Source organism: Jatropha curcas, chromosome 1 (assembly GCF_041381405.1).
Source record: "Jatropha curcas cultivar XTBG-Jc1 chromosome 1, XTBG_Jcur_1.0, whole genome shotgun sequence".
NCBI lineage: Eukaryota > Viridiplantae > Streptophyta > Magnoliopsida > Malpighiales > Euphorbiaceae > Jatropha > Jatropha curcas.
In genome coordinates this window covers 31,621,690-31,739,064 of record NC_143151.1, presented here as the reverse complement: position 1 = coordinate 31,739,064, position 117,375 = coordinate 31,621,690, and the positions used below count along the sequence as shown (strand labels likewise).

General features: G+C 32.7%; 14 protein-coding genes across 35 annotated transcripts in view; 10 read left to right on the top strand and 4 right to left on the bottom strand.

The window, feature by feature from the left end:
• The window catches only part of LOC105634971 (RAD3-like DNA-binding helicase protein), a 14,613-nt gene extending 5,233 nt beyond the window's left edge, over positions 1-9,380 (bottom strand). For 3 of the 6 annotated variants that reach the window (XR_002284444.3, XR_002284445.3, XR_002284446.3), the window contains exons 1-18: positions 9,169-9,379; positions 8,422-8,678; positions 7,918-8,066; positions 7,141-7,222; positions 6,898-7,045; positions 6,561-6,717; positions 6,062-6,345; positions 5,680-5,725; positions 4,532-4,673; positions 4,289-4,443; positions 4,108-4,199; positions 3,924-4,022; positions 3,747-3,815; positions 2,782-2,868; positions 1,341-1,400; positions 1,124-1,245; positions 764-821; positions 586-691 (exon numbers count right to left, since the gene is read on the bottom strand). Coding sequence is in view for 3 of the 6 variants with exons in the window: in XM_020679650.3 (XP_020535309.1) it covers positions 586-691; positions 764-821; positions 1,124-1,245; positions 1,341-1,400; positions 2,782-2,868; positions 3,747-3,815; positions 3,924-4,022; positions 4,108-4,199; positions 4,289-4,443; positions 4,532-4,673; positions 5,680-5,725; positions 6,062-6,345; positions 6,561-6,717; positions 6,898-7,045; positions 7,141-7,222; positions 7,918-8,066; positions 8,422-8,678; positions 9,169-9,270 (2,215 nt within the window). In the remaining 3 variants the exon portion in view is untranslated. Of the gene's footprint in view, positions 1-585; positions 692-763; positions 822-1,123; positions 1,246-1,340; positions 1,401-2,781; positions 2,869-3,746; positions 3,816-3,923; positions 4,023-4,107; positions 4,200-4,288; positions 4,444-4,531; positions 4,674-5,679; positions 5,726-6,061; positions 6,346-6,560; positions 6,718-6,897; positions 7,046-7,140; positions 7,223-7,917; positions 8,078-8,421; positions 8,679-9,168 lie in introns of those variants that run through there. The other 3 variants (XM_020679650.3, XM_012217945.4, XM_089725060.1) reach the window with 3 other exon arrangements.
• A 4,471-nt stretch (positions 9,381-13,851) lies between these two features.
• Positions 13,852-19,308, top strand: LOC105634970 (heat shock 70 kDa protein 14). The gene is made up of 10 exons (XM_012217944.4): positions 13,852-14,009; positions 15,116-16,352; positions 16,715-16,942; positions 17,050-17,145; positions 17,231-17,449; positions 17,604-17,798; positions 17,894-18,040; positions 18,162-18,311; positions 18,396-18,526; positions 18,760-19,308. Exons 2-10 carry the CDS (start codon positions 15,183-15,185, stop codon positions 18,965-18,967), a joined length of 2,544 nt encoding a protein of 847 aa, XP_012073334.1. The 5' UTR covers positions 13,852-14,009; positions 15,116-15,182; the 3' UTR covers positions 18,968-19,308.
• A 1,061-nt stretch (positions 19,309-20,369) lies between these two features.
• Positions 20,370-23,941, top strand: LOC105634969 (Pentatricopeptide repeat (PPR-like) superfamily protein). 3 transcript variants are annotated; one of them, XR_001046900.3, is made up of 3 exons: positions 20,370-20,673; positions 20,850-22,995; positions 23,159-23,941. XR_001046900.3 is itself a non-coding variant. In XM_012217942.4 (3 exons), the coding sequence occupies exons 1-2, from the start codon at positions 20,589-20,591 to the stop codon at positions 22,688-22,690; spliced, it is 1,926 nt and encodes a 641-aa protein (XP_012073332.1). In that variant the 5' UTR covers positions 20,370-20,588; the 3' UTR covers positions 22,691-22,699; positions 23,159-23,941. The 3 variants fall into 3 exon arrangements, 2 of the variants coding, with proteins under 2 accessions (XP_012073332.1, XP_020535315.1); XM_012217942.4 differs by having other exon boundaries at positions 20,850-22,699; XM_020679656.2 differs by lacking the exon at positions 23,159-23,941 and having other exon boundaries at positions 20,850-23,071.
• A 631-nt stretch (positions 23,942-24,572) lies between these two features.
• On the bottom strand, positions 24,573-26,832 carry LOC105634968 (uncharacterized). The gene is made up of 2 exons (XM_012217941.4): positions 26,673-26,832; positions 24,573-26,555 (listed from the first exon to the last, which is right to left on the bottom strand). Exon 2 carries the CDS (start codon positions 25,988-25,990, stop codon positions 24,779-24,781), a length of 1,212 nt encoding a protein of 403 aa, XP_012073331.1. The 5' UTR covers positions 25,991-26,555; positions 26,673-26,832; the 3' UTR covers positions 24,573-24,778.
• Positions 26,833-34,930: 8,098 nt separating this feature from the next.
• On the top strand, positions 34,931-38,065 carry LOC105634966 (FCS-Like Zinc finger 10). Of its 3 annotated transcripts, none has more exons than XM_012217939.4 (3): positions 34,931-35,150; positions 36,341-37,421; positions 37,522-38,065. In XM_012217939.4, the coding sequence occupies exons 2-3, from the start codon at positions 36,442-36,444 to the stop codon at positions 37,673-37,675; spliced, it is 1,134 nt and encodes a 377-aa protein (XP_012073329.1). In that variant the 5' UTR covers positions 34,931-35,150; positions 36,341-36,441; the 3' UTR covers positions 37,676-38,065. The 3 variants fall into 3 exon arrangements, with proteins under 3 accessions (XP_012073329.1, XP_012073330.1, XP_020535293.1); XM_012217940.4 differs by having other exon boundaries at positions 34,977-35,150; positions 36,326-37,421; XM_020679634.3 differs by lacking the exon at positions 34,931-35,150 and having other exon boundaries at positions 35,157-37,421.
• A 2,602-nt stretch (positions 38,066-40,667) lies between these two features.
• On the top strand, positions 40,668-44,883 carry MFP1 (MAR binding filament-like protein 1). The gene is made up of 4 exons (XM_012217938.4): positions 40,668-41,013; positions 42,328-42,371; positions 42,462-42,602; positions 42,932-44,883. The coding sequence occupies exons 1-4, from the start codon at positions 40,752-40,754 to the stop codon at positions 44,687-44,689; spliced, it is 2,205 nt and encodes a 734-aa protein (XP_012073328.1). The 5' UTR covers positions 40,668-40,751; the 3' UTR covers positions 44,690-44,883.
• Positions 44,884-45,609: 726 nt separating this feature from the next.
• LOC105634964 (structural molecules protein) lies at positions 45,610-48,911 on the top strand. The gene is made up of 3 exons (XM_012217937.4): positions 45,610-46,263; positions 46,806-47,032; positions 48,419-48,911. The coding sequence occupies exons 1-3, from the start codon at positions 46,040-46,042 to the stop codon at positions 48,424-48,426; spliced, it is 459 nt and encodes a 152-aa protein (XP_012073327.1). The 5' UTR covers positions 45,610-46,039; the 3' UTR covers positions 48,427-48,911.
• Positions 48,912-49,986: 1,075 nt separating this feature from the next.
• Positions 49,987-54,267, bottom strand: SULTR3;4 (sulfate transporter 3;4). The gene is given in 14 exon segments (XM_012217936.4): positions 49,987-50,402; positions 50,404-50,544; positions 50,639-50,715; positions 50,831-50,916; positions 51,055-51,245; positions 51,361-51,647; positions 51,734-51,860; positions 51,958-52,074; positions 52,153-52,266; positions 52,355-52,420; positions 52,681-52,852; positions 52,955-53,162; positions 53,265-53,313; positions 53,859-54,267. Coding segments are annotated over 14 exon segments (2,022 nt in total). The 5' UTR covers positions 54,195-54,267; the 3' UTR covers positions 49,987-50,351.
• A 7,739-nt stretch (positions 54,268-62,006) lies between these two features.
• Positions 62,007-63,217, top strand: LOC105634962 (uncharacterized). Of its 2 annotated transcripts, none has more exons than XM_037641520.2 (3): positions 62,007-62,277; positions 62,390-62,575; positions 62,820-63,217. In XM_037641520.2, exons 1-3 carry the CDS (start codon positions 62,046-62,048, stop codon positions 62,858-62,860), a joined length of 459 nt encoding a protein of 152 aa, XP_037497448.1. In that variant the 5' UTR covers positions 62,007-62,045; the 3' UTR covers positions 62,861-63,217. The 2 variants fall into 2 exon arrangements, with proteins under 2 accessions (XP_037497448.1, XP_012073324.1); XM_012217934.4 differs by having other exon boundaries at positions 62,013-62,277; positions 62,390-62,581.
• A 952-nt stretch (positions 63,218-64,169) lies between these two features.
• On the top strand, positions 64,170-66,617 carry LOC105634961 (coatomer subunit beta'-1). The gene is made up of 9 exons (XM_012217933.3): positions 64,170-64,301; positions 64,408-64,428; positions 64,576-64,637; positions 64,752-64,843; positions 64,936-65,261; positions 65,676-65,807; positions 65,924-66,072; positions 66,169-66,237; positions 66,311-66,617. The coding sequence occupies exons 1-9, from the start codon at positions 64,299-64,301 to the stop codon at positions 66,366-66,368; spliced, it is 912 nt and encodes a 303-aa protein (XP_012073323.1). The 5' UTR covers positions 64,170-64,298; the 3' UTR covers positions 66,369-66,617.
• Positions 66,618-67,740: 1,123 nt separating this feature from the next.
• On the top strand, positions 67,741-79,173 carry LOC105634960 (coatomer subunit beta'-2). Of its 8 annotated transcripts, none has more exons than XM_012217932.4 (26): positions 67,741-67,886; positions 68,493-68,513; positions 68,627-68,688; positions 68,837-68,891; positions 70,065-70,101; positions 70,229-70,554; positions 70,640-70,771; positions 70,878-71,026; positions 72,303-72,371; positions 72,675-72,825; positions 72,937-73,002; positions 73,163-73,351; positions 73,762-73,902; positions 73,998-74,072; positions 74,184-74,360; positions 74,468-74,559; positions 74,651-74,767; positions 75,295-75,409; positions 75,548-75,619; positions 75,999-76,195; positions 76,271-76,364; positions 76,822-76,928; positions 77,211-77,334; positions 77,455-77,596; positions 78,265-78,328; positions 78,806-79,173. In XM_012217932.4, the coding sequence occupies exons 1-25, from the start codon at positions 67,884-67,886 to the stop codon at positions 78,282-78,284; spliced, it is 2,733 nt and encodes a 910-aa protein (XP_012073322.1). In that variant the 5' UTR covers positions 67,741-67,883; the 3' UTR covers positions 78,285-78,328; positions 78,806-79,173. The 8 variants fall into 8 exon arrangements, 4 of the variants coding, with proteins under 4 accessions (XP_012073322.1, XP_089579356.1, XP_012073321.1 ...); XR_001046899.3 differs by having other exon boundaries at positions 67,742-67,886; positions 77,455-77,646; XR_001046897.4 differs by having other exon boundaries at positions 67,742-67,886; positions 77,455-77,672.
• Positions 79,174-80,461: 1,288 nt separating this feature from the next.
• Positions 80,462-84,207, top strand: LOC105634958 (NUP50 (Nucleoporin 50 kDa) protein). 3 transcript variants are annotated; one of them, XM_012217928.4, is made up of 2 exons: positions 80,462-80,656; positions 82,475-84,207. In XM_012217928.4, the coding sequence occupies exon 2, from the start codon at positions 82,509-82,511 to the stop codon at positions 83,916-83,918; it is 1,410 nt and encodes a 469-aa protein (XP_012073318.1). In that variant the 5' UTR covers positions 80,462-80,656; positions 82,475-82,508; the 3' UTR covers positions 83,919-84,207. The 3 variants fall into 3 exon arrangements, with proteins under 3 accessions (XP_012073318.1, XP_012073316.1, XP_012073317.1); XM_012217926.3 differs by having other exon boundaries at positions 80,463-80,656; positions 82,420-84,207; XM_012217927.4 differs by having other exon boundaries at positions 80,463-80,656; positions 82,400-84,207.
• Positions 84,208-89,203: 4,996 nt separating this feature from the next.
• Positions 89,204-97,241, top strand: PAS1 (FKBP-type peptidyl-prolyl cis-trans isomerase family protein). 2 transcript variants are annotated; one of them, XM_012217924.4, is made up of 21 exons: positions 89,204-89,360; positions 89,656-89,719; positions 89,833-89,917; positions 90,081-90,150; positions 90,326-90,423; positions 90,747-90,869; positions 91,104-91,136; positions 91,893-91,951; positions 92,043-92,127; positions 92,367-92,525; positions 92,996-93,053; positions 94,176-94,324; positions 94,494-94,591; positions 94,726-94,795; positions 94,954-95,013; positions 95,118-95,174; positions 95,660-95,728; positions 95,840-95,917; positions 96,275-96,376; positions 96,461-96,532; positions 96,613-97,241. In XM_012217924.4, the coding sequence occupies exons 2-21, from the start codon at positions 89,658-89,660 to the stop codon at positions 96,880-96,882; spliced, it is 1,857 nt and encodes a 618-aa protein (XP_012073314.1). In that variant the 5' UTR covers positions 89,204-89,360; positions 89,656-89,657; the 3' UTR covers positions 96,883-97,241. The 2 variants fall into 2 exon arrangements, with proteins under 2 accessions (XP_012073314.1, XP_037497494.1); XM_037641566.2 differs by lacking the exons at positions 89,204-89,360; positions 89,656-89,719; positions 89,833-89,917; positions 90,081-90,150; positions 90,326-90,423 and adding an exon at positions 90,550-90,591.
• A 12,216-nt stretch (positions 97,242-109,457) lies between these two features.
• On the bottom strand, positions 109,458-116,103 carry LOC105634954 (alpha-1,6-mannosyl-glycoprotein 2-beta-N-acetylglucosaminyltransferase). Of its 2 annotated transcripts, none has more exons than XM_012217919.4 (16): positions 115,872-116,103; positions 115,079-115,293; positions 114,584-114,720; positions 114,388-114,498; positions 114,175-114,276; positions 113,899-114,010; positions 113,586-113,786; positions 112,789-112,957; positions 112,547-112,628; positions 112,366-112,459; positions 111,798-111,894; positions 111,575-111,668; positions 111,103-111,175; positions 110,285-110,458; positions 110,076-110,198; positions 109,458-109,773 (listed from the first exon to the last, which is right to left on the bottom strand). In XM_012217919.4, the coding sequence occupies exons 1-16, from the start codon at positions 115,882-115,884 to the stop codon at positions 109,609-109,611; spliced, it is 1,962 nt and encodes a 653-aa protein (XP_012073309.1). In that variant the 5' UTR covers positions 115,885-116,103; the 3' UTR covers positions 109,458-109,608. The 2 variants fall into 2 exon arrangements, with proteins under 2 accessions (XP_012073309.1, XP_012073311.1); XM_012217921.4 differs by having other exon boundaries at positions 113,899-114,007.
• Between the last annotated feature and the right edge of the window lie 1,272 nt (positions 116,104-117,375).

Below are 117,375 nucleotides of genomic sequence, written 5' to 3'. Positions count from 1 at the left end.
TTTCATCCTGTTTCGGTCGCCGGCTCCCCTGGCATCAGGTCACCAACTTCCTAAGTAAGCTTTCTTTTCTTTTTTTAAACCATAGGACAGGGAACTTTAATAAGCGGGTTAGTAACCCAAGTTTTCAATCTGACTCGTGGGATGGTTCTAGTGGAGTTCAGAAGCTCATGCCCAGGAAGAAGCAATCGAAAGCGAAAACGTCCTCTTAAGCGCACTATCCTCAAGATTAGGCAGATCAGTGAAAATGGATAAGATAAGTAGCTCGCCTCTATCCGTATCTGTTCCTGGTTCTTAGCTGTCAAAGGAAGCTTTGTAGGCTCGACCAAAGGAAAAGGAAAGGACAGATATTCAGTAACAACTTCTCATGTACCACCAACCAAACTAACTTCTCTTCTAATCCTGCTACTGCTACGACATCGGGTCTAGTTTTCCGGACAGTCAGTCTTCTTACAAGAACCTATCCTGCTAGTCCAGATGGGACTTTTTCTTTTTCTAGAGAGAGAGAATAAATATATACATGCATATTTGTGTATAAAGAGCATAAAGTCAAGATACTCATAACATTGTTAAGCAGTAAGCTATTACCCATGTCTTCACTTTGTATTGACTTAAGCTTTGCAGGACCACGAACTAATGCATCTCGGAAAAAGCGGCTCAATGTAAAAACCACATCCCCAAATTTGGAATGACACTGAAATGGAAGATATAAGTACAAACAAACTTTGTAGAGCAAAATCAGTATTCCAAAATCTGCACCTTGTACCTTGATATGGGGTTGTATCCAAAGTGATATTTGGGATTGAGAATTTGAATTTGCAAACCTGTTCATATTCAGATGATGAAGCAAAAGTCACAAAAATCTATATCTTAATGATACTGATAAAGCTATTAACAGCAACTGCAACTTTAACTGCGACAAGTTTAGTCTTAGGCCAACTATTCACGGAAGTTCTTCATCGCAGTTATAACATGACGAGGAAGATCAACATAGTCTTAGTAACAGTTTCATTAAATACAATGGCAATCCATTTGAAGGCTGTGCACGCTTATACATTTTAGTGAAAGGTCAAATAAAACTAATACTGTAAAATTTAATTTTCCAAAAAAGGGGATAAAAAAGAACCTTTCATCACAGAAAATAATTGCTCCATAATCATCACGGTGACGAATTACACGTCCGACAGCCTGATTCACAGCTCTTGATGTCTGCTGCGTGTACCAATCTTCTCCACTTAGAATCTGTAACTTCAGTTTCCAAATGAGTAGGAATAGAGATAAAGTCCATAGTTTTAGGGATAGAACTTCAAAAGGCAATCGAACATGATGCACATTCCCATTACCTTGCATCCATTCCTTTGCAACTGCAACTGCTCATCCAAGAACTCGCGTTTCAATCTAACCTGCCATACATAGTTTGGAATATGCTAGCTTGAATTACAAGGTTGTAACATGACGAGGAAGATCAACATAGTCAATATCCAAAAGACATATCAACAACCATATTTGACAAATCAAGAATCTAAACCCTCATTTTGTGAATTGAGAATCATGAATCAAGTCGTATTGTTCAATACAAATCCTCAAAATCAATTTTAAAAAATAACAGCTATCCATGTAAAACAAACAAGATACATCAAAATATGATATATGTTGACAAATACGAAGTGATTGTATGGCAAATTATAAAGAAGCTTGCATGTGCAGAAAGAAACATGAATGTAATCCTTGTCATGGGAGAAATCATAATAAAAATATATTTTATATGAATTAAATAATAAAAGATCTGTTGCCTCTAAATTTAAGAATATAATAAAGATTATAAAATACCTTTACATATGTCAGAAGTCTACTGTTAGCTTCAGAGAATACCAAAACAGCATTTAGAAGATGCAGAAGCATGCATGATGACAAGACTCTTATGGTTTTGTTTACTGTTAAGGTATGGGAAAAGTTTTCTTTTTTCTAATCTCAGCTCAGATTAATTAAGAGAAGGTTTTGGAGATCTTTCTTGTCATAAGGTTGATGTTAAATTTTGAGTTTTAGAACTGTTGGGTCTTATAGACTTGATTGATCAAAAGAAATGGGCAAATTGATAAATGCAGCCATGATTCATGTGTATTTGTGACCTGGCCTATAGATATAAATCCCTAAGGGTGGGGAATCAACTCGTCAACAACATCTCAGATCCAGCATAACAAGAATACACCTAGTATAAAAAAATCATTGTTCCAGTATTAGAAAACATGGAAACCAATTCCAAGACGCATGTCCCTATTGCTTTTATTCCAATTTGTGGAGGAACACCCAAGAATAAGAGACTGATCACGACAAACTAGTAAGTCAAATTACTGACTGATTTGGATCAAGATATAAGTAGAGGACCTGGTATAAATACTGTAACATCACAAATTCTAGAAAGTGAAGTCAAGCTTATGATCAAAATTATTACAATCATACGAATAAAATAAATATGGAAGTTCCTAAGGGAAAAAACTTGGGAACATAGAACAAAAGTGAGTAAATAACCACATACAGAAACAGTGTCAATAAAATGTTTCAACATGATGGATACTTAAATATCCAAAAATTAATGCATTGCAGCCTCCGGTAAAATGATGGTTAAGGATTAATAACATCGCTTTTGTGGATTAACAATGCAACATAATTTGATGTCCGACAATTTAACTTAATAGCATTTTCCAAATGTCCATCTTTGAACGTCATTGATCCCAAAGCAAGTTAATAAATCCCAAGGAAAAGCAGGGTAATAGATTATCAAACCTTAGGATCAGTCCTTGAAGGAAAGGGCATACCAATGATCACAACAGCTCTTCCAGCGTGATCAGCAAAATCTAACCCTTCACTCACCTAACAAATTAATAACAATCAACCACTGCAAAAAAGCCTAAATAGAGATGATATTTCATCGAACATATATAAAGTTCAAAGCTGAACAGAAACATTATCAGCAGTCACAATACCATTTATAAAAAAAGCATTGCATAAAGACCAGGCAATGAGAATTTCAGAAAAGCAAAATATTTCAAAAAGATCATACAACAAAACATTGACTTGCACTGTTGGTTCATCAGTTTCTGGCTGATGACTCTACTATCAAGTGATTCAAAATGCGCACAATGATCATGCAAAGAGAATGCTTCTTAGAGCTCTACAGAGCTAGTAGATAAAATGCATCTGAAAGCTAAGTAGATAAAAAGCAGCCAAGAACATGGACTCATATTTATTAATAGAGATGTTCCTGTGATATTTTGAATTCATTTGTGCTAAATTTTTATTTGTCATTGGTAGAATCCCTTCCTGGAAATCATTCATAGCACAAAAACTTATTCCAATTATCGAAACACGGACCCTTAGACAAAGATTGTCAAAGTCCTTACTAGCACAAGCTTTTCAGACCTTTGGTTATTTACAGCACTTCCACTTGCACCTTTGAGGTAGTCATCAAATTGTTAATTACATGTCATGATGTCCGAAGGGCTCTACCAAGCCAAGCAGTGAAAAAAGCATTGAGAAATTGAATCTAATAACATCGGTAGTATGCTAACTGTGCCTTAAAAAAATCATGTCATAGAGTGTCTCAAGGAACATCAGCATATTAAAAGCAATTCTTTCCATTTTCACAAGTCAGCAAAAAGCACAGAAGCCTGCTTGAGCACCTCAAAAAAAAAAAAAAAAAAAAAAAAGACAGAAAGAGAGAACTGGTAAAAAGTCTAAACAAGGCATACCTTGCCACGGCAAACAGCAAAAAATACTGCACCAGAAGTTGAGGTATCCTTCAGCTTAGCCATATAGTCCTGGCCAAATGTGCATGCATACATCCAAAAAACAGGCAAAGTGATTACACATGAAATTAAATAACATAGAATGCAAAAGATGTTAGTTAAATTTGTAGTTAGTGTTACCTCAATTGCCAAAGGAAACAGTGAGGATTGTCTAGGTTCCACAACAGGTTTCTTATGTTTGCAGATTCTTTCCCATATTGTTGTTGAATTTGCATGACTCTGCACCAACACATAAACAAAGACGATAAATACAGAATGAAACACACAGATTTCGCAATACAATTGCTTGTGTTTGATACTTTACCACATTCTTCCAGCACCCAATGCATTGATCCAGAAGGTAGTAAGATGGAAAGAACACGAGCAATCCATCAGGTACAAGGCGAGCAAAATTGACTGAAAATGAATTCGTTAAATGCAACAATTATTCAAATAAATATAATGATGATTTAACTGAGGAGATATCATCATTTTATTCTGCATACCAATAGCATTCCCAAGCTCTTGCTTGTATTCTATAGAATCGCGATTTCTATAAGACGAATTGAATGATCTCCCTGATGGACCAGCTGGCACAACACCAGCCCATATCTGGTTTGAGGATATGACATGAGGATTTTCCAACCGAATGGGAAAGTTTCTGTGGCAGCCAGCCAAAATTTTCTATTTAGCAATTCTTTAAGTACTTCGGAATTATCATAATATATAATCTGCAAACAGAGACTTACAATTTCAACTCTTGTGCAAATGAATCCATGGGAGATAATGTTCCAGATGTCAATATAATAGAGCCAACACCCAGCCGGGAGAACTCTTCCAAGGCAATGCCTGGATTAAAACACCACCAACTCAGTGTTCTAGATGCATTACCTGCAACCAAAGTAATGGATGTATAAAATCATCATGATCACAGGAAAACACAACTTTTAACAACAATGATGAACTCTCTCAATCTGTCTTCATCATACTAAGCAACTGTGTAAGAGATAAAGTTTTGACATATAACACATGGTACGAAAAATTTCTGCATATAATTGTCCAGAAGCAACGTGAATTTTTAGATAATCTCTAAATATCATAGAAGGGTTACCTAAGGCTCCATTTCTAAATAGAGATACATAATGTGTATTTTTATGGTTGATATATTTCTTTAATGGGACATTTTACCGGAGCCTGCCAACCTTATGCTAAATTTGATTCAAAGTTGAAACTACCAATTACATACTCTCTCACCTCTTTGCAATAAGAAGAGGAGACAAAGATTGTATGGGGACCCACCTCTTCACTCTTCTTGCATCCTTACACAACTAATAATGCATTTTCTTGTTACACAGAAGTCTGCTAGTCCATAATGATAATGCAGTATCAAACTACTTCACTCTTTGATAAAGTCCGCACAGTCATATGAGAACTACATGCATCAATAGTCCAGGCCAGTTGACATCTAGACCTATTTGAATTTGTGTCAGTAGATTTTGACAGTAGTGGCCTATTACTTCCACCACATGGTAACATAACTCAGCTACCCATCTCTAGTACACTGCCATTAAACTGCTTTACTTCATGAGTCATGATAGCTATTAGCTAGTGCTTTGCCGACATATGTTTTATCCTAAGCCTAGGAAAACAAGCCAGAAGACACATGACAAGAGCTAAATCAGTAATATTATTTAAAAAGGTGAATTTTTTTTACATGACATCCAAATAAATTATATAGGCACTAAAAATGTGTTAAATTTCTTATTTTAACTTAACATCGGAAAAGAAAACTGATACACTTGTCAAGTTCAGCAAACCCATACTAGAAAATGAGAATGTAAAGAAAAAATTAACAGGTTCTAGCACAAACACGTTAATAGGCCAATCTCTGAATCACCTTTTAAGGCATCAAAAGCATTTGCCTCAACCTCCCGAACATGAACCTAAAATGAATAGAGAGAAGTGTCAAAATTCACAACAATGGAGAAAAGAATAGAGGAAAAACATCTATTTTGAAAAGAGGTACACACAAAACAACAGACAATTTAGCTATTTGTCTACGTCCTGCATGTCACATGGTACATCAAGGGATTTTATTTACCCATCCAATTTTATGTAAATATCGACCTGGCCATGCACTGGTAAAAACTGTTACAGGACTTTAGCAGCAGCCATAATGACAGATGTTCATAAAAGGCTTGGCCATATCCACTACGGTTTGGCCACAGCCACTATACAAATCTCACGATTCTTCAACCAATTTATCATAGCAAGCTTACACGATAGAAGTTTGCATGAGCATTGTTCTTTTCCTTAAAAATTATTTTAAGAATGTCCGCAATGCTTTCCAGCCTACAGGTTGTGTCCTTTGCCCTCTGTTGCTTATCTTCCTCAAGAAGCAGAGCAGCTTCCTCAATTAAGTCAGTGAGCTTAGAAACAGTTTCATGTGTGATATTAAGATCAGCGAGTAGTTCATAAATGTATGGCCCAGGCTTTGTGAATCCCAAATCCTTGGATTCAATAGGCACTTCAGCAATCCGCTTCTCAAGTTTCAAAAGCATTGCTGCAAGAAATGAATAATTCACTCAAAAGAAATGGGACCAATTGATCATATAGTGTAGGAACAAGACAAACACTAGAGTTGCCAGCAGAATAGCTGCAAAAATTGAATAGAAAACTACAGTAGTAATAAGAAGAGAATAAACATCAAGTATCAATTGCTAAAAAATTAGGGAATTGAAACTGCCCATGTCCTGACTAAGGCAATAGAACAAATACCTTTAAGAATAGCAAAATTATCTGGATTCCGTGATTTATCATTCAATTCTTCTCTCCTAGCCACAGAAAGGTTTATACAAGATTTTGCTTCAGAAATGCAAGCTGTCAGAAGCCCTGCAGATAAATCAAAAGATGCTGCATCTGCACATAAGCTTTCCTGCATTGTGTACATTATCTAAGCATCTTAACTTATAACTTAAGGGGAAAATTACCATTAGAAAACAATTTCGTTTCTGAAATATGAGAAGCTGGTTAAAAAATCAACAGCTATGGTTTTTCAAAGTCTTAGGAGCAAATACATTTTTCTTGATGAGAATTCGCAGCTGTTCCCACTTACCAGGTTGTGAGCTTCATCAAATATCAGTATACTGTTGTTCCAATCAATTTTAAGAGATCTTCTATAGCTACGATCAATAAGATAATTGTAAGGTGCAAATAAAATATCGACCACCTTGTGAAGCTCCCTCGATATGTAATATGGGCACCTACAAGTATTAGCACAAAATTATAAAAAAGAAGTCCAGTTGTACAGAATTTTACTACTACAGCACAAAGAAAGCATAGCAATATTAGAACCTACGGTCCAGATCTTCTCCCAATATTTACCAAATCCTCTATGTCCACAGGTTCATCCCCAATCTGGGGATTTTGCCGCACATAATCTATAATGGAAGCACAAATGCATTGAAGAGAAGTTAGATTTTCTTGAAATACTTATCACACAGAACAAATAAATAAACAGTAAAGTTGATTGACTTATTCACTGCACAGTATATAGAATTTGCAGTCCAGAAACCAAAATTCTCCCTATTGTTTAAAAAAATATTAATCACATTGAATTTAGTCATTATACCAGAAAAAGAATCATTAAAACCTTGCACAGAATTTTTTTTATGATAAACAAATGCCACAAGTCCTTATCAAAAATGCATTTAACTTCAAAGTTTTGCAACACTGAGACTGGGAAGATAAGCGTGCATGCTTACCAAAGACTGAGAAAGGGAGAGACTTATAGTATAATGGCTTAAGTAGAAATAGTAAAGAAAACCACATAAATGCGACATGCTTTTATATCATACTTATGGATACAACTCAAAATCCTCAAATACTCCAGACTGTTATGGTCCATAGCATTCACTGTTCACCCTCAAAAATTTTCATCCGGCATAAGGCAATCCAATTTATTTTAATTATGACAGCATAAGTGAGACAAATGCAAAATCTCAACAGAGTTAATAGAAAATAAAAAGCAGTTATTAAGTTATTATATTACAACAACATTATATGTAGTTACATTACCGCAAGAATACATATACGAAGATTGACACAACTTCAATTAATCAACAAAGTAAATTACCCCCAACACGAGCAAAATGAGTGCATTTACGGTTTTCCCGCTTTCTGCAAACATAATGGCAGGCATTATTCTGTGCTTTTCCACGTAGTAAACTGACTTCTTCGTGAATGCACAGCTGCTCCCGAGATCCTAATACTACCATTTTTGGCCTGCATATTGACTAAAATTGAGAAAATTAATGGTCCAAACTCAATGACATACTGATTTGCTGGGCCTGTCATGGTATGAAGGTCAATACATCAAATTCAATTTCTGACGAGATTCTTTCAAAAAAATTAGTTCATTTTTCTTATCTGCACAGCAAGTGCTTTCACCTTCAAAGGAAAAAATAGATCAATAATTCATAACAAGAATATGGCAGATGACGTGCCTTGTGAAATATTAAATTATCACAACCACAGCGATACTGCACATGCAACATAATGAAAAAATCACATCAAAGGTTTCGCGCAATACTGAAAATCTCAACTGCAAAAGAAATGAGAAAGCAAAACAAACTCTGACCTGTAGCTGGACCTCTTCAATTCTTGAATAACTTGCCGGAGCTGGCTGTGAGTGCGCGATGTATACACTATAGTAGGAAGGCCACCACCCTGAGAGGCTGACGGCACCTCATCTGATTTGCTTCCTGCAGTAAGACCATTTCTTTCAATTTTACCAGTTGAGAACGGACCACAACTCTTCCTCCAAGCCAATGTAGCACAAAGAAGGCACAGAGTTTTCCCAGTTCCAGTAGGACTCTCCAAGAGTGCATTACATCGCTGTCACATCATAAACGCACACATAGTCATATAATTCATACAAAAATAGAAGTTTTCAAAGACACTGGGGACATTCCAGATACACTACAAGCTCGAACAATTCACTAAGGGGCATTATGTATAGTATGTGAAAATCAAATTCAGTAGCTGTTAAAACAATTAATATCCAAAATTCTTCCCACACATGTAGTGTGGACACAAAGGCTATATTATATACAGTACGAGTACACGATCCAACAGCTGAAGTATGTGTATCATAAAAACCATCAAAGCTAATTTCACCAATCAAACAATACAAATTTCAAAAATGCAAGCAATAAACTTGTTCTCAGAGACAAGCAAAAAAACATTCGTTTAGATAAAACAACCGACTGAAGCGCACAACGATGAGTATACTGAAACTAATTTCATTAATCAGAAAATCTGAGATTTTTATAGAGCTACTGGGACAAGGAAAGCAATTAAACGACGCTCAATTTTATGAACTCACGCTTTGAAGAGATTGTATGACTTTCTCCATGTAAACTAGTTGACAATCGTATGCCTCGTAAGGGAAGTCGACATCGATTCCCCTAATTCCGTAAGTTGGCATTTTGTTTTGCCTATTCTGTAGGATTCGAAGAGATTGAGGGAAAAGGGAGTTTTCTGGTTCAGTACTCAGTTGAAAAATGGTGGGAGAAAAATAATAACCCTAGACGGTGAGGATTTTCCCGCCACTGGCAGACTGGCTTTGAGCGAAGTAAAACCGATGTCGTTTTGTTTTTCTTTTTTTTTTTTTTTTTTTTTTTGCTTTTTTTGAGAGAGAATTTTCTTAGTTTTATTATATATCATTTTTAAAATAGAAAATAAATTTTATGAAATCACAAATATTAATTTATATAATTTTATTTATGCTATCAAACTTAATGTTTGTACCATATATCTAAATTTGAATAATTAACAATTAATTTGATTAAGGTCTATAACTTCCTTAATTTAATTTGGATGTCTTAAATATGGCGGGCCCATTGATGAAAAATCCAAATTAAATTAATGGGTTAATAAATGAATTTTATTTTAAATCAATTAATTAAAGATAATATCAATATAAAGGAAAGTAACTTGGACAAGAGGTTACAAATTATGGCCATCCTTTGACCATCTTCAAAGTATACAATAACGTCGTTATAGAAAACGACGATGATAGTGCACTAGTATCAATAATGAAAAATTGGAAATATGCATTATTAACAGGTAAAAAGCATATGCAAATAAAAATTCGAAGAACTTCAGAAATCAAACACAACAAACTCAGTTTGGATTGTCTGTGATTTTTTTTTTTTTTTAAATTTACTTATAGTATTTTTTTTTCAATACAAAACACATTAACAAATTTACATTTCAAACATTTTACTTTTCAAAATCCTTTAGCTTCTTAAACTTTACTTAAAAATATATAATTGTTATAAATTTATAATTTTAACTCTGTACTTACACGATTATTTAAAAATATTATTCTGTGATGGAAAATATAAAAATAGAAAATAAAAGGTGTAAAGATGATAATATTAGTATTTATTACCCTATTAACAAGCATTTTATTTTAAAAATAGTTAATTATAAATGTTCAATTGAATAAATAAAATTTTAAGAGCCTACTTGGATGTTTCGATGTAGTATATGTGCCTATTGATATATTTACAGCATACGAATTGCATTAAGCAAATAAAAAAAATAGAAAATAAAAAATAAATCCACTTATTTAGTAATAAAAATAATATTTTAATTAAAAGTTACTCATATATTTAAAAATATTTATTTTATATATTTATAATAATATATATCAGTTTTATTACTGTATAGAAAAATCTTAAAATAAATATTTATCATTTAAATTTTCATATTTCTCGCCAAAAGTTAACTACATTTGATAATTTGTTATCAATTGCCATGTCTCCTCATCCAGAATCTTCCAAGTTGAAATCTTCCAAGTTGAAAAGTATGCCCGTCTGTAATTTGAATGTGCCAAGGCCAAAGACTAATCAAAAGTACCAGTTAGGCCTGCGTTGCAGATTGCTCCTCCCCTCACTTCTAAGTTCTAACAATGTTTAGACAGCATCGACCAATATTATTAATTAAATGAGTATAGGCTATCAGTTTAGCCTAACACATTATATTTTTTAAGTTTATTTTACTTGCAAAATTTAAAATTTTAAATCTTCATGATTGATTGAAAATACTTTATTTAAATATTATCTTAAACCCTTAATCCAAATTTTATGTTATGTTTGGAAAGAAGGAGAAAGTAAAATAAGAGATAAAGTAAAATAAATGTGTAAACTGATACTATTCATTTTATCTATTTATTTTGTTTTATCTGTTTGGATTGTTGTAAAATAAGAGTGTAAATAATTTTATTTTCAGTATCAGGTAAGAATTATAACTTTTCATCTATTATTTATTGTTTTCATTTTAGAGGAAAATCGTATAATATATTATATAAAATATCTTTTACACGCTCTTTAATATTGTCACTCAAACCAAACAAAACAATTGAAATTTTGAAGGCATTTAGACACATGAACATGTTTCATCTATTGAAAATCTTGAGTTTAATTCAATTGATATTTATTTATTGAAATTATTAGGCAATAAATAATTTTTATGTACAATACATCTATTAAAAATATGAATTTATGGTGCAAGTCCACATATTTAATATTGTTTTTATTTTCCTCATTCACCATGTAATTTAAAATTTTATTTTTTTATTTTTTTTATATATGAAAAATCCAATAAGCTGAAATAACATTATGGACTATACAGCAAGGGACAGCCCTCCTTTTTGAATGACATTCACCAAATTTACAATAACTTTTGTGGTGAAGAAACTTGAACTTAGGACTTCTCACTTCCTATATCTTCTACGCGAGGTAGGATGAATAATCAGACTACATCTAATTGACTAAATTATAATTTTAATTTTTTTTAATGAGAATGCTGGTTATATATTAATAGAATCAAAAGACAAAACATCCTAAATAATTAATGGAGCGACAGGATCCTATTTTATAAATCAGACATAGAATTAGCCACTTTTACTAAAGAATAAGCACATTGATTCGCTGATTTTTTGGCGAACAAAAGTGATAGCAAACTAAACTCGTTAATCAAAGTTCTACCATCATTAAGTAAATGATCAAAATAAGAATAATCTGCAAAAGAATATTTAATTACTTGCAGCATTGTCAAGCAATAACCTTCAATCTCCACATACTCAAGTATTCCTTTACCCTTCAACCAACTAAGTGCTTCCCTTATGCCCACTAATTCTGCAAATGAAGCACTCATAACTCCCTCAAAAGCACATCCTCCACCAGTTAACCAAGCCCCATGGAAATCACGTACCAACTAACCCACACCTGCTCTCTTTGATGTTGCATCCTATGATGCATCTACATTAAGTTTGACATTACCCAAACTTGGTGGCTGCCATTTAAACGAATACCGCTGAATATCATGAGCAGGCCTTTTGACCTGTCTATCTGGATCAACCTGCCACTCTTGTAAATAATTCATAGCCCGTCTCAAAATACATTACGTTGGTACCTAGATTTGTGCCCAAACTAGTTGGTTTCTATCCCATCACAGCTCCCAAGCAATAGTAAAAACTAAACATAGCTTTTCCTTTGAAACTTTAGCAAGAACGGAAGTAAACCAGTCACTAACATTAGCAGATACTCGCTTCACATCCTTGAGAAATTTTTTGGATCTGTCTAAGAAAGTGCTAATGAAGTTTCCTACATCCTTCCTGAGTTTCTCAGACATGAAACCAATTGGAAGATTATGTATTTGGATCCAAAACTCAATTTTGGTTAATTCAATCTGCTTAGGCTTCACTCCAACAGGAATTTGCTTGAGAAGCAATAAATTTTGGGAAAAGTTCCATGGTCCTCTTTTCACCACTCTATCCCGATCCACATGGAGCATGAACTGGAATACAAATGCATTATTTCCCAGATCCTTGGCCAGCATACGCATGACTGGCCTCCAAACAGACGCCATAGTGTTCTTAAAAGCAATAAAATTCACCCATTTAATAGTCAGCAATCTACCTACAACACAGAGCGGAGATCCAGTAAGTTCCTCATCTTCCTTCGGCTCCTTGTCCTCCACAACCAACCTGCCTTGTTGTTCCTCCACTGTTAACCCAGCATACATCTCCTCTATTGAACGTGTCATACTACTCGTACCAGCCGCGACTAAGCAGGAGATCTAGATTTAGTTTAAACTTGTTAAAAAGAACAAGAGAGTTTTAAGACTTGTTACATAGCAGACGAGAGATATTACTCGGAGAATTATATCTTTTATTAGATCATAGAAAATTTAGAAAAATAATCATGCGAGTTACACAATATTTAATATTTAATGTTATTATAATACTATGAAATTACATAAAATAGATAATGTTAAAATAAACAAACTAATTAATACATATTTTAATCTGGATATTTTTCACCGTTGATTATAGAAAAAGTTTCCATTATTTGTTGTTGATGTTTTATTATATGATATTTTCAATTTAGGTTTTATTGTCTATGATATTGAGTTTTTATTAATAATATTTAAAAAAAAAAACGTTTTGTTCATTCTAATTATAAATTTTTTAATACTTGATCTTATATCTTGAAGAATAGACACCAATGAAAAAGTTTTAACCCAAATAATTAAAATAAAATAAAATTTTGGATTATTTTAGATGATAAATAAACTCTCATCTGATTTTTTTTTTTTTTTTTGAAAAAACTAATTTTTCTATTGTAATGTCTTTATTGTTCTAATAGAAATATTTTAATCCTTTCAAAAACGAATTATATAATTTCGTTTCCGTCGCCAGATTAAATTTACAAATAACATGATTTAATAATTTCGTTTAAATTGACAAATAACGCTATCTTACCTCAAGCCCAACCCTAATCCCAGCCCTTAAAACAGAAGTCTTTTCTACTAATAAAAAGATCCACATACTTGTAGATCTTTCTAGAAGGTAAAACAAATCACTAACTCTAGACGTCTCTAGGACCACCTCGACCACAATGACTTTTTTTCCATATATGAAAAAAAAAAAAAGTAAAAAGAACACCGAAATACTGCTAAATGCCTAAATCAATAACTTTATAAAATAAAATAAAAACAAAAAATAAATAAAAAGAAATTATTAAAACGCAATACCCTCAGTCGGGTTTCTCGTAATAAAAGGATCCTGCAATTTCCCTATAGCCTTTGTAGAGGTTTCAAAGCGAGAGATTTCTAGAACGGCAAAGCCACCTCTTCCTTCTCTTTGTTTCTAAGGTAAGAAAATCTCTTTTATCTACTTGTTTTAGATGTGTTTAGAAGCTGAATCTAAGTTTTAGTTCTGTTGTACGTATACTTCACTGCAATTCGTAGATCTGTGAGTTCTTCGTTGAGATTTATCTTTATGACACTGATTCTGTGTCTGATCGTTTTGATTCTAGTTATAGAGTTATATATAGGTGCAGTTTCGAAGACCTCTTATAAGTCTAGGCTGTTCTTATTTTATTTTTTGTTTTTTTAGTAATTCTTTAGTTAGATTTGATGATCGTCTATTTTGTTTTTCTTCCTTCTTATGGATTTTTAATTTGTGAGTTCTAAAAATTTGTTGATGGGATTCGTTTTAGTACTGATTGTGCTATTAGATTATAGTAACCTAACAAAAAAAAATATTACTGATTGTGCTATTAGATTATAGTAACCTAACAAAAAAAAATTATTAGGTTAAGTTATATGAGTGTTTGCCTATGCATTTAGGGTTTTGCATTGCCTTGCTCTGTCAGTTCCTTGATAATCGAGTTACATCTACGTTGTAGGGTTTATATTTGTGCACATTGTCTGTGGTTTCCCAACTTTTTTTGCTGTCTATTTTATCTCAACTCCGTGGCTGTGCTATTTTTATCTGTACATGTCTTTAAGGGAGAGGCAGGGACTCTGCTTTGACTAGTTACCTCTTTTGTTCGTTGAGTAGCATTAATGGTTTTTCCGCATATTGATTATGTTTCATGGTGATTACAATTTTTTTAGTTGCTTTGGTTATCTTGCAGTGATGCTGGTTCACATTATATTCAGGTGCATCGACTTGTATTTGTCTGAATTCATGAGTGTTGTATATAGAGATGTATAGATGGTTTGACTTTTGGCCTCATTTTAGAGTACCTGGTCAGCTTGTGTTTGCATTGGATTGAAATAGGTTTTTTTTTTTTTTTTTTTTTTTTTTTTAACCTGCAGAATGCTCATTTATTTGCATTGATATTATATTCAGTTTTGTTTGTAAGATATTTCATGTCAACGGATTATTTTATCTGATGCAGTAAATACCGAGTCATAGCAAACATCTGTCTCCCTTTAGGTTTAATTACTGATTTATAAATTGTTCTATACAGGTTACTGCATAGTTTTGTGAGGGGATTACACCAAGTTATCCAATAAATCAGTAAAATTTTGGCTAAAATGAGTGTAGTTGGATTCGATTTTGGTAATGAGAGCTGCATTGTTGCTGTTGCAAGGCAAAGAGGGATTGATGTTGTGCTTAATGATGAATCAAAGCGTGAAACTCCTGCCATTGTGTGCTTCGGCGACAAACAGCGGTTCATTGGGACTGCAGGGGCTGCCTCAACTATGATGAACCCCAAAAACTCTATATCGCAGATTAAGCGGCTAATTGGCCGTCAATTTTCTGATCCAGAGTTGCAAAAGGATCTCAAGTCTTTACCCTTTGCTGTAAGTGAGGGTCCTGATGGGTTCCCTTTGATTCATGCACGGTACTTGGGTGAAATGAGAACGTTTACACCAACCCAAGTTTTGGGGATGGTTTTGTCAAATTTGAAAGGCATAGCCGAAAAGAATCTAAATGCAGCAGTGGTAGATTGCTGCATTGGAATTCCAGCTTATTTCACTGACCTTCAAAGAAGGGCTGTTCTGGATGCAGCTACAATTGCAGGATTGCATCCTCTACGATTGATTCATGAAACCACAGCTACAGCACTGGCTTATGGTATTTATAAGACTGATTTGCCTGAGAATGACCAATTGAATGTTGCTTTTGTTGATGTTGGACATGCAAGCATGCAAGTGTGCATTGCTGGATTCAGAAAAGGCCAACTGAAGATATTGGCTCATTCTTTTGATAGATCTTTGGGTGGTAGGGACTTTGATGAGGTTCTGTTTAATCACTTTGCTGCAAAGTTCAAGGACGAGTATAAAATTGATGTTCTCCAGAATGCTAGGGCTTCTCTTCGGCTCAGGGCTGCATGTGAGAAGCTGAAGAAGGTTCTTAGTGCTAACCCTGAGGCACCACTTAATATTGAGTGCTTAATGGACGAAAAGGATGTTAGAGGCTTCATTAAGAGGGATGAGTTCGAGCAGATTAGTGTGCCTATTCTGGAACGTGTCAAGAGGCCTTTGGAGAAGGCACTTCAAGATGCTAAACTGACAGTTGATAATGTTCACATGGTTGAGGTGGTTGGTTCTGGCTCTCGTATTCCTGCTATAATCAAGATATTGTCCGAGTTCTTTGGAAAGGAGCCTAGGCGGACAATGAATGCAAGTGAGTGTGTTGCCAGAGGCTGTGCTTTGCAGTGTGCCATCCTAAGCCCCACATTCAAAGTGAGAGAGTTCCAGGTAAAGGCCTCGTTTCTTGTTCTATACAATTTCTGTGTTGGTCAGAGATATATTATGATTACAGTTGATTTAAAATGTTCTGCTTGTTTTGTTTATTCAGACCATAGTACTATTGCTCCTCAAATTGTGTCATTAAAGAGTTTGACTTGGCATGTGGAGGTTGTTTCTTGTATCGCTAGTTTGGATGTCATAATGTACATCAAGCTGACATTTGTTTAAGTGGGATTTTAATGTTCTATTCTGTGTTTTCTAGAGGAGTGTGGTTTCTTCCAGTAGAACCTATGTTAATTTAGGGATAACAAGTTTCTGCTCTCCTATGTGAATGAATTTGTTTGATGATAGATTCATTGTTTTATTTGCAGGTCAATGAGAGCTTCCCATTTACTATTGCATTATCATGGAAAGGTGCTGCTCCAGATTCTCAAAATGGAGCAGCTGATAATCAGCAAAGCACCATTGTGTTCCCCAAGGGAAATCCGATACCTAGTGTTAAGGCTTTAACATTCTACAGGTCAGGGACATTCACTGTTGATGTACAGTATGCTGATGTGAGTGAACTGCAGGTTCCTGCTAAGATCAGTACATATACGGTAGGGATTCAGCTTCCACCAGTCAATGGTTTGCAGCTAATATTTAGTGATTATGTTTAGGATCTTAATCTAAAGTGCAAAATTGATTATATTATGCTCTTTGGCAGATTGGTCCCTTCCAGTCTTCAACAAGCGATAGAGCGAAAGTGAAAGTGAAAGTTCGTCTAAATCTGCATGGAATTGTGGCTGTCGAGTCAGCTACGGTAAGTCCTGTTCAGGATTTGTGTTTCTGGTTGCAGTTGTTTTATTTTTGTTTGAACGCTCAATTTGTAATGATGCTTGTGTCAGCTTTTGGAGGAAGAAGAGGTTGAAGTCCCAGTGACAAAAGAGCCAGCAAAGGAAGAAAAAATGGACACCGATGAAGCTTCGAATGAAGCAACTCCTCCTAGTTCTAATGATGCCGATGTCAATATGCAAGATGCAAAGGGAACTGGTGATGCTTCTGGGGCTGAAAATGGTGTTCCTGAGTCAGGAGACAAACCCACACAAATGGAAACAGAGACCAAGGTAAATGAGCTCCAATACGTAAATTAATAGATTTTGTTTCTTTCTTTTTTTGGGTATTTTATCTATTTTAACTTTGGGAATTGTAACTCTTGACCTTGAAGCCTTAAAACTCATTCCTGTACTTATGTGATGTTTACTTACTCTTGGCTTGTAGGTTGAAGTTCCAAAGAAGAAAGTAAAGAAGACAAATATACCAGTGGCAGAGGTAGTTTATGGTGGACTGCCACCAGCAGATGTGCAGAAAGCAGTAGAGAAGGAGTTTGAAATGGCATTGCAAGATCGGGTTATGGAGGAAACCAAAGACAAGAAAAATGCTGTTGAAGCGTATGTCTATGATATGAGAAACAAGGTAGATTGCTTTATTATTATTATTATTATCATTATTATTATTAATATTCTTGGCTAATGGTATATGTATTACAAATGCTCTTTTTTTTGGTCCAGCTTAGCGACAAATATCAGGAGTTTGTCACTGATCCAGAGAGGGAAGATTTCACAGCCAAACTGCAGGAAACAGAAGATTGGTTGTATGAAGATGGTGAGGACGAAACTAAAGGTGTTTACATAGCCAAACTTGAAGAGCTCAAAAAGGTGAGTATCCATCAACTTTCCATGGTGATGATTATCTGTTGTGTTCCTTATTTTTCCTTAGGTCTCCATTGGTTAACTATCATTGGATGGATTGTATATCTAATAATGTAACAAATTGCAGCAAGGTGATCCCATTGAGGAGCGCTACAAGGAGCACATGGAAAGGGGATCTGTAATTGATCAACTTGGTTATTGTATTAATAGTTACAGAGAGGCAGCTGTGTCGAGTGATCCTAAATTTGATCACATTGACTTAGCTGAAAAGCAGAAGGTAAATTTATTTTATCTTTTCCTATCTGGTCACTTTTGTTTTCTTTTTTAGTGTTCTTCAAACCCATGCTTTGATATGTTTCAGGTATTGAATGAGTGTGTAGAAGCAGAATCCTGGTTAAGAGAGAAAAAGCAACAGCAGGACTCTCTTCCTAAATATGCCAGTCCAGTTCTATTGTCAGCTGATGTGAGAAGGAAGGCAGAAGCACTTGACCGGTATTTTAGTTATCTTTACTTAAAAAGTAGTTTTTTTTATTTATATTACTATTGTCGAGATCAAAATGGAATGTCTTGCCTGTTGCTTAAGATTTATGTGGGGAACTTTTTGTTAGTTATGGACATACTATGGAAAAAAGGTTGCAGTGTTTGTGGAATTGTTTACATTATTTTGTTGGAATGAGTTGCTTGTCTACGTGGACATGATGCTGAAGTGTGAGCTTTTTCTATAGGTTTTGTAGGCCAATAATGACAAAGCCAAAACCTGCTAAACCATCCACTCCTGAGACACCAGCAACACCTCCACCTCAAGGAGGTGAACAGCAACCAGAGGGTGGAGAGGCTGCAAATGCAAACGAGAATACTGGAGCTGGTGAGGTTCCACCAGCTTCTGGAGAACCAATGGAGACTGATAAGTCCGATACAACTGGTGCTGCATAATTTATCAGTTGAAATTTGGTAATTTGCTTCATAATGTGTAAGAATTGAGCCTCAGATGAACTCTTTGATGGGCTGACATGAGGGAGAAGGCATACGGGATGTTTGGCAAACTTTGATTTTATCTGTAAAAGCCTTTTTCTGTTTGTTAAGTCTATCAAATTTTATTATTTATCAGTCGGTCTAGAATCCGGTTTTTTTTGAAGGAAGGATTTGGAGGACTTTTACAATTCTACCCAAATGTTGGTATGGGGTAGAAATACTCTTTCAAATGTCTACTATTTTTTTGATTTGTAGGATATGTCTCGTTTTTACCAATGTCATTTTGGGTCTTGATTTTGCTACTTTTCATTCTTTGGTAAGATGTTCGTGTTTTCCATTTTTGGGTTCACGATTTGGGCACATTTCATTATTTGTTAAGGTGTTTGTGTTTCCCTCTTGCCAAAGGTGTTCGATTTTATTTCTCATTGAAAGATGATTCTTGCCTTTCATGTGATGCTCTGTAACGGATGAAACGTGCATATACGAATAATGTAAGAATAGGAAATTGAAAAATGAAAGGACTAAATTTAGTACCCAAAACTAATTATGGTTGTGGGTGCAACCCTCTTTTTTTATTCTAATTGGAATCAGATTATATTACGAGTTCAGCTCTACACTGCCAAGCGAATTAATCTTTTGAAAGGTAGCTTATATGCTCAGTGCTGTCTGCATTCTTTGGCTTGTTTGGGCGTGTATTTGTATTTTTTTTTTTTTTTTTTTTTTTTTTTTTTTTAAGAAAAAGAGCAGTATAAAATAATAGCAATATTTATCTTATTTGGTGTGGAGATGAATTTATATTGGGAGCATGCAAGTGTTATTTTAGAAATGATAATGTTAGTTCTTGGAAAACTTATACTCGTGGACAAGGACCGCAAACGCGACTGATGTTTGAACTATGATTAAGCACAATTTACAAGAGCCAAATTGATCCCGCTAGAACCTATTCACGTAGTGGGGTTGGGCTTTTTGACATCGCTTTTCTTCTTCTACTTCTGAATCGACAGTGAAACTATATTCTAGTAAAATGGTTAAGTTGCTTTATTTGCTTCTCCAAAGAAAATTGGCAAACTAAAATTCAAGATCATGAAGTCTGATTCGAAAAAGATTCTGTCAAAATCCATTTCCATTGCTTTATTAAACATCAAAAACTGAGTTTACCAAGAAAGAGAAACAAAAGGTAATAATCTCGAAAAGTAAATAAAGTGTATGGTAAAATAATTTATTTGTGTTTTTAGTGAAAAATTCCGACTCAATGCACTTAATTGGATAAAAATTTATAATTTTAATTTTTTTCCATTAGGACCTCAAAAAAACAAAAGTCTAATAGACTACAAATATATAATTAACAAAAGAAAAGGAAAGAAAAGAAAAGCTCAGTTCTTATGGGCCTATAACATGAGCTTACGGCCTTCAATCTTTATGGTCGCATAATTTCAGTTTCCTATCGTTGTCTTCGTTGCTGTTGAGCTCTTGTTTAGGGATCTTTGATCCTCTCTGGGGGTTTTTACTGGTACTGTAATAATATGTTCTCTTGGTTTTGATGAAGTGATTCCAAGTTTCCTATGCACAAAATATTTGGCAAATGGCAAAGATGGTTTTCGGTTTCATTGCTTCGAAACGATCGATATCAACTTTGCCGCATCTCTGTGAGAGAATTAAACAAACAGGTAGTGTTCATACTCTATGCTTCTTCATTTCTAACAAATACAATCTTACTGTTAATTCGTGGATGTTATGTATTTGTTACTTGATAGATTCTTCATAATGGAAATAACAAATTATTATTTATGTGCAAATTTGTACATTATCACATAATTAATAAGTTCTTTGTTTACCTTGGCAGAAAATGAAATAGTTCAAATGTTTCGGTTACCCAGTCGAAATGATGAGATGCAAAACTTACCCATGAATAGAAAATTTTCAAGGAATGACCCATCCATTAGAAAATTGGATGAGAGGTTCATAAGAATTTTGAAAATATTCAAGTGGGGACCTGATGCTGAGAAGGCATTAGAAGTGCTAAAGTTGAAAGTGGATCATAGATTGGTTCGTGAGGTTTTGAAAATAGACGTGGAGGTTCATGTGAAAATTAAGTTTTTCAAGTGGGTTGCGAAAAGGAGAAATTTTGAACATGATTCTACTACTTATTTCGCTTTAATTAATTGTTTGGATGAAGCTGGATTGTATGGTGAAATGTGGAAGATAATCCAAGATATGGTAAGGAGTACATGTATTATTAGTCCTGCTGATTTATCTGAAATTGTTAAAATATTAGGCAAGTCCAAGATGGTGAACAAGGCACTATCTGTATTTTATCAGATAAAAGGCCGAAAATGTAAACCAACAGCAAACACTTATAATTCTATGATCTTGATATTAATGCAAGAAAGTCATTATGAGAAGGTTCATGAGCTTTACAATGAGATGTGTAACGAAGGGAACTGTTTTCCAGACACTCTAACGTATAGTTCACTTATTTCAGCTTTTGGGAAATTGGATCGTGATGATTCTGCAATAAGGTTGTTTGATGAGATGAAAGAGAACGGCCTTCATCCTACTCCAAAGATATACACAACCTTGTTGGGAATTTACTTCAAGTTAGATAAGGTTGAGAAAGCCTTGGATTTGATACGGGAGATGAAAGTTAAGGGCTGCACTCCAACTGTTTTTACTTACACAGAATGGATCAAGGGGCTTGGAAAAGCTGGGAGGGTTGATGATGCTTACAGTGTGTTCTTAGACATGATAAAAGATGGGTGTGCACCTGATATTGTGCTCATGAATACTTTAATTAACATTTTGGGCAAAGCGCACAGATTTGAAGATGCCCTTAGGCTTTTTGGCCAAATGGAGGCTTGGCAGTGCAAACCAAATGTGGTAACATATAACACTGTCATTAAGGCTTTATTTGAATGCAAAGCCCCAGCCTCTGAGGCTGCTTCGTGGTTTGAGAAAATGAAAGCAAATGGTGTTGCTCCTAGCTCATTTACTTACTCAATTCTTATTGACGGTTTTTGCAAAACAAATAGAGTTGAGAAAGCTTTATTGCTTCTGGAAGAGATGGATGAAAAGGGTTTTCCTCCGTCCCCAGCTGCCTATTGCAGCCTGATCAACAGTCTTGGAAAGGCAAAACGGTATGAAGCTGCAAATGAATTATTTCTGGAGTTGAAAGAGAATTGTGGATGTACAAGTGCTCGTGTATATGCTGTAATGATCAAACAGTTTGGCAAGTGTGGCCGTCTTAGTGATGCTATTGATCTTTTTAATGAGATGAAGAAACTTGGCTGTAAACCTGATGTTTATACTTACAATGCACTCATGTCGGGGATGGTAAGAGCCGGCATGATAGATGAAGCTCATTCCTTGCTTAGAACTATGGAAGAAAATGGTTGCTTTCCAGACATAAACTCGCATAACATTATCCTAAATGGCTTGGCTAGGACTGGTGTGCCAAACCGGGCAATTGAGATGTTCACAAAAATGAAACATTCATTGATTAAGCCGGATGCAGTCTCTTACAACACTGTTCTTGGCTGTCTGAGCCGTGCTGGTATGTTTGAGGAAGCTGCAAGGCTGATGAAAGAGATGAATACAAACGGATTTGAATATGATCAGATTACTTATTCATCAATTCTAGAGGCAGTTGGTAAGGTTGATGAAGATCGTGCATCTACTATTTCTTGAAGGGACCTGGTATTGTCAGATTAGTTTTCCCTATTTGGAATTGTTAATTTTACAATACTCTTTTCTGTAGTTGATGTGCGTCAGAATGTATAAACACAAAATAGGTGTTTCTTTCTTTTTTTATTTTTTTGGTTGGGTGTGTACATTTCTATACCATATGATGGGGGCCATGGGGCAGTACACTTGCATGGGCAAAATTAGTCTGTAATATCTTTTATGAATCACTTTCAAGTGTTGCTTGAGGTTGAGGGAGAGCAGTAAGGGAAGGAAGCAATGGGCTGTATGCCTTTTTTACTTATGCTGAGGTGAATCTAATAGTCTGAACTAGCGTATAAAAGTTCAAATTAATGAACTATGAAGAAAAAATGGAATTTTAGGCTATCTGATGACAAGAAACAGCATATCTGATTTGGCCTTTCATTGCTTTTGCCGTAATATAGTTTTAAGTGATTGATTTCGTTGATGCAGATCCACCTATATGACGCAGTGCTCAATGTTGTGATGAAAAACAACAGCGCATTGTAATCCTGATGCAGCATCAAATAATTCCAGCTTATTTTGATGCATAAGGCGCTAGGAGACTCATCATCAACAATCGGGATCATCATTCTTGACAATACATCATCTTGCAATCCTAAGCGCCTGCAGGCCTAGTGTTCTCGACAATACATGATAATTATATGAATGATTCTTGCTCTTTGGCTTCATCTCCAGCCTAGAAGTGATGTATTAGATAGTTGAATTGACAGGCTTTTAACAGTACTAGGTCTTTATTACTCGCCAGAACTTGCTGGACCATTGGAATCAAAGCAATAGAATTTCGACACCTTACGTGACTGACTGAAAGGGAGAGAAGAACCTCTTTTTCTTCGAGCTTCAGATGGCATGGCTCATTCCAAATTCAAAAGTACACCAGGCACTGGAATAGAACGGGAATCTTGCTCGTCTTCGTTTCTCGTTGAACTAAAGGATTACGAACAAATACAGTTGTGTATATCCAAAAGAATTGGGATAATTTGCAGAAGTTAACTTTTCAAGTCTGTTTTTGGACAGCATGGGCACATTCTCATGGTTCGAATTGAGATTAGAGGGTTGAATGTATCGTGAAAACCTACACATTGGGACTTGCATATTGTCAAACAAAATTATATAATGTGAAGAAACAGATAAAACAAATGTGAATTCTGTATTTCCGTTTGCCGATTTGATTTAGCTTTCATTTGTTGGAATGGAAATGAAATTTGAAAGACAGCTTTTTATATGTTTGATCAGCGTTTCTCAGATGATAGTCTTATGCGGGCAATTCAATCTTCATCCACAAAACATAAGATGGGGGACTTGTTTCTATAGCAAATAATAATAGTTGACCCTCAAATGCCACATTAGATAAAGACATCAACTTGCCATATCTTGTATTATAGTAAGAACCAACTTTTGCCCTTCAGGGTTAATTTTTTAAAAAAGAAGAAAAAAAAAAACCCTCCATTTGCCTTGTGTTTTAACTCTAGAATTAGTCATAGTCGAGTGATTAATATTAAACGGCATAATATAAAATGTATTTTTACTATGCAGTGGGGCCAATATGGAAATGGAACATTTGTTCCCAATCTAGCCATATAGAAATGATAGGAATCATTCATGAAGTGATACAATACTAGCAAAGGCAACATATTCAGAAATATATGCAAAGGAAGATTAGGGAAGCAACCTAGCATGGAAAGAGATGGACATGCCGCCTCTCAGCCTCAGGATTGAAAAGTAATAATTACGGTGTATAATTGGTTGTGTCATAACATACCAATCATGGCAAAGAAACTTAAATATCTTCCATAAAAGTTCCAGCTAAGTTGCTGGCAACTGCAATCAATAAGAACACTGGGTATAAAGAAAATAGTGCTGGATAAATCTTTCAAGAAATAAAGTTGCCTAAACCCCCAAGCATTCTGTTATTTCTTCTGGTATACCTAATACAATGCTAGCAATTCAATTACCATAAGTGCACAAGATGGCCCCAACATTATACAACAGCAACAACTAGCACCAGATATGCTAATCTATGTTACAGATGTAAATCACGTCTAGAAAGCATTATCCACTGGCATTATCAGCAGAGACTTCGTTCTCCTCATCTTCACCCTCCCGAATTTTAGCTATCTCAGCATGCGCTCTCTCCATGATCTGCCTTTTCTGCATTTCTAAATCCCTATGGAAATCCATCCTCATCTTCTCGAGTTCCAACATCTGCTGCCTTTTATTAGTCTCAATCTTCTCATATATCTCACTGAATTTCTGAATAGAATCTGCAAGCAATCTAAACGAGGACCCTTCATTGTGTTCCCTTCCAGACTTTCTCTTCTTGGGTGGAAGTCCATCTGAATCATCCTCCCCTTCAGCTGATTCCGAGTTCCCTGGACTATCCCTCATCTCGTCCAACCCATTTGCACGGTTTAGATATACTCTAGGGTTCATGAAAACATACTCTCCTGAGTCCACCCCACATGAAAGTCCACCTTGTTGTGCAGATGTCGACATTAACATATCCATCTTCTTGAAATAAACCCATTTGCTAATACTGCCGCCTGTATCTGCTAGATTAATCTTCTCCTTCTTGTACTTCTTTTTCAATGTATCCAACCGATTTCTGCATTGTGTGTCAGTCCTCTCAATCTTTGATACCTCCGATACCTTCTCTGCAACTTCTTGCCATTCCTCAGAACGAAGACTCTTCCTCCCCCGTTGCAAAAATTTATCACCCCAAGCATCCAGCAAAACAAATGTTTCATACTCAGTCCAATCAGTGAGTGGATTACGCCCAGCAAATGACGGTTTTGGAGCCGAAGGGGCTGTAACAGGAGGTGCTGGCAGACGAGGTGCAAATTCATAGCTCGAAACCAAGCTCTTTAGCTTTCGTTTTTTCGGGTGCCTTTCCAAATCAACATCATCAGTCCTAAAATTCTTTTGATTGTCATCTTCATCTTCTTCTTCTTCTTCATCAACATCAGCGTCCTCTTCATCATCATCATCATCTTCATCATCATCATCATCCACATCTTTTCCCACATACCGGATACCATTATTTTGATTATTCTCTCCATCTTCTTCTCCCAACTCCTCATCTTCTTCTTCTTCTTCATTCTCTTCTTCCTCCTCGTCATCAACATATTGATTACCAATTGCCCTAGAGTACGGAGCATTCCTCACCGGAAGTTTCTGTCTGTTCGAAGAACCATAACCCTGCTGCTGGTGATTCACACCATATGGGTTTGGTGGGTACCTTGCATCATCTTCAGTCTCATCCATTTTTAAGAACAGTTCAGCTTCAAGAACAAAAGAAGCCTCAAATTCACCCTCAAAACTACTCTGCTACTTTAGTTTCTAACTTCAATTGACCAATTTCTCCTTCACATTAAAATCCAATACCAACAACAATTATCTTCACCTCAAAAAGCATCTCACACTCCCACTTTCTACTTCCCTATTCATCATCAAATCAATTGTTTCCAGATCGACGAACCCAATGGGCTTCCATTGCCGTCCTTAGTTCCACAATTCCCTTACGTAATTAAACCCAGTTCCAGAGACAACAGAACCCCCAATCCTTTTTTGTTAAAAGATAATTTCATTTCTCACATCCAAAAGACCAACTACTCCAAAAACATAGAACCAAATAGTAAAATACAATAGAAATAAAAATAACGTAAAAGAATCAAATCGCATGACTCATCATTCACCAAAGAACTTTCTAGTCCAAGATCAGTAGACTCTTCTAATCCATCAAATTCAAATCTAGAAGAAACAAAACCCTCAAAATTTCTTCTTCAAAAGAACCCAATGCTTCTAGCTGAAAGTATCATTCCCCCTCTTCCTACATAATCAAACCAGTAAAAACATAATCCACAATTCAATACCATAAAAGATTAACCAGTAAAACTTTTTTAAGCTAAAATCTCAATCAAATATGAACAAAGCCCATGGTTCTTACCTCGAAGAAAAATCTCTTTGGATACTTCAAAGAAACCAAAGTCTGAAAACTTTCCCTGATACTGAACTCCAATTTAAGCTCATAAGTACAAGAATCGAAGAGAAATTGAAACGATTGTCGAAGAAAATCAAAAATGGAAATCAGAAAAAAATGTTGAATTGGAGATGGAGTAAAAAATTGGGAATTAAAGAGAGTTGCTAACGTACGCCTGGTGCTCTCGATGTGGGTTTTGGTGCAGGCCGGAGGCCCAAACTCCAAGGCCTTGTTTGAGTATGGTTAGGTTTAACTATAATTTGGGCTGTCTTCAAAGAGGTGGTTGGGTTTTTTCTTTTTCTTTTTTTCTTTTTTTTTGATAATTAAATTTAAATTTTATTAGAAAATACTATGAAAAACTTAACAGGAAGATCCATACTAATCCCAGACCAACAGATCTATCCCATACACCCAGTGTCTAGAATCTTAATGCTAAGTGAAGAAACCTGAAAAAGAAACATTAGAATTGAGAAATCGATAACAGAACTAAAAGAGTATCCGTATAAACAATAGGACAAATATGAAAAATAATCACTCGAACAAGAAAATAAAATGTCATATTAGCTTGTCATCGAACCCACTTAGCCTGAAAAATCTTGGTCTTTACTAATAATTGAAATACCCCGAAATTTTATTTTCATAACTTTGGAATTTTTATTAAATCAAAAATCCGAATTTTTGATAGTATGGGTTGTTAAGACTGAGCAAGTTTAACTTGAGCCCAAATTTGAATTGGGCCCAAGCCCAATAAACAGACTGTCCGGAAATTTTGATGAAATAAAATGGAATGCTACTATATAAACTAATTATCCTGAATTAACTTAGTGTTATTATTATTGTTTGTATTATTAGAAAGTAAATTGAAGAAATGTTTTATGACCCAACTAAAATAATTAAATAAATCGAACCGGACCCGGAAATCAATTTGAATTGTCGAAAACCCCACGAATTATCTGAAAACCGAGTGAAAAACTCGAAAACCAAACAAAATCAGACCAAACCGGTTCAAATCGAACCAGAATGGTCTAGAAGCCACTTTCTTTCCTTTTCTCTTTTCTTTTCCTTTCCCTCCTTCTTTTCTTTCCTTCTTCTTCTTCCTCGCGCGACATCCTCCCCTCTCTTGCTCACTACGATCTCCGTCCACCACCCATGGAAGTCGACACTAAGCACTCCATCTTGCTCCTCTCGTCGAGATGAACTCTTCTATGGTCTTAGTTCGCGTGATGAGGCCTGAAATTGAGAGAGATCGCGATTGGAAGGCTGTCCACCGCGCGATGAAGTTTTCCGGCGAAATCTCATCAATTCCGTCGACTCCAAGTGCTGGGGTTGGTCTCAAACAACTCCTCTCCTACATATGAACCTTTTTCCCCCATTAATTTGTGATGTTGCTTGAGTTTTGATAAACCACCATGGACGGCGGCTTGAAGGTGGCTGTGGAGCTAGATCCGGCCAAACAAGGCACTGGCTCAACAAAGTGATAGCAGATTTGGATTCCTTACGAAAATTGGAGGCGGGTGGTGGTGACCTTGCAATTTTCTGGGCGGTTTCACTTTTCCGGCCGCCGTGCAAGGCGGTCGGCGGTGGCGGTCCGGTGACCGGCCGGCGGCACTCCGGTGAGGCCCCGAGAGACAGAATCCTCTTCTCTTCGCGCTGATCATGGAATCGTCGCCCGATTCCCAATGGGTACGTTCTAAGACTCAATTCTCAATTTTTATATATATAGAATTAATTGATTAATGAATTTAATTGAGTTATTAAATAGACTAAATTGAATAACAAGAAATTAACTTATTGGATTAACTTAAAAATATATGAACATTTATAGTCTTTTGTAAATAAATTAGATTGATTAGTGTGCGTATTTGGATAGCGAACATGATTTGTTAACTGGTTTAGGACTTTAGAATAATGTAATTGTAAATTAGTTTAGAACATTGTCAAATAAATTACATGATTATTATTATGATTAGGTGATTTGAGGAGAAAGAATAAATTAGAATTAGTTAATTAGTTAACTAGATAACCATTAGTTTAAAACTAGCCGATTGTGCATAAGAGAAGTAAGGCGAATTTTAGTTGGTTAACGATTAGAATCGAAATTTGATAAATTAAGATTTGGGAGGCCTAGCCATTTTCGATATTGATATAAAAATCGAATTTGAATAGGTAGTAGTTATAATTAGTTATGGTTAAAAATATGTTTTAGCTGTTTAACAAATTAGTTACCGTAAAGCTAATAATTTAATTAATTAATGACTTAATAAATGATCTTATATGGATATTATTAGAATTAGTTTGTAAATTTTTGATGGAGTGTTGATATTGTTGTTTTTGGAAGGAGGATGAGATTTTAAATTGATTGATTGCCCGACGGATGGGCTGTGTGCACTGATTGATAAAGATATGATAATATTGTGATATTTGAGCAGGTAGATAGCCCAATTTTTAGGGGAGGTGCTGCCGAAATTTTGACAGAATTTAGACAAATTTTAATTAATAACATAACAAATAAGCTTATAAATTTCTACAATTTGATACATAATAAATAAAGTGCTTTAACTACCTTGTCATTATCATAGTTTATTATTATTATTATTATTTATTTTATCGTTGCTGTTATTGTTAATATTATTTATTTAATTATTTAATTGCATTTGAGAATGGATGTTTAATTGTACATTGCAGTCCAATATGTAATTGATCGATATGTCTGCATTTAATCGCAATGTTTGATTAATTGTGTTGTGATATTGCTGTGCTTTGCTTGTGTGGAATTGGGATGAAGTGGGTCACCATGGGTTTGTGAGACCGTTACCGTTATATGGATCCTGATTACCGTTACCGTTATATACCGTTACTGTTATATGGATCCATTACCGTTAGCCGGGTAAATGGGAGATCGGCGCCCCCGTGTGCACCTACCGTTACCGTTACCGTTAACCATGGGTTGGCTTCTCGTCGTTGCGCACCGGACAGTCTAGATTTGATTGCAGCCCGCAGGGTGGCCTCCTGTTGTGAGCGCTTGATGATCTAGATTGGATGGAGACCACCGGGTTGCCTCCTGTTGGTATGAAAAAGAAAAGAGAGAATGGAAAAACAATGAGAGGGCTGGTCAAGTGAGGATTAGACCGGTCGGCCAGTATGGGGGATCGGCTCCCTGGTGCACACGTGAGAGGATGGGCCATGTGGGAGGACGGCTCATCGGGGGTTCGGTGACTCCACTGACTAATTTTCACGTGATGTGATTATATGAAGATGTTAATAATTGTGAGTGCTGGTGATATGCCATTTGTGTGACTGGCTGTGTGAGCATATAACTAGTCGGATGACTAGATTGATATATTCATACATTTGTGTGAATGCGTGTGTTGTGCAATAATTATTATTCATTAATAAACTCACATCTCTTGTTTAAATCTTCCAGGAAGTAGCATTTTCTAAATCCCAGCTATAACTCTGCTCCTTTACTGTTAAAAAGAGATTCTTTAATTTTAATGTTGATATATTAAGTAGATAAATGTCTGAAGACTTATCTGTATACATCTGTTAGTGAACTCCGCAGTTGTAGAATTTGTGTGCAATTAGTCGTGTATTAACATAGACGACATAATTATGTGAGCCCATATTAAAAATATGATGTATTGTTAATTGGGCCCGAACTGTGGAAATGTTGTAATTGATAAATTTGGGCCGAAATTTAATAGAATCTTAAGGTTTATTTTTCTATAATTATAGGCTGAATGTTTTAAATATTATATTGAGATAATAGTTATTAGTGATTCAGGCTTACTACGGGCCTCGGGAGCCTTAAGCTTATCTGGGCCCTAGTGCCGGTCCGGCCCATGGAAACGGGTCGTGACAATAATAGCCTACAATCATTAATGATATTACCATATTCATTATTGGGAATGCTTGAATAAAAAAGGTTACACCACACCTCTCTACAATCCATTTCTATATCCACATCACTGAAGCCTTATTGTTTCAACAAACAATGTTTATTTTTTGAAAAATAAGTTGTGGAAAAAATTTCAAGGTCAATATATAATTTTTTTATATATATAAAAGAAGGGTTAAAACTACAAATAAATTAAAATTTATGGATATTTTAAATAAATATATGTATGAAATACTTACCCACATCTGATATATAAGACCATCCATGTATCAAAGTAAAAAATGATAATTTTTTGCTCAAATGGATCATAACTATTCACTAGGAAAATATACGAATAAATTAGTAGCAATTTTTTAAAACATCCTTTTAGATAAGTCTTATCCTATACATATATATATTAGAAATTAAAAAAAAAATTATATAGTGAAGGGTGTAATATTTATCGTAATGGTATGATGCGAATTTTGCAATTATTTTATTATAAAATGTGATGTAATTTTGATTTTTTTTTTTAAAATTTACAAATGTGTTTTGTGTTCTGATGAATATTTAGACAAAGTGGTCTTAATAATAATAATTTTGAATTTTAAACTTCTGATTTTATAAGTAAAAATCACAAATGAAATACACTTCACTTTGACTATTCACATTGGTTAATAAAATATTTTATCTGTTATAGGTTAATTTGAGATGAAAATGATTTATCAATGATCAATTAATTATTATTAAAATTAAAAAATTACATTGGGAAGATGTATTAATAATAATGGTTTTGCAGTATTTTTTTTCTTCGTTCATTGGAGGGTTTTACAGCAGAAATGATAATACAGACTACTCCTGTTGGCTCACCAAACTGGTGAATACAACTGTAGTCGAGAGGACTAGAATTCGAAATTTGCAACTAAGAGGACCCCAACTCAAAATATTCCACTTTTCACACGGTAAGAAGACCAATTAAATTACCAATTGATTAGCTTTCCTATAATTTTTTTCATATCCCGTGTTGCTTAAATATAATACTCATATTTTATCTAAATTTAATTTTTTAATTTAATTATTTAAGGATTGGTAACTTACGTTTGTACCTCTTCTCATAAAAAAAAAAATAATAATAATAATAACTTTTGACCTTTTATAGTCCCATTTTGCACGCTCGATTTACCAGGAAGCATAATTCCTTGTGATCCGCAACACGCCTAACGTTACGTCACTCCAGAAATCCAACAGATCACAATGCAATCAATCAATCGCTCCATCACATGCCAAACACGTGTGGTGGACCCCAAACGAGAGTTTTTTTACCGTGAGATGAACTGAAATCCCGATGGAGAATCTCCACTCCAAACCGTTGGATTACCGTAACAGAAACCTACGCGTGTGATTGCACTTTTGATTTTAAAAAGGGGTTTATAGAATTTTGAAAAAGCTGACTCACACAAAACGACAATACAGAACTGTAAATAACAGGTGAAACGGTGCTGAGGGAATCATTTCAATGCTGATACGTTGTTGTGGGGTTCTTTTGTGGGACCCACAAAATCATGAACCCGATAGCGATGTTGACGCCGTTAGGCGACAGCTCCCTGTTACGAGGTCGTACCGGAAGCGACATCGAGTTTTAAAATTAAGCGATTAAATTTACAATTTTAAAATAGCAACACTATAATTTTAAATTATTTCCTACAAATCTGAAATTTTACAGAAAACGTCCAAGGTTTTTTCCCCTGTAATTAGTCTGATGAACCTTTTCTTTATTTTTTTCTTTAGAAAAAAGTAAAATACCTTTTTTGACCTTTCTAATTACACTGACATTATATTTTCAAAATTATAAGAAATTATAAGACTCATAATAAAATTATTTGTCAACTTATATTTTTGTTTGATAAAAATATATATCTATTCTGATCAAACAGAAAAAAAATCTCTCTTTTGTATTCTGACCATATAACTAGGCAACATTCTAATAATTCATTATTTATTGTATTGAATATAACTAGGCAAAGCCAGATTTCTTTGGAGTAATTTTTAATTAAGAGAAATTATGCAAAAAAAAAAAAAAAGATTTTGATATTATTAATTACATTAAAATCTCGACTTATTTCAAGCATATAAAGTAAAGCAGCAACAAGATGACGATTAAGAAATAAAATAGTCTCTTACTGTAAATTTATTTGTGGTTTAAAGTTTTTGTAATGTGATTAAAAATTAATTATAAATTATAATAAAATAATATTTAATTTAACTAAATAATTATTTATATCACCTAGATAGTTCAATATTAATAATTTTTTCTTTATTAATTTGTTATTTAAATTTAAAAAAGGAATGAGAAATGTGATAAGATAAGTTTTAGAAATTATATAGAACGATAGTAATTATGTTAGTATAGATAAAAGAAAAACTGAAAAACAATTACGGCACAAAGCAAATGAGCAATATATGGTACAAATTACTGAAAAAAAAAGAGTAATTATTACTCTTTTCAAAATAATTATGGTACAATTTATTTAAAATTATTAATTATAATAGATCATATACTTGTTCTTCTAATAAAATAATCATTAATTCAGAAAATAAAAATAATTTATTTTTTTATTTTTTATTTATTTGGCCGAAATGTATTAGAATATTTTTATTATATAATTTGAAATAATCATTTTTGTTTAATAATTTTCATCAAATTAATGATTTATAATTAGAAAACCCAAAAACTCTTTGTTTCTTACCTAAAATTAAAAAAAAACTTAAATTATATATGATTAATATTTTTTTTTCACATTTTTTAAAAGGATACAAATAAGTTTAAAAGTTTAAATAATTTATCAAAACAATTAACAGGAAAGTTCAAATCGTCTTACTTACACTTAAATGTTATAATGACACTTATCATACTAAATTTTATCGAAAAAATAAAATCCAAATTAAAGTTTCAATTTATTATTTATTTTGTGAACTTGTGTAATATTAACTTTTTAACAATGGGCTAATGAACAAATATACTCACAATTTAGGATCCTATGAATTAAAATTTAATATCTATTTCTTCCTGATAATTTTAGATGGTAAGACATAAAAAAACAAATTTAATGACGATTTTGATCATATTGTATTTAATAAATTCCAAAAATCACTAAATTAATTATAATATGAGATTATATATTTCAATTATGATAAATATAAAAAAAAATCCACTCTTAACAATTTAAAATTATAATAAAATACTGAAAAATTAACAGCAAAACAAGTCCTCTTTTGTGACTTGAAAACATCGCCGTTAGGTTAATGCCGTTTGGTGAGTTGAAAACAACAAGTCCTCTTTTGTCTTTTTGTGCTGACTGATTCAAAAAAAAAAAAAAAAAAAAAAAAAAAAAGGTAAATAAATGCATTGAGTTTTTTTTTAAAAGAAAGAAAATCTAAGGTATAACACAAAGGACCATTATTGTGTACACAAATCTAACACGAGTCAAATCAAAGTTGACACAACACAATTTCAACTTGGGAGAAAGCAATATTGTATGGTCAAGGCTTAATATTAAAAAGAAAAGAAGAAAAAGAATAAAGAATCATGATATGATATTAAAAAATTAAGTGGATTAATTACTCATATTAGACTAAGAAATTAAATATGAGGTATTTTTCTTTCTTGTATTTGCATCTAGAAAGAAAATAAAATTATTATTTGATTTTATTTAATTTGAAGAATAAATTTTTTTAAAAAAATAATTTTTTTTTAAATCAAATTAATTCTTGTTTCTCACTTTTTATTTTATTTCCTCCTAACTTTTTATCATCCCATGCAAAAAGTAAACAAAAAAAAATATATGTTTTGAATTATTTTATTGTATAAAAACAAGTAAAAAAATTGATTAGATTACATTTAATCGAATATTTATTCTAATTTATAATTATATGAATAGATATAATATTACATTGATATTAAATGTAATTAAACTTAAAATAAAATATTTAAAAATTTATTTTACATAAAATAGTTAATAATTTATGATTGTCAAATTTAAATTATTAATTTCATTGATACAAATGTTTTTTAGAAGACAAGTGGAAAAAGGGCACCTCTATGTATCCATTAAAAAAAAAAAAAAAAGGAAAAAGTAGTTCGATACATTGTATTTGCAGGCATCCGATTCTCAAGATCTACAGTGAGATTTGCAGTGTACAACTTCTTTGGGTGTAAATGCATACATTTAATAAAAGCTGTACTTTCTTTAACTACAAAACAAAGAATATACGTAGTTTAATACTATACTGTACTATACGAATTTCCTTGCTAATCATATGAGAGAGACAGAGAGAGTGCGCTTGTGCGTATGTATATCAGAAGTCTCAGTGCTTCACTGCTTCTCTGATTTTGATGCAAGAGATAAATTAAAATTAAAATCAAAATTAAAACTAAAAAATAAACTAACAAAATAAGAAATATACAGGAAGAGCTGTGCTTGTGCTTTGTCTATATCAGTACATGTCCCTACTTCTTGCATTTGAGTTTCTCTCTGGCTCTTCTTTGAAGTTTTAAGAGGGGAACCCAGGTGGGTCTTCAAGTTTTTTACTATTTTGCTTCATTTTATAGCTTATATCAGTGATCCATTTGATGCATTAGTGCCTGGATGTTTTGAAGTTTCAATCTTTGGCCTTGGTTTTATGCTATAGTTATCTATTTTTTCATTATCAGAGTATTTTACTCGGTTTTCTTTGTTCTTGAGGTTATTTTTTATGCATGCTGCGGATCTCTGTGTTAAAAACATTGATCTGATGTTAATTTTAAGCACCCTTTCATGGAATTTGAGGGATAAAGTAATCAATTATCTAAGGTCTGTTGAACTTTTTTATCTTTTTGTGCATGCTTGATTTTGATTGATTTCGTGTGGAAATCTAAATCTGTGTGTCTTATAGTATCGCTGATGCATTTGATCTCGTCAGGCGTATGATAACACATTGTTATAGAAAGTTCTCTGATATGGATTCAATGAACAAAATGTAACGAAGCTGTTCTGTTATTTTAGACCTGTCTTTGGTAAAGGGGGAAGCGGAGAGTTGGGGTTCTTTGATCGTCACAAAAATTTTATTTTGATCTTCTGTCATCTGGATTGCTTTCCATTTTGATATTAAAATGGCTCAGATTCACTTATTTTCTATGCATGCTTGTATTAGAACTTATTTGTGTACAAAAATCTATAAATTAGTATTTGTGAAGTCTTCCTTTGAGGCCACGGCTTACAAATTATTGTGCAAAAATCTATAAATTAGTATTTGTTAAGTCTTTCTTTGAGGTCATGGCTGACAAATTATTGATTCTTTGATTAAGAAATCTTTTTTGCCTCCTTTTGTCTCTCTTGAAGTTCCTGCGCCTACAGGATTCCTGGTCCTGAATTTATGAATTGTGTTGTGGGTATTTAATCTCTTTTGTTTTTATTATTATTGATTCCATCTGATTAGTACCTTTATGGGTATGCAAGGTTAAGGAGCCTTTCCATTGTTGATAACTTGTTTTAATGTGGTTCTCAGATGTCATTCAAAGCTCATAAATGTCTCAATTCATTTTGGAGTTTTACTGGGACCAAAGATTTGGCTTCATAGGGCAATTTTCTGATATCTTGTTCATTGATACAATTCCATTAAATGCTTTGTTTCCTGCGTTAATTGGTCACATTTTGGCGCTATTATTACTTAGTTTTATGGTTTCTGCTTTTCTTGATTTCTTAAGATTCAAATATTACAGCAAGAATTTGCCGGTCTTGTGCTTCAAGGATTGGAAGGTTCTTAATGATGCTCACTAGGAGAAACAGATCATGTTAAAAAGGGGCATGCTTTTTCAATTTAATGGCTGATTCTGCTCCAGAGTCCCATTGCCAATCTGATGCATTGGGTCTGAGACATACAAGCAGTTCATTTTTCAATCTTCCTGGTTTCTTTGTGGGATTTGGTTCTAGAGGTTCAACAGAATCTGACTCAGTTAGGAGCCCAACTTCTCCTCTTGATTTCAGTTTTTTCTCAAACCTTAGCAATCCATTTAGCCACAAGTCCCCAAGATCACCACCAAACCAAAATGGCTATCAAAAGAAATGGGATAGCAGTAAAGTAGGCCTCAGCATCATAAATTTACTTGCTGATGAAACCAAACCAACTAGTGAAGTTCTTAATTCACCAAAGAGGAAGAATATAATCTTTGGTTCGCAGGTGAAGACTGGTTATTCTGTGAGATCAAACTCTCTGCCAAGAGACTACATGCTTTTACTGCTATCACAAACGAAAACTCCTAACTTTGAATTTTGTAAATCAGATTCTGATGCTCTCTTTGGGAATGATGGAGTCCAGTCAGAACCTAAACCATTTGAAAACTCTTCTCCAATTAGCTTATCCCCAAAATCCCCTTTGAGTTCTAAAAAGTTTTGTTCAGAGAATAGAACTACTAGTATAACTAGTTTACCATTGATTACTGGCAGAGGTCTACAAACAGATAATCCTTTGGAAACCAAATCAAGTTCTATTCCAGTACCTGTTGGCTCTAGCCAAGGGTATGTAGGTTCTCTCTCTGCGCGTGAGATTGAGCTTTCTGAAGATTATACTTGCATAATTTCTTATGGTCCAAACCCAAAAACAACTCACATTTTTGGTGACTGTATTTTAGAATGTCACACAAATGAGTTGTCCAATTTTGACAAGCTAGGAAATTTGGGGTCTGAATTGCCTCAAGAGGCTAATTGCCCTGAGGGTTCAACTCCTTATCCATCTGATGAGTTCTTGAGCTTCTGTTATTCTTGCAAGAAAAAGTTGGAGGGTGATGACATTCATATCTACAGGTATATCCCCTGGACATTTCTTTATGAAGGGCCTTATTCCAATTCTGGCTTAAAGCTAGTTTACTATCATGGACTCTGTTGTTATTTTTATGTTTTGCAGAGGTGAGAAAGCTTTTTGCAGTTTTGATTGCCGCTCTGAGGAGATTTTTGCTGAGGATGAAACAGAGAAAACTTGTAACAATTCCCCCAAAAGCTCTCCTGAGTCCAGCTACCATGAGGATGTTTTCCTAATGGGTATGCCTGGTACTATATAATGGGCTGATGTTGCTTTCCTCAGGCTCTTGTGTCTCCAAGTTAAAAAATTGGATCATCTGTTCTCAAAGAGCTGTTTTATGTGTATCTGTTTTGCAGCCATGGATGATCACAAAGGTGAATCATTATGTTTTCTTATTGTGTTTCAACTTTCATGGTATTAATGAGTCCTGGGTAGCAACAACATAGGGTCTTCTTTTTTCGCAGTTGAGGCATAATTCATAAATTTTCTCATAGATTGTTGTTATTTCTATGTTTTCAATTAGATGGGTTGGAAGCGGCCAAGAGCCCTCGCTCATCAGTTTTCTTTGTCAGTCAATCAAGAGCTCATGTAGTTGTCCTTTGAAGCTATTGAACTCATTATTAACTATATTCAACATTTCTCTATCAAATGGCATTCTCTTGATATTCAGTTGACAAATTTCTTATCATTTCTTTGTTCTATGAGGAACTAAAAAGCATTCTTCAGCTTGAAATGATTGGTAGGGCTAAATTATGTTGTGAATTAATAGAATGATAGCTTATAGCTTATAGCCTCTTTATATATGTCAAATACCATACTAGAAAACTACATTGCTTTAAGCCTATGGTATAGGATTTGGTTTTGGTATCATATTTCAATTTCATTGGCTAGTCTGAGTAGGATGGTGGCTTTGGTGTAACAGTAAAATTACTTCACTTGTAATTTGAAGGTCATGGGTTTGCGCTGTATAGACAACCTCAATGCAAAAGTAAGGGAAATCTGCATATATTAATCGTTTTCAGAGTCCATAAATGTCAGATTTTTCGCGCACAGATAATATCTTATTAAATTTTTACTTGGTGACTTCGCACTTTGAAACTACAAAATTTTCATTTTCTTCAGGGGAAAAAACAGCTTGGTGGACAACCATTCTTTTTAAAAAAGCCAACGTTAGTGGTCTAATGAAATTGTCTGATATTTGGGAGCTTTGAACCCCACACATAACTTGGTAGTCAATGCCAATGGCTATGAAAACAAACCATTGGAAGTGGTTGGCTCATGATAATAAATTTTAGATTTAAACAATCATCCACAGTGTGTAAAAGGAATGACAAAATCCCATGCAATCTTTCAATTGATTTTAAGCACATATCATACATTTTTATTAAAAAAAAAAAAGGAATTATTCCTATATGTAGCTCATTTAAATCTCAACTTACCATACAAAAATAAGTATAAACCTGAAAGGGTTTTGGAATATTAGACCTAAACCAGAAACTGCAATTTGCACTTGTTATTACTGCTCTAAAAAAAAGATTGATGGTTACAAATCTCATGTCTTCCTTTACCACTCAAAAATAAAGTTGTAAGATTCTTATATTCTATAAAGAGAATAATTGATTAGAGATGATGGGATGTCAGAACATCAACTACCTCCTTTGAAGAACAAAATGAAATCAGTCAGCTCTCTTTTGACCTGCACTTAACTAATTACTTATAGTAGTAACCTTTGATTTCAATAATTTGATTCTTTACCCATGCAAATATGCTAGATAGACTCCGGGAGAATAAACTGAAAAAGATTGAGGACACAACATAAAACCCCAACACTATTCGACTTCTGTTCTTCTTTTTTATTATTTATTTTATGTTATGTGATGCTTCATTAACAACTAAGATAATTTTAATACCTTCACTCAAAACAATAAATAAATGAATAAAAAATAATAGACATAAATCATAATAATAAATTTTTAGTACCAATTAAGTACGGTTTGCTTGGTATTCTCCTACATTGTAAAATATGTTGGGAGCAATAAGTTTTGACGTCAAGTCTTATTCACCGTAAAAGTTATAACCAATTTAGTGAATGTTACTCAAAACGAGAGTTATACTGGCTGTTCTTCCGATCTATTAAATTTTATATTAATAAAAAAATCAGAATTGAGTTTTTTTTTTTTTTGTTGTAAACTAATAAATAATATACCTTATTATAAGGAGATATTTATCTAAGTACTACTCTCAATTTAAGTATAAAAACATATATACTAATAAATATATATTTACTACCAACAAGGTGTCAGTTGAGGTGGTAAGCGACCTCAACCCCTTACGGGTGAGAACACCAAAAATCTTTATACTCTATGGCCAAGGAGGATTACACCTCCTAATTATACCAATATATATATATATATACTGAAATGTTTTTATAAATTGGTGAAAATTATGAAAGAAAAATATACCTTTTAGAAAAGAAAAAGAAAATAAAGAGAAAATAAAAACCTACTTTCTAATTTACTGAACTATGCGGTGGCAACTGGCAACTTATCCTTCCCAGGTTGAAGATAAAAGTGCTTTTTCCTTGTCAATTTCTAGTTCTACTAGCATAAATGAAATGAGAAAGTGCATCATCCAATATTTGTGGACCATATTGAGAAGAACCCATTGTTTTAGCACTAAATTGCAGAAGTGACTGATCTTTTGTGTACTAAATTATTAAAAGAAAAATTACTATTTTTTTATTTTTATCTGTACATTATTAAAAAAATTTTACCAATTTATTATTTTCTTCCCTCAATTTCAAAAGCGTATATTCGAAAGTATGTATGCCTGTAAAAATGTAAACCCAAACATTATTCTAAATTTCTGTAACAAAGAGTTAATCAATTTAGCTTTAAATGCAAACATTTTCAGAGTCTTAAATTGGTGGTCTCATAAAGAAAATTATTGTCTTTAAAAAAAAAATTAATTCTTCTTTTTTTTTTTTTTATACGTCTGGATCAGTATTTAACCAATAAAATGACCTGAAATACAATTTTTTTTAATAAAAGAATAATTTTTTTAACAAGAAACAAAATACTTCATAAAGGACAATTTCTAAGGAAGACTTTGTTATACCCACAACAAATACTTATATTACCCTCTAATTTTTTATAATTACTTGTACTAAAAGGGGCGAAAATGTCATAACAAGCGCTAATAATTAATTAAAGTCTGAATGAAATGATATATAAAGAAAAAATAGAGCAAGTATTTTCCAAACAGTTAATAGTCTTATAGGCTGATCCTGCTTCCATTTTATCTCCATCAAGATACCAGACCCAAAAGCCGAAGCCATGGGTTTTGCAATGGGAAGCTCAAACTTGTTACAGTCTTGCTTCCCTTCCTCCTCTTCTCCTTCACGTTCTGTTCTTTTTCATGCGAGGCATAATAATGCGGAAACCAACAGAAAGAAGAGGGTAAAGATTGTTTCTTGTGGGCGCCAAGAAGATTCAGATGACATAGTTTTTAGTAATAAACGAGCGGTTTTCTTAGTGAGTATTTCAGTTCTTCCCTTCTTGCAGCCGAGGGCCAGAGCTATTGAAAGTTCGTTTCTAAGTGAGTGTTTTTTTTTCTCTTGTAATTCATTTGCCTTTTTCAATTATTTTCGATTTCTGGTATACGGAATGTCGAGTTTTGTTATTGATTTTGTTAAATTGTTGTATTGGGTATATGGATTTTCACATTTTTTATTGAAACGAAGTATAACAATTGGCTGTATTCTTGCTAATTCAAGTATTATTGGCTTTATCTTTGTATTTTTTTTGTCTATTGATCATGAGGTAGGGTAAACATTGGTTTTATTCTTGTATCATATTGAATTATGGCATCTGGTTTAGGCTTATGAATAATGCATTCTTTGAGTTGTTATTTGGTTTACAAATATTAGTATAACCATCTTGATGTTCTTTACTCTTTTGTCCTGGACTGACCTATAGTAACTTCCGGTTGAGTTATGATATTTTACACATTTTTAATGAGTTAATAAATGCAAGTTAAATTTATTATTTCTGGGGTCTAGAATTTTCAGTAGAATATTTATGAAAATGTATTACATCAGAACAGTCCTTTCATTGCCTTAACTGCATTGTGTTATAGACTTATAGGTTTCTTATTGGAGTAGTTAAGGGTTTGGAATGTGGTGCATAATCAAGAAGCAAAATGGGGAAATGAACTGAATAATTAGGTAGCGCGTCAAATTATGAGTAAGGCGATAATTCACCGAATGAAGTTGAGTAAGTAAAACAATAAAATGATTTATGGTTTCGAAAATCTTCGGAATGCTTATTTGAACTGAAACAAAGAGAATGAATCGGACATCATAAATGTAGAGAATTATTATCATAAGAAAAGAAAATAGGAGGAAGTGAGAATTATAAGTTATAACTATATAACAATAAACAATTTTTAATCTCAATAGACTGTTTATTGACAAATATTTCATTTTCTTTCAGAGTTATTTATTTTGAGTGAAGGATAAACTGATTCATAGTATCGCTATGTGAATGACCTTACTAGTTAGTTTCCTATCTTTTAGTAGTTGTTGCCCTAGTACATCTGGGAAAGTCTAACACAAAATGAAAAAGTTCATTATTTTAATACTTATATAATGAAGATGTTGGGTGAATATTACATATCATATGTGTAATGAAGGTTTTTTTTACAAGGCTTTACCCCGTGCTTCTGATGATTAATTTCTCATTCAACATTTATGCTTTGGAACTTACTTATTAGAAAGTTATATTGCTATTCCGCGTGATTTGGTCTCTCGCTTTGAAGGGCTAATATTTTCTTGATTACAGTTGTTGCTTTTGGTATGCCATCTCTATCATCTCATTCTTTAACTGTTTATGCATTTGTTTGTTTATTCAGAAGAAGATGAGCTCAAGAAACCTGAAGATAACCAAAAAGAAGAGGTCTCTGCTTCATTACAAATAAATCTAGATTAGTAACTTTTGGCATTTTTAAGTTTGAAATTTTCTTAATTTTTTATGTGGTTTTGGCAGCTTGCAATTCAAAAATATAGACCACCAAATCCCTTTCTTTCTCTCCTGAATGGACTTGGTATATTTGGGACTGGCGTGCTTGGTGCCTTCTATGCGTTGTCCCAGAAAGAGAAGAAAGCTACTGAAACAACAGTAGAATCTGTAAGTCACTTCTGATCTTTTTGTTTCTTGTTTTCATACAACCTGATTATACGATGATGCTTTTGAATATTCAAGGACCAACCAGTAGGGGATTCTCCTTTTGAGAGAATCTAAGACAAACACCCGTTCTCACTCCTTTGAATATCTAAAGACCTTTTCCCCAAAAAGTCTCTCTATCTTTTGACATGTTCAATGTGGAAAAATATCCTGGATTTCTCCATAATCTAGAGTCTATAGGTTGAAACTTGTTTCTTATGGTTTAATGCCATTTGGTATTTTTTGCATATTGATTTTTTCTCAATTAACACATGAACTGGTGGGATGCACAGCTAACGGCCAAATTGAAAGAGAAGGAAGCTGCCATTGTGTCCTTAGAGAAGAACTTCGAAACAATGCTATTGAAAGAACAGGAAGAGGGTGCAAAGCTTCTCAGAAAAGCAAAGGAAGAACAACAGGTTCTGTTAAACCAACTGAACTCTGCTGACAGTACAATTACAGGACTGGGGCAGGAGCTGACAAATGAGAAAAAAGTAATTGACGATCTTAATGTTCAAATAGATGGTCTAGAATCGAACATCTCAAAGGCTGAGGAAGATAAGAGAGCTCTTGAAAAAGAATTAAATGAAAAGCTTAATTCAATTGAAATTTTACAAGATAAGATTAACTCACTTAGTTTAGAGCTCAAGGATAAGGAAGATACTGTTCAAAATCTCACCTCTTTACTTGCCGAAAAGGAATTAGAGTTGAAGAACTTGAATTCTTCCTTCAAGGAAACGAAGGATGAACTAGTAAAGGCACACAAAGAAATCAATGCATTGAAAGATGAATTTCTGAAAAATAGAAAGGAACTGGAATCAAAGAATTCTGTGGTGGATGAACTAAATTCTACAGTGAGTTCTTTAATGTTTGAGAGAGATGAATCTAACAAGAAGCTCAATGCTGTTCAGGAGGAATACAATGATCTGAAGTTGTCTTCTGAAAAGAAGGCTGCTTCAGATGCTAAGCTGTTGGCAGAAAGAGAAGATGAGCTACACCAACTAAAGAAAAAGCTTGAGCTCACTCTAAATGAAGTGAATAGAAGCCAAGAAACGGTCGCAAATTTAATCCAAGAAAAGGAAGATTTGAGGAAAATGCTTGACACAGAATTGAACAACGTAAAAGATCTGAAACATGAACTTCAAAGCGCTCATGAAGCTCTTGGCAAGTCTAGAAACGAGGCTTCTGATCTGGAAAGAGAACTCGAGCATTCACAAAGCAGGTGCACTGAGCTTGAGGCTGAAGTTTCTAGAGTTCAGGCTGAGTTTGTTGAAGCTAAAGAAACAATGGAGAAGACCCTTGAGAAGGCAAAAGAAAGTGGTGAAGTGTTAGCTGGTGAAGTAACAGTGGCAAAGGAACAGCTGCGAAAATCTGAGGAGGAGCTGCAAATAGTGTCCCGCGAATTGATAGCACTGAAAGAAAGTCATGATAATGTGCAGAAGGAATTGGTAGATGTCTATAAGAAAGCTGAAGTTGCAGCCAATGACCTAAGAGAAGAGAAAAAGGTAGTTTCTTTTTTGAACAAAGAACTAGAAAACCTGAAGAAGCAAATCATGAAGGATAGGGAAGCAAGAAAATCTCTCGAAGAAGATTTAGAAGAAACTACTAAAACCCTGAGTGAGATGAATCGAAGTGCTCTGATGCTTTCTGGGGAGCTAGAGATAGCTAATTCTAAGATTTCTAGCCTTGAAGATGACAAACAGGTCCTTTACGAGTCCCTGACAGGAGAAAAAAATGCAGTGAAAGAGGCTCGAGCGAATTTGGAAGATGCTCATAACATGCTCTTGATGCTTGGCAAACAAAGGGATAGTTTGGAGAAGAAAAGAAGGAAACTTGACGAATATTTGGCACTTGCCAAGGGTGAAATACTGCGGTTAAGGCATCAGATACGTACCTCAAAAACTCTTGCAGATGAACAAATTTCTGAGAAAGGTGAAAAAATGTCTGAGAAAGATGAACAAATGTCTGAGAAAGGTGAAGGCGAAGTTGACGACAAGGTCACTGTTACTGCAAAGAGAAATGGCAGAAAGAAAAACAGTGGATCCCAATGAACTAGTGTATGTGTTTATGGATTTTCAATATCAGTCTCTGATCAGTTCTCTCATTCTTAAATGGTTTTGCATGTACTATCCTTCAAGCTAGCTATTTCTGGGTTTTTATCTTTTCTCTGAAAAATTTCTCCATACTGATGAATTGTATAGAAGTGATCTCATGGCATAAAAATTGAGGAAATTCTGGTTCATAATTTTCTCCATAATGTTGTTTGTTGTAAGCATATTAGATTAGATTCACAAGAATTTTACAGGCAAAATTTGCACAATTGTCTTAATTACTTCATTGTGTAAATATTGCAGCAAAGCACTGTCGATAATGACAATAAAGTGAAGAATAATTTCATGTAGGTGTGCAGTCACAAGGCATTCAAGCAAGTAATTACATCCTCCCACCTTAATTGTCTGTTTATAGAAATTTAACGAGTGACTAGTGTTACCTAGAGCAAAACAGTTAGCTCTTTGGGTACTTAAGCCAATAGATTGGTTGGTTGGTTGGTTGGGTTCACTTATTTTTTGGCCCAGTGTGCCCCAATCCCATGAGTGAAGCTGTTATTATTATTATTATTATTAAGCTCTTTAATCCCACCAACCAAAAAAAAGTTATAAGAATGCTAATAAATTCATATCTAATTATAAAATTTTACCAATATCAATTTGATTATATTGCTTATCATTTGCTAATTGAAATTTAAATTTATCTAATTTAATTTTTTTTAACATTTTTCAAATAAAATTTTAAAAATATCCACGTCAATAAGGTGTGATTTTTTTAATATTTTTCATTAAATATATATTTAGAGTAGGAAATTTCAAACTGGGTCCATTGGGCCTCGGCCTCCAATTAAAAGAAAGTTGTTCTACTTCGGCCGTGAGTCCATACGCGTTTCGTATTTTTTTTTTTAAAATTATTTTTTACCAGAAAGGAATTACCCAAAAAGCATCGCCTGGATGCTTTCACTGCTAGTTTCTTCTCCTTCAATCTTCTGTACAAACGGTCACTTCATTTCTTTCGATTCAAATCTAGGGTCTTCTTCTTCTTTGCTGATTTCTCTCTCTTAATTCTTCTTTTTTTATTTTATTTTTTGAGTTATTTGATTCCACCTGTCGATATACACTCGGATCCGATCCATTTTCTATTCATTTCCATGATTTTCACTTCACCGTACAGAAAAATATCTCACAACTTGCGTCTCTCTTTGTCGAAGCTTAAAATGAGGGAATGATTTTGATTTAGTAAAAGTTTGGTGCTTTTTGATAAATAATTACAAGTTCGTTTCGTTCAATAACGGATTGATTTCGATTTTGACTTTGGGAGTTTTAGGTGTGGATTAGGAATCAGGGTTAGTCATGTTCTATGGTGCAGTGGTATGGGATCCATGGCTAATTGTTGCCCAAATCGTCTGTCTTCAATGCCTATACTATCTCACGCTTGGTTTATTTTTATCGATTCTTGTTGGGACTCGCGTCTCTCGATTGAGTCTCGTCTATTTCTTTGATTTTGTTGCTCTTACCACCTCTACCGTCACTGGTTGGTGCGTCATCGCCTCCTTCCTTTTCAGCTCCATTGCTGGGTAAGTTCTTAATGAATTTTGGTTATTTTATTTTATGTTTTTTGTTATTTTTTTCTCAGTCAATTATGAACTGTACGTATTTCTATAATAGTTTTTTTTTATCCCTTGGTTTTTTACTTTTGTTAGTTCACTAGAACTTCAGCTTGTTCAGTATGATTTTACTATCATTGTGTATATTTATTTGCTGTGTTAATGGGCTGAAATAGAACAATGCAATGATGTTACTGTTTGTATTCAATCAAAATGTATAATTTTTTCAATCTGGATTTTATAGTGGGAATATGATAAAATTAGGTTTACAGGTGGCTGTACTATCATACGAGTGGAGATATTATATAGTTCATCTTTCTATTGATATGATTGATGTCCATGCGAAATACATTTCTTTTTAGTAGTAATTTGCTATTATTCTAAGAAAATTCACATTCCTTTTTGCTGATTTTATTTATGACTGTGTTTTGTGGCTGCTGCGAATTTACAGATGGAACAATTTTTTAAAATAATGCATTTAACTCTTGCTTTTGTTTATTTGGTTCATGTAGAGCTGGATTTATGCTTTACTTGATTGAGAGGGCAAAGAAGTGCCTAGATTTTTCTGCAACCCTCTACATCATCCATCTTTTTATATGTATTATATATGGAGGTTGGCCTTCGTCAATAACATGGTGGGTTGTGAATGGTACTGGACTTGCAGTGATGGCTTTGCTTGGTGAATATCTGTGTATTAAACGTGAACTCCGAGAGATTCCAATCACACGACTCCGATCAAGTAAGAACTTGTTCCTGTATGGGTTAGGCAGTCGCTCAGAGAATATTTTCATGAAAATTTCTTTTATTTGATTTTTAATGCCTAGTTCTTCCTTTTCTGACCATCTCTTTTAGGAAATAGGGTTCATATCAGTTATTGGGAAATGGCTAACCTTATTCAGTTTAATGATTGATTTTTCTCCTTCTGTGATCTTTTGTTGCCTGAGCAATCAAGTTAAAATGTCACATGTCACGAAGCTGGTACTTGTGTGGCTATGAACTCAGGGCTGTAAAGAATCTGAACCGTTACCAGTTAGTAGGTGAATTTGCATAATAAGCCTCATTTCTGTCAATAGTTAGTAAAAAGCTGAACCAAAGTGTTTTAGGTTCTCAACTGTGAACAGACTTGTTCAAGCAGGCTTATTAGATAACACGGGGCAGCAAACTTTTAATTTTCTGTTTAAGATATCTATTAATTCGTTTGAAAGCTCTTCTGCATATTATGCCTGTTTGATATTTGTTTTGGTTTTTTCCTTGTTCGAGAGTTTTAAGGATTCTGGAGGGATTTTCTTGGGTTCAGTTGAAGTTGAAACTCTTTGCTAACTTTTCAGGAAATTAAAATAATGCATTTTGTTTTAAAATTTCTTCATTTTAAATCTTTCGTTATGATTTCTGGGTTCTTTATTTCGTCTATGATATAGTTGTTGAATAATAGTTCTTTCTCATCGTGTTGGTGGCTTACTATGTTGTGCCTTTATGAAGCAATAACATCCTGAAATAGGGTTCTTTTTTAAGATTTTTACACATCCTGTTGCCACTTAGTTTATGTGGTTGGCTTTGAATCTGAGAGGACTACTTTGATTCATGAAAGTTTCTATTTTCTTAATTGTTTAACTTAGATATTGAATTGGTTTCTGCACCATTGTTTTCTGATACTATTTTTGTATTTAATTTTTTGGGAGAAACTGTTACTCGACTGAGCTGGTGAAGTTTTACCTTTTTTGTAGTCTTTTGCGCTTGAATAATTGCATAGTCTAAGAACCATTCTGATGTGTTGCTTGGTGTGGTATTTTCACTTCTTCTCCTTCAGTTGTTGTATAATTCTATCCTAGTATTTTTTTTTGTTTCTTGGGTGGTGCTGGGGGCTGCTATTGGTCTCTCTTTTGGGCTTGGAATACATAGTATGGCAGTCCTCCCTTACCAAACTCTATCTCATAAAAACTGAGTAGAATGACATCCCTTCCATAAGGGAGTTGTGAGCTTGGGGATTTTGATAAAGAATCTCAATGCTCTAAATGATCTTGTGAGCTGAAAATAACTATTAGGAAGAAAGCCCAGGTTTGTGATTTTTAATTTCTGTTATATCGGTGATAATGATCTTAACCTTAGACTACTGCCATCCATGCAGATGTTTGATTGACAAGGAAAACTCGACAGGCAGGATCAAACTTTTTCTGGGACCAAAGTTGCTACTTATGGAATGGTTTGGAAGAGCTCTTGGGTGAAACTTGTGATATATCATATCCAAATTGTGATAGGAAGAATTGTTTTAGTCTGCAGGTTCTATTGCCTATGCTGAAGGCAACGACAGAGAATGGCCACCAGAAAATGGAGATGATTCGTAAATGATTGGGAAATGAAGCATGCAAAACTAGGTATGCATTGTGTTGGGAAACTCTTAGTGTACAATTGTAGGAAGTTTCTGGAAAGATGATGCTTGTTCTTCTTCTGATACTATTTTCTGGTTTAGTGCCTATTTTAATGACATTTGGATGAGTTTCCATATACGCCAATGAAATGAGAAAATGTAGATTCTCATATCTTTGAACTTCTCACAGGGCTGATACACTGGAATTGATTTGTTTAATCTGTATTATAGATACATGTTTTTAGCTACTCAACATGGTAAGCATAAGCTAGGATTCCAAGCTTATTTCTGGGTAAAGCTTCAGCGAGTTTAGCAGCATTGGTTACAGTGGTTCAGTATTTTGCAACATTATAATATATTGTTTCCTGGTTGTTGGTTAGGCTACTCCAGATCCGCACAATAATCATAGTTCTTCCACTTTCTCGCAATGCACCATCTTACGGAAACGTAGGATTTCTTGCATCATTAGGTTTAGGTTCAGGGAGTTCTCACCATAGAAGTTTGTTGTTATCTAGTGTCTCTGATACTTCTCAGAACTCAAATCTTCAATTTTTAAGTTCCCCTTTTGGCTTTAAGTTGTGCCGAAGTCCAATCATCTAAAGTGCACATCATTTTATCAAATTTGAATGCAAATTGAAATTAGTAATTGATCTTGATTCTTTTAGTATGGTACCCGCTGAAATATATGCATTTGTCAGTGAAAATAGTTTCTAGTGTTATTTGTGGCCGTCCCGTCTGAAAACTAAGGTAGGATATGGATATTGAAATGGGTATGTTGTGGCAATTGTATTAAAATTCTCAGCTTGATGCTCAGCATTCTACTTGCATTAGGAATTGTAAAGATTGATAATAAAGCAATCAAGTTTCAAAGTTAACGTTAATTTTTTTGAATGCATTTGACCGAAGTCAGGGAGTGCACTCCTAAGCTTGCATGAGGAGATTCATTCGATGTATTTAAACTGTTTCAAGGATATCCCTAACCGCCAGTACCAATATATATATATATATAATCAATAAATTGTTCATCGAGAATGAGTGGGCTACATTTCAAACGTTTGTGATTTGTGGAGCTTTGTAAGTATTGTAATTCGTTCTATTTCAGAAACTCCTGTCTCCTCTCTTCTATATGCTTGAAAGTTGATGACGAAACTGTTAGAAGTATGTTGATAATCCTACATTGGATAAATGGCATATAATGAGAAAGGTGAATCAATTAAAGTGGCTTAGACTATTTTATGCAAAAGGTAAATCCAGTAGAAACGCCCAATGATATGTGCTCACTAGAAAGTAAACTTCCCTTTGGTGGACATTAGCCATAGTGGTGCGGATGACAACTCAACCGTGTGAACTTTATAATCAAAGGTGAAATTGAGAACATGATTTTACCTACAAATTGGAGGGTTTTGAATTTCTTGACTTCATAGACATTTCAATGTCATGAACTCAAAATCTAAAATTGTTTGTAGAGATTCCAGTAGATAAACATGTACACAATCAGAGTAAAATGAAACTGAACTTCAAAATCTCTTCCAGGAAGAGCTTAGTTTTGATCTATTCTAATGGAAAAGAAAGAGAAGCAATGTTTTCATTGCATCGATTTCCTTGCAAATAGTAAAAGAAAAGAAAAGAAAATTCCTCTCTTTACTATAGCTCTTCCTATCTAAGCCCGAAATATTCTGAAACAAAGGGTCAGTCATTTTTTCATTTCTTTCCATTTTCCTACTTCCAAGTCCTCTGGAAACTCATGCTTGAGACTTCCATAAGGCCGAAAGATCGTCTACAGCTTCTCCAACTGTAAGATAGACTCCATTTAATCCGAATGAATCCAATTTTCCAGATTTCTGTAACTTTTCTATTACACTTCCAACAGGATTTGCCAACACAAGCTGAAAAAAAAAGCAGCAAAATTAGTAAAATAGCTTGAAATTAACCAAAAAAAGAAAGTAAAATAGTAATGTTAAACAGTCTTTTGGTCTCTACCTGAAGGCTCCTTTTCTCTAGCATCTTTCTTAATTCAGATAATAACTCGATACCAGTTGTGTCTATGGCTGTCACAGCTGGAAAAGGAAATGGTAAAAGAAAGTTACTTTCTGCTAATTCTGTAACTTGAATCTCCCACAGTTGTGTTTCAGTTGATAGTTATATGTTAATAAGTGCTTCGCTATAATGTACCTGTCATATCCAAAATTATACATTTAAGCGCACTTTCATTATTTGCTTTAATCCTCTCTTCTTCCTCCCGAATCCATCTTGCTATCCTGCAATACAATATTTTTTTCATTTCAGAACATCTCAATAACGTACATTCCTATTACCAAAGAAGCAGATACTAGGCCTTGTGTCTGAAAAATGATAAAATTAGGAGATAATATTATTGGAATTGAAGGCGAACGAACCTCTCTTGGAGGTAAGTAGAATTTGCAAAGTAGATAGGGGATTCTATAGCGAGTATGAGAATTGAAGGAACTCTTAGAGCTTCTCTGTATCTATTAAGGCTCTGGTATATATGGGTTCCTGGTATGTTTCCCATTGTTGCTGTATTTGGTCTAGTCACATGCAGTAGAATTTTGAATACTGAAACTCCAACCTGTTTGCAGACAAAAAAATCAGATGTTAAAACAAATGCAGTCCATATTCATGTAGAAAGCTTTAATTTCAGCTTCTAAGAGCATTATAGTTGAAGTATTTGAATGATGACTTACTGCTATTGCAAGACCTAAAGGCACTGAAATGAAAAGTACACCAACGAAGGAGCATAAACAAGCTAAGAAATCAAGCTTGTCAACTTTCCACAGATGATATGCAGCCTGGTAATCTATTAGTCCAATCACAGCTGTTATAATGATGGCTGCCAAGATGAAATTGGGAGTGTAGTAAAACAGTGGCATCAGAAATAGCAGGGTTATAAGAACAGCTGAAGCCAATATAATGTTAGAAACCGCAGTCTGTGCTCCAGCATTGTAGTTGACTGCAGATCGCGAAAATGACCCTGAAAGAGTAATTGAAAGTTGTTATTTAGAAATTTTATTTGTCGAACTATTAAAAATAAAGTTGGAATTATTAAAAGATCATCACCTGTTGTAACATAACATGAAGAACAAGAACCAGCCATGTTCATAACACCTATAGCCATCATTTCTTTGTTGCCATCAACTTGGTAGTTCTTAATAGCAGCAAATGTTCTGCCTACAGCAATTCCTTCCTGGAAAAATATAGAAAATATTTAAAAAAACAGTAAAAACTAATAAGATTAGAATGAGATGAAGAATCTAACGGTATGCAAGTTTCGAGTGACTCACAGTTAGAGAGAGAATTCCAGTTACAATGCCAGTTTTGATAGCTAGTGCTAGATGATAACCATTAAAATATAGCATATTTGCAGAAGGTGGATTCAAGCCTTTTGGCAGATGACCAATCTGTTAAGGTTAAAAATGTTAAACAAAGTTCGATTTACAGAAAATAAAGAATTTATACGGGCTGATTGTAATTCTTACAGTGGTGACTCCATGAATCTTTGATTTGAGGCAGAATACTAGAAGGGTTGAGATTATAACTGATGTTAATGGTGCTGCTGCTGATACCCAAAAAAGCTTTGGGTTCTTCATGCTCTGTGTCAATCCATACAATGTAAAAATTTTAGGTACTACAATAAGGTGAAATGGGAAAAGCTTTGAGGGCAAAAATGTTGATACTTACAATACGCCTTGTTATTAATAGAAACACCAGGAAACTGAAGCCCATAACAATTGTTTCCCAGGACCACTGCACATTTAATTGCTACTGTGTTACCATATGCAATTCTTGAAAGCAGGAAAATTTAATGTCATTCAATAACACGAAGCAATCCTGCTTAAAAGTAAGTGCTTTTGAGTTATTGCTCCAACTCAATTAAATGGGTGTTTGGTCCAGAAGTACTTCGAAAATTGGGTACTTTTGAACAGAAAGGAGCCGTCAGTCGGTTAGACGATTCCAGGTTTAGAAGTTGATTAATCACGAAAGGACCCATGTATGAGAAAAATTACCTCATTTCTGTTATGAAAAACAGAGGACATGACAGCAAAAAATTGCATCTTGCTAGTAAAGTGAGCAATTCCAAGCAACCCTTTTAACTGTTGCAACGAGACAATAATGGCTGCCCCAGCCATAAATCCAATAAGAGTAGCCTTTGAGAGAAAATCAATAACAAAGCCTAACCTGAAAGGATAAAAACAAAGTCAGTACACATTCAAAAAACAGAGGAATCACCTTTCTTTCTGCAATTACAATTTCAAGCAAAGCAATCGCTTTCAAATTTACCTTAGTAGACCAAGAGAAGCCTGAAATACTCCAGCAAAGAAAGTAGCAGTAAATGCCAATTTCAGATAAAGAATTTGATCATTTGTAGGAGACACTGCCTCACTTAACATCGAACCCATCACCAGTGATGCTATAGAGACAGGACCAACAGCAAGGTGTCTAGAACTCCCAAGAATTGAGTATATCAATGGAGGCACAAAGCTTGAATCTGCATCAGTAAAAAAGAAAAATTATTACAGATTTTCACTTTTAATACAGGATTAATCATTTTTCTATTTGTAAATAATTGACTTCCAATTCTGATACTAACATAGACCAACTATTGGTGGCAAATTTGCAAGTTTTGCATAACTGATACCCTGCAATGTAAAAAAAAAAAAAAAAAAAAAAAAAAAAAAAAAAAAAAAAAAGAGGGAAAATTACATATGAGACAATTGAACATTCAAAAATTACAGTTAACCAGGTGAAATTTTTTTTTAATAATTTAAATTATTCTCAAGACAGTAATAGGCCAGAAATGAATTGATTGTCACATTAGAAGAATAACTATATTATTATTAAATTATATTCACATGAATTGCTAAGACAAGAATCATGTTCCTAGAAAAAACAAGCAGAGAATATAATAAGAACAAAAATTCACTAGTAAAAACAAACCCATTTGAGATTACCCATAATAATAATTATAACAACAACAACTGCCATTCTAATAATCCAGAAAAAAGGGTAAAAAAAAATATATATGGCAACCCCAACTCAGTCTCCTTTCTCCATTAAAACTCAAATCATAACTTGACAAATACCATCAGCACGAGACACAAAATTACAACGCAGTTATGCATGTACATGATACATATACATATACATATGTATATATAGATAGATACATAAAATATGCATGTACCTGTGGGATTGCTAGACTGGCAATGGTGAGACCAGAGATGATATCAGACCTTAAAAGCCTGAGATTATACTCAGGACCCCATTGAAAGATGGGAAAGAAGAATTGAAGACCCAAAAGCAGTTTCTTAGGCCATGTTTGGTTCTTGAACTTGTAAAGGGGATCATCCGGAAAGAAGATCTCACCAAGCCTTTGTTTCAGTTTCTGAAAGGTGGTTTGTTGGGGTGGCAAACAAACGCTGTGTATTTCTATAGATGGCATTACTGCTTCATTAGCGGAGATTCTAAGTGTAGTTTCACGGGAAGAGAAATCTTCAACTCTATTAGAGTTGACACCCATTTTGGATTTTCAACCAAACGAAAAGAAAATGAAAAGAAGTAAACTTGCTGAAGGAAGACAATGGCAAGGCTTTGAATTTATAGAGAGACCACTCAGAGAGGAAGAGCATGTATTAGGATTGCAGTTACTAAAAAATTTCTGTATTAATTTCAAAAAAAAAAAAAAAAGTCTCTGTATTTGTTGGGTAGGGGCTTTTTAGTCCTTTTAATTGTGCTTTTAGGAAAGTCATTAGTAAATGGTCTTGGTATGCTAGGGATAGTTTGGTCATGCCAAGGTTCCAGAGTGAACTTTAACTTTTAAAAAGTATTTTTTTTGGTTTGGCAATTTCTTAATATTTTCATTTAAATAACAAATTACTGGGCTATGCCTATGAGTAATAACTGCTATGTCACGTTTAGTAAGCCCGATCAAACATAATGTAATATAATTAAAAATATTTTAATATAAATTTACATTAAAAATACCTTTAATTATTATATATTATTTTCTATTATAATTCATTAAATATATAGAAAATGCCAAATTTTAATCACATGATATAATATAGTAATAGTCCCTTCATTTCAAATATGTAGGACATTTGTATCAACACAATCTTTATTTTGTCATGATTAAAGAATAACTTACCTACCTTTCTTTTCTTTTTTCTTTACTAAAAACTAAATAGTAATTTAAAAAAAATTTGTAGTTTTTATTGTGGACAGCAAAAATGCCCCGAATTTAATAGATAAAAAAATATTTTTTAAGCATTTAGAAAAGAGATTCAAATTTAAGTAATATCATGTTGTATATATATTTACCGTTAGACTATATTTAATAATGCAAGAAAAAAAAGTCATAAAGCCTGTATTTAATTATGCAAGAAACAAACATATTGAAGATCAGAATTGGTTGTATTAAAAGAAGTAATAATAACTATAGGAATTGCAATATTTGGGGCCATCACTCTTGATGGACTGTGAAGAGTAATCTTTTATGTCATGCGTTGACCATAGAATGTATGGTTTGTGACATGAAGATATGAAAATATGTGTTAAAGATAGTTTTTTTTAAGACATCATAATTACTAAATTGGAAAACCTCTTGCAAAATATTTTGATTTGATGGATTCAATGTTATTAATTTTTTCAATAAGTATTTTCTTTTAGTTAATAAGGTGATGTTTAAATTCAGTTGAAGGAGATGAATATAGGCAAAAGGCATTTTCCTTATCAGGCAAATTGATTTTCTTTTATTTCTGGTAGAATGAGAGAAAAAGGAAATCAAGAACTAATTACTAAATCATTTTGAATAACGTAACCTCGTTAGATCATGCGAATGCCATGCTGTCTGTAAGTCCATAAAAGGCACGGACACTCATATCCTAAATGAATTAGCAAATGTACGTAAATGTCCAAATGCCAAGAGTTCAAAATTCTTTTATCATCCATAAATAAAGATATATTGTGTATATATATATAAAAAAAAAAAAAAAAGAAATTGAAGATAATATTATCTCATTGCAAAGCTATTAGGTTAGGGCATGAAGAAGGTAGTTTAAAATGAGACTCATTAAATATTTATTTAATTTATTACTAATAGAGTTTCACCAAGTAAAATTCTTTTCTTTAGTAGGTAAAAATTTTTTAAAGGAGGAGATACCCACTAAAATATTCTTATATATATGAATTTTTGGTCGGTGAATCTCTTAAGCTTATTTTTTAAGCTTAAGACACATGGGTCCGTTAATTTCTTTTTATAATAAAAATTAATTAGTATCTGACCTTTAATCTAATTGATAAGCCGTGCTTTACTCGCTAATAACTAAAAGCGGATTGCTATTTGATGAGTTATAAATAATTATTGCTGCCCTATTTTTATTTTATTAAATAGTATATAACAATTAGAGGCCTGGAGGATATAACTTAGAGGATACAATTGAAAAAATGTGAAAAGTTTATAATAAATTTGATGGTTAAATGTGGATTATTATTAAAAAATGGAATGGGAATGGAATATCTTACATTCCATTTAGGTTCCTCTTAAACTAAATGGGCATTCAGTCATAACCATTCAATTGAAATAGCTTGCCAATTGACACCAATTTAATAGATTCGATCCTGCATTTTTTGGCACTTTTTTTCTCTTTTTAACTTTTGTCCATGTTTATTCCATTATAAAGCTTCTGAGTTCTAATTCAAGTTGTCAACAAAATGGTTGTGCAGATTGCAGACGGACCAATTTGGTCTTCCTTATTCTTTTAAAAATTCAAATTCTTCCCTTTCTTTCCAGTTTTACATTTTTAATTGTTATAAATCATTAATTGATAAATTTTAAAGTATTAGTAATTTAGTAAATTCATTTTTATAATCTAATTAAAAGCAAACTATCACTCTCAAATTGGGGATTTAGATTCAGCTAAAAGAATCTTGTTTTACTTGTAATTTTAGATTCCAGTCTTGGTAAATAATATAAAAAAAAAAAAAAAAATCAGCCTAAAAAAAACTAGGGTTTTCTTTTTATTTATTTTCCAAAAGTAACCTTAGCAACATAACCATCCTACGTATCTAACTGATCATATCCAGCATTAAAAGCATGAATTAATTCTGAGATTGCAAGAGAGTAGAGAACAATTTGATTATGATTTTAAAATTGACTTTGTGAAAGAAAATTTATTAATGAACAACAAAAGTTGAGAAACCCATTTGGCAGATAACTCGACACTCAAAAAAACACGTTGCAGTAGAATGGAAATAGTAGACGAAGGAACTGTAAATTTGTAATGGTCTATCTTACCAGCTATAGTCAGCCTCTAGCCTTCTGTGGATTGTGGTCGCAGTTCACAGATAATAACATTTTAGGTCTTTGTAAAGTGTAATCTGGTCACTCTTTTTGGTGTGACAAGTACAAAAACCAAATCAGATATTAATATGCAGATTTGATTCAGATGGCAAAGTGTCATAAAGTTTCTGTATTCCATCGATTTCTATTGAAGTTTTAAGGGATTTTCTATTTTTTTTGAGATTATTGTATAAGCTATATATTATTTAGAAAAGTACTATATATATATATATTATGTTTTGAGTTTTCTACGAGTATTTCTGCACGCGGTTTTGCAGAATTCGTTTGATGAATTCAAGTGTGTTTTACCTTTGATATCTAATAACTAAACCTAAATGATTGAAAATAATAATACCCATCCAATGCAACAGTATACTAGTTAGTGCTTCCTTTGTTGGAATCCAATTATCAGTATTTGTAGCACCTTTCTTTTGACCAAAATGAGTCTTGATCAATCTAAAATTTTTTGCCCAACAGTTTACCAATTAAGGTGATGATTGCTCTTAAAATAATGTTAGGTTTTGCAATTAATAAGAATTAACATATAGTACCAATTGTGCATATTATTATAAGTTCAGATAGACTTCTACCTGAATCTTACGTCAAAAAGCCATTTCCACTTTAACACCATATATAATATCTAACCTTCCGTTTGAATGTTTGATTTTGATGATTAAAGGATCTCTTCGGTTTGATCCTTGGGGATCTTGTTTCCTTTAATAACTTCAAGTTGGTAATCAAAGTGGCTTTATAATGTACATATATATAAATATATAAACTTGTTTTCCTTATTGATATTACTCTGCTATTCAAAACTGACTTCATAAGAATCTTTGCGCTAATTTTGTTCAGTTTAATCCTAATCCGATTTTAGGGTTGACACACACACATATATAGTTACTAAAATGGTTTCATATCTCATTTTTTATTGAGAAAAATTTATATATATCGAGTGTATACGCTCAGTAAATTTACTAATGATAATTATAAAAATGAATTAAGATATGTGTATTTAACGATTTGGAATTCAATTCTCAAATGGAATGATAGCTGGGGGAGTCAAGATTTCCTGCTGATAAATCTGTTTTTGATTTGCCAACTTGCATCCATCATCAACCACCTAAAAATACCCTCTTATTGCAGCCAAAATTTGAAGAATATTTTTATTACCGAGAAATTAATTATTCTCAAGGAAAGAACAGAGACATTCTCTTCTACACAACGTGAGACCAATGATCAAAATTAGGCGGGACAAGGACATTATCCCTATATGCGGCGAAGGGCAGCAGCTTTTTTCATTTTTCATTTTATTTTCTTTTCTTTTTACCTTTTTCTTGCTGTACCTATAAATGGTGATAGATAACAGCATATAGAGTATTTCTTTATGGAAATCTTTTTTATAAATAATATAACATATAATTATGGTATACCCACAATTGATGAACCAGATTTAAATGAATATAGATGGTTTCTGTGGAATCATTTGTTTGATTTTTGATCGATGAGAATATTCTTGTTGTGCTGTTGGAAAGATCTGATAGGAACACATAGTGTGCCATCACCGGGAATATATAGTGGGTGTGTTTTACTTTTGATTCTTGCAATACCAATGCAGTTTCTAGGGTTCTGATCTTAACACCTCAATTGCCGATAAAAAAAAATTTTTTTAGGGAAATAATTTAGTTAATTCTTTTCTTGGTCAACTTGGTTTTTTAAGGTAAAAGAAAATCAGAAGAATAGTAATAATAATAGTTCTTGATGGCTATGGTCTAACCCTATTTGACAGGGTTCAGGCTTGTCAAGTTTGGTGAACGATAAAGGAAGTTGAGAAGGGTAGTGAGTGGAGAAAGTTTATTCTTAGAATATACCAATTCCTTCAAGCTTTGAAAGCACTTTTTACAATTATAGTTTCATGGTTATGATCATAACTTCAATTGACTCTTATGTTCTTTATTTTTTATTTTTTGGGATTTGGGAGCCTCTCTGCAAGTCAACTTAGGGGAAGTGATCTTTAATGGTTAAATATATCAAAGTTTCTGCGCTATAATTTCTGCCATTAAATTCATAGTGGTGAAGGCACTAATATGTATATATATGTGGTAATTAGAACCTATGGGCGGTCATAGAGTTTCTTTATTAATTTGACAATGCAGAGAAATTAATTGTGTAATTTTCATTACGTGAAAAATAATTATTTACACTGAGTTTACATTTATTTCCAGTACATTCAATTAATAATGCGATTAATTAGCTAAATAATGCAACAAATGAGTTTAAAATTTGTTTAACGTAGAAAATGAAGTTAAATTGGTAGCACTTAATATGATTCTTTGGGATATTCTTCCATTTGCTTTGTGGACTAATATCTATTCATTAAGCAAAAGAGATTATTACATGATTACAAATGGGTCAATTCAATTCTGTCCTGCTTTTCTCCTTTTCCAATTACTATATATATATATATATATATATATATATATATATATATATATATATATATATATATATATATATATATTATTCCTTTTTCTTTTTTTTTATTGGTTTAAAAATTAAAAATTATATGGTTAAGAATTGTTTTTATGTTACCCAAATTGTGAATTGCCATTCAGTCAGGCTAATTGAAAAAGAAAAAGAAAATGGGATTCCGTAAGTTATAATGCAACTTCAATTCTTTCTCCACTGCTATCTTTAGCTTACCCGGTTAACCGGGGATATCAATTCAATGGACCGGCCATTTCACTAAAGGGAAGTGAAGGTAATTTCAAGAAAAATAAAATAAAATAAAATAAACTATATATCTCTCTGTGACTTTGTGACATATATGTGAAGTGGGTATGACTATGTGCTATTAGTCATTAGACCCTGCTACTTTAATAGTCAAGTGTTTTTTTATATAATAAATCATAATTGAATGAATCAATTCGAATAGTTGAAAATTTTACTTAAATGATATGTAAAAGTACAGCTTAATCTATAAAAATATTTCGAATTTTACCACTTGTTGCAATATTGCTTTAAAATAACATTTATTCCCTTCATATTCCAAATTTACAAATTTAGATATATTGTCATTCCAAATTTAAATTTCATCTAAAATTTATAATAGAATAATATAAAAATGGACACATTAGACCACCTTGAGTTAACCCAAGGATCTAAATTTAATCAAAATATACCCATTTTATTTATTTTTTAAATATTTAAGAGAAAATTTTTATATTATTAAGATTCTAATTCTGACTCTTATTTGGCAAACTGAATTGTTTACTTCAAATTATTCTCATGTCATTATAAAGACATTTAGCTTTATGGCTAAGCAAAAAAAAAACTTGCCATGTTTTTGTTGACTGGAAATTGTAAAAAGCATATATATGTGGTAATAATAGAATCACTATGATTGATCCTTTTTTTTTTTTTTCTGAAACTATTATGATTGATCTTTTAATCTCGATCTTTCTTTTTAAAGTTGCTTCTTGACTTTCTCTAGTCAAAAAAATACAGGATTTAGATTCTTGCTTCAATTCTTCAACCTTTAATAAAATTTAGAAAGTGAAAATGTAATATGGATAAGAAAAAATATCAATTTAATCAACCCAATTCGATTTTGTCTAATCAATCTATTCAACAAAAAAGATTGGTTGTCGGTTTAAATATAATTTTTTTCTTATTCAGCTCAATTTTGCAAAAATCATTCATTAGGTCTAAAATCAAAATGGCCCAACAAAACTCATTAAAATCGATCAATCTGAGTTGATTTAGTTTGGTTAATGTCACTTTCTGAAACTTTAATTTGTAATTTTTATCTTGATTCAAAATAACCGATCCTTTACTCCGGCTATAACTCGTTCAAACGAAACCTAAGCTCGGTTTGGTGAACCATAAGAAAAATATAACATAATTAGATGCATACATACTACAATATAATCACATTATGTTACTTTACATTAAGATTTTATAGGCATCAAAGCCCAAAATATATTTCAAAGGCTTTATTCAATAGACTAAGGAGCTGGACCCAAGACTGTGTAATAATATATGCATAAAATTTTGAAGGAATAAAATTTTATATCTACATTAGAGGAAATGTGGCTGCTGCTATTAGTAAATTTCTTCTATTGTTTTTACTTTTTACTAGGATATGCATATATATATACACACAATTTGTTGTGTGCCTGTTGTTTCTATATTTAATAGCATATTATTGTGAAGTGAAAGACAGAGAGTGTAATTGAGTTGAATAAATAATGAATGCAATAAATTTATTATTGGGTTTGTTAATTATTCGAGAAAAATTAAAGAATTTTATTATTAATGCAACAAATTTATTGTTGGAGTTTTTAATTATTAAAAAAAAAGAAGAAGAAAAAGTTATATTATTTTAGAATTAAAATTTCAACAAATTAGGAGGTAATTAAGTTAAGATTTGATAAAAATAAAAAATAAAAATAATGTATTGTAATTCAATTCTGAGTTTCTATACACATTGGAGTAGTCTTCAGCCGCCCCTTGATTTATATCAACTCAGTAAGTCTAATAATTATTGGGCAGACATTGCAATTACTTAATAAATCTGGCAATTATTGCGTAGATATTATAATTTTTAGATTATACTTGTTTACATGAAGTTCATGACCTTGTGACATAGGCCAAATCAATGAAAATATGAATTTTTAAATATTTTTCTTATTTTTTTTTCTCTAGCGTATGATCAGAAAGATGTTCATTTAACAAAATTCATTATTTCTTTATTGATTTGGTTTATAGATAAAGTCATGGATCCGATATAGATAAGTGAATTCCATTTTTTTAAAAAGGAGAGGAAATCCTCCAACCTGAAACTTTTTGGTATCAGGATCTTCGTTTTGGCCATTTGGCCAAAGTTTCATTGTCAATAAATCTGGTAATGATATTTTCATTTAAAAGAATTTGCCATATGCCTTCAAATTAGTCCCTCTGTATTACGATTGTTCAAATATATAAAGAAGTAAAAGAATACATAAAATGCAAAGTTGAGGTTAAGTAAGAACAATGGAAGAAAGTCAGGTTGTTAAGCTTATGACGGTGGTTATGACTCTGTTCTTGCTTTCGGCAGTTTCAGAGCAGGCTTCAGAGGAGGCTCAAGGTGTTGATTGCATCAGAGGATGCGACGATCGGTGTGGTCCTTATGGAAGTAGATATGTCAACTGTTGTATCAGAATTTGTCAAAAACATGAGCGTACTGAAGATTGTAAATTTTCTATATGTGGCAATTTTGGTGATGGTATGTTGGATTTTCTAGAGATAATTAACAAAGAAAAACTACAAACAGTAAGCAATTTTTATGATTTAAATTTGACTGATGGTGGTTTTGTTTTTCTTGTTGCTCTTGGCAGTCTCAGAGGATGCTAAAGATGGTGGTTGCGCCAGAAAATGCATGCTAAAATGTGCGGCTCTTAGAAGGGCAGCGCCCTTTTGTGTAAGCTTGTGTCTAAAAGATAGTGAGAAACCTCCTCTAGAGGGCATTTACGAGGAACATGGCTCCATCCGAAATTGTGAAAATTCCAAATGTGACGATTCTGGTAATGGTACGTGATTTTGTATGTAGATAATTAACAAAGTAAATCCACAAACAATATGCATTAAGGAGATGCATTGAATCGATAAAAATTCAAAATTAATGTTTTCTTTTTTCTTTTTAGGAAAATGTATTTGAAATTTTGAGTACATGACTTCAAATTTCATATAACATTGGACATAGTTTTTTTAAGGCTTTTTCTATAGAAATAATCATATGATTTCTTATATGCTTCTCTGTTGTTACAGGTTTTGTCAAAAAGGAAAGTTGCGGGGATTCATGCTCTTAGAGTTGCATCAAGTATATGCTCTCAAAGGAAGATGATAGGTTCAATTTTCAAATTGTATCAAAAAACATAATAATCAACCAAATAAGTTGTAAGATGCTATGAAAAATATTAGCGTTTGAAGCGTGGATCATTCTTAAAAAAAAAAAAAAAAAAATTATTGCGAGGGGGAAATTCATGAGTTATTATTTTCTTCTATATTGGTATTGGACTAAATATAAAGTGATTGTTTGAATTAATAGAATATCAAATTTACAGATTTCACAAAATCTATGGAACTTAAATCCTATGGATTGTGAAATTCATAGAATGTCATATATTCAATCTTTGGTTGGAAAATAAATTAATGGATTTAAATGATATTTCAGAAATAAAAACAATAAAAACGGGCTGTTTCTCTATCGACGATGAAGCTTATCCGCAATCGTTTCACTGGCCGACCTTGACCCCTGTTATTTTGAGGTCATATCTAGTATACAGAGTTTGCCTAAATTTGGTACCACTTTCGTGGCTCGAAAGCTATAAATAAATTTAAAGATCAGAACGTATTATTTGTTTTGATATAATTATAGAATATTTATATTATAGAATATTTGTTTTCATGTTAATAAAAAAAGAATATAATTAAGAATTGTCAGCTTATACAACGATGGAATTGAGGTGAAATTTCTCAATTTCATGAGTTATGGCTTGTTTTTCCTTACCTCAATGATGAAATGTATCATTGAAATATTTAGCAATCCATTTAAAACAAATGAATTCCAAAAATTTTTATGAACAGATTTGGAAATTCAATTTGTGTTTGAAATGAGAAAAAAAATAAAGATTTTAATTATACGAATTTAGTTATATAGAATTGAGTAAAACTTATCAAATTCTATTAAAATTTCAAATGAATTCTAAAGTTAAACCATAACTATAATAACATATGCATGTAGCAATAGATTCTAAAATCAAACCATAACTATAATCCAATTCTAAAATTAAACTAATCACTAATCACACAATAGATTCATAGTATTTAGAAAGTCAAAGAACGTGACTTAGAAAAATCAACTTTGAAACGACTGCTATTTATCGTGTAACCTTATCTTCTTCGAATTAAACCTTAAGCCATCTAATGGCACAGTCAAACCAGGCGGGTAATGAGACAAGATCTTACGCGTCAGTTCCAACACATGAAATAATCGACGGTTTGGGGCTTACTTGATGACCAAATGAGAAAAAATCTTCTGTCTTCTACTCTTCCTGGATGGTTGCAAAAAAAAAGACAGATATATATATATATATATATATACATTTTCCTTAATCGCAAAGTTTCTTACAGTATATATAGAGATCTCCACCAATCTTCTCTCTCACAGCATCTCCAAATATTAGAATCATTTCAATATTAATCACTTTCTCTACTGATCTTGTGCTATATATATCAGCTAAGAAAATGGTGAGGTTTTTCTGTAATATTTTGCATATCTGTAAGTAAAGAAACACTCAATATATAGATTTCATCTTTGGACTAATATATCAACTTGTGCATTTTCTTTGATTAGGCTCTTGCATTGGAAATTAAGGTTCCTCTCCCTCCTCCTCCTCCTCTCTCTCTCTCTCTCTCTCTCTTTTTGTATATATTTTGCAATGTTATCCTCTCCAGGACCTTGCAATAAGCAAACTGTTTCAGTTACTAATTAACTTGTTACATATGATTTAATTTTCTGCAGAAAGAATTTACCCAACTATCAGAAAGGGTAAAATCTGTGGATCTTCATCCAACTCAACCATGGTAATTGATTAATTAATTAAAAATTCAACCTTTCTTTCTAATTTTAAATAATTTTAATATTTATACATTAATTTCCTATATCACATTATGATCAATCTTTTTCTTTCCATGCAGGATCCTTACTAGTTTGTATTCAGGAACCGTGTGTATCTGGAACTACCAGTCACAGAAATTGGAGAAGTCTTTCAAGGTCACAGACTCACCTGGTATATACACAAAGAACATGCTTAATTTTAAATCTTTACACTGCTGCTATAAAGTTTTTACTGCTAAATTTTCATCTGCGCAATTCTTGCAGTAAGGTCAGCAAGATTCATTGCAAGAAAAGACTGGATTTTAACCGGATCAGATGACAAATTTGTTCGTGTATATGATCTCAATACGAAGGAGTTGATCAAAGAGTTTGAAGCACACAGTGACTACATTAGGTCTGTGGCTGTTCACCCTTCACTTCCCTGTGTATTATCATCTTCCGATGACAAGCTTATAAAATTGTGGGATTGGGAGAAGGATTGGAATTGCACTCAGATCTTCGAAGGGCATTCTCATTATGTGATGCATGTTGTGTTTAGTCCAAAGGATAACCATACATTCGCAAGTGCATCACTTGATGGCACCATTAAGGTTAATAAACTGAGTTCTAGCTAATTTGTCTCTTTTAATATGCACTTTAAATTTTTAAAAGGGAAAAGAATTATGTGTTTAGCCTCCAAATTTTTTTAATTTTTCTTTAAAATTTAAAAAAGTTTATTTATTAAACGTATATTATTATGTATTTTTTCCTTAATCAGTATATATATGACCCCAAGTCTAATTATTTGTTATTTACATATTATATGTACATAAGTAAAATTTTTAGCTCCCTAAAGTTTAAATTTTCATATTGCTGCACAAATTTATTTTTTTTCTTGTTCATTTTTATCATTGGCTTCTCAAACTCAAAATTTGAAGTTTAGTTCCATCCCTGTCCGTGGACTAGCTAATTTTTTGTCGAGCTTAAAGCCATTTGGTTTACAAATGTAATTTTACATTTTATAGATTTGGAATCTGGGCTCTCCTGCTCCAGCAGCCACACTGGAAGGGCACTCCAAAGGGGTAAATTGTGTAGAATTTTTCACCAACGATGATAAGCCATATATAGTTAGTGGTTCTGATGATTATACTATTAAGGTTCGAAACCTGGTACCTCTTTTTCTTCAGCCATTTACATATACTGTATTTTTTTTTTTTTTTTTTTTTTTGTAGTTCCTAATATTTATAATTTGCATGTGAAAATTGGTAAAAAGGTGTGGGACTTGGAAACGAAATGGTGGATCCAGACACTAGAAAGCCACACAAACAATGTTTGTGCAGTTTCTGTGCATCCAGAGTTTCCCATCATAATTACAGGTTCTGAAGATGGGAATATTTGTATATGGGATGCAAACACTTACAGGTAATTCTTATTTTATTATTTGTTTATATATTTGAGTTTCAATATCTTGTATTTCTGGAATTTATTAACAACTTTAATTAATACATTAATTTGTAGGCTCGAGCACACATTAAATTATGGTCTTCAAAGAGCTTGGGCCATTGGATGCATGAAAGGTTCACACCAGTAAGTTAATTACTCTATCTCAGTTAACCTTTTACTATAGTAAATTGTTTAACTTTACTCCAATCTCTTGCAGGGTTGCGTTTGGTTTTGATAATGGAACTATTATGGTTAAATTTAGCAGCCCAAATTGAGGAGGCAGCGTTGAAACTATTGTTACCGCTACAATGGTGTGATTTGAAGGAATAAAATTTTCTATCTACGAGGCGAAGCTTAGAGGAAATAATGGCAGCTACTATTAGCAAATTACTTATGTTGTTTGTATGATACTAGGATTCAAGGAAAAATAATATATTTATAATTTATTGTGTGGTTTGTATAAATTAGTAGCCTATATTATGTTTTTGCTTTATCAATTCTCTATATACTAGTCACTTGTGAGATGGACAGATTGTATAATTTTTTTTTTTTTAATTGAATTGAATGTAATTTTTCGGAAAATTATTATAAGTACATTTTTGTTGCTTTAATTTGAATTATTTATTTAAGTATTTTTTATTAAATGATAAAACGTAAAATTTTATGCTCTTTCTGAAATTCTTGAACAATAAATTAAATATTTATTAGCACAAGTAATTAGTGTAATTTAATTATATTCAAATTTTCTATAATTAAAAAATATACGAGAATATTTAGTTTTAATAAAATAAATTTTAGTGAATTGAAATTAATATTTTAATTCTATTTGTTAAATGTAACTATATTATTTTTTCAATATTTATTAACTATAAGTCACAATCTACTTTCAAGTGTCAAACTGGCACTAAAATCTGGATGGACTTAAGGTCTCCTAGGCCTGTAGTAAGCCTAATTCAATTAAATCCATACTCTCCTTACAATTGTGGCATTGGGGCAATAATTTTATTCTCATAATCAAACCCAGTATGATAATCTACAGACATATTGAAAATGCAATTTATATAATTATAACATAAATCGAAACTATTCAAGTATACCCCCGTGGAATACAATTGTAATATGGATAAGCAAAAATATCAACTTAATCAACCCAATTCGATTTTGCCTAACCAATGTACTCAACAAAAAAGATTGGTTGTCGGTTTAAATATAATTTAATTAAACATATATTGTTCAATATTTAATTAAACATCACAATTTTTATTTTATTATTATTTTCTGTAAGAAGATTATTTTGCTTTTAAAATAGGTGAAGGATTTTTTTAAAATTAAAATAGCTAAAGTGCTATTTTATTATTATTTTAAATTAAAAATAATGAAATCTTATAAAAAAATTGTTACTGTGGCCATGGATGGGCCCCAAAGTTCCAGCATGGCAGGCACGTCACCTCCACAGTTGGTCCTTATACCATGTTGGCATTGTTCGTACCAATCAACAATCGCAGAGATGGACACCCCTCTTAAAATCTCGGCCGTTAATTTGCCAAATCATCATCAACAAATTACTAATCTGATTCTACAACATGATCTACTAGATTCCTTCTCATATAGTGGCATCTCCGTAATTCTGTTCCTTGATTACAAAGCATTTCTCTCTTCTTCTTTTGTCTCTCGCATATTAACAGAGGGCTTGCGAATACAAAACCAAAGACCCTCTCTCTCACACTGTCAATCTTTATTCTCCATTATTGCTTGATTACCTGGATCTCTAGCTATCGCGATCTGCAAAAATGGTGAGTTCATGATCTATTGTCGTTTAGTTATCCACTTTCAATTCTATTGTCGTTTGGAAGTCATTTCGAGTTCGAGTACAAGTTAGATCTGGTTAAAATCTACATTGATTTGTTACTATTATACAGTTATGCATCTAATTGCATGGATTTCTAGCGTCTAATCACGTAATTGGGCACTTCGTTTTGTTTATTGAATCCAATGCGTTACTGTGGAGTCAGTTACCCTCGGATTAGTGACGAAAAATCAAGGGTCTTGAAGTTCCCTTTCATTTCTTTGCAACAAAGCAAAGTGGAAAGGACTTGAATACACCTGAGATCTGGTGTTTGTTGGGCGCGAATTTAAATTAGTTGTTTGCTAATCGAACTTACATTTTCATAGTTCGAGTGAATTTTTGGAGTTTTGTTTGGTTGCCGAGAAAATTGAAGGTATATTTGGAATCTTGTAACGGTTTTGGTTTACCAACTTCTTTGAGATTCCAAATTTTCTTTAACCATCACTGGTTTTCTCAGTGGCCAAATGGTGATTTTGTTTTACGATTAATTTGAGATCCGGTGTTTGATTTGGAACTGATGAGTTTTTGTATTTGTTTTGTTTTGTGTTCACAGCCTCTCAGACTTGAAATAAAGGTATTGTTAAATTTTCTATTTAATTTGATTTCAATTTGTGCAGTAGATCTCATTACGGTGTATGGGACTTTTTAACTCTTATATGTGATATTCTTGTTCGACATTTGAATCAGAGGAAACTTGCTCAAAGATCAGAGAGAGTAAAATCTGTTGATCTACATCCAACTGAACCATGGTAACTATTATATTGTTCTGTATATTTGTTTAGTTAATTCTCTGTTGTTTGAGAGAATAGGAAATATGATTTACTGGAAGCAAAATATTGGGAAGAGATGTTGGAGATGTTTTGTACTGACCGCTACTTGTCATGACTTTTACTGCAGGATTCTAGTGAGTTTGTACTCAGGGACTGTTTGCATCTGGAACTACCAGTCACAGGTACAAAACTGTGTCAATATTAGTTGCACAGGACAAAAAATGGAACTTCTTAGTATATTGTCATAATTTTATATGATTTGCTCGTTCATTGTTTGGATTGCCATGTTAAAAAATTGCTTTTAAGTTTATAAAACAAGATTATAATTGTAAATTGTTATGAATCTTATCATTATGAATACTTCTAAATAACGTCTGAAGTAATGCAAAATGTGATTTCAATTAACCAATTAGCATTGTGCATGAATGTTGTACCAACAGTAACACTGTCATATGAGAGTGTTAGTAAATCCAATCTCCGCTTTACTTATTCCAGTGAAGAGAGGGTAAGAAGCAAACATGGTACCCTGGTTCACTGAGCTTTCCTGCATGTTGTTAGTTTGGCTAGGATAGACTCGTTACTTTGGATAGGATAGAATTATCATATTTTGTGATTAGACTTGTATTTTGTGATTATAGAAACAACTGTCTAGTTAGGTTCATAAACCTTTGGTACACATACAATGATACAAAGTTATTTGGTAGTTGAATGGTATGTCCTAGTTTGGGTTAATGTCGATTAATTACAGGTAGGAAGAATTATGCAATGAGAGAATGGTCGCTCACAGTTTTGTTATGTGTGGCGAACAAGTTGGTGTCCTGTAATTGGCTTATAATATCTTTTAGCAACATGTGAAGTAGGTCACTTTTTGAATTGTTTATGGTTTGGAGACATGATATGAATTAGGTTTAAGAAAATTTGAAGGCTTTGATGGCATTCTCATGTAGCCTTAGTCTTTCCATGTCTTTGAGTTGCTATTCCTCAACAATAGTGATTGTGGATGATGAAGTGAAAGAGCTATGATCATGTAATGGCTTGCATTTATTTGCTATAGACCAAGCAAAGAAGTATGCCAGCAAAACTTCCTCAGTTTTGTGATAGTCAGATAAAATAAGCAGCATTAATATTTTTCTTTAAATTTCAAAGTTATTTTTCGTTAAAACCTTTTAGAATTCATTTATTTCTTTGTTCTTTCCTTATATAATGTTAATATCTTCATTTCTTTCATGTCTAATTTTAGTATCTTTACTTCTTTATATGAATTATACAAAGAATTCTACTTTCATTTTTAGCAAAGATTCTTTCAAGATTTTGTGTTTCTACCTCTAACTATAATCTCCTTGATCTTCATCCAGACCATGGCAAAATCATTTGAGGTCACTGAGTTACCAGGTTAGATATGCTTATGCCATCTGTGTATATGGTCACAATTAAACACAATTTGTTTCTTTCCTTCGCATTTTGTCTTGGTAAAATCTTGTTTCCATGATCTAAGTCTATTTGATGATCTGTTTTGCAGTTAGGTCAGCAAAATTTATTGCCCGAAAGCAGTGGGTTGTTGCTGGAGCTGATGACATGTTTATTCGTGTATACAACTACAACACAATGGATAAGATTAAAGTATTTGAGGCACATACAGACTACATTAGATGTGTGGCTGTCCATCCCACCCTCCCATATGTGCTGTCGTCGTCTGATGATATGCTCATAAAACTTTGGGATTGGGAGAAGGGTTGGGTCTGTACTCAAATATTTGAGGGACACTCCCATTATGTGATGCAAGTGACATTTAATCCAAAAGACACCAATACTTTTGCAAGTGCATCCCTTGATCGCACCATAAAGGTATAAAGGTTGTTAAAAGTTGGTAATTTGTTGGGTGCATTTTGTGCATCATCATACTCATTATCATTTATTTATTCTTCAATAGATTTGGAATCTTGGCTCCCCTGATCCAAATTTTACACTGGACGCCCATCAGAAAGGAGTAAATTGTGTTGATTACTTTACTGGTGGTGATAAACCTTACCTGATCACAGGTTCTGATGATCATACTGCTAAGGTCTGCCTTCAGCCTCTTTTTTTTCTCTCTAGTTATGTAGTTATGTTTTGATTTAACATACTTATCTTGATTTTGAAATATCAATAAATAATTACTATATGAGCAGGTGTGGGACTATCAAACCAAAAGCTGTGTTCAGACACTAGAAGGCCACACTCACAATGTCTCTGCAGTATGTTTCCATCCTGAACTTCCTATAATAATTACAGGTTCTGAGGATGGGACAGTTCGCATATGGCATTCAACAACTTATAGGTACTGAAAACTTGGTTTTCTGTAGTTTACATGTTCACCAACTGTGCTTTTGAACCTTTTGTTTGTAAAAAAAATTATCGTATCAAACTTCTACATTCCAATTGCAGTAGCACATTACTGGAGGTTTTTTTTTTTTTTTTTTTTTTCGTTGCTAGAAGAAAATTTGGCAAACAGTTGTTTTGTAGAAATTAGTCCAGTGTTTATGGTTTTCTTGAGTCTAACATTTGAATTTCTGGTTCATATTCTAGGTAACAAAGATACAGGATTTTTTTCTGGTTGTATCTGCATGTGTAATAACTGTTTTAAATATTATGTATCAGTTGTTAGATATTGGAGTTTTAGCCTGTCGACGTGATATTGACTGTTATGATACTGGGAATTGGGAATTGCACTGAGTTGGAATTTTGTTGAATATATGTAATGACTATTTCTCACTAGGGTGTAAAGGCCATAATGGGCATAACACCAAGGTAGAAGAAATATAGAGAGGGTGGCTTATCTGATTAGAGGATAGACAGTGCTGATTCTTAAAGGATAAGGACAAGTCATGCTGTTATTGAAGACAGCAATTTTCTCTTTTTTTTTTTTTTTTTTTCTCCCAATGTCTGATGGGGGGGGGGGGGGTTCTATATCTATTTAAATCCTAAAAAGTTATCACTCGAAGTCCCTTTTTGACCTTTGTATATAAATAAATGTGTTTTTCAAAACTTTTAATTCAGGTCATGTACCCTTTTATATAATAATCTAATGTAGACATTATTTTGAAATAAATATTGATTATAAATTCTCTCTGACTATTTGCACCATATATTGTTACATATATGAGATTATAATGACATTTAATTCTTCGTTTATTGTTTGTTTGAGTCATTTTGCTAATGCTGAAAAAATTATAATGGTAGCTGATTTAGTCTGCAACAATCCATTTCAGTCTGATTCCATTATGTTGTCCCTGATTCTGTTATTTAAAATCCTGTTTCAATTATTTGATGCATGTTTTACCAATCCATAATGTTGAATTTGATTGAGATAAATTTTGCTCAGAGTGAATGAGGCTAGTAAAAGGCTAAATTAGGTGTACTCATTAATGAATCTATTATCTTAGACAAATTCTTGAGAGGGGGTCAAGTCTTCTATTCTGTTAATATATATATGTATATTTGCATCTTGTCTCTTTTTCATGTAATCTTATTTTGTATCTGAATCTTATTGAGCTATTGAGTTCTGCTTGTTTTCAAAATTTTTACACCTTGAGATGTATTTCTTTGACTGACAGGCTTGAAAACACGTTGAATTATGGTCTTGAAAGAGTTTGGGCAATTGGATATATGAAGAGTTCACGCCGGTAAGTTTCTTGCAGATGGCTAATATCATTACTACTGCAAAGTCTGCACTAGCAGGGGTTCATAATGTTGTTGCCATTTTGTCTTTATTGTGTTCTACTTTATTACTTCCTAAATACCATAACTATAACTCTCATAAGTTATTCCTCCTCCTACATTGTTTAATAAATTTCCATCTTGTCGGGGCAAGTTTGTGGCTGATCAATTCCAGCAATTGTGTAGGAGTTGCTGGACATCCTTTGAAGTGTTTCTTTTTCTTTGTTTACTATGACTAAGAGCATGATGGCTGTAAATCTGCTGTGCAGTATTGTGATTGGTTATGATGAAGGAACCATTATGGTTAAAATTGGTCGGGAAGAACCTGTGGCTAGTATGGATAACACTGGAAAGATTATTTGGGCCAAACACAATGAAATCCAAACTGTGAACATTAAGAGTGTGGGAGCAGATTTTGAGGTAGGGACTCCACTAAACCAGTTCCGGTGTAGCTACATGATATCAGAACTGGGAATGATAAGTACTGTTGCATATAATCACATTACAAGTACTTCTGTTTCTGTGCTATAGGCTACTGATGGAGAAAGACTGCCTTTAGCTGTGAAGGAGTTGGGAACATGTGATCTTTATCCACAAGTGAGTTAGCGTTGTTTTTTTTTTTTTTTGTCCTATATAACATCTAGCAATCCATCTCAGTAATTGAGGATGCCACTTTTTATTACTAATAAATCCATCTGTGTGTCTGTGTACCTGGTGTATTGTATGGCTGACTTATGTTCTATTGCATCTTCCCCAGAGTTTAAAGCACAATCCCAATGGGAGATTTGTTGTTGTATGTGGAGATGGTGAGTACATCATATATACAGCTTTAGCATGGAGAAACAGATCATTTGGTTCAGCATTGGAATTTGTTTGGTCCTCGGATGGAGAATATGCTGTTAGAGAAAGTACATCAAAGATTAAGATTTTCAGTAAAAATTTTCAGGTTTGTTATCTTTCTTGGTATTTTTTTTTTCTCTTTTGGTCTTTGTTTATTTAGAAGATGTAAGTTGCAAATAGTTTATTTTCACTTACAATGGCAAGGTAGGTTTCTTTTGCTTTGTCTTGTATTGTTCAGAAATAAAGTAGATTTTGTTTTTTTATCTCGCTTTTCTTTTGGGGTGGGTGAGGTAGGGTGTTTGCCATTCTTGTTAAACCCTATGATCAGTGCCTGTTTAGGGACAATAATCAAATGATAAATGTTATGGCAACCATGGAGTTTCATTCATTATTTGGTTGATGATGTTCTCTCTCAATCCTTTGATGGCTGATACAATATTCTGGATTTTTTAAATCCATCTAGTACATAGTATCCTGTATGGAAAATATGGAGTTAAATTAAGGTATTTATTTCAGGAAAAGAAGAGTGTCCGACCAACATTTTCTGCTGAGCGAATTTATGGAGGAACACTGTTGGCAATGTGTGCAAATGACTTCATTTGTTTTTATGATTGGGCTGACTGCAGGTTGATTAGGCGAATTGATGTTACTGTCAAAGTAAGCAAGAATGTCCTTTAGCATCTTGAAATTCTTTTTCCCTGGCTAACATGCATCCTCATGATAAATTTTGTTACTTGTTTCAAATATTTCAGAATCTCTATTGGGCTGAGAGTGGTGATATGGTGGCAATTGCTAGTGATACATCATTCTACATCCTGAAATACAATGTGAGGTTCCATATTAAATTTCCATTTTGGATTTATGGATTGGTCTTGCTCTAGTTTACAGTCTTCAGTGAATGCATGTTTATACAATTGAACTTGATCTTAATGTTGCAGCGGGACATAGTTTCATCTTATTTGGATAGTGGAAGACCTGTGGATGAACAAGGTGTTGAGGATGCCTTTGAGCTTCTCCATGAAACCAATGAGCGTGTCAGGACTGGCTTATGGGTCGGGGATTGCTTTATTTACAACAACTCCTCTTGGAGACTTAATTATTGTGTTGGAGGAGAGGTGCTTTAAATGCTGCATTCTTTATCTAAATGTTTTTGTATACCTAGAAATTTGCTCATTTCTTACCTTAGTTGATTCTGTCTTGATAACTAACGCTATTGATTTAGGTAACCACAATGTTCCATTTGGACCGGCCAATGTATTTGTTGGGTTATCTTCCCAATCAAAGTCGAGTATATCTAATAGACAAAGAATTCAAGTAGGTGGTTGATGGCAGTCTGTTTTTGGAAGTTAAACGCTTGTATTTTGATTATTATCCTTTGTTTACTGGTCTTGTTTTTGAAATGCAGTGTTATGGGGTACACTTTGCTTCTTAGCCTAATTGAGTACAAGACTTTAGTGATGCGTGGGGACCTGGAGAGAGCTGATGCCATTTTACCTTCAATTCCTAAAGAGCATCATAATAGGTAAGACTGGCCTTTTTCCAGTTGTAAAATAACAGCAAATGGATGTTTACCTTGGTTTTTGTGGAATTAGTTCATTTTATGAATGGCTGTTGGAAACACCTTGTATATATTTGTTTGGCCTATGCCTGGCATGAACACACCATGCTAGTGGTAACATAGAGAAGTTATTAATCTGCTTTATCTCTTTATACTTTCATTATAATCTTGTGTTTCATACATCACTTGAAAAATTGTATTTTAACAAAGCTATATGGTTCCTCACAAGCATTTTTGGGTCAGGATGAAATCTATGATCGTTTGCTTTCTTTTTCGAACTTTTTAGTTAGTATGATGATATAATTCTATTTTTTTTGTTTTTAAGATACTTGATTGATTAATGTGAGAGATCAATGAAAACCTATGTAGCTAGCTTCCCTGACCATTACATTAGAATCTTTAGAATATCATACTATGCTTCATATATTCTCTGACAAGCGTTTAGTAGTGATGTCTTGGAATTGAATGATATAATTTGTTTTGATTGCCAGTGTTGCACGTTTCTTGGAATCACGAGGTATGATAGAGAATGCTCTGGAAGTAGCTACAGATCCTGATTACAGATTTGAGCTAGCTATACAGCTTGGCAGATTAGAGATTGCAAAGGTAAATTAAAGTTTTCCTATCATTGGTGAGGAGTATGTAACTGATAATTAAAGCCTTTATTTAGTTTAGCATCTGAAACTTTTTATTTATCTAGGCAACTTTGTTTTTGCTCTGAATATTGATGTCTTTATGCTGCAGGAAATTGCCACTGAAGTGCAGAGCGAGTCCAAGTGGAAGCAACTGGGAGAATTAGCTATGTCTACTGGAAAGGTATTGTGCTACTCTGTTGAATCGTAAATGTATTGTTGAACTAGATGTAGCTCCTCTAAATCAAAGCATTTCATTACTTTACCTTGTTATGAGGTGGTTGCAATGTATGTGAAATATGTACCTCTTTTCTTGAAAGAAATAGGGAGCTTCTATTATCAGGATTGGAGTTGTCACTCAATCTTGCTAATTTAAGCTTGTTAAAAGTGGCAATTAGAATAACTAATGAGTTCTTTTGGTGCTTGGGTCCTCTTATTGTACATGATGCTGTATTTTATCCCTCTAATTTGAACTTTATAATTTTGACATTTATTCCATATTTTATCTCTAGATCCAATTTCTACAAGCATTCTTGTTCACTTATTTCCAACTGTAATTGCAGTTAGAAATGGCTGAGGAATGTATGAAGCATGCAACAGACTTGAGTGGTTTATTGCTTTTATATTCATCACTAGGAGATGCAGAAGGGATTTCAAAACTTGCATCTCTTGCCAAAGAGCAAGGGAAGAACAATGTTGCATTCCTTTGTTTGTTTATGCTGGGCAAATTAGAAGACTGCCTCCAGCTTTTGGTGGAAAGGTATACTTGTTTTTCAGTTGCTCTCTCACTACATGGATAGATGCAATTGCATGTTGATACTAAAGTATCTTGCAGCAATCGGATTCCTGAGGCTGCTTTAATGGCGCGATCCTATCTTCCAAGCAAGGTTTCAGAGATTGTAGCAATTTGGAGAAAAGACCTCAACAAGGTATCTCATTGAATTATTTTTTGGTTTAGTAACCGTTGTGTTTTTGCATCTTGTGATTACTTGTTGAATGGTATTTCTGTAAGTATTTGAAATATCACCAGAGCTTGAAACAGATCAGTAATATTTTCAGTAACCAGCAACAAATTTTTAACAGCTTCAATTTATATACCCTATTATCTGGCTCTGGAATAAATCTTCAGAGGTTCAGCTAATTTATTTCCTTTTTTACCAATGAACTTTGGCTCAGTGGTAGTATGCATACTGGAAGGCTTGTGGAAAAAACTTTCCCCAATTAAAAGCTGACAGCTGTAATATCTATTGTTATTCTTGTATTTCTTGTTGCATATTATTCCAAATGTTAATGGTTATTACTTTTTGCTATGAGTAGTAAACACGTGTTAATTTCTTTTTATGCTTGCATTGCATGGACTTCACTTCGATCACTATTGTTTTACAGGTTAACCCAAAAGCTGCAGAATCTTTGGCTGATCCTGACGAGTACCCAAATATGTTTGATGATTGGCAAGTTGCTCTATCTGTTGAATCTAAAGTGACAGAAACAAGGTATTATTGCAAACTTATTTTTATGTCTACTTGTATAGGAACTCAAATCTACTAAAAGCATAGGGTGATTGATGAAAAAACAACTTAAGCTTAACAAAAATCTTTCTGCTTCTGCTTTTCCCGTTCAAAGTTTGTTCCTTCAGATTCTTCTTTAATGGATATCCACTGTTGGTTTATCATAACCCTAACTCTTCCAAACTGAGCATATAATTTGGATTGAAATGTTATTGATGCATGGCACTTTGGTTTACTGTAATAACTTGACTAATAATTGCTTTACAGGGGCGTTTATCATCCTGCGGAGGACTACATGAACCATGCTGATAAATCTCAAATGACCCTCGTGGAGGCCTTCAGAAACATGCTAGTAGAAGAACCTCTTGAAAATGGAGACTATGATCATGAGGTATCTACTGCATATATATATACACTCACACAAATGCTGTTGATTAGCCAATTCAGTTTTGGCTTTTTTTTTTTTTTTTTTTTTTTTTGGCTGACAAACAATTTATTGTTCTCTGTGCAGGCTGCAGAACAAAATGGAGATGAACAGATAACAGAGGAACACAATGGAGAAGAAGAGAGCCAAGAGGAGGCTGTTGTGGTTGATGCTGATTCTACAGATGGTGCGGTACTTGTCAATGGTAACGAGGCTGAGGAAGAGTGGGGTACGAATAATGAAGGAACCCCGTCAGCCTAAAAGCAGTTGGTTGGGGCAGTATGAAAATCCAAATTTTGTCTCTGGTGATTAATTGATTCTAAAGTGCCATCTCTAACTCACATTTTCACAAGTTATTTTTACCACCACCACCACCACTACTGGTACTACCTATTTATTACGTCCATTGTTTTTCCAATGTGCTATTGATGATGCCACATATGCAGTCAACCCGGATTACTAGTTGAGAGTCAGGTTGTGTTAATTTTAATTTATTGCCAGAGTCTTATGGCACCTAGTTATAATGCTTTGTCCTTTTTTTTTTTTTTTTTTTTTTTTTTTTTTTTTGTGTAGATTCTTTTTTCCTTTCAATTTCAGGTGTAAAAATTTTTGTACTTATGTCCAACTGCCTTGTCTAACATAAGCATCTAGGTTAAAGTGAAAGGTCAAAAGCAGATATCTATCCGTTGGATTAAACATATAATGCTTGAGCCAGTACATGTATAACAGTTTTCCATGATTGCCTGGGTATCCTTGATGGATTGATTTTCTATTTCAGTATAATTTTGAAACTGACTGAAATTGTTTACTTCACTTATTTTGGTTATTAGTATATTTGCTATTATATTTGGTTGAATGTCTTGGTTCTTACATTCTCTACCTCACTTTTGTTTTCAGTGCTTACGCCCGATCACTAGGTCCTCTTCAAGGCAATTGGTTCCAGCTGTATTAATGCCTTAAGGTGAGAAAAGCTTCCTTAGATATGATGGGTAGGTTTTGAGTTGTGACGAGCACAATTTAAATGAGCATCAGTAACTGCATCGATTCTATGTTTGTTGGAAAATACTAGAGAAAGTCGACAGGAAGTGAGACATTCCCAAAGGTTGGGCTTGTGACCGTCGTATAATTGAAATTTTGTATACCATTAGGTGTGATTTTTAATGATTATGCTGTACATGGAGCACTCCGGTTCCATTTGTACCTCAAATGGTTTTTTAATGTACAATTAGACATAAGCATCCACACCGACTTGGATGCACACATACTAGGATTGACAATAATTTTTTGTAGAGAACTTGAACATGGGTGGAATTTGTTACTTTTATATTCAGTTTTTAAGATAATCATTATATAGTGACATGTTGCAGAATGCACTTGAAAGGTTCAGGTTTTGAATTATTTTCCCTCCTTTCCTCCTATTTGTGTCTTTAACTCTCAGGTTTCCTGCCGGAGGCTAGATAGAGGTTATATGTGGACCAATTGTAGCGGTGTGAATTTTGTGACGGAGCACATAATATGGTAGAAATTGATTCCTAGTTTCAGTTACACACTTCTTGTTGCCTTAGCATATTAATTGAGGCTTTTATATCCCCAGCTTTAATGAGCGATGGTGCCATTGTGAATTAGAAAATTTAATTAGTGTTGGTGTTGATTTAATCCTTTTCCTTCCGTTCTCCAATATTCATCATTAATTTTCTTATACTGGGTTATCATTAATTTAATTAGTGGAAGGAAGGCTGTTTTACGTTCTACTTGTGAATGTAATGAGGATATCGATTGTCAAATAAATACCCGTTCTTTATGGAACTAGCTCATTGTTCAACCGATATAATATGTAATGTAGTCATTCTCTTTTCATTTTATGAAACAAAAAAAAAAAAAGAATATTATGTTTAGTGCGGTTATAATATATTTCTTAATAAATATTACATTTATTTTTTGTAAAATAAGTTACTAAATAATTATAGTCAATCAAATTAAAGATTTATTAAAAATAAAAATAAAAGGTATTATATTATTGTCATGTTTAATATGTACCTTATATAATGTAATATAATCAATCAAAATTAAAATATCTCTATTTTTTCAAATAAAATTTTTTAAGAATATTTTATTCTTACCGTAATTAATATAGATCTTATTTAGTATATAATATAATTTTTTGGTTAATCCAATAGAATTTATATTTGGATAGAAAATATTTACCCTTATTTTTTCAACCAATAAAACTAAAATCTTTAAAGATATTATAGTATGACCATAATTTCCATATATCTTATTTAGTGTATAATATAATTTCTTATTTTATCCAATAAAATTTAGATTTGAGTAAAAAAATAATATTACCAATAAAAATAAAAATAAAAATTGTTAATAACATTCTTATCAATCTATAAACTTAATACTCCATTTGTCTCAAAAAATAGCCCACTTTCTATTTTCACACATGTTAGAAAATAATAATTATTATGGTTAAAAGACAAGTTTATTCATATAATTTTTCTATTATATCCATCTTAAATAACACATGAGCAATTATTATATTAGCATAATTAATAAAAATTATTAAAAATAAAATAAAATTTAATAAAGATGTAATAGATAATTTAATGATTAATTATAATGTAAAAAAATAAAGTGGACTATATTTTAGAATAAACAAAAAAAAAAAGATAAATTATATTTTGGAACAAATCAAAAAGAAAAAATGAAATATTTTTTTGAACGGAGAGACAATAATGGTTTTTTGTAATGTTAATATTTTGCTATCCATTCACTTTTATATGTGTCACAGATAGATGGATAGACTATAGATAAGCATTTATGTGAGTTAATTTATTTCATTTCGCACAATAGTTAAATAGTACTTCAAATTAAAGATTTTTAGTGTTCGGTTTTTTAGAACAGCAGGATTAAACACGGCTATTAGTAATAGTTCGCAGTCTATAGCCCAATCATTTGGCCCAATCATACACGTGTAGTCATTTAAGCATAATTTCACACAAATTTCATGACACCAAGATCAGGTCACTATCCACTGGTCATCACCACCCAATATACACGTGTCTTTATGAGGGACCCTTTGCTCTGCTCCTCGAGCTCGGAAAAAGAAAGCGAAACCCTCAGACTCCTCCATAACCCATATGCCCATCTCCCCAAATCGCAATTATTTTATATTAAGAATATCTATAAATTCAATTTAAAGTCATAATATTACAAAAAACCCTTTTCTCCTTTTGTATCTCTCCCTCTCGCTCTAGGGTTTTGCTTCAGTTCGCCTTTGTTTCCTGTAAGTTCCCAAATCCGCTTTGATTCTGTACTTTCTAAATCTATGAATTAGTCATTTACATCTTCTGTTTAGCTGTTTATTTTCTCCTTAACTATATTCTGTTGATTTTTCTTTCAATTATTTTAATTTTTCGTGCATTTATTGGTCGCGCTTGTAAGGTACTTTTGTCGGAATCTCGTGGATTTGTTCATTTCCGTTTTGATAATTAGGACTTATTTGCTTTTACTCTCTGTTTGGCTGCTAGGGAAATGTGAAAGGAATGAAAGGCAACTGAAAAGGTTTTGATATTTCATGGATTTTTTTTCTTCTTTTTTCTTTGCTGAGTTTAAATAGTTGAGGAAGGAAGTGCGTAGTTCAGTTAATGATTTATTTAAGGTTTTATTTAAAACCCTTTTCCTCTCTAACTCTGCGTCCGCTTGTGTGTGTGTGTGTGTGTGTTTTTTTTTTTATTTAATGACGTTCCTGATTCTTCAGGTTTTCCATGATATGGATTTTTTTTTCTTCTTTTCTTTTTTTTTTTTTTAAATTTTTTTAATTTGATTTGTACATGCTGTAGATTTTTAAGTTTTGGCATGTGATGTTATGAAACCTGTTGAGAAAATTTTTAGATGTTAAAAGGCATTGACATGAAGAGATGCTTGGCGGAGAGATTTAAGTTATTTTGTATAAGGCAAACTAAAAATACTATATTTCTTTACCATCTCTCTCCCTTTATTTATTTATCTTTTGGGCGTGGACGTATGTGAAACTCCTTTATGGTTTAAAAGAACTGAAAATAAATGTGTTTTTAACTGTGACCTCTGAAGTTGTTATAGGCTTTCTTTCATGTTACTTGCATGTGTTGATGCTATAAGCATTGCATTTGGCATATATTGACATGGGGAACATTGACATTGCCATGGTAGTCAGTAAATTTTCTAACAATTTTTAAGTGGATGAGATTGTAAAAGCCAAGTACTGTATAACTTAAAAAAGAATATTTTGGGAGGTGTAGAGAACGATTCTGATCCATGTTTATTAATAGCTTGGAAGAAGGCTGTAGAGTTCAGTGGGCTACTTAGTGTTATTATTTATATTTTTTATCTTTTACCTCGTAGACTTGAATTCAATTATTAATTTGCGTATTGGGCATGAGGGATCTACCTCGATCCTACTGTGAATTTAAGAAGTGGTCAACATATCAAGAGGCCAGATTTTATGACTTTTACTCGGTTCTATTTTGTGATGGAAAATCAGAAAGAGATACTTAGCCTAAATCTTTGAGGTGGCTTGTTAGTGTCTTTTTGCATGGTAGATTGCATTTGATGTGCATGACTAGAATTTTGGGGTGTTGCTGATATCCCATGGCAAGTACAAACAATATAGTTAAATTCATGAGTTCAAGCATGCTGTTTACTTCTAATAAATCTCTGTTAGAAGTTGTATGTGTATGAGAGCTGATTCTTCTCGTTAACAGATTTTGATTGACCAATAAAAGGCATCTTATACTTCGAGTATAATACTTGTTTGTTACTCCTGTCTTTTCGTCAGTTAAAAGTACTAGAATCCCAGAAGCGGGTATTTAGAAGTGTGAGCATTTCCCATTAATTTCAGTTTGCAGTTTTAGACATATTTTTCTTCACATTATATGCTATAGTTTGTACATGTTTATTTTTATTTACATATCTTCATATTTATTCTTCGCATTCTTCACCATTGCTTCCTTCTTCCTTTTATAACATTGCTAGTCTGCTTATGTATTAGTTTGGTAATCACGTGTTTAGAAATATCATTGCTGTGGATACGCAAATCACATTTACCCTGTCTTGTGGGAAAAAGGAGGCAAGAGTAAGTTTTTTGGGTTTATTTGTCAATGGGGGATGCGGAACATACACTTCCACCTTCAAAAAAGAGAGCTGCTGGAAGGGAGATATCAAAAGATAACCCTGGTCTTGATGATGATGATGAATCTGTAGAAGAAGAGACTGGAACTTTCAAGAGGGCTAGTGATGAGGTGTTGGCAAGTAGAAGAATTTTGAAAGTTCGTCGCAATCCAACCTCATCAACCCCCTCATCCAACCCATTTGCTGGGATTCGCTTGGTCCCTCCTACTGAATCCACAACAGTCCCTGCTGTGGCAACAACTGAAGTAGTCACTACTACTGAAGAAGTTTCTGAGAAGGGGAAAGCTGATGCTGGTGAAAAGGCAGAGAAGGGTAAAGATGAGACTGGTCAGCACTTAGAAAGCAAGATTCAAGAGCCAGCAGCTGAAACTAGTACAAAGGAGGTGGCTGAGGATAAGGAGAATAATAATGCAGCCAATGAGGCAACTGGGTCCAAGGTTGATGATGAAAAGCCAGCTGATAAGGTGGAGAATGAAAAAGCAGCAGGTGGTGATGAGACAGAGAGTAAAATTGCAGCGGGTGGTGAAGAGGTGGAGAATAAAAATACAGCAGATGGTGAAGAAACAGAGGATGTAAAAGCAGTGGGTGGTGGAACGAGTGAGAATAAAAAAGTTGAAGGTGATAACACTGAAAACAAAGAGAAGAAGGATAATGGTAGTCAAAATGAAGACCCAAGCACTGAAAGCGCTCATTTGAGTTCATTCCAACAGCTTTCAAGTAGCCAAAATGCTTTCACAGGTCTTGCTGGAACTGGGTTTTCCGCTTCTACATTCTCATTTGGATCTGTTCCTAAGGATGGATCTTCACCAGGTACAATTACTGCTTCTCTGTTCGGGCAGAAAAATGACCAGTCGTCATTTGGTTTTGGTCTGTCTAGTAACGGTAGTTCGTCCATCTTTAACACAACGGGGTCTTCTGTAGTCTCAAAGAATGAGGGTACTGGTTTTCCATCCATGCAAGAGGTTTCAGTTGAGACGGGGGAAGAGAATGAGAGAGTAGTTTTCTCTGCTGATTCAGTGTTGTTTGAGTATTTTAATGGTTCATGGAAGGAACGTGGAAAGGGAGAACTCAAGGTGAACGTGTCTACTGCTGGGACAGAAAAAGCTAGACTCCTTATGAGAGCTAGGGGTAATTACAGATTAATCCTGAACGCTAGTCTTTACCCTGACATGAAGCTCACGAATATGGACAAGCGAGGCATCACTTTTGCATGCATGAATAGTACTGGTGAAAGTAAGGATGGTCTTTCTACATTTGCATTGAAATTCAAGGATGCTTCCGTAGTAGAAGAGTTTCGCGCTGCCATTACAGCACATAAAGATAAAACGAATACAGTTCTGAAGACTCCAGAGAATTCACCCAAGGCTTCGGATGAGTGAAAGGTGCGCTATATGGATAAAGAATTCTCATCCCTGGTTGCTGTCAACAGAAGAATTTTCTTCTAGAGTCATGCTTGAGCCCTATGTAGCAGAGTCTTGAAGAAGTCCGGTTGCTATTTTGTTTATTGAACTTGAGTCTAGTTCTCAAGAGAATGTTATTACTTTATTTTGAGTAAATTCCGGGGTCAATGTTGCATATTTTGCAGCTCAAGTGACGTTGAGAATGTTTGACAATTTTATAGTTGCTCCCTCTAATAAGGGATAATACTATATAATATCAAATTGCATATGTTGCGTGTTGGTATTATCTTGTGTCCTATTTGCTTGGAGTCTTGTGCTTGTGCATGAAAAGTAAGTTCTAACAGATTGGTGAAAAATGGAGGATAATGTTCTATCAGATTGGTTAACATATGTATAAATTTATGCAGTGGTTAGTTGTGTTTAGGGATGGAAGCAGACAAGTATCCATGAAATTTAAGTTATCTATATCCATGTTCATCTATGAATCCGTGAAATTTAAGTTGTTTATATCTATATTCATTTAAAATTTTATTGTCTGTATTCATTTAAATATTTGTACTTAAATCCGTTTAAATTTTACTATTCATATTTGTTCAGCATTCGTTTAAAAGATTCTTATACTGGTGCGAATTTTAATTATTTAAATCTGAATTTATTTAAAATATAATTTTTATTGCTAGTGGACAGAATAACTATGGGTATTCCAATGGCAGGTAGTGGGTATGCAAAAAATCTATACCTATATCCATTACGGGTAATAATTTTACTATCTGTACCCGTCCTAAATTCATTTATAATTACTTATATTGTATTTAAACGAATTGGAGCGCAGCGAGTATCCTAAAATACCCACACTACTTTCGTCCCTAGTTGTGTTCCATTGATGCTGCTCTATATATATACATATATATGAGTTTTGAATGTAGGGAAACTTTAATCTATACTCTCAGTAATATACAAAACTGTTAATAAATTTCAAACTTGTCACTTAAAAATTATCAAACAGCCGGTTAATAATTTTAATAATTTTGATATTTTTAAATTTTAAAAAAAATGTTATGGAAGAGATGATGGAGAAGAAATTAGGAAAAATATATGGTGGCCCATTGCCCCTCTTTAATTTTATCTTTAACCCCAAGGGTTCGTCCTTACTATTTCTTTTTCTCTCCTATCTGTGGCTGGCACAAGGGTTGCCACTTAAACTGCAGTGATCAGTGTTCTCCTTGTTCTGGAGGTGGTGCGCCATATATCTCCGACAATTGAAAAACACATCACAAATCAAAACTATAAATAAATGCTAAGATTTTTATCAACATTTAACAACTCCAAGTTTTAGATGAGCCAAGCTATCATGATAACGGATGGACCAATAACAGATGCTCTCGAACCAGATTAGCCAGCTCCTTATTTATTTTGTCAGAACCCACAACTTCAGCACCACAAACTGGGACGACAACCTTAAATGATGGCTTAGAAGACTCCTATATTCAAAAAGAACAGACCATATAAAACAGATAAACAAATAAAACGATAAATCACTGAGACCAACAATACACTAAAGGCTAGTTCTAAGTAATAAGTGCACCAGACAACAGTTTGAAGCACTGTTCCATGAATTCAACAAAGAATTAAGAGCAGAACGACCGAAATAATTTCTGTACATTGAAGAGTATACACTTCAGGGCTTAATTAATACAACACACTGACAAAGCCTAGTTCTAAGTAACAAGTGCACAAAACAACAGCTTGAATCACTGTTCCATGAGGTCAACAAAGAATGAAGAATAGAATGACCGAGATAATTTCAGTACATTGAAGAGTATACACTTCAGTAAGGAAAAGACAATGGGGTCAGTTATGTTCAAGTTCTAGATTTAGAACCAAATGAAACTTTCCGGTTTCTCAGGCCAGCACCAGGAGATTTTGCTTGGAAGGCTCGAGGTGGTCGCTTGGGCTGGTAATATTGAACTGAATTGCTCTCACTTATATATATATATTTAAAAAAAAGTTTTCTTTATAACTTAATATTAGAGCTCTGTAATAATTTTTCTAATAATTCTTTTTGGCAGTGTTAGGTTCTTTATTGGGTGGTTAAATAAATGAAAATTTTGAGTTTTTTTTTATTTTTATGCAAGGATGGATATGCTGCCATTGCCAACTATTATCCGATTGTGCAATTGGTCTTTTAACATATGTAAATTGATCATTTGTCTTTAAAATCAAGCCATTTGAAGATGTGCGACCTACTCTCCACCATTGTTAAAATTTTAGTCAAGCATAGTGCCCTAGTGATTGGACACAGAAATTCATATTTTTCAATTGTTTCTATTTATTTTTTGTTTTCAATCCCCTTAGAGTGACATTTAAACACTAAAAACAGTGGTTTTAAATTTTTTAAATATTAAATTTAGTAATTGAAGCTCTAAACTTTAATTTAAATCATGAATTCAAAAATAGCAATTTTAAATTAACTTTTATAGTAATATTTGACAGCTACTTTGTTTATCAATTGAAGGTGAGAAATTTGATCCAGTAGTTGATAAAGGTGGATGAGGCGCTTTGATGGAGCCAAAGGTGGATGGGATGCTTTGACAGAGATTGCTTGGGCTTTTGTGCTTAATAGTTTAGTTTTATTGCTTTTAGAGAAGAAAATAAGCTCATCTTTTTCCTTTTTGTATGAATATGCGCTCGGTAATGAAATGGCAGACAGCCACTTTCTTCACGTGAGCTATCATTTTGTCTCAACCTCATTCAATCACCATGTGACACGCAGCTTTCAACTATCCATACAAAATGGGTTTCTGTTTATTTTATGATATGAAATTAGAAATTTCTAAAACAAATAAAATATTAATCTTTTCTATTATGATATAATTATTTTTTTAAGTTAATTTTATGAGTCCAATATATAATTAATTAATTAATTAAGACAACATTAAACTTCTAACATGCGAGCTCGTGACCATTTCATTATTAGGTATATATATGATGAATAATAATTAACGATGCCACCAAAAATATAATTACAGCTACTCGATCTGCTAACATTTTGTCTTACATAACAATAATATAATCCTTCCTTCTTCTTTAACCCTCACAGTTGACAGTGTTACATTCACATGATAGTTGAGTTTTATTTACTAATTTTCTATATATTAATATTATAATATTCAGAACACTAACAAACACTTCTTGTTTGTTATAAAAAAAAAAAAAAAAACTCTTCTTGTTATGGTGAGTAGTTCTTGGAGCATCTGCTTGAGCAAGAATTCACACAACTTGCCACTTTCTCTTCCCCTGTCAACCACACAAACAACAATTATCCACAAGCCAATTGGAAAATATTCTGATCCCATTTCATTTCTTCATAAATAAGTACTTAAAAACAATAAGATATTGGTTGGTGGCAAGCGAACTCGATTTTCCATCCTCGAGAACGCATTTCTTGGGAGGAAAAAAAACTTCTACGTGTAAGGGATTACACTTTCTGATTATTAAAAACAAAAAATACTCAAGGGAAAGAGAGAGAAAAAATTACTTGGGTCATGTTTGGAGCTGATGTTGGAGCAGAAAGAGGAAGCACAGCCAAAGTTGCAGAAGTAATGGGTTTGCTGTTTCTCAGTTAAAGAGTTGATTGATGAAGGAAAGATGCAATCTTTCAAGCACTTACCACCACATCCAACCAGAGAGTTACCGGGAGTTATTACACACAAAAGGAAGCAAACTTTATAACAGTCACCAAAAGAGGCTTCTGTTGGCTGCCCTAAAACCAAACCCAGCACCATAATAGAGACCACCATAAGAGACCCAACTCTTCTCTCCTCCATTGCCTTTTCTTTTTGGACTGAGAGAGGAATAGAGAATATGACAAAAAATGAGGATGTATAGTAGTGACCTATTCCTAGGCCACCATTTTATAGTGGCTTATAACTTTATCTAAAGGTGGGAAGGGGAGCCAATATCTTTAATAATTTATATTACAATACCCAACTTGTCTGCATAGATCAACACAGTGCCACTGGGCATAAGTGAACTGAGACGAACTCTAATGGCTCGAAACTCGGCTCGATAGAATTTAATTAGATTAGAAATTTAGTTCAATAGAATTTAGTTCGGTTAAAAAATTAATGAGTTTGAAAATTTAGACTCGAACTTGGCTCGATGAAAGCTCGAGCTTGACTTAAGCTCGATGAAAGTTCGACTTGAAGCTTAAATTCAACTCATAAAATTTTAAGTTATAGCTTGGCTTGAGGCTCAATGCTTGATAATCGAATAATCTAAAATAATATTATATATATGTATATATAAAAGCTTGATAAGACTCGATGAGTTTTCGAGTTAAACATCATCGAGTTCGGCTTATTTTCTAAATAAACATACTTGAACTCGATTTGAGTCGAGTTTTTTTTATCTCTTTTCAAGCTAAACTCAAACAGTTCATGAACCGAATCGGGTCAATTACACCCTTCGCTGGCTATCTAAGTCCAAAACTGATAGGAATTTGATATAAATGAATTCAAAGTATAGAATTCATTTATAAAAAAAGTTATAGTAAAGTTCATTTGTGAATGAATTATTCATGTTTGGTATGATTATATCAACACATATAATTCAATTGAATTCCACGTAATTATGTATAAAATAAGTTCATAACTGAAAATTCATTTTCGTTTACTTCCTAAAATATCTTTGAAATAATAATTTTGCAATAATAAATACCAATTATATTTTTATTAAAATAAATATATAAAAAATAATATTAATAAAATTATTGCAATTTAGTAATGAATGCATGTTTAATTTGAATCTCTCTCCTCAATAGTAGAAAAAAAGCTCAAAATATTAAAATAAAAGATGAAAAATATTAAAATAAAAAACACAATAATATAAAAGTGTTTTTCCAAAAAAAAATTTTTTACATGATTTTGGTCAAGTTTGATAAATAAATAAATTTAGTAAATGAAAAAAATTCATAAATTGGCTTTGCAGAAGAAAAGGGTAATTTTATTATACAAAATTGATGGATGGTTTAGTTTTGTGAAATTCATTTAGAAATTCTAACTATTTTTATAAAATTTAATATAATTATATTCAATTTCATAAAATTAAATTTCTAGATTTCTAGAATTGAAATCTATATATATATATATATATATATATATATATATATATATTTTTTTTTTTTTTTTGTTTCAGATGTAAAAATATGAATTTCTAAAGAAATTTCCTACAAAGAGAATTCATTTGTTACAACCAACAGCTAAACCAATTTCATAATTCTAAATTCAAAAGTCATATTTTGTTATAACTGCTACGGCCTTTGAGTAACTAAAAGCCAGGCAGCCAGCTCTGTAGTGTCCGTCAACGTTCAAACAGCTCTAGTCAATATATCTCCATTTGTACTCTGCTTCCAAACTTGAGGTAAATCTTCTCATGTCTGTTCACCTAATACAGTTCTTAGGCTTTGGTGCTTTTGCCCAATGCTTATCTAAGTCAAATAATAGAGAATTTTTCAAATTTTGATTTAAATACTAATATCAATCGATTAACTCGTTCTTTGATTTTAATTTGTTAACTTAGGGTTTAATTCTTTTTCCGTATGCTCATTTTTGAAAATTTATGGTCTTTATTGCTGTTTTTATCGAACTCAATTTAAGCTTATTGTGATTCCACAATTCTCTGTTATTCTTGTTGATTCCTTGAATATTGTTGCAAGCCATGGATGTTGGGGGAGATATGATGCCAAAGAAGAAGAAAGAACCCACTGAAAATGAGAAAAGGTACTTATGGGTCTATTTTGATTGCAATGTTTAGTGAATTAGCAGTAACTTTGTAAGTGAGAATTGGGTTACCTTTAAATTCTGTTATTGCATTTAAATGAAATGGCAATCAGGAGAAAGAAAATTGTACCTGGGAGTTTGATGAAAGCTGAGATGAGACCGGGAGGAGGTGATGCTAGACCATCAGATGGTGATCAGGTTATTATTTACTTATTTATATTCTGTTATGTTTTAGTCTGATCGTTACTTGCTTTTCATGAGAATGATTCATTGCAAGCTGCTTCTTCCTCTTCTTCTTCTTTTTTCTTTTTCTTTTTTTGTAAGGAAGTAGTTAACTGTTTTGACTTTTAACGTTTCTCAGGTCATATACCATTGCACAGTTAGAACATTGGATGGAGTTGTTGTAGAGTCTACTAGATTGGAATATGGAGGTGGGTTGATCCATGGTTGCAAGTAGGTTATGGATGTTTCATAACTATGTTTCTGTGTAGAATAAACTTTTTGGTTCTTTTTGATTTCTGTGCTATCTTGGGATCGCTTAATCCTTGATTAAGATAATCTCTGTAATAAGCTATCTTATGTTTTTATGGACATTTTGCATGACAGGCAAGGGTACTCCAATAAGACAAGTTTTGGGAAAAAGTAAGATGCTTTTGGGATTGGTGGAGGGGCTTCCCACGATGCTTAAGGGTGAAGTGGCAATGGTACTAGGTTCTACATTTTGAAATATTACATTTATTTGTGCTTCTGTGATCTTATATATGTGCTTTGTTTGAAAAAAAAAAAAAAAAAAAAAGGAAAAAGAAAAAAGAAATAGTGAAAAAAGTATATGCATGAAAGGAGGAATGTCAGCCAAATCTGTATTCACATATGTAAGGAAAAACCATGGTCTCTTTGTTTAACTCCATTTGGTCTCTTTTTTCCCGTTCTATAAAAGTTTGAGCTGGAGAATTTTGTGAATGAAGATTGAGTTATGTTGGATTTTTTTGGTTTATTATTTTAAAGTTGGTGATATCTCTTGTTTCAGTTCAAGATGAAACCTGATATGCACTATGGAGAGGCTGATTGTCCAGTTTCACCTCCAAGTAGCTTTCCGAAGGAAAGTGAACTTCATTATGAGATTGAGATGATAGACTTTTCTAAAGTCAAGGCAAGAGTTTTTAATTTTAAATTTCTATCTTCTTTGTTTATGCTTGTCTGGCTTATTACAGCTTTTATTCACAAAATAGATTTTCATGATGTCAAATGGTCTTTAATTGGAATATATTGAAGAATGAAGATCTGTGAGTGTTTGCATGAGTATTTTAACACTCAGTACATTCCCCAATTTGCAACTGACATGTCTTTGGTTCTAATGTCAAACTATATTTGTGCTGTTTTACAGGTTGTCACCGAAGATCTGGGTGTTATTAAGAAGGTATTGGGAATGTAGATTGATTATATTTATGTTGTGGTATTATCATATGTGTACCTAGCTATCTGCATGGCTACAAACACCAACTGATGTTTTCTTTTGTTGGGTTAGTTTTAACACCCTGTGTTGCTTTCCTCATTGTTTTATTGGCTCTTATATAGGTATTGTCTCCATGTCATAGGACTGAATTCATTATTCATTAGATTAGATGCTCAAAGAAAAAGTCATTATTGATTAGAAAATGTGAAAAAAGGTTTTTCTCTTTTTTTAATTTATTGGAGAGCAAAGTCGATATTTGATATTATTTGGTTTATTGGCTTTTCTTTTTATTCTATTCTATTCTTCTTTTTTGTTAGTTTGAATGCAATAATGAAGCGTGTATTTTGTAACTGTCCCTCAAGTCCTGACCTCTCGAAATGCTAAGGCAACTGAGGGATTGGGAAACAACCCTTAGAAGTTAATGGAACATTAGACAGTGAGAGGTCAGAAGCAGATATGGCATTGAAACTGTTATATGTGACCCATTCTAATGTAAAACAAGGAAGATGGCCCACCTGGGCATACCACAGGTTGATGGAAGAGAGGATACTTGGGTAGATGTCCTGGGTTTGAGTCCTTGTGCTTTTCTCCTGTAGTGGAATAAAAAAAGAGATTTGTTTCAAATGAATATTTTGTTGAGGGTACAGTAATATGAGATTTACAATCAATCATTATCTCTGATTCTTATTCAAAGTTCATGTCTTCTTATCTTGTGGATAGGTGATAAATGAAGGCCAGGGTTGGGAATCACCAAGAGAACCTTATGAAGTACAAATCAGGTATAAGCTCGGTCCAATTTTTTCCCTTTGCTTTTCTATATTAACCTATAGGATGAAATACCTGAAGTTTAATGGCATGTTCTATGTATAGGGTTTTAGCAAAGACAGGCAATGGCAAAGTAATTCTCTCACAGATGCAAGGAGAACCATATTTCTTTACTATTGGGAAATCGGAGGTTGGTTATATATGTTTTTTTCATTTATCTTTTAATTATTTACTTTGTATGCTATGTCTATTAACATCCTCCATTGGACTTTCCTTCTTAGTGCATTTTTTAGTCAATTCTCATTTTTTATTCTCCAGTTGTCCTTAACCAATTTAATGAGGAGATATTTTTCCCATTTAATATTTATACTTCTGGATGTTGCTCTGGACATCATAATATATTTGTCTGTTGTTTGTTGATTAAATTAGGTACCTAAAGGTCTTGAGCTGGGCCTAGGTTCAATGACACGAGAAGAGAAGGCAGTAATATATGTTACCAATCAACACTTAACTGAATCTCCACTCATGCCTGTGCTAGAAGGTTTTGATGAAGTTCATTTTGAAGTGGAGCTTGTCCATTTCACTCAGGTATGCAAAGTTCTCCTTAATTGCAGCAAATCATTATTGTTTGCCTTTGGACACCCCAGATGTCAGCTGCCATATTTTCTATGGTTAGTAGTTGGGAAATTCGACTGTTCCAAAAACAATAATGGATGGTCTCATAAGCCTATCTTTATCTGGGTGGTCCAAAGTGTTAAAGATGTTTATTGCAACTAATGGAGATGAGTTGTAATCATGCTGGAAGAGTGACGAAAGTTTAAAATAATAACTTAGTTATATGTAGTGTTTGCAAGTTAAACATCATCTTAGTTATATGTAGTGTTTGCAACTTAAACATCATTTTATTGAAAGCAATTTATAGCCAAATCCTGAATAATTATTGTTTATATTTGTTCTTGCACATGTTTTTTTTACTTATTTATTTAATGCATTTACTTCCATGTTGAACGACGGAATTCATGATGGTGTAATTCAACTATCTGGCTTAGTGTTGACAGGTTAGGGATATGCTGGGAGATGGGCGCCTGATAAAGCGTCGGCTTCGTGATGGAAGAGGTCTGTACACAGTTCATTTTTATTTCTTAGAGATTGCTCTCCTGCACGTCTCTATAGATATGTTTTATGTCTTATCTGTCCTTTTCCCAGTGCTCATAATCTAGTATCTTTTCATGGTATGATATGGATGCTTTCATAGATTCTGATTCATACATTTGGATTACATCTCTTAGAAATCCCGGGTGGAACTTTTTCAACTACTTTTCTCCTGCTATAATCATTTAAGCTTTAAACTATTGGCATAAGTTCGAGATGAAAAACAAGTTTTTCTACTTGTCATATCTCTTATGAGGCAGTACTTCCTCTTGCATGCTCATGCCTCTTTTGAATTGTGGATCATCTTATTATATTTATAAAAGTATTAACAATCATTGATGTGCATTGGTCAAGACAGAAAAATAAAAAAATTAGTTATGTCAGTTAATGGCATGTGCAATAAATTTCTTTCTGCATCACGCAATAGGTGGTAGTCTGTTCTTGATCCCAAATTAATGGATGCATATTAGAGAAACAGGACAGATCACTTTGTGGCTTTTCTTTCAAATTTAGACAAACTGTTGAAGGATTGTGGTCTTTTCTGGGTTCTGCTCATATATATACTTGTTATTCTGCACAAAATTGTAACTATTGATTCTCTATTTTAAGATGCTTTTATTTTTTAGTCAAACCCCTCTTACTTTACAAAATAAAAACAGAAGTCTTCTGAGTGTATTCTAATTGAAGTCATGTTGACAATTTGTGACTTGGAATTAGCATTACCCAAAAGGTCAGGTCAAAGGTTGTAAGAGTTTTGGTTTATGTACATATTCTGGGAAACATCAAAGATTGTGCTTTCAATAGAAGTGATGGTGATTCTGATATGCGTTTGATATGCCAAATTGAATTCAGCAACTAATCATGTTTTTATTTGTATTTTCTATTAGCTTCATTGTCTTTAGCCTTCGGCACATATCTATGCATTGTTACTTTGTTAATTTCAGGTTTTTTCTTCCTAATCTCTTCCTCTCTTTTTTTTCCCCTTTGGCAAGTGGCTGTGCCTTTATATACATAACTATACGACATGGTTATGCTATTATTACATTATGTATAGTACAATGAGTATCTACATTGCTCTAAAATTAGGTGAGTTTCCCATGGATTGCCCTCTTCATGACAGTCTACTACGGGTCCATTACAAGGGTATGCTTCTCAATGAGGAAAAGCAGATCTTCTATGATACAAGAGTAGATAATGATGGTCAACCATTGGAGTTCAGTTCTGGAGAAGGTCTTGTAAGTAATTACTCCATATAAAGCATAAAATAGATTAATGGAAAGTATTTATTCTTAATCTCAACTCCCATATTTGTAGAAATAATGATAGGTTCCCAACTTCTAGTGCTTACCCTCAATTGGTAGTTTGCTGTACTACTGTTGTCTTCAACTTTTGTTTTCGTTGCAGGTCCCTGAAGGATTTGAAATGTGTGTTCGTTTGATGCTTCCCGGAGAAATAGCTCTTGTCACATGCCCTCCGGATTATGCATATGACAAATTCCAGAGGTTGCTTTTTTAAAATCTTGTTTAACATATCTAATTGTACAAAAAAATAGAATCGTGTTGTCAAACTTACTTCTTTCCTTACCATGATCCTTATATGATTTTAAACAAATCTTGTTGTATTTCCACATTGTTAGGCCAGCAAATGTTCCTGAAGGTGCTCATATTCAATGGGAGATTGAGCTACTTGGTTTTGAGATGCCAAAGGTAACCAATAAATATTGCTTAAAAAGTTAAACCTTAAGTAGCTTTGAGGGGGATAGACTTTGTAGTTAGTAATGAGAATTTCTGGTGTTTAGAGGAATTTTCACTTAATTCAGCTTTACGTAACTGGAAATGCTCATTGAACAAAATCCTTATTGTAGGATTGGACCGGTATGGATTTTCCAACTATAATGGGTGAAGCTGAGAAGATTAGAAACACTGTATGTATTTGTTCAATTATGTCTTTGACTGCTTGCAATGTCGCTTCATCTTCATATGTTGATTGTTTTACAAACTTTGATCCATGATGATTGTTGTTGTCTAGGGAAACAGGCTGTTCAAAGAAGGAAAGTTTGAACTTGCAAAGGCAAAATATGAGAAGGTTATATGTTCACTTCTTCATTTATGTAAACGGGCATCTTTAGGCTGCTAATGTTTTGTTTGGTGTTTTTGTTATATAGATTTGAATTTGCATGGTTTCAACTAATAAAATGGAGTGAAGCCATTTGCTGACATCACTCCTTAGCATTGCTTGGTTGGTGATGTTATTAGGAATTGTTTGCCAGTCTTTCATTGAACTGAATAAGAAAGAAAACATCTCATATTTTTTGTGTTTTTCTATATTATCCTATCTTCTTAATGTAATTAAAATTTTTGTTGCTTCTCGAAATTAACATCTGAAATAAAATGGGGCTTCATTATTATTTCCAATAAAACCCATGTTATGCCGTTTTTTTTCTTTCCCTTTTTTTTTTTTTTTTTTTTTTTTTTTGAATTTTTGGATCCTTTCTCTTGATCTCCAAAATATCTGAATTTTGTCTGCGAACATTTATCATATAATGTTGTACACCTATTGCTAAAAAACAGGTACTTAGAGAATTTAATCATGTTAATCCACAAGATGATGAGGAAGGGAAGGTTTTTGCAGATACAAGAGTAAGTTTTTCCACTCGTTAAAGAGTAACAAAAGGAGCTTTTTGTTTTCAATATATATTTTGAATATCTTTGCTCATGTAACATTTTTTTCATTTATATTTTTGTTTGAAGAATTTGTTAAATCTAAACCTGGCTGCATGCTACCTCAAAATGGGAGAATGCAAAAAGTCCATCGAGTATTGCAACAAGGTACGTTTTTGTGGGAAGGATAAGGTGTTGTGACCCAAAATTGCTATGTATTTATTTGATTTCCTTTTAAAATTGCTTATTTTCCTTAGTAGTTGTTGTTTCTTTATGTGGAAATCATATTTAGGTTCATTGCTCAATGGTCAAGGAAGATGCCTCTATAATTGCAATATCAGTGTAATCCTTGTAATTGCTTAATTCGATGTCACTAAACAGCTTATATAGGAGTTTCCTTGCTTATTGTTGAAGTACTGTGTTTGCTTTGAAATGCTATGTTCTCTCTTCTTTGTCACTTACCTCAGTTGCCATTGCATTCCATCAAATGGATCTTTGATTTGTAGTCCTGTTTAAAATATGCAGGTTGTGGATGCAAATCCTGCCCATGTGAAGGGTCTGTACCGCCGAGGAATGGCCTACATGGCAAATGGGGATTTTGAGGAAGCAAGAAGTGATTTTGAAATGGTAAGAATGCTTCTATTTTATTTTGGTGGAACATTTTTAAATCCTTAGCATTTAGTTTCTAAATATGGTTATGGATGCTGCTAGATGATGAAAGTTGACAAATCATCCGAACCTGATGCAACTGCAGCACTTCAAAAACTGAAGCAGAAGAAGCAGGTAGGTTAGATGTAAAACAATTCTATCATTTAGTGGAGATAGGACATAAACGTTTTATATCTTTCTCTATGCCTGAGCAGGAAGTTGAGAAGAAAGCACGTAAACAATTTAAAGGACTATTTGACAAAAAACCAGGAGAAATTGCAGATGTTGGAACTGAAGATACAGAAGAAAGAAGTGTAAGTGAAAATCAGAGTAAAGAGGATCAGGAGGACTCGGATAGGATTGAGGAAGAGGCCTTGCTTCGAGATGCAGCCAATGCACCTAGGGTAGGCTGGTTCTCTAATTTGTGGCCCACTGGTCGAAGAATATTTTCGAATGTTGGGTTTCAAAGATGTACAATACTGTGACATGGAATCTATATTCAGGCCATCCAACTTTTTGTATTTCGTAGTCATTAAAATCTCCACGCACTAACCTTAGTGGATATTTAGTAGTTGTTAACTTCAAAGTTAATGAACTTTGAAGGATGAGTGTCATTTTATGTACTATGCAAATAGATGAAGATCGATCTTATTTTTGAATTTTGAGGTTGCTAGGGTTTTTTTTATTGGTGAAAGGGAAAGAATCTTTGCATTACATAGAATAGAAAATTTGAAAGTCCAAGAGGACGATCTATTATGTAACGGCGGAGGGTTATTTTTTCCCCCGAAAATTCTATTTCTTTACCATTTTATGGTAACTATGCAAATAGCACATTTTCAATCGATATACAGTTAGAGAGCTACATTATTTCAAAAAAGAATTACACACGTAAATTATCGTACTCTTCTGTAATATGACGTCTTGTTATTTCAATTATCTTGTTGAATCTCTCTTGTGATATTTAGTAGTTGTTCACTTCAAAGTTAATGAACTTTGAAGGATGAGTGTCATCTTATGTACTATGCAAATAGATGAAGATCGATCTTATTTTTGAATTTTGAGGTTGCTAGGGTTTTTTTTATTGGTGAAAGGGAAAGAATCTTTGCATTACATAGAATAGAAAATTTGAAAGTCCAAGAGGACGATCTATTATGTAACGGCGGAGGGTTATTTTTTCCCCCGAAAATTCTGTTTCTTTACCATTTTATGGTAACTATGCAAATAGCACATTTTCAATCGATATACAGTTAGAGAGCTACATTATTTCAAAAAAGAATTACACAGGTAAATTATCGTACTCTTCTGTAATATGACGTCTTGTTATTTCAATTATCTTGTTGAATCTCTCTTGTGATATTTAGTAGTTGTTCACTTCAAAGTTAATGAACTTTGAAGGATGAGTGTCATCTTATGTACTATGCAAATAGATGAAGATCGATCTTATTTTTGAATTTTGAGGTTGCTAGGGTTTTTTTTATTGGTGAAAGGGAAAGAATCTTTGCATTACATAGAATAGAAAATTTGAAAGTCCAAGAGGACGATCTGTTATGTAACGGCAGAGGGTTATTTTTTCCCCTGAAAATTCTATTTCTTTACCATTTTATGGTAACTATGCAAATAGCACATTTTCAATCGATATACAACTAGAGAGCTACATTATTTCAAAAAAGAATTACACAGGTAAATTATCGTGCTCTTCTGTAATATGATGTCTTGTTATTTTAATTATCTTGTTGAATCTCTCTTGTGATATTTAGTAGTTGTTCACTTCAAAGTTAATGAACTTTGAAAGATGAGTGTCATTTTATGTACTATGCAAATAGATGAAGATCGATCTTATTTTTGAATTTTGAGGTTGCTAGGGTTTTTTTTATTGGTGAAAGGGAAAGAATCTTTGCATTACATAGAATAGAAAATTTGAAAGTCTAAGAGGACGATCTATTATGTAACGGCGAAGGGTTATTTTTTCCCCCAAAAATTCTATTTCTTTACCATTTTATGGTAACTATGCAAATAGTACATTTTCAATCGGTATACAGCTAGAGAGCTACATTATTTCAAAAAAGAATTACACAGGTAAATTATCGTGCTCTTCTGTAATATGACGTCTTGTTATTTCAATTATCTTGTTGAATCTTTCTTGTAGTTTGCTAATTAAACGGTGGATCTCTTCATGTGAATTATATATTACTTTAACGAACAAGGAGGCCCATAAGATTAAAATAATCCAACCAAAAATTGGAACAATGATAAATACAAGTGCAACTATGGCCAATCCAATAGCAAATAAGCCAGCTTTGCTACTAATTGAATTGAAGGAGTTCCAAGCTTGAAAGATAGTTCCAAACCCATATGTGAATAGAGCAACAAGAAAGATTGGTAATATAAAGTGTTTGTCTGTATCAACCAAAGGCTTGATTTGAATGAGACCAATTAAACTTGCTACGGTGAAGGTGAAAATATTATGTATTGCATTTACATTTTCCCTGAAAAGAAAAATGAAATAAATAAATTATTAGAAGGCTTTAGCACATTTCAATTTAACTATATATATTTGTAATTGATAAGGATAAACAAAGTTGCATAAATTTTATAGAATCAGCAATAATTGCAAAATGGGTAAAAAGTTTGGAAGAGTTTTGAAAAATCTTTCATGAATTGTAATAAAGATTGATAGCTTGAAATGATAGAGAAGTGAAACAAGTGTGCTCTGTCTAGCCATGAATGAAATACTGAATAACTTGAAGATGCAATAAAAAGTTTGACAACCCAGTATTTAATGATACTAACCTTTCGATTGGCATTTTCATTTAAATTCTTTGTGCTTGCTATTTTTTAGTTGCAAGAACTCCTTTTATATTACAAAGCAGGAAAGAGAAAATAGAAGGAGAGGGCAACCAATGGACAATGGACACCAAAACACCGACAATGCACACCAAAACACCAAAGTCTTTCACAGGTGTTTTGGTGTCCATTGGTTGCCCTTTATATGAATTTTTTTTAAAGCAGAGCAGGTTGTGACGGGCCGTTGATTTTTCAATTCAATTTACCAAGCCCAACCTCATTACCTTGTTGTTTGCACTCGGAGATACTAATAAGTTAAATTAAAAAAGATGTCAAGACTTCTATGGAAGCAATATGGGACAGCATTCTTCTTTGTAAAAAACAAAAAAAAGTTATTATTGCTGTCTTCCGATTACCTTTCCGAACCTATTCCTACTGCTCTTTCTCTCGCATCTGCCTTAATTATTCAATAAATAAATTTTCATTATTACTGTTTTCAGTTCATTAATTTTGGCAATTGGTAAAAAGGGATGGATTATGATATCATATTGAAAAAATAAAAGCTGAATATGAAAACTTAGGTATTAAAACCTAAAAGTACTAATAAATTATAAGAAAGTGATGTAAGGATAAACAAAATTAAATATTATTTTTAGCAAAATGTTTTTAACATCCTCAAATATATATTTACCTCTAATATGATTTGTTTTTACATTTTATTTTTACTTATTGCACCTACATATTTTAAATTATATATTGTGCCTCCTATTTTTTTTATTTTGTTAAACCTACTCTTTTTTACTCTCTATATATTGCATTATTTTATTTTATTTTGTTGTTCATTACTTTTGAATTTTTTTTTTAAAGAACATAATGTTATCTCACATTATGGATTAAATAAAACAATACTTCTTTCATCTTTTGTTTAAGCTGTAGTGTAAGTGTAAATGTTATAGATAAATATGTAAACTTTAAGTGTATATATAGATACATAGATATAAATATATAATTAATATGATTAGGTTTCAAAAGATGAGTATTAGATAATCATTCTACTTATCATTTTTCTCCTATAGTATGTTTACTTTTTTTTTTTAACTTTTATCTCTTATTTTTATGAAGTTATTTTATTCAATATTATTTATCATTTCGAAAAGATTAAAGATAGTTTTTTTTTTTTTTTTTTTAAAGATAAACAGAATACCTACTTTTTACAATTTCCTAAAATTCATTTCATGACTTCTTCTCTCTCTTAATTTTAGCAGTAAATTAATAAAGATAAAATTATTGAAATAAAAGTAATTAGGTGAGACAAAATATAATTTAACTAAATTAAAGAGTATTTTATTATAATTTAGATAAATTTAATTATTTGTTTAGTCATCCTATAATAATTTTAAATGATAAATGAAAGTGTTTGAAGGGAGTAATACTAAACGGAAAAACAAAAACAATTAAATTTCTAAAGGACAAAGTTTTATTTATTCTTCCCAGATTAAACTTCATTTGTCTTACATAAAATAGAAATATTCAAAGTCTAGGAAGATTATTAATTTATTTGTTGAACCACAATCTTAATCAATTTCTTGGCGCATAATTTTTTGTGCATGTATCTGAACAATCATCAGCACACCCTTCCGCTGCATCCAGATCTGAAAAAACACAAATAACAAAAATTTTAGTGTTCTAAAAGGTTATTATTATAATAATTATTATTATCACACATATATATATATTAATGGAGGGAGAGGGGTAATTACTAGGATTGTCTTTAGAGATGAGTTTGGAGCAGGAGGAGGAAGCACAGCCGACTGTGCAAAACTGGATGGAATTTTGTTCCGCCAAAGGAGAGGCCACAGTGCACTCAGCCAAGCACTTAGCAGGGCAAAACTCTGTCCATGGCGGAACAAGACATCCAAGAAGACATTCCTTCATGCAAGTTTTGAAATTCATAGGTAAGGCTAAGGATTGCCCACTAAACATTCCCACCACCAACACACACATCATCACCATTGACAAAGCCTTTCTCTCCATACTATAAATCTCTATTTTCAATATAAATAATTACTTAGTAGGGTAAAGTTGCTGCTCTTCTTTGCCCTCAAGTGGGCTTTTTATAGTTGTTCTGTTAGTTCAATAAGCTATTTTGGTAATTAGATATGTTTTGGTGATTTTTTTCATTGTCTTATAATAAACGTGGGGAGTGGAGGTGTCGAGTGTCGAGTTTGGGCCCTTTTCACTACAAATGTTATCACTAATTTGGTGAAGTGTATTCAAAAAAGAGTATTAGCCCAACCGTATAATACCTTTGTAGAAATTGTGTAACATGTTATATAAAAGGTAAGGTAAGTAAATAAATATATTTCCTATAATTAACTTTAAGTTGTTACAAGTTACCTTTTATTAGCAACATACAAAGAATTAAAAGGTAAGAAAATAATTTTCTGATTGAGTTCTAAGTTGTTACAATTTATTAGTTGTATATAAATAAGGGTTTTCTTTCAGAATTAAAATTGTCAATGCATTGAATTTCAGATTCTATTTCGGATATTGTTTCCATTTTTTATTCGAAAATAATAAAATCCTCATGTAGACTTCTTTGAATGCTTCATTACTTAAAATGACTCATCAAAAATGGATAAATGACCTAATATATCTTTTTTTAAAGGGAAAAATGATCTAATTTATTTATCTTACTATATCATGGATTTTGGTAATCATATATACTCTTTTTTTATATTATCTAATTATGGGATATCCAAAAGTAAATATAGATGCTTTGTCAGGAAATGAATTTCTTACAATGAAGAGACAGAAATTGCCTTTTAAAAAACTTTCCCTCTAATCAAAACGGCATCATTTTAAAACAACAGAAGGGCGAAGTATGCTTCTAGAAAGCCCATTGTTGGCCCATGTGCGCATAGGTTCCAACTATTGATGCCCAAACGGTAAAAAATTTTTACAGTCAGAATTACATGTTATTTAATAGATTAATTAAAAGAGCATGCTATAACAATTTATAACACTTAAATGTATTGCATCGCATACTAATATAGAAACATCATTTTTTAAACTAGAACAGTAAATGAATTTGAAGGAACACTCTTTATTTATTAATTCTTCCAAATTAAAAATGTGTTTGTAACACTATTAAATAGAAAGTAATCTAAAATTGAAATAAAAAGCAAAACAAAAATAAAATTAAAGAGGCATTTAATTCTTTTCGCATCCTTTTGAACAATTATCAATGCACGCTGCAACTTCATCCAGACCTTAGGCAAAAAAACATAAAAAGAAACAAATTAATTATGAGTCAAATTATTATATTAATTTTTCAAGAAAACAAAAGGATACAAATAGAAAAGAAAGAGAAATATATACTTACGATAATTATCTTTAGAGATGAGATCGGAGCACTTCGAAGTAGCACAGCCAATTGTGCAAAATTGTAGAATGTGGCTTTGGATCTGGATTTGATTTTGGATATTTTCAGCGTTAACGATTTTTCGTGCATGTGGTGGAGATGGAGGTGAAGGAAGTGCAGGTGGGTGTATTAGACACTTAAGAACACATCTAGGAGGGCAAGAATTAAACCATGGACCTGCAACTACACAATCAATTAAACAATTTTCAAGGCAATAAGTGAATCTCGTTTTGTCAAATTTCGCCATTGGCTGCCTTACAAGCATTCCGATCACCAAACACATCAAAACAAATGACAAAATTTTTCTCTCCATTATTTTCTTTCTCGTATGTTTGATAGCAAAAATTATTTTTTAACCTCAATATATGTAAATAAGATTGCTAGACCTCTTCTTGGCTATAAAATATTGTATCTTGGTGGTATTTATATTATTGGGTAAATCAATTCATGATTCATGCACGATTAAAGTAATATTATATCACGTTAAATTTATAAGTTATTTTAGATAATACTATCTAAATATGTAAAGATTGAAAAAGAAATATATATATATATATATATATATATACAAGGAAATCACAACCTAATCAAATTTCTTGATTTGATTGTAACTAAAAATTGCTACAATATACAATGTATTTTATTTATTTTGGTAAACTTCAATATATTTATTTATGTATTAATTAATTATACATGAATTTATTGGTTCATTTGAGATGATAAACTTCAAAATTTTGAATCAAATGTATTGTTTAGAAAATATCTTATGCAAAAATTTAACATTAATTATTCAATTAGCAAATTTGAAATAAATTTCAAAATGATAATACGTATTAGGCATATAATTGGCATTTTTAATTGTGAAAATCATTTTTTATTATTAATTCAAAGGAAGTGTGCTACTACATATTGTGCATATTTTAATAATTGTTATGAGTTAGTTATAATTATATATTTTTTTTCATATTTAAAGTTATTTTACTAGTTATTTTATCTTCAGCATTATTTTTCATAAATAACTTCACCAATATAGGGTACATAACTAATTCTTGATAAATTAAAAATATTTATAAAAGTTAATGAAATTAAATAAATGAAAATTTGGTACACCAAGACATAGTCTAATGGGTGCATATACGATTTGAAAATATATCCAAGTTCGAATCCTCTTTTCCTATCAAAAAACAAAAATTAAAAACCCTGTTAATCCAAACTGATTTAGCTAATATTGAAATTTGCTTTAAATAGCTAATATCCAATTTTATTTCAATTTTAACCTTATCTTGTAATTGCACTCTAAGTAAATTAGGTCTTGATTATGTTAAAAAAAAAATAAGAAAGATATTTCAATCACAAAGTAAATTATTTTATTTTAATTTAAGTTTTTATACCGATTATTAAGGAGAAAAAAACTTGCATAAAACGAGAAATTTGGAGAATATGATGATAACTTGAAGAAAAAAAAATATGATAAATAAGTGTAAAAAATTTAAAATATTATTTTAATAAATATTTAATAGTCAATTGTGTTCTTTTATTTTTAAGTGCGATTAGATATTTATTGCCCAAGTGAAAGTATAGGAAAGGTCTCACTTATGGCTTTAAAGTTTAAAATTAAAACTTATTCTTATCCTTTCAACTTAATTTTCAAATAAGTAGAAATTTATTAAGCTAAATCTTTAAAAAGGGTAAATCAAAATTTGAATTCTATATTAAATTATAAAATCAGTTTTCGACTTCCCAATTGATTAAAAAGGGGAAAAAAAAAACACCTATCAAATTAGCAAAATCCTTTTTATTGATTGAGAGGACTGAAACTAAAATATATCTATCAGTCTCTACATACTTGTAAAAGGTAAAGAGACATCACATCATACTATACTTAAAAGATGTTGAACCATTATCATTTTGTTATCAGCGAAGTTCTAATTTTCCTTCTCCTTGCAGTTATCATAACAGGAACCTACAAAGCTTCCAACTTGTTCCAAGGCCCCATAGCTTTCCAACTCTTTTTCATCTGCCACATTCAAAAAAAAAAAAAAAAAAAAAAAAAGAATATATGGGATTAGAATTATATATATAGTTTTGCTAAACGAAGCAAAAAAAAGTTAAGCAAGACTAAGAAAAGAATAGTAGATAGATTTTATATACCAGGAAAAGCCTTAGAGGAGGTGGACTCTGCACAATCTAGAGTACAACTGGAAAGAAAAGAATCAGGTGCAGGTGGAGATGATTCCAAGCATTTGAGGACACATTTAGTCATACAAAGCACAGGGAAGTGATGCAGAGATGCATGGCATTCCCATGCACATTTTACACTACAAAGAAAGTGTTTCAATCTCCGTCCCCGGCTTGGGGATGGAGAGGGTTCATCTGATGCAGACACCATAACCATAAGACTTGCTACTATCAATATCATCAGTACCACAACTTCCTTAAAACCTCTATCCATAGCTCCTATATCTGTATTTGATTCTTTATTCTAGTTTTTTTGCCTCTTAAATTTGTATTTGCTATTTTGCACTTTCAATCCCAGAATTTATAGGTCAATTATGAAACCTTTTTTGGTAATGAATCCCACATTTTGGTAAGCTATTAAAAAGTTAGTTGTAAGAGCTTTGTTTCCAGATTTACTTGCATTTTTTAGAACTTGCGATTAAATTCAAAATACAAAGTTAGCAACAAGTAAAGCAAGGCAAGTTATCTCGGTCTTGTAATAATTATTTATTGTGCAAATAATTATTTATTGTACAAATAAATGGCGTAGAGTATTTTTATATTCTTCATTTTTTTTTTGAGGAAATATTCTTCTTGTTAATTAGTGTATTAACTAAATAATAATTATATAAGTCATTTTAAATCTTTTAAGAAAATCTACTGTTATTTATGTTAGATAGAATAATTATATTCACAAGTTATCTAAGTTTTGTAATAATATAGGGAAATTAATTATTTCTTTAATCCTCAAGAAAAAAAAATCTTAAATTATTTATATTTTGAGACGGAGAGAATATTTAAATTTGAATTTTAAATTAAAAATTACAAGAAAATTAATATAATACCAAATCCTAATATTACCTTACTCATTTTAAATGATTTAAAACATTAAATCTCCTTAAATTCGTGTTTACCTATACGAAGTCATAGTTGGAACTTGAAATTATATATGCAATCTTTTTTTTTTATGATATATAGAAAGCTCAATGGACCGAAATAACCTTATGAACTACGCAGTAATGGTAACTTTCCTCTTTAAATGCCGCACGTCCTTAATTGGGAAGACAACGGAATTTGTCGCAGTATAGTTAAATTTGTGCTTATCCTAATGGTACAGACTAATAATTTTATTAAATCTTAAGACTCATCTACTTATCTATAAATACAACATTTTGACAATGAATTGAATCAAAAGTAGCTACAAATTAAGTTGTATTATCAGTCTATATGTAGAATAATAAAAAAAAAAAAAAATCATGAGATGTTTATTGAAAGGAGTTCTGAAATTCAACAAAATGCATTGAGAACACACATGTGCTCAGTTGACAGCATTAGAATTGTAGGGAGCGAACTGGGCATCAAGTGGAGGCTAAAAGGACTACAGACTCAAAACAAGAGAGGCAAAAAAGAGATGTTTCTCACAAACATTGATCTTTTGGGATTTGATCATTTTTTGATTAAATCGCTTCTTATTTGTCTGTGAGCTTCGACAAGTGCTCTACTTGTAATTAGGAACACTCCTTGATCATCAACTGCTCAATCGTTGTAATAAGTAGGACATTGAAACTAGCATCTAAGTTGGCATGGCTGAATGCAGAAATTCATTTTCTATCGGTATCGGATTTTTTTATTTAACTATCTCCGGTTGGGTTGAGTGTATCGAAAACTATTGATAATGAATCTCGAGATTTTCTAAACTCTTAAAAGAGTTATTCATTTATTTGTAATAGTATTTTTTTCCAGAATAATTATACATAACTTAGTTTTAGTTTTATTATAATCTAGGAGAATTAATTGATTTCTTAATCGACTTATATTTTAGGACGGAGAGAGTATTTAAATTTAAATTTTAAATTACAAATTGTAAAACAATTAATATTATACCAAATTTTAATATTAACTTACTTATTTTAAACAATTAATATATGTTTGAAAATTAAATAGCATATCTTTAAGTGGGAAGACAACTAATTTAGTCATAAGCTTTATTAAATTTGTGGTTATCCTAATGGTATATGCTAACCTTAGGACTCTTCTACTTATCTATAAATACAACATTTTGATAGTGAATTGAAATGAGAGTTGCTACAAAATTAAGTTGCATTATCAATCTATATGTAGAATAAAAAAAAAAATCGTTTGCTCATTAATTAATGAAATTGGCAATATTGAATGCCTTTTGTGTATAGGTATGCGAATGCGGTTGCTCATTTGCTGGCAACTGGGTCACATTCCTTGGAGTCTGGGAGTCTGTTCCCCCTCCTTCTATCGTTGATCAACTTTTAATCGGAATCAGAAGTTCTTAGTATAACTGATTGCTTCAAGACTTGAATAAGATATATTTGTTATCCATTTTTGAGGGCCTCCATTTGATTCTCCTAATATATTATATGCATAAGAAGGCCATCTCACATCCGTTCCACGCGAGCCTGTGACGCCCATTTTAATCATCTTTTGTTCTCTCGATAGCAAGGAGACTTGAAAATGTTTAAAAACTGTTTTAAAAAATAATCATCTTTTCAAATAATTTAATTTCCCATTGTGGTTACAATATTAAAAATATTAAAATATTTAATTAATAAAAACATAAAAATATTTATAATAATTAAATTTTATATTTTAAAATTTTGATTTTTAAGTTTAAGAAAAATGTAAAAAAAATAGATAAATTATGAAAGTCGGTGGCTAGTGACAGGAGTAAAACTAAGGTTTAAATTGAGGGATCAAATACTTAAATATTTAAATTTTACTGATCTCATTGACTAGAAAATATTTTATTATAAGTTATTTTATGAAAATAGACATAATAAACTTCAAATAAACAACACCGGCTCTTGAATAACAACCGTATAAATAGTGTAATGCTTAATAAACAAAAGTTAAATTGGGGCTAATTAAAAAGCAATAAACACTTGCATGGTAAAAAATATTTTATTTCTTTATTTATCTTAAGGATACATGTTTCATTAAAATACTGACTTCCATAAGCCAATGATTCCATGTCCCGTTCTTCTTCGTTTTCTTATTTTCCTTTGAAACCATTGCAGGAATTGGTCGAACAGTTTTTGACACAACTTTCCATTTTCACTACATCTGCAAAATTAAAATTCTAATTAGATTCACTGGAATTCTATTCAACAAAATAACAAAAAATTTAAAAAAAAAAGGTGCTAAAATTAGATTATATATATATATTTACCACCAATTTCATTGGTGATGCAAGAATCAATTGAGCAACCCAGATTACAATAGTAAAACCCAGAAGAAGTAGAATGAAGAAGGCACTCCTTCAGGCATGTTTGGACACAAGGGATTAAATTCTTGATCAGACCATCAGGATTTATCTTTTCTATAGCAGTTAGGCAACCAAAAAAACACCCTGGAAAGCACTTATCAATTGCTTTTACTTGCCCTGGTAAAATCATTAAAATTATCACAACCATACCAATTGCTGTTACTTTTACACCTTTAATTCCTTCCATTTTGTCTAGCTTAACTAATTTCTTTCGTTCTTTTTTTTTTTTTCTGACCAATATTAATTTAATTCTAATGTGTAGTTTTATAGCAGATATAGTTATTTTTCTTCTGTGGAAGATCTATAAAGCAGAGAAATCTGGCTTAATTATTAATAATTGAAAGCAATAAAGTTATGTGTTTTCTAATTTCAGAAACGAGGCAAAGAAAAGTGGCTGCATAAAACTAGTTTGATGACATTTGACCTAAGCCATTTATTTTCAAATCAAGAATTTGGATTGCATAGTCAATTATAAGAATAAGTATCAATTTGCCCCTAAACTTGAAAGCAATGTACAATTTATCCTAAAATTCACTTTTTATATAATTTATTCCCTGAATTTGCATCAAAAGGACAAAAAAAAAAAAACCATTTTGTAAAATAAACCCAATTTTATCAAAGTAAAAAATATTTTTCAAGCAAAGTATTCAATATAATCAAATATTTTTATGATCTTCTAACTTTTTTCAAACGAAATATTTTGTTTAATTGCAGCGTCATTTTTTTTATGATCATTGTAATTTTTTTTATTTTAAAATTTTTAAATAAGTTCAATTAATTAAAACATTAAAAATTATTTTTTTAAAAAAATGAGCCTTTTTATTCTTTTGATGCAAACTTTAGACGGTAAATTGCACAACAAATTGATTTTTGTTGTTTCTAAGTTCATGGGGCAAATTGAACCTTATAAATTAATATTTATACATCTTAGATATTTTTTTGTAAAAAGAAGTTATGAATTATGTGAAAACTAAGATAAGTTAAAACTATCCTGATGATTCAAATTAATAATTCAATCCAAGTAAATTATGTAACAAAAAATAAATAGCAGTACAAGAGCCGTGTGCGATGACCCGCTCCCAGATCATCTATAGAGACAATCCTCGTAATTTTAACTCTTGTAAGGGATATTTCATTTCGTTTTTTAAAAAAATCAGGCTGCTTAATGAATGACTACTGGTCAGGAATATGCTCAGCTGATGTATTGATCCAACAGAAGCCTGTATAGCACACCACTATGTATTCAGATTCGACATACAAAAACATTATATAAGAAGGGAATTCTAAAGGAGTGTAACCTGAACACATAAGAAGCGCAAAATCCCAGATGTACAAGTGCATAGTCTCGGAAAATACCATCATTTTTTCTCATTTACTTTGCCTCACTGAAGTATTACATGAACATGAACCTATCTCTTTTCAGTAAAAAGTTTCTATGCATGAACATACAACTACAAAACCAAGTGAATCAATGAGAAGGTAACTAATTATTCATGGTCGTCGGCATGTGTTGAAAATCTCACCCCGCATAACATCAATTGGCATGTGCTCCACAGTGTAACGTTCGGGACCTAGATATACACCTGTCTTCTCTAACAGAGCAAGCCCTTCATCTCTTCCATATCTTGAAGTATAGAGCTTCAGGTACTCAATGTCCTAAGAGAGCAAAGCGGGGAGTAAGGATCATCAAAATATGAAATGCGCATAATGGACATAGATCAGAGCTATGGATGCGTGACAATTTGTTGATAATGGCAAAAAATGCAGTAAAAAGAAAGGTAAAAAGAAGACAACTATATTGTTCTCATCATATAAAGAGTAAATGCATCAGTTTCACAAAATGAAGTGTAAATGCAGCATTTTCATGAGAACTTTAAGCATAGCAGATCTTGTAAAATATTAGCAAGCCATGCACTGTTTTGCTGTAATTAATTGAAAGACTACATAATTTGCCTCACCTGCAAGCCACTGAGAATGCGCTCTAGTCTAAGTGAAGCAACAGGTTGATGGGAAGATGAGAAAACCTCGCCAGGATAGAATAGAACCCCATCACCTGGGGGTAAGCCACGCCTAAATCTGATCTGGCTCATACACAGGATTCACTTTCAGGAAAGCAAAACAAAGAACAAAAAAGAAAAATGGAGATTTAAAAGTGCCATTCAAGAACCTCTGCACTAGGAACTGTAGCCTTCTCGTAGCAGTTGGCACCCCAGTATAAAAATCCAGTCCCGCCTTCTTTCCATACACGCCACATCACAGCACGGTGCTGAGTACCTCGCATTCCAAGATGCCAATTAGGGTGAGGATCAGAGGGTCCCATGCACACATATGTCCACCATTCCTGCAAAAGGAGCAAGCTCACTACCCTTGGCATAATCATAAATGGTGCTAACAATCAATAAATACATCTAAACCATGTGACTTCCCCTTGAGGAACTTTAATCAGAATGGATTATAGGATTAAAGCTCTCACAAGTCACAATTAATATGAAATGAGACTAGAGAAACTAAACTCCCAGCTATAAAACCGAAAAAAAAAAAAAGTCCTTGCCAACATCAATACTAATTATTAGGATCCATCACCATATTAGATTAAACAATTATTTTACTCCTGAACTGAGTAAATATTAAACTCCAAGACCAATAGTATACTGAAGAGAGTTGAAAGTGATTGTTGACCACTAGATATAAAAAACAAGATCATCAATATAGTGGTTAATTCTGAAGATTTTAGAGCACCTGAATCATTTTGCTCAAACAAACATCAGCTTATGATAGCTTAGCACCAGACTCTAAAAGTGAAGAGCTGATGATAGAACACAGCGCCACAGATCTAGTAGTCTTACAATCCATCAAAATCTCCACTTTGGGAGATGGTAATAATCAAAACACATCAGTCATTGGATCACTGTGGACAAAGCTAGGGTTGTATTATGAATAACTTCCTTCAGAAAAGGGACAAGAATCTTTAGTACATATTATTACCTCGCCGTTCTCTGGTTGCAATTCAGAGATAATATCCTTGACCAGATCTTCTCGATTACCAAGCACCCATTCACTGGGAAAAAAATAAAGAATGAAACAAGAATTTTTGAGAGCATTTCAAAGTGTCAGATTGATTGAAAGAGCATTGACATTCTTAGATCACCTTATGCAACTAAAAAAAATAAAATTCAACTGACGTACTTATCAACCAATAATAAGGTACCTATAACTAGGCAGTTCCACTAGCAATCTTATGCACAAATGAGGCTAGAAAAATGTCCATTCCTCCAAATTTAAAGAGAATTAAGTCATTTAAAGAGCTATTATGTAAATAACTGAACAGCTACAATTTATTTAGAGCATTAAATCCTCCTCTTCAACACCACCAGAATGCAGACAATAAAAGACCGAACATTAGAAAAAGAGAAAAAGGTGGCATGCAACAGAGCAATCAACAGCATTACAGTAATACCTTGTACAATAAATTTGAGTGTGAGGGCGTAAGAATTTTGGAACTTTTACAAAAGCCTCAAACGGGGTTGGAGCAAGTGGCGCATCACTTGGGCCTACATTAAAGAAAAGAAATGCGTGAAAGCAACAACATAATAAGCTAATGGAAGAAAATAACCATGCAAAAATAGAATAACAGTCGAGCACACCACCAATACATGAAGCACGCAGGAAGACAGTCATACCACAGTAATAAGTAGTTAAAACACGGGCATCAGGAGCGTAAGCATGGATCTCGCTTGCCATGTTGCGGACTGAATCATATTGCTCCAAATTTAGAGGCTGCCGTCAGGGAAATAAGTTATGACGAACATCATAATGAAATGTAATGCACAGTAAACAATTAGATTGATTAAAAATTATGTAATGTTATTGCAAAGATGTCGCAAAAAAAATGAAACATTTATTCTTCCACGCCATCACAGTCACAAAGATTGATGAAAGAAATTCTTTAGATGACTCTTTTCAGGTAATGTTAATCGTAAATTGAATTGATGCATATCCCTAGGTACCACAGGCAAATTAAAGATACAAGACTAAGTTACATATTAGCTTGTTTTCTCAACTAGTATAATAATCAAGAAATACAATAGCATAATTGTTCTGCCAATTTGAAATGATACTCTTTTTCATACTATTTAATTTTTTAAATGACTGACTAGAAAAAAGAAAAAAGCCAATCAAGATAGAAATAGGTATATTTGAATGTACAAAAACTGTTTACCCCAATTGGACTACAAATATTATTTTTACCTCATCCCATAAGTAAAAATAGGCTTTCTTCCAATGAGATTTTGTCCTCAATAACTCAATCTCTTTCTGCAAGTAATCCTTCGCTGCATCATTACTGTTGCACATCAAAAAGCCGTTGGACGATCATCAGTTTTAAATGTTAATATACCTGACAAGCGAGCGTGGACAACTGATTGTATACCCGGAGACTGCTCGAATGTATGGTACAGCATATGCTGCCAATCTTGAGTCTGACAAAAATTCGTCTGATTTCGGATGATCAGCTGCAATATCAAACAGAAGAACAGATTCAGAAACTATTTGTTTGATATTTAACTCCGCAATTGAAAATACACATTAAAATGCCAAAACAAGGAACCATAAGCATTTCTGGAAGCCTCATAAAAACCATGCTGCAACTCTTTGTTTTCCTCATTCAGTTACCTGGCCATGGACAGGTGTATGTCAAAACACGCATGCTATCTCCCCATCTGCAAAAGTATGGACTGATTCTAAACTGGAGAAGCCACTTGAAATGCTGATCCAAGGCTTCATACCATTCATCACTTCCATGTTCAACACCAAAACGATCCTCAATTACAGTATCTGATATCTAAAGTATGGTTAAAGAAGCAGACAATTTTTTTTGCATTCCAGCTGCAAGTAACACATCATGCATAGAGATTATGCATCATATATTAAGTCTTGAAACATAGCTTCCACTAATCTCTTTCTCATGCATTTTTTTGCTACAGTTGTTATCATCCTTATGTACATTAAAAAGCATCAAATGCTAGAATACATCAAAGGGAACATCCTCCATCACTATGAAATGAACTTGGCCCTTTGACTTCAGATATATTCAACACACTTTCTATCATAAGCTAGCATAATTTCAGCCAAGAATAACAGTTCGACACACTTGTAACTTTGCTAGCTCTAGTAGTCCATGTCCCTATTAATGTTTATTTCCATATAAATTAAAAGTCTAAACTAAGTTTAAACCCATTTAAAATGAGAAGTCAAAATTATTAACTTAAAATTTAAAGTGAAAACAAAACGGCAGTAGGCTTTTAAATAATTTAAAAATTTAAGAATTTCAGCACTTGGATCACTCACCACTTAAAATTCAGCTCTTAGTTTGCAGAATTTAATTCAGTTTTACCAAATGCCACCAAATTTGTATTAAAAGCCTTCAAAGAACATAACCAATTTCAACCTCTACAAATATTTAAGGATACTCCAAATACAGCAGGAAGCGACGGAGTTGCAGGAAGTATAAAGTCCCACACGGTTAAATTTAGCTTTATACGAACTGAGAGGCTTGAAATAGCATCTTCATCCATCACATCGACTGGCCCGTTATCTGAAACAAACTCAGAAAAGGAGGGAGACAGAAGAACTCTTCTCAAAGATGAAGTTGCAGATTTCACACTTTCTACCTAAAAAAGAAATGCTTACATGAGAAACTTTTAACTACCGTGTTTTGGACCAAACAATAATGAGAATAAGGAGGAAAAATGAATAAGAAGAGAGACCAGCTCAGATGTTTACCACTTCATTCAATGATTTTCCTTCAATAGGCTCCACCGTGTCAAGACAGTTCCTGAGTTCCATGTATAGTCGATATTTCTCAGCTTTGCTCAAGCACTGTGATCTATACCTACTATGAACCGATGAATTATGGTCGTCAACTATATGTCCAACAGAATCATATTCACAATTGGACTCATAAAATTCCATGTTAACACTATTGCTAGTGTAGCTTTATAGACTAAAAATGCAACCACATAAATCTAGCAATTTTAGCAAAAAGGAAACAGGTATTACTCTGCCTCGGATTTTATAGCAGTAATGACAAACTCCCCTTCGTATTGACCTGGAGGTTGTACACTTGGAACATCTATTGAAACCCAAACTGCACTTGTTTCTCTGCAGCAGAGGTAACAATAACCACCTCATTCTCAGATGACAAGAAATTAACTGGAATTCGGTCAAATCACATTGAAGTAAGTGCTATGAAATGAATACAAGAGACAATACCCAGGAAGCAGGTTTAGCTGACCAACTGGATGTTCAAAAGGCACAAGAGCATCTGGAACACCTAATATCGGAACTACTCTTCTTAATGCCACTGATTGTCCAACAACTAACCTGCCAACAGACAACGTCATAAAATATGAACAAGAAGAGTACACAATCAAACTGTGAAAAGAAGGCATAGCTTCAAAAAGCTCACCGATCACCAGATGTGGAGGTTAAGTCAGTACATTGAACCTGCACAATACCTGCATTACCAGAACTACTCCAAGAAACTTTTGGGCGTATAGCAATTTGAACACTTTCTCTCTCATTCCTAGCAGCAAGGAGATTTACCTGCAAATAGAACTGATATTAGAACGCAGAAGCCAAAACTATATCATCCAAAACCAACTATCTAATTATTTAACGACCATCAAAATATGTGCATGAAACATCAAGCATGCAGAAAACGGTATACACATAATTATACATTTGCATGGTTTGCAGACAATGAACGAGTGTTGATCTATAGGAACCTCTAACTTACTACATGAGCTATTAGTTGGTGTAAGCATCTAAGTCCAAATCTCTAGGGCATGTCAATGATCCATTATGTGAAGATCTTGCTTATTTAAATTAGCAAGAATATAGCTGAAGAACATGCTCAATGCAAAATTAGAAAAGTGACAATCTAAGTAACAGTCAGCCTTACAGGCTCCAAATGTCTAGGCATCTCTTGTGATCCAACATTCGCAGTACTTGGCATGCACCACACATGCACCAAATCAGCAGTTGGAACCTCTGAGGGGTCAATTGATCCCCTCAGTGGATTTGAACCATGCAAGCCTCCATCGTTCCATCCATACGCTGTTCCTCCACCAGCAACACCTTCAACTGGCGGCACGACAACATCTTGAGGATTCCCTCCTGATTGTTTTATCATTTGAGAGATCAATTAAGTGGAAGTATAAACAAATCAATGTAATATGAAAATTCTTAAGCTGAAAACTAAGATAGCCAAGAGAAATTATTCCAATTACAATGCTAAGATTAATTCAACAGAAAAGTAAGAAAGCTAAACAAAAACTAATAAAGAAAAAAAAAAAAAGCTGCCATTTCTTAAGCATATTATTTACATTTCTTTTTACTACAATCTAGGCAATCTACCGTTACAGTTACTGGTTAGTAAAGAATAATATAAATTCAATAACATATAATAGGGCCAGTGATTTCGGGTTGAATCTGTTTATTATATTCATTATTAACTTTTTCATTTGTAAATTTAAAAAAAAAATCGAATCTCATAAACATCTGCTGTACAAGTTAAGCTCATATAAATAAATTATTTTCTCGGATTTCCTAAGCAACCAAACAGAGGATAGAGTACTTGAGAAAATAAATTGACTGTTGAGAGAGACACAAATCGGATAACCGCTATACAAGCAAAGGTTAGGATTTAGCTCGAAAAGCTATGAAATGAGAGAAAGAAGAGTCGAGGGACTGACCGGCTGTATCCATTTTCGGTGGTGCTCGTAATTACAAAGATCTCAGACAGAGTGCAGCGTTCCTTTTCCGTTTCAATATAATTGAGCTAAGAGTCACCTGAAAGAGATTACTGGTTACTGAGTACTGTACGAAACAATACTGCCTCAGTGCCTCTCCTTGTTTCTTATAGGCATAAATGATTCGAGCTACTGTAGCTATCCCTGCTGGGCTGGCTGCTTGCGGACTCGCCGAGTAAAAGCGTTAAGATTAATCTCATAAGTTGGTTTAAACTTTTAACATTGGCACCGCAAATGGGCTCGCTCTCCGTAATTGATTATCGAGATCTAATTAAACCGTAATCCCTTTCTTTTTTTTTTTTTTTTTTTTTTGAGTATGTAATCTAATGTAATTTAATACAAATAAACAAATTTTTTTAATATAAATTTTACACATTATTATATCGGAAAAGGTGTGATAGAGAATATGTCAAGCTGAAAGAGAAAGAAAGGCTTATTTTATTTATATAAAATTGGTTTACATGTCGTCTATCAGTCATACATAGAATTTTATAATTTTTAAGTGATAAATTGAAATTTAAACATAATAAAATATGACAGAGACAGCCAGTGAAATTAACTTCAAATTTTATTATTTTTTTCCAATTTATAAAAAGATTGTAAGATTATAGCTCATTTGTTCTGGATGGTTGAAAACCGGTAGAGACTTTCTTTGTGTGATTTTATCCCTGTCCTGTTAAAAAAGTCATCCTTTCTTTTTTTTATTTTTCCCCATTATAAGATAAAAATTGTTTTTATTGAATAAAATTATTTATTTTAATTTTCCAATAAAAAGTTCATCCTGGCAAAATGGATTCAATTAAAAAAATTGTCCACTCCGACCTTAATTGATAAAAAGAAAAGTAAGTTCAGAACTTTAAAATAGAAAATAAATGCTTTAGAGGAAAGCATTAAAACAGTAGAGGAACGTATTTTCAAGGCTAACTTTACCATTTAGCACGTATGAACTTAACAGGAAAAAGATAGGGACGTTCTTTTAATTTTTTGGAACGTAGTCAAATATCCATCCATATAATTCTTTTACATATATATATACATCCATCTAATTCATTTTACATATAAGGATATATGGATCAAAGCTTTGGAAAGTCACGTAGAAAGATTCTAGAAATAAATTTTTAATTTTATAATTACCACTAAATATATAAATTCACTGACGTATTTTATATTGTGCATCCTAAATTTTAGGAGGATCTTTTTGATCCATAAATTTATGAAATTTAATAACATTCTACATCTCTTCACTAGCAACAACAGTTTTTTAATATATTTAACTTTTATATGTAAAATATAAAATATTAATTTAATATGTAATTACTATAATTTTTTAAATAATGATTTTCACAATTTTTAATTATTTATAAATGTTTAATCAATCTAATTTTATAAGTTGAAATATATGATAGAAAAATTTTGTAAATTGAAGTATTTAACAAATGCAATTTTA

What these genes read in the sequence shown, in the direction of transcription:
- LOC105634970 (XM_012217944.4), top strand. Translation starts at nt 15,183, where the DNA reads ATGAGTGTAGTTGGATTCGATTTTGGTAATGAGAGCTGCATTGTTGCT. An exon ending in CTAAGATCAGTACATATACG is followed by an intron (nt 16,943 to 17,049) that starts GTAGGGATTCAG and finishes GCTCTTTGGCAG; the next exon opens with ATTGGTCCCTTCCAGTCTTC. An exon ending in ACTTAGCTGAAAAGCAGAAG is followed by an intron (nt 18,312 to 18,395) that starts GTAAATTTATTT and finishes GATATGTTTCAG; the next exon opens with GTATTGAATGAGTGTGTAGA.
- LOC105634969 (XM_012217942.4), top strand. Translation starts at nt 20,589, where the DNA reads ATGGCAAAGATGGTTTTCGGTTTCATTGCTTCGAAACGATCGATATCA. An exon ending in TGAGAGAATTAAACAAACAG is followed by an intron (nt 20,674 to 20,849) that starts GTAGTGTTCATA and finishes TTACCTTGGCAG; the next exon opens with AAAATGAAATAGTTCAAATG.
- LOC105634968 (XM_012217941.4), bottom strand. Translation starts at nt 25,990, where the DNA reads ATGGATGAGACTGAAGATGATGCAAGGTACCCACCAAACCCATATGGT.
- LOC105634966 (XM_012217939.4), top strand. Translation starts at nt 36,442, where the DNA reads ATGGCTGATTCTGCTCCAGAGTCCCATTGCCAATCTGATGCATTGGGT. An exon ending in GATGACATTCATATCTACAG is followed by an intron (nt 37,422 to 37,521) that starts GTATATCCCCTG and finishes TATGTTTTGCAG; the next exon opens with AGGTGAGAAAGCTTTTTGCA.
- MFP1 (XM_012217938.4), top strand. Translation starts at nt 40,752, where the DNA reads ATGGGTTTTGCAATGGGAAGCTCAAACTTGTTACAGTCTTGCTTCCCT. An exon ending in AAGATAACCAAAAAGAAGAG is followed by an intron (nt 42,372 to 42,461) that starts GTCTCTGCTTCA and finishes TGGTTTTGGCAG; the next exon opens with CTTGCAATTCAAAAATATAG. An exon ending in CTGAAACAACAGTAGAATCT is followed by an intron (nt 42,603 to 42,931) that starts GTAAGTCACTTC and finishes TGGGATGCACAG; the next exon opens with CTAACGGCCAAATTGAAAGA.
- LOC105634964 (XM_012217937.4), top strand. Translation starts at nt 46,040, where the DNA reads ATGTTCTATGGTGCAGTGGTATGGGATCCATGGCTAATTGTTGCCCAA. An exon ending in CTTTTCAGCTCCATTGCTGG is followed by an intron (nt 46,264 to 46,805) that starts GTAAGTTCTTAA and finishes TGGTTCATGTAG; the next exon opens with AGCTGGATTTATGCTTTACT.
- LOC105634962 (XM_012217934.4), top strand. Translation starts at nt 62,046, where the DNA reads ATGGAAGAAAGTCAGGTTGTTAAGCTTATGACGGTGGTTATGACTCTG. An exon ending in ATGTGGCAATTTTGGTGATG is followed by an intron (nt 62,278 to 62,389) that starts GTATGTTGGATT and finishes TGCTCTTGGCAG; the next exon opens with TCTCAGAGGATGCTAAAGAT. An exon ending in ATGTGACGATTCTGGTAATG is followed by an intron (nt 62,582 to 62,819) that starts GTACGTGATTTT and finishes CTGTTGTTACAG; the next exon opens with GTTTTGTCAAAAAGGAAAGT.
- LOC105634961 (XM_012217933.3), top strand. An exon ending in CACTTGATGGCACCATTAAG is followed by an intron (nt 65,262 to 65,675) that starts GTTAATAAACTG and finishes TACATTTTATAG; the next exon opens with ATTTGGAATCTGGGCTCTCC. An exon ending in TGGGATGCAAACACTTACAG is followed by an intron (nt 66,073 to 66,168) that starts GTAATTCTTATT and finishes ATTAATTTGTAG; the next exon opens with GCTCGAGCACACATTAAATT.
- LOC105634960 (XM_012217931.4), top strand. An exon ending in CTACATCCAACTGAACCATG is followed by an intron (nt 68,689 to 68,836) that starts GTAACTATTATA and finishes CTTTTACTGCAG; the next exon opens with GATTCTAGTGAGTTTGTACT. An exon ending in GAATTGATGTTACTGTCAAA is followed by an intron (nt 73,903 to 73,997) that starts GTAAGCAAGAAT and finishes CAAATATTTCAG; the next exon opens with AATCTCTATTGGGCTGAGAG.
- LOC105634958 (XM_012217928.4), top strand. Translation starts at nt 82,509, where the DNA reads ATGGGGGATGCGGAACATACACTTCCACCTTCAAAAAAGAGAGCTGCT.
- PAS1 (XM_012217924.4), top strand. Translation starts at nt 89,658, where the DNA reads ATGGATGTTGGGGGAGATATGATGCCAAAGAAGAAGAAAGAACCCACT. An exon ending in TCGGCTTCGTGATGGAAGAG is followed by an intron (nt 93,054 to 94,175) that starts GTCTGTACACAG and finishes CTCTAAAATTAG; the next exon opens with GTGAGTTTCCCATGGATTGC. An exon ending in GCATATGACAAATTCCAGAG is followed by an intron (nt 94,592 to 94,725) that starts GTTGCTTTTTTA and finishes CCACATTGTTAG; the next exon opens with GCCAGCAAATGTTCCTGAAG.
- LOC105634954 (XM_012217919.4), bottom strand. An exon ending in ATTTTTACTTATGGGATGAG is followed by an intron (nt 111,895 to 112,365) that starts GTAAAAATAATA and finishes CCCTGACGGCAG; the next exon opens with CCTCTAAATTTGGAGCAATA. An exon ending in GCATTCTCAGTGGCTTGCAG is followed by an intron (nt 109,774 to 110,075) that starts GTGAGGCAAATT and finishes TTGCTCTCTTAG; the next exon opens with GACATTGAGTACCTGAAGCT.